The sequence below is a fragment of the Ranitomeya imitator genome, chromosome 5 (assembly GCF_032444005.1).
Source record: "Ranitomeya imitator isolate aRanImi1 chromosome 5, aRanImi1.pri, whole genome shotgun sequence".
NCBI classification, from domain to species: domain Eukaryota; kingdom Metazoa; phylum Chordata; class Amphibia; order Anura; family Dendrobatidae; genus Ranitomeya; species Ranitomeya imitator.
Window position 1 is genome coordinate 63,448,357 of NC_091286.1, and position 144,179 is coordinate 63,592,535.

The following is a 144,179-nucleotide window of genomic DNA, read 5'->3' on the forward strand; positions in this document are numbered from 1 at the left end:
CTGTGGAAGGAACCTCAGAAGCAGCAGCTCCACTCACAGCCACCAGAGGGAGTCCATGGACAGAACTCGCCGAAGTACCATTCATGACCACAGGAGGGAGTTCGATAACAGAATTCACAACAGGTAACAGGAGAAAATGGACCCCAAAAGTTGTTGTACAATTTGTCTTGAGTACCCGGATACACCATATGTGGGGGTAAACCACTGTTTGGGCGCATGGCAGAGTTCGGAAGGGAAGGAGCGCCATTTGACTTTTCAATGAAAAATTGGCTGGAATTGAGATGGGACGCCATGTTGCGTTTGGAGAGCCACTAATGTGCCTAAACATTGAAACCCCCCACAAGTGACACCATTTTGGAAAGTAGACCCCCTAATGAACTTATGTAGATGCAGCGCCCCAGAGATCTGGTCGTTGCAGTAACATCGCTCTGCCACTAAGTGGAGTGATGGTACATCTGACTGCACTAAAGGAGTTCTACTGACCAGGTATCACCAGCACACATTACACTTCACACTCCGGCCACTAGGGGGAGTAAAAGGCTTTATTTACTGGGCCACTCCTCACATTGGTAAAACTAGGGGTTGGATAGGAAGTTAGTCAGAATGAAGCCTGGGAGAGCTCCAGGGAGGACCTGTCAGAACTGGGAAATCTGGCAGGTACCTAGCGAAAGGACAGATTGTTACAGAACCGCGCCTGCACTACCTTGCGGCGGTATCTAAAGAAAGGACACAAAGCGAAGGATGTGGACAGTGAGAAAACGAAATCAAGTACATAGGAGAGCCAGTAGGAGTCGTGCCCCGAGAACGGCAACATTCTACTGAGGCGCATAGCCGGTGGCCGGAGCACCGAGGAAGTAACAGTCTCCATGCATTACTTCAAACAGCGGCAGGACAGTTAATTACAGGTTGGCTGTCTACCATACAACACCTAAGAAGGACATAGGAGGCAATCGTGGGAGAGGGGCGACACTAGTGTTCCAGAATAACTCCAGGCCTACCTGTCATAAAGGTGCGTCCTAGCCATAACATACCTGGGGGACGGAGAAGAGAAAGATCTAGAAAGAATGAGAACAGAAGTTGTGAGGACTATCCTGAATGCTCAGCAGGGAAGCACTACAACACACAGGTGCTAGTGGGTAGACACTGATTTCCACCTGCAAAGGGAACTCTGGATGTGCCTTCGGACCGGCCAGTCTCAGACAGCCCTGTTGACAGTGCCCTGGATTGAGGATCCTGAAACCTTCAGTAAAAGGTAAAGAAACTGAACCCTGTGTCCTCGTTATTCATCGCACTACGCACCATCACCCTCTTATTGGACGCCCCTTAGCAGGGTCACGGACCGGGTCAAGCCACCGTGACCTCCCCAGAACTGAGCCAGCAGAGGACCGGTACCGAGTAACCCACGGCCCTGCGTCTGGGGGCACTCCATAGATGTGTGGTGAGCACTTTGACCCACCAAGTGCTTCACAGAAGATTATAATGTAGAGCCGTAAAAATAAAAAATAATATTTTTTCACAAAAATGAATTTTCTCCCCGAATTTTTTATTTTCCCCAGGGTAAAAGAAGAAATTTTACCCCAAAGTTTTTGTGCAATTTGTCCTGAGTGCGCTGATACCCCATATGTTGGGGTAAACCACTGTTTGGGTGCATGGCAGAGCTCGGAAGGGAAGGAGCACCATTTGACTTTTCAATGCAAAATTGGCTGGAATTGAGATGGGACGCCCTGTTGCATTGCGGAGGGAGCCCCTGATGTGCCTAAACATTGAAACCCCCCACATGTGACACCATTTTCGAAACTAGACCCTCTACGGATCTTATCTAGATGTTTTGTTTATAACAGAGAGCCGTGAAAATAAAATTTTTTTTTTTTCATCCCCAAAAAAATTTTTAGCCCCCAGTTTTGTATTTTCCCAAGGATAACAGGAGAAATTTGTCCCCTAAAGTTGTTGTCCAATTTTTCCTGAGTACGCTGATACCCCATATGTGGGGGGAACTACCGTTTGGGCGCATGGCAGAGCTCGGAAGCGAAGGAGCGCCATTTGGAATGCAGACTTAGATGGATTGGTCTGCAGGCGTCACTGTTATGAACAGGTGATTCAGAACCACAATGGACCTAGTGGTTAAGAGCACACAAAGTGACCTGATAGTTACTAACATAGGACGAGCTCTGAGACGTGGGAACTCTGCTGACCGCAATCCCTAATCCTATCATACCACACTAGAGGTAGCCGTGGATTGCGCCTAATGCTCCCTATGCAACTCGGCACAGCCTGAGAAACTAGCTAGCCCTGAAGGTAGAAAAATAAGCCTACCTTGCCTCAGAGAAATTCCCCAAAGGAAAAGGCAGCCCCCACATATAATGACTGTGAGATAAGATGAAAATACAAACACAGAGATGAAAGAGATAATAGCAAAGTGAGGCCCGACTTACTGAATAGACTGAGGATAGTAAAGATAGCTTTGCGGTCAGCACAAAAACCTACAAACAACCACGCAGAGGGGCAAAAAGACCCTCCGCACCGACTAACGGTACGGAGGTGCTTCCTCTGCGTCTCAGAGCTTCCAGCAAGCAAGAAAAACCAATATAGCAAGCTGGACAGAAAATATAGCAAACAAAAGTAACACAAGCAAAACTTAGCTTATGCAGGGCAGACAGGCCACAAGAACGATCCAGGAGAAAGCAAGACCAATACTGGAACATTGACTGGAGGCCAGGAACAAAGAACTAGTTGGAGTTAAATAGAGCAGCACCTAACGACTTAACCTCATCACCTGAGGAAGGAAACTCAGAAGCCGCAGCCCCACTCACATCTACCAGAGGAAGCTCATAGACAGAACCAGCTGAAGTACCACTCATGACCACAGGAGGGAGCTTGACCACAGAATTCACAACACATCACGTTGCATTTGCAGAGCCCCTGATGTACCTAAACAGTAGTATCCCCCCACAAGTGACCCCATATTGGAAACTAGACCCCCCAAGGAACTTATCTAGATGTGTTGTGAGAACTTTGAACCCCCAAGTGTTTCACTACAGTTAATAACGCAAAGCCATGAAAATAAAAAATCCTTTTTTTTCCAGAAAAATTTCCTTTAACACCCAATTTTGTATTTTCCCAAGGGTAACAGGAGAAATTGGTCCGCAAAAGTTGTTGTCCAATTTCTCCTGAGTACGCAGTTGCATTTGCAGAGCCCCTGATGTACCTAAACAGTAGAAACCCCCCATATTGAAACCTAGACCCCCCAAGGAACTTTGTGAGAACTTTGAACCCCCAAGTATTTCACTACAGTTTATAACGCAGAGCCATGAAAGTAAAAAATTATTTTTAGCTCTGAGCAGGCGCTTGGCAAGCCACCTCCCTGCAGGACCCTGATGCAGCCCCACGGCCATTTTGGATCCGGGTCCTGCAGGGAGGAGGAGGTAGGAGACCCTCGGAGCAGTGCGATCATATCGCTTTGCTCCGTGGGTCTCAGGGAAGCACGCAGGGAGCCCCCTCCCTGCGCCATGCTTCCCTATGCTCCCGGAACGCTGCGATCATGTTTGATCAAAGTGTGCTGGGGGTTAATGTGCCGGGGCGGTCCGTGACTGCTCCTGGCACATAGTGCCGGATGTCAGCTGCGATAGTCAGCTGACACCCGGCCGCGCTCCCCCGTGAACGCGGCCGATCGCTATGATGTACTATCCTGTCGGTGGGCATATGGGCCCACCCCACCTCGACGGGATAGTACGTCTTATGTCAGAACGGGGTTAACCCCCAAGGGTGGTTTGCATGTTAATGACTGGGCCAATTTTTACAATTCTGTCCACTGTCACTTTACTAGGTTATAACTCTGGAACGCTTGATGGATCCTGGTGGTTCTGACATTGTTTTCTCATGACGTATTGTACTTCATGTTAGTGGTAAAATTGCCTCAATACTACTTGTGTTTATTTGTGAAAAAAATGGAAATTTGTCAGAAATTTTGAAAATTTTGCAATTTTCCAAATTTGAATTTTCATGCCCTTAAATCACAGAGATATCTCACACCAAATACTTAATAAATAACATTTTCCACATGTCTACTTTACATCAGCACAATTTTGGAACCAAAAGTTATAAGGGTTAAAAGTTGACCAACGATTTCTCATTTTTACAACACCATTTTCTTTTTAGGGACCACATCACATTTAAGGTCACTTTGATGGGTCTATGTCATAGAAAATACCCAAAAGTGACACTAATCTAAAAACTGCACCCCTCAAAGTGCTCAAAACCATATTCAAGAAATTTATCAACCCTTCAAGTGCTTCACAAGAATTTTTGGAAAGTTTAAATAAAAACATTTAACTTTCTTTCACAAAAAAATTATTTAAGATCCAATTTGTTTTAAGTTATCAAGGGTAAAAGGAGAAATTGGACCCCAAACGTTGTTGCACAATTTGTCCTGAGTATGCTGATACCCCATATGTGGGGGTAAACCACTGTTTGGGCGCGTGGCAGAGCTCGGAAGGGAAAGAGCGCCATTTGACTTTTTAATGCAAAATTGACTGGAATTGAGATCGGATGCCATGTCGTGTTTGGAAAGCCCCTGATGTGCCTAAACTGTGGAAACCCCCCAATTCTAACTCCAACCCTAACCCCAACAAAAACACACCCCTAACCCTAATCCCAACCCTAACCATAGCCACACCCCTAACCCAAACACGCCCCTAACCCTAATTCCAACCCTATCCACACCCCTAATCCCAACACACCCCTAACCCCAACACACCTCTATCCCTAATCCCAACCCTAACCATGACCCTAACCACATCCCTAACCCTGACACAACCCTAAACCTAATCCCAACTCTAATTCCTACTGTTAACGTAATCCAAACGCTAACCCAATCTCTTGCCCCAACCCTAACCCTAACTTTAGCCCCATCCCTAACCCTAAATTTAGCCCCAACCCTAACACTAAGTTTAGCCCCCACCCTAACTTTAGCCCTAACCCTAATGGGAAAACAGAATTAAATACATTTTTTTCATTTTATTATTTTTCACTAACTAAGTGGGTGATGAAGGGGGGTTTAATTTACTATTTATAGCGTGTTTTTGTTTGACAGCTGTCACACACTAAAAGACGCTTTTTATTGCAAAAAATAGTTTTTGCATCACCACATTTTGAGAGCTATTTCCATATTTTGGCCCACAGAGTCATGTGAGGTCTTTTTTTTTTTCGGGACAAGATGACGTTTTTATTGGTACCATTTTCGGGCACATGACATTTTTTGATAGCTTTTTATTACGATTTTTGTGAGGCAGAATGAATAAAAACTAGCAATTCATGAATTTCTTTTGGGTGGGGTGTTTATACCATTCCGCGTGTGGTAAAATTGATAAAACAGTTTTATTATTCGGGTCAGTACAATTACAGCGATACCTCATTGATATAATTTTTTATGTTTTGGAGCTTTTATACAATAAAAACTATTTTATCTAAAAAATATTAATTTTTGCATCGCTTTATTCTGAGGGCTATAACTTTTTTATTTTCTTGCCGATGATGCTGTATGGTGGCTTATTTTTTGCAGGGCAAGATGACGTTTTCAGTGGTACTGTGTTTATTTATATCCATCTTTTTGATCACGTGTTATTCCACTTTTTGTTCTTAGGTATTATGATAAAGTATTGTTTTTTGCCTTGATTTTTATTTTATTTACGGTGTCACTGTTCACTGAAGGGGTTAACTAGTGTGACTGTTTTATAGGTCGGCTCGTTACGGACATGGTGATACTAAATATGTGCACTTTTATTGTTTTTTTTGTTGTTTTTTACACAAATGTATTTATTGGAACAATATATATATTTTTTTTTATTTATTCAGGAATTTAAAAAAAATTCTGGGTGACCTCTATTATAAAGCATAGAACATCTACAGGGCAGAAAATGCCTAAAGAATAGTCAGCTCTCTTCTTTTAGCGGCTTGTCTGGTGTCTTTCTACACTTGAAGCAGGTAAAAGATGCTCAAGAGACTGAACATATGAGCAAGAAGTTGTTTTTACATAGAAATGCAGCTGCTCATTTTTGGGGCCTTTTCTCGGCCATTTTCAGGTGGGTTTTAGAGTAAACCCACCTGAAAAAGACGCTGTTTGCGCATATCCTTACAGATACTGTGAAATACCAGAGAAACCACAAGTGATATTGGTTAATTGGCCATTCCTGTAAAGTTGCTGTTCCTGTACCATTAAAGGGGCTATCTTGTCTGTGCTGCATTATACTATGCTCCCTTTTGACCTTTATGCACAGCTGTTCTTTACTGTCATTTGTCTGCATCTATATTCAACATATCCTGCATTGTTCCTTACTTTTTCTTTCTCTTTAAAATCCATAATTATAACCAAACAATTTGGTCTGATACATCAAGACAGGCGCTTTGTGCTCCAGTCATGATGAACAGTGCCTTCAAGTAAAATATAGTAGAGCTGACCAGTGGTGGTAAAAAGAAAAAACGCTAAAAGTCACAGCAATTTTGTGCAAGTAACAGTTATGCAAAAATGTTGCAATAGTTCAATATTTCACAAGAATTTTAGCAAAAACTGTTTAAAGAATCGAAGGCAAAAATTTCAAAGAAAACAGTATATTTACCGTTTTTGCTGTCCACCTCTAGAAGCCATCAATGAAGGCCACCTTGGCTTGTAGCATGGAAGTTATGATGAAGTGGTCAGAACACCTCGTAGGTGTAAATCCCAAAGGTATTATTCAGATGCATTTTGAAGATATACGCTCATAATTTACAGGTCTGAATTTCATTCTCATTGATTTGATATTTACTGATATTAAACAGTTTTTCTGGGTAATTTATGTCCAGTAGCAAAAGTGCAAATACTCTGGCTAAACATTTTAATTCAATTAGTTAAGTACAAATGCATTTCTTTTGTGTGATCTCTCCTATTGTTAATGTAAGCTTCTGTAGGGAGAAAAACACAGGACAATCACCGCGCCTGGAACAAATAAAATGCTGACAAATGATGGAAAGTATGAGAATAGTACCCTTGTGGCTTATTGCGTGAAACAAAATTTCATTTGGTTATTCCAGATGGCATTCAGCACGCAGGAGTGTGGGGACAGAACACGTTTTATTCTTCGCTCAGTTTAGCTTGGAGGAAGGTTTCATAGGAAAGTGATAACATGTACAAAACTAGTTACTTACGAGAAGTTCGGAAAGAGAAGTATGAAAGATCTGATGGCTTTGATGAGCAAAGTCTTGTAGATATCAGCAGCCTTGGCTTATCACAAGCACAGGGACTTGAGCATTTGCAGGATCTGAATGAAAGGTTTGCTAATTACATAAATCGAGCTAGAGTACTAGAACAGAGAAATGCCATCTTTAGAAAGCAACTTGAGACTTTCCAACGGATGGACGAGATCTCCGGCCTTGAAGAAGCTTTTGCAGAACAGATCGATTTGAATCGGCAGAGACTCCGCGAGTTGTCGACTGATCGATCCAAACTGGAAAGAGAATACAAAGATGCACAGAGGATGGTGGATGAGTTTAAAAACAAGTGAGTACTAATCTTTTATGTTAGAGTCTACAGAAGTTGGATCGTGGATACAAAATACAATACATTTTGTGAGAGGATTTCAGGAGCATTAATATTCAGCAACCACACTATAACTTCTATCCTGTTGCTTGTAAAATGCTAGTATATTCCTCAGCCGTGAACAAAGTTTGACATCATCAATTTGTCCCTGTTTCCTACAGAATCACAATCTAAATTTCCTTTCTATTTTGATTTCAATTTTTTTCCAATTTCTAATCTGTAATTAAAGGGGTATTCTCAAGTTGTCTCTTGAACAGCTCACAACTCTGCGGTCTTCATACAATATCCTTCTTTTCTGATTTCTGGCAGGATGGACTCTTCTACTTCAGTGACAATTTTGGTGAGTCGCAGAGCTGTAGTATTAGTAGAAATATAAAGCTCAGCACTGGTTCTGCTATAACACATTCAGCTGTCAGTGGATTGTTCTGGAGTCTACACTGTTATCACTGTATTTTCATGTAGAGATGACAGGGAATTATAACAAGTACATGGGTCAGGACAGTGAGAGCCATAATGCTAGGTACCAGGGAATTGTGATTACACAGGACTTATAAGAACTCTGTCAGGAGCTAATAGGGAAAGGGAGGTGAACAGGCAACTTCTGTATAAAAATTAAAATTAATGGGCTGGAGAGAAGTGGTTGGTATGTTAGGAGATAACTCCTCTCCTGTAATGTAGATACACTCTCATATAGGGTCTGGGTGGACACCATTTGCTGACCTGCATAGAAAGTAGCTGAACACTATGTAAAATATAAGCTTTCACACCAGAGGAATGACAGAAGAAAGAAAAAGCAAGTCAATTGCATGCTTGCTTATTTTCATGTTATGTAACTAATTAAAGCAATTTAAAAACTTGAGAACATCCCTTCAAAAATGATGAGCAAATGTATGGAAATTTGCCAGGAAATATGTTTTAAATCACATTTAAAGCACCTATCACCTTTGTGTTGCTAACTTTATTTAAAAAATAATGGACAGCCACTCAATTATAATTTTTCTAAATAACTGTGATCATATAGATGAACTGAACCATCCCTAAGCAGCTACTAAAAAACCTGATTTTTCCAAAAGGAGTGGGATTCCACCATGCTGAGAACACATCATAACCCTTCATGGCAGTCATTGGTGTTAGACTGTGAAATCTTGCCCTAAATCAAAGCTGTCTGCCTCATTAACACATCAATTATGAATCTGCAACTACTTTGCTGCTTTTTGATCAAAAGTTGAGTTTTTTAAAAGTTGATTAGGAAATGTTTCATTTGTTTGTTTGTTTTTAAATCACATATTTTGAAAAATGATTAGTCTGTGGATGACCACTCTTTTCTTAAAGGGAACCTGCCAATAAATTCATGCAGCCCAACCACAGGAAGCATGGTTTGGAGCATGGCTGTAATCATACCAGGCATGTTTTACTCTGCAATGTTCTGGAATTTTAAAGTAAATATAGCTTGAAAAGCTGGCCGGGGACCATAAGAATAGTGTGGCTAGTCCAGCACCATCCCTTGGTTGATTTCTCCTTGCCCAGCTTAAGTTGCTTGATATGTCTATCCATATAAACATACAATTAAGCACAGCAATTGGAGGGAGATGCTGGTGTCACATTTGTTTTTATGGTTTGCGGAAGGAATTTTGTGTTTTCTCACTAATTTCAAGATCACACTTGCTGCAGCAAAACAAACCTACTTCTCATCTCTGATATCCTCCCTGTCTCACAACCCTAAGCAGCTATTCAACACCTTCAATTCTCTCCTCTGTCCTCCAGCACCTCCTCCCTCTCCACTCATCTCAGCTGAAGACTTTGCTTCTTTCTTCAAACAGAAGATTGACAACAGAGAAAGCTTTGGCCTACACCCCCACAACCCCTATTCCTAACTACTCATCCCTCCTCCTCCAAAACCAGCTTCTCCACCATTATAGAAGACCAACTTTCCATCCTACTCTCAAGATCATATCTCTTCACCTGTGCACTTGACCCGATCCCATCCCACTTCATCCCAAACCTCACCACAGTCTTCATCCCAACACTACCCCATCTCTTCAACCTATCAATAATCACACCTATCCTCAAAAAGTCCTCTCTTCACTCATCCTCTGTATCTAGCTATCGCCCAATATCACTTCTCCCCTTTGCCTCAAAACTACTGGAACAACATGTCCATTTAGAACTCTCCTCCCACCTCTCTTTCTGCTCCCTCTTCGACTGCATACAATCTGGTTTTTGGCTGCATCACTCTACTAAAACTGCCCTAACTAAAGTCACCAATGACCTACTGACTGCTAAAGCCAAGCGACACGACTCTGTTCTCCTTCTCCTGGACCTATCCTCTGCCTTTGACACAGTGTACCACTCCCTATTACTACAGACCCTTTCATCTCTTGGCATCACAGACCTGGCCCTATCTTGGATCACATCATACCTAGAAGACCAGACATTCAGTGTCTCACACTCACACACCAACTCCTCACCTCGCCCCCTATCTGTCGGAGTCCTGCAAAGTTCAGTCCTAGGGTGCCTGCTCTTCTCCATTTACACCTTCGGACAGGGGCAGCTCATAGAATCTCATGGCTTGCAGTATCACCTCTATGCTGATTACACCAGATCTACCTCTCTGGACCAGATATCACTTCCCTACTAACCAAAATCCCACAATGTCTGTCCGCTATTTCATCCTTCTTCTCTGCTAGATTTCTAAAACTTAACAATGACAAAACAGAATTCATCATCTTTCCCCCATCTCACTCGAATCTCCCAACAAACTTATCCATTAAAGTAAATGGCTGCTCACTCTCCCCAGTCCCACAAGCTTGCTGCCTTGGTGTAGTCCTTGACTCTGATCTCTCCTTCAAACCACATATCCAAGACCTTTCCACCTCTTGCCTACTTCAACTCAAAAACATCTCCTGGATCCGTACCTTCCTCAACCTAGAATCTGCAAAAACTCCAATGCATGCCCTCACCATCTCCTGTCTTGACTACTGCAACCTCCTGCTGTGTGGCCTCCCCTCTAACACTCTCACACCTCTCCAATCTATCTTAAACTCTGCTGCCCGACTAATCCATCTGTCCCCCCGCTATTCCCGACCTCTCTTCTCTGTCAATCCCTTCACTGGCTCCCCATTACCCAGAGTCTCCAGTTCAAAACCCTAACCATAGCATACAAAGCCACCCACAACCTGCCTCCTCCATTCATATGTGATCTCGTCTCCCAGTACCTACCAGCACGCAACTTCCGATCCTCACAAGATCTCCTTCTCGACTCCCCTCTATTTTCGTCTTCCCACAATCACATACAAAATTTCTCCCGCTCATCCCCCTTCCTCTGGAACTCTCTACGCCAACATATCAGTCTCTCGCCTGCTGTGGAAACCTTCAAAAGGAACCTAAAGACCTACCTCTTCTGACAAATCTACAACCTCCAGTAACCACTGATCCACCAAACCGCTACATGACCAGCTCTGCCCTCACCTATTGTATCCTCACCCATCCCTTGTAGATTGTGAGCCCTCACGGCAGGATTATCCCTCCTCCTGGACCAGTCATGACTTGTATTGATTAAGATCATTGTACTTGTCTTTTATGTCTGTCTTATGTATACCCCTCCTCAGATGTAAAGCGCCATGGAATAAATGGCGCTATAATAAAAAATAATAATAATAAATTAATTAATAAAAGAAAACTGATTGAAAAAATGATACAGCCAATCTCAATCGATGTTTCTAGTCCCCTCCCCTAAAAATATATAAAAATTATATAAAAATAATTTAAAATGCTTTTAGTGATCGGTTGTCGTAAAAAAAAGTTTTTAAACATGTGAAAATAGATGTGTTTAACTTTCTCATTGTATTTTCCCCCAATATTAGCCTTAAGAAATGAATACAAAAGAACCTAAAAATTAGTCCCCATGAAGAAAAAAAAAAAAAATTTAATATCTGAAGGAGATATTTTTTTGGAGCCGTTAAGTGCAGGTATGATACAACTCATAATTATTCCTGGTTAGGAATGAAGAAAAATGATTAAAAACAGATCTCTGTAATCTGATGAGTCTGGTGTACTTACTATGATAATACATGGAGAAATAGATGCGCAATGCTATGTAAGGCTGTGTGCTATAGGTTTTCATAATAACACCCCCTTTGGCAGAACTCACACCATACAGATTTTTTTTAATGAAAATGTTTATTTTTCTATATTCTCTCTTAAATGAAATCTCTCAGTAGGATAAAACCTTCTTAGCCATCCATACGAGCATGCAGGTCACAGACTTTGTGTGGGACTTCCTCTCACACAATATATCCTCATGACCTCCCAGATTAGAAGCAATAGGATATGCTGTATACAATCATTTAACTCTCTGTATTACTCCCCTCCTTCCCTCTGGGCTGAACCTAAATCCCCTCCCCTGGAGGTTTGGAGATAAATCTCCCAAAACCTGTGAAGAATCATAACTCCTTTCTGGACAGTCCTAGGGCAGTGGTTCTGGTGCCATCAGATCTGACCAGGCCCCTACTACTCATAGAGACTAAACACAATTTTGCTGCCTAGCTGCTGTTGGCTGTTCTATTTATCTCCTTTCCTATGTGTGTTAGAATGGCTCGATACCCAGGCAGGCGCTTGGCCGGTTCTGGGGATCTCGGCAATATACACCATGTACAGCTAGGATCTGGCTCAGCCAGTTCCTCTTGAACATGCGTGCTGCTGAGGGGCTACGTGTGCTATAAACAATGCAGTGTAATCACGCGATGCGTCTCCATACAGAAAACATGTCGGAAGGCACGTGTTTATGGGCGTAAGTGCATGTTCCATATTTCCGGTTTCCGCAGCTGAGCTCAGAAGTGGAGGACCATGTACAGCTAGGATGTATAGTATTTCCATAACTCCTTTATGAAATCCTAGCTGGCTGAGCAAAGAACAAAGGTCTCAGGCCACATGGCTTGGATCCACATGGGCTCTTCCTGTAGAAGGTTATAGAACACCCGCCAGGGCCGTGGGGTACTTGGTACCGGGTCCGGTACTTAAAGGGATGTGTCACAGCAGCGGTGAAAGGTCTTTAGAGGGGTTTGTGAAATAAGAAATATTTATGCCGCCACCTGTGGTATTCGGTCAGGGATGACCAATGCTGCTTAAAGGGGTCCGCTGGGGTGATGTTATGGCAGCAGGGATGGTATGGCTTCCCACAGGTGAAGCTGGGTCCCCCAAGGCTCCCAGTGTAGTAGATAAAGATGGTAGATGGTGTAGACAGAAACAGAGGACACAAATTGCAGTCTCTTTAACTCTTTACTGTAGAATTCAGGCAGCCACAGTCCAGGGTACCTGATCACAGGTGCTGGTATGGTCCGCCCAGCTTGGAAGTGAGTCTGGAATCTCCCTAACTAAGTGGGATTGGAAGCCTTCCTTCTAGCGCGGTGTTGCAGTCCCTTGCTGCCTTAGGCCTCACGCAAGGTCTTCAAGTTTTTTCTGTCCCCATTTAGGTAGGACACTAACCCGTATGGCAGGTAATGCGAGCCTTTTACAGAGTCTCTTTCATGACCCGGCTCTATGTGTTACTGTGTCTTCGGGTGTAAATGGTGCACAGGTAAATGGTGCAATCTGCTGTGGGGCATGAAGTTATCCCCACAACCTAGGTTTTCCAGCTACTCAGTCGCAGTTTCTCTCTCCAGCTCTTCACTCTCCCTTTCTCCTTCCTCCTTCACGCTCTCTACAAACTTCCATCTTTTCTTTTCTTTCCAGGAGCTGCAGCACCTCACGTGGCTGCATGGCCCCTCAGTCTTCCTTACTCTCTCTGTCTCTTCTTCTCTCTTCTCACTCCTCTGTGACAGACTAACTAACTCTCCCTCCAGCCAGAATATATATAGGAGAGCCACCCACAAGCTGGATCAGAGCTCCCCCTTCTTGCCTGGAGTAAGAACATGTTGCATGTTTGTGATATCTAATAAAGGGACCCTTCCTCGCTTCCAAGCATGACATCACTCTCCCCATGAAGAAAGCAATGCCACTGTAACAGCCGGTTACTTGGGGTGTTACACTTACATACCAGCTAACTGGTAAGGGTGTGAATCCTTTTGTTTGAAGCTGGCCAGGTGTCATGGTACCACTGCATGTGCTGAAGGGGTTTTATTCCATTCCATTCTGAATAGGATACAGATGATTGACATGGAGTTATGTCTCCAATAATCTTCACACACTCTCTATACCCAGCAGGTACCACATGTGTTACAAAGCTGGCATCTACCTTTCACAACAGTGATGAGAGCCAGCTGTTTAACCAGTTGGATGCTGTTGTTCATCACTGAAAATTGCACCTACTGAAAGTGGTTTAACATGCAATTACTTGTCCATCGTGCCCCTTCCCTTATCCGAAGTGATCACAAGTTGCGGCTGGATTACCGTGCGGGTACTTTCTTTGAAGTCCAATATATGTTTGTATAAATGGGTATCAGAGAAAATTGTTTAATTGACAATAGACTTCAATACTAAACTATTGCTGTGCATTTTATAAGCAATTACACCAATGCAGGTTTATGTAATGGACTAGAAGAATGTGAAAAAAATGTTAAACAACTGTAAGTAAAAAAATAACTAAAAGTTCCAATCATCACTAATCCCCAAAAAATAAAAAATGAAGCATGTTTGATATTGCCGTAAATATATTATTGTAAACAGGGTAAAGTAAAAATGGTATTTAGGTAACCATGCTCATCTAGAAAATCAAGTTACCAAGTCATTTTACTGCATCATCAATGTCATAAAAACTAAACCTAAAAAATAATGGCAGAATTATTTTCACTATTTCATCCACTTATGACTTTTTTCCTGAATTTTCAGTCCATTGTTTGGTAAAATACATGGTGCCATTCAAAACTAAAACTCATTCCCTATAAAATTACCCTATATATGGTTATATCAATGGAAAAATAAAGTTATGGCTTTTGGAAGAAGGGGAGGAAAAAACAAAAGTGCAAAAACAAAAATTGGTCTGGTTTGAAAAGTGATGAAATATAACATTAGGTTACCTGCAACCACTACTAGAGAGAGGACGTGAGGGTAACTGTATACTGCATTATTGCTTAGCGCCAGCTATGCCCAGCATGTTTTCCTTATTAGGGTTCATGTGGCACTCTACCCTGGCACTGAAAAGTGACTATAAATTTTTCATGTGCACTTTGTTATTTACTTCCTGCTATATCATCCACTAAGTCCAGTGTTGCGGTCCCCTGCATGCAAGGCGGTGGAGCAGGAATAAGTCTGATTGACGCCTCCACACGACATGAAAAGAATGGGAGGTAAAAATTCAACACTACTCCCCATGCCATTGTGGTAGCTATATTGGATGCAGGAGTATCGGAGAGCTGATCTTTGCAAGGGAGGCAAACTCATGGCACCAGGGAAGGTGACGGTACATAATAAATGTAGAGTTGCTCTTCAGTGCCATAGTGGAAGGTCACTCTAATTCTTTTAGAACTGCTAACAAATTTGCAATGCTTTACTATATCCTGATTATTTTGGGCATTTGCAGGTACAAAAATGAATGTGAATATCAGCTACTCCTTAAAGACAATCTAGAGCGCCTTAATAAGGTAAGTGACCGCTATCCGGGGGAGGGGGGGTGTCATTAGTACGATGGTTGTGTATACTGTACCTTCCCATCACATGATCTTGGTCTATAACATGTGTGACCACTACTGCTAGAGTTAAACATGTACACCTCTCTGAACAACCTGGTTTATAAAGTGGCACTCCGCAGCTTACACATGGTAATAGGTATTTATGCTGTCTTACATTTCTATTAAGCTCAGAATTCATTCTTATTGATCTTTACATTTACAACTTTATAAAAGCTGAGTTTTTATGGATCGAACACAAGATCTAATGGACAACGGCAGCCAATGCAACGTGCCCTCTATCATTTATAGTCTCCAGGCTCACAGTTTGCTGCCGGATAGAGATTATACAGCTTGCAGCTTTTTATATTGGTTATTACTTCTATAGCGTGGTTTGTCCTTGACATCCAATCACAATAAAACATAGGTATTTTTGTAGATATTCTCCTATATTGATGGTTCGGATACACAGCTATAAAATACAATATGTGCTGTTGAGAAAAGTGGCCTCCATTCAGTTTAATACATTGGTCTAATGTATCCAATTTCTTAAAGGGAAACTGTCAGCTAGACACATTTCTTTACCTTATGGTGTAATTCTTTTTTAAGGATTTTTTAAATAGAGGATTTGGGTTTTAAAAGGGCTCACACTGATATCAAATATGCCCAGGCTTACCATTTCTTCCCAGATCCCTAGTTTATTACTTGGGCTGCACATAATGGTCCGCTGGAAATTGCCATTCGTTGGATAGGTGGGTCATTATTGCAGACAGCGATTTACTGAGCAGGCATTCCCTGACATTTATAGAGTCTCACGATGAAGCCAAAAAGTATTCATCAATGGTGACTGGAAAAGCACCAGAACGGTAGCTGCAGAAGATCGGTATGAATGAGTATCACTCATTAATTTTATTTAATTCCAGTCCGGGCCTCTTTTCTTAATCCCCTTGCCCCCCAAGTCTGTTTTCACCTTTATATCCAGACCAATTTTTTAATTTCTGACCAATGTCATTTTATGTGATATAATAACTCTAGAATACTTCAACGGATCCCACTGATTCTGAGATTATTTTTTTGTAACATATTGTACTTCATTATAGTTGTAAAATTTGTTATATATGACTTGCGTTTATTTGTGGGGAAAAAAAACGGAAATTTGGTGAAAATTTTGAAAATATTGCAATTTTCAAACTTAGTTTTTATGCCCTTAAAACAGTTAAGATTTACATCACACAAAATAGTTAATAAATAACATTTCCGGGTTTCTGGGGTTGACAAGAAACTCAAAAGTTCTCCCAGCCCCATACAGCAACCTATCTTTTTTTAAGGACCTGTCAAAAATAACGCTACAAAGACGCAAATCTTTTTTCCAAACCACCCGGAGACTCACGCACGCTGGAATCCGCTACCTGTGGACAAAGGCTTCCAACTTATATGTCAAACTTGCTTCAAAGGCGTACACTCTCTCAAGTCCGGAGGAGGGAATGACTCTCCTAAAAAAAGTGGGGCTATCGTTTTCTTCAACTCCACCTGATACCGTCCCTCTGGCCACACCAGAAGCCTACCCTACTTGAAATAAGTTTACTTCCCACTTGAATGTCTTACTAATATTGAACCGGACATTGCCCTCCAACAGGTCTCTGGGTCACTTAAGGTAATCCCGTACCGGGCAGGTTTTCATATTTTACTGAGTGCTACAGATTTTAGTTTTGTATTTCAGTCTGAATAACTATTTTTATGAGAGAAGCGTTGTTGAACTCAATAACTTCACAAACACATGTATTCATATAAAAAATCTATTTTATGCTAGTTTTTCTTGTTTTATGAAGCCACAACACATAATCTTATATTTCAGTTACACAGTTTAAACTTTTTCAATAATACTTTAAGCTACATCATAAGCTAATGTACGCATGTAGGAACTTTGTTTCAGGTTTTATGAAGCTACAACACATAATCTTATATCTCAGTTACACTGTTTAAGCTTTTTCAATAATACCTTAATCTACATCATAAGCTAATGTACACGTAGGAATTTTGTTTCAGGATGTATCGTAAAAATATGACTTCTATACGTTTGTAAGCCTGCCATTTTCCCCCTATTCTCATAGGGGTTTCATTTCCTAATTTCATATCCCCTCCCTTCCTCCCCCTCCTGGTTTATCCTACCCAGTTAAAAATTGTTAAAATCCTAATAAAAAATATTGGAGAAAATAAATAAATGAATAAATAACATTTCCCACTTATCTACTTGACATCAGCACATTTTTTTAAATTTTTTGTTGTTAAGAAGTTATAAGGATTAAAAGTTGACCAGCAATTTGACATTTTTTCCACAAACTTTACAAAACCATTTTTAAGGACTACATTAGATGTTACTTTGAGGGGTTTATAGGAAAGAAAATACCCTAAAGTGACACCATTCTAAAAACTAAACCCCTCAAGGTACTCAAAACCACATTCAAGAACTTTATTAACCCTTCAGGTGCTTCACAAGAATTTTTGGAATGTGAAAGAAAAAAATGAACATTTAACTTTTCACAAAAATTTCACTTTAGACCCAATTTTTTTTTACTTTGACAAGGGTAACAGGTTATAAATGGACCCAAAAATGTGTTGTACACGGCAGGGCTCGGAAGGGAGGAAGCACCTTTTGACCTTTTGAATGTAAAATTTTCTGGAATAATTAGCAAATGCCATGTTGCAGATTCCCTGATGTGCCTAAACATTAAAAGTTGCCCACAAGTGACACCATTTTGGAAAACTAGACTCCTAAGGGAACTTAATTAGATGTGTGGTGAGCACTTGAACCCCAGGTGCTTCACAGAAGTTTATAATGTTGAACTGTAAAAAAAAAAAATTACCTCAAAAAATATTTTTAGCTCAACATTTAGCATTTTACACAAAAAAGGATAAATTGCACCATGTAATTTGTTGTGCAATTTATTGTGAGTATGCTGATACCCCTTACGTGGGGAAAAATACTGTTTGGGCGCATGGCAGGGCTCAGAAGGGATGACGCGCCATTTGACAGATGAATATAAAATTCGATGGAATAATTAGCGAGTGCCATATCACATTTGCAGAGCTCCTGATGTGCCTATGGAGCGCACCCATGTGGCCGTGAGGTACTCGGTACCGGGTCCTGCGGTACACAGGAGGATGTCACGGTGGCTGACCCGGCCCGTGGCCCTGGGACGTCCGTGTAAAAGGGAAAGGTCTTTAAAGGGATAAAGTTTGTGTTTGTGATGTCACCTGTGGTATTCGGTCAGAGTAACTGACGCTGCTTTAAGGGGTCCGCTGGGGTGATGTTATGGCAGCTACATGGTATACCTTCCCACAGGTGAAGCATGTCCCCAGGGCTTCCCGGTGTGTAGATGGTGGATGGTGAGAGGCACAGAGAAGAACGAGGACACAAGGTTGCAGTCTCTTTACCTTTACTGAAGACTTCAGCATTCACAGTCCAGGGCACCAGATCACAGGGCAGGCAGAGTCCAGCCAGTTTGGAGGCAAGTTCAGAGTCCCCTTGTCCAGGTGGAAATCAGTAGCCTTCCCTTGCACTGCAGTGTTGTAGTTCCTTACTGCCTAAGGCTTCACATAAGGTCCTCACAGATGTAATGTCTTTCTCTCTGTCCCCCATATAGGATATGACAAACCCGTATGACTAGTGGCTTGAGGCGGGTTATAGGAAGTCTATCATGCCCCAGCCTCTAAGGGGTGCCGCCGTGCCTCCTGGGTGTAGGGCAGACAGGTAACGTGAAATTAGCTGTCCTGCTGGTCTCTGGAGCAAGGCATAAAGGTCGTTACTCCCTCTGTGTTTCGGCTACCGGGCTTCTGCGCCTCAGTAGGAGGCAGCCTGTGTAGGGCTGGTCCCCTTCTGATATCCACTCCTTTGCTATGACTTCCTTGAACGCTCGCTGTAATACAGTTCTGTCTTTGATGTCTCTTCCTAGGAGCTGCAGCTCTGAGGGCATGCACAGCTCCGTGTCCTTCTCCTTTGTTCTCTGACAGGATCCCACCCCTGCCAGGGACCAACTAACTGAGCGGAGCTCAGCCAGCAACTGACTAACTTTCCCTAGAGGCGACCAGTTTTACCAATGTGGGGTGTGACCTAATAAATAGGAGCAAGAGCTCCCCCTGGTGGCCTGGAGTGTGAAATGTGTTGCATGTTTGTGGTACCTGGATGCAGTTATCCTTCTTTGCCTCCAAACACAGCATCACTCTCCCCGAGAGGAAAGCAATACTACTGCGACGACCAGGACCCTGGGGTGCCGCACCTAAACAGTGGAAACCTCCTACAAGTGATACCATTTTTGAAAGTAGACCTCTCGTTGAACTATTCTAGATGTGTTGTGAGCAAATCGAACCCCCACGTGCTTCACAGAAGTTTATAACATTGAGAGTGAAAATAAAAAAATCCCATATTTCTCACAAAAATGTTTTTCAGCACCAAAATTTGCATTTTCTTAAGGATAGAAGGAGAAATTGCACCATACAATTTATGGTGCAATTTCTCCTGACTACGCCGATAGCCAGTATGTGGAGGAAAGCTACTGTTTAGGCGCACAGCAGGGCTTGGAAAGGAAGAAGCACCAATTGACTTTTTTAAACCAAAATTTGCTGGAATAGTTATAATTAGGGGACGCCATGTTGCATTTGGAGAGCCCCTGATGTGCCTAAACAGTGGAACCCCCAAAAAACTTACACCATTTTGGAAAGTAGACCCCTCAGGGAACTTACCTAGATGTGTGTTGAGCACCTTGACCCCCAGATGCTTCACAAACGTTTACAAGTACAACGTAGAAAACGTGAAATGTTAAACTAACAAAAATCACAATTTTCTCACAAAAAAATGTTATTTTAGTCCCAAATTTTTTATTTTCACAAAGAAACAGAAAAAAATTGGCCATAAAATTTGTTATGCAGTTTCTCTTGAGTAGGCAGATACCCTATATGTGGTGGAAAAATACTGCTTGGGCACATGGATAACGGAATCCAAAATTGATTGTGACGTTTTTCCTGAGTATGAAGATACCCCATATGTGGAGATAAACTATTGTTTGGGCTCATGACAGGGCTTAGAAATGGAGGAGTGATGTTTTGGAAAGCAGACTTTGATGGAATAGTCTGCGGGTGTCATGTCGCGTTTCAAGAGCCCCTGGAGTGCCTAAACAGTGGGAATCTCTGCAAGTGGACTCCTGTTGAAAACTAGACCTCTCAAAGAATGTACCTACACATGGGGTGAACACCTTGAACTGACAAATGAAAAAAATATTTTTCATCCAAAAATGTTGTTTTAGCCCTAATTGTTTTCCTTTTCACAAGGATTGCACGAGAAAATGGACCCCAACATTTTTTGTGCAATTTCTCTTGAGTACGCCAATACCCCATATGTGGTTGAAAACTACTTTTGAGGTAGTTCAGGAGGGAAGAGGCACCATATTGGAGTTCAGATTTTGCTAGACTGGTTTGGGGGTACCATGTCACATTGGCAGAGCCCCTGAGGTGCCAGAACAGCAGAACCTCCCATAGGAGACCCCATTTTACAAATTATACCTCTCAATAAATTCATCTAGCATTGCAGTGCTCATATTGACACCACAGGTGGGTCACAGAATTTTATACCATTGGGCTGTGAAGAAACAAATAATTACATTTTTACTACCAAAATGTTGTTTTAGCCAAAGATTTTACATTTTCACACTGGGAAATGGGTAAAAATGGCATCAAAATTTGTCCCACAATTTCTGCTGAATGTATAAATACCTCATATGTGGCTGTACAGTATTGCTTAGCTTTACAGCGAGACTCAGTAGTGGATGTTGCTGAGTGAAAATTGCAAACTGTCATTGCTGTCACCAGTATGTTTTAGTGCCCCGTACGTTCTAATGCCCAGTATGTTGTAGTGCCCAGCTCATGCTTCACCTGTAAATTAGTCTTGCTGTCATCGCTACAGAAATGCCAAATATGTGGATGCTAAATGTGATTTAGGCATACTAGGGCTCAGAAGGGAGGGGGCACTTGGATTTGGGAGCCATTTACCTTTTCCAGAACCTTTGTACTACCAGAAATGTGGATTGAGCTGAAACTTTTATTGGGAAAAGTTTAAACATCTTTTTGGATCACATTCATCCAGCCCTCTACACTAAGCACTTACATGAAGGTTTCCATTTAAGTCTCTGAGTGATGTGATTCGGATGAAACCCCTCAGGGATTCATTCACTGTAATGAGGCAGCAGAATTACTCTGGACTCCATATAGCCTCTGTTCAATGGTGTCCTTTTCAGAAGTGCATGAAACGGCTCTATTATGCATGCATAAAAAGACAGACACCGCTGGATCACAGGCCAGACTGCAGCCACAGTGCCTCCATTTGCCTCATTAAAGGGAATCTTCCGCCGAGGGTTGCATCTGAATCACTTATTTTAGAGATTTACATGAAAACCCTGGTGTAAACGCTCAGCGCAGAGCACAGAATAAATGTGCGCCGAGTCTTACTGCCATCTTTGGGAGGCAGAATAAACAAATCAACAACAGGTAAAGAATTGCTTTTATTTATTTTTAATGCCATTCCTTGTGTGGTATAAGTGATCAGACCACTTTATTATTTGGGTCAGTGTAATTTATATCAGTCTTTTATATTTGGCTGCTGTTACACACTAAAAAACGTTTTTTTGTATTGCAAAAACTAGTTTTTGCATCGTTATATTTTGAGAGCCGTAATTTTCACATATTTTGGCCGGCAAAGTCATATGGGAGCTTGTTTTTTTGCGGGACGGGGTGACATTTTTATTGGTGCCTTTCTGGGGACATGACATTTTTTTATCGCTTTCTATTCCGATTTTTGACAGTCAGTTTTAAGCAGGTCCGTGTGTGGTAAAATTAATAAGGCAATTACAGCGATACCACATTTATATATTTTCTATGTTTTGCCACTTTTATACAATAAAAACTATTTTATAGAAAAAACAATTATTTTTGTATCGTTTTATTCTAAGAGCTATAACATTTTTATTTTTCTATTGATAGAGCTGTAAGGTGGCTTATTTTTGGCAGGACAAGATGACATTTTCAGTTATACCATTTTTATTTAATTTTGTCTTTTTTCACATTTTATTCCACTTAATTTTATTTTTTCATTTCCGTGATATGATGAAAAAGAATTGTTTTTTTCGTGTTTTTTTTATGGTATGCACTGAAGGTGTTAACTGGTGGGACAGTTGTATAGATTGGGTTTTCCGGACATGGCGATACCCAATATGTGTACTTTTTTTTCATAAACATGTTTATTTATGGGTACAATATATTTTTACATTTTTTGTTACTTTGTGATATTTTTTTTTATGAACAAATTGTTTTAACTTTTTTTTACTTAGTCCCTCTATGGGACTTTCTCTTTCTGCAGTCTGATTTTTTTTAGTTTCACCCCTGGAGTGGTATCACTAATATCTGTTCCCTCTCTGCAGTAAAATACTTACCAGCTGCCGTGTCTGGTCTTCCTGTCGCCAGTCACGATCTGACACCTTGTGGTTACAGCTCCTAACTGACCAGTTAGTCAGTCAACAGTCACTAGTAGAGATGAGTGAACCTGAACTGTAAACACCTAGTGTCCGGTGCTGAACTCTGAATACAGACTTCTGCAGGAAGTCCATTTTAGTGGAGAGAGAGAGAATATTAACAGCTTTATCCAAGCTTCTTGTCATATTTCTTGTAAGCCCTTTGCTAGCCCTGGCTGACTTATATTACTGGCTATAGCTGTAATACCCAAGCATTTTATCATTTTAGTAATGCTGCAAAGCTGTATAACTATACGAGGGTAGCCGTCCATAACCAGAGGGAAAAGTAGGTAGCACTCACCGATCCTTTAAAACAGTGTTTCCTTCATAGCCCAGGAGTGTGAGGGCAGGAGTGTGCAGGTGCTGACGACGGCCGTTTCGCGCTGGCATAACACTTCTACGGGTGACACGTAGAAGTGCTATACCAGCGCGAAATGGCCGTCGTCAGCACCTGAACACTCCTGCCCTCACGCTCCCAGGCAATGAAGAGTTTTTACTGTGACTGAATAAAGGAAACACTGTTTTAAAGGATTGGTGAGTGCTACCTATTTTTCTTTCTGGTTATGGACGGTAGACACATGTTTTTTCTGAGGAGCACTCGAGATCCGAAGGCACAGCCTCAAACTACACATTGCATCAAAGGAGCTTAGATCCAGTGAACTTGGCGGTGTTGTCTACTTTTTACTCTTTTGATTATATGGAATATACGAGGGTAGGTTTACCAAATAAAGCAATTAAAATTCTGTAAAAGTGGAAAGTCAAAGAAAACCATTATTTTTCTTTTTCCCAATTAATAATGTGACAGTGTTGCCTTGCTTAGCAATGCTCCATATATAGTTTGTGATCTCATTTATCTAGATCTTAAATCATAGAAATGAGAAAAGGCTTTCAGTTTGAAGAAAAAGATATGATCTGTGACAGACACAAGGAGGTTGGATGGATTCTAGTTTATAACAAAAAACAAGTAATTGGAAAGCCTTGTTCTTTGTTATTAAGAGATGTCGATAACAACCCATCCAATCCACACAGGCAAAGATATCAAACCATAGATGTCCATAAATTAAGTTATGTCTACTAATGAGAAATGACATGGGGAAAAAGTATTGAACAGCTAAATGAAATCGAATTAATGCTTTGTACAAAAGCCTTTAGTGATGATAACAGATTCAAGACTAGAAAGAAACCGTGGCACAACTGTGCAGGTGCACAAGTAGGGTCCCAAGCCAATAAGTATAATACAGAAAACTTGGCACTTAGCTTTGGTATTTTAGATAACGAAGTTTAATAGTAGTACTTCCGTCAAACGTTTTGGCCATACATTGACCTTTATCAGTGTACCTCAGGGCGCAAAGGGACACAACCCCCACTGCTACCAATGATAAACGGTGGATACCGGATCTACTCATCATAGGAGCCCAATTTTGGATATATATAACCACAATATTGAGGTCCACTAAACCCCATAACAAGACTAATACAAGCCTGCTATATCTGTCCATCTATTCCTGCTCTTCTTAAAGTCGGTACGCTGATGTAGTGTCATGATTCCAATGGCAGGGAATCACAAAAGGACAAGCACCAACGAGCTCTAGGGTGATGGAACCTGAGCTGACCGCGACCCTAAACCTGAACACACAAATAACAATAGCCGGGGAACGTGCCTACGTTGATCCTAGACGTCTCGCACCAGCCGAAGATCTAACTTCCCCTATTAGAAGAAACACAGACCTCTCTTGCCTCCAGAGAAATACCCCACAGAAATAGCAGCCCCCCACATATAATGACGGTGAAATGAGAGGAAGGCACATACACAGTATGAAAACAGATTCAGCAAAATGAGGCCCGCTAAAACTAGATAGCAGAGGATACAAAAGTAAACTGCGCGGTCAGCAAAAAACCCTTCAAAAAACCATCCTGTAATTACTTGAACTCATGTTCCAACTCATGGAACATGAGGAGCAATTACAGCCCGCTAGAGCAACCAGCAGCAAAGAAACAATTATATGCAAGCTGGACAAGACAAAAATAAAGCAAAACGTGGAACAAGAAAATCAAAAACTTAGCTTGTCCTGAAGATTACTGAAGCCAGAAGCTGAGGTAACAAAACACTCTGATAACCTTGATAGCCGGCGGGGAAATGACAAGAAAGCCCGGTTAAATAAGAAACTCCCAAATCCTAATAGAACAGGTGGACACCAGAGACAGCAGAACACAAATCACCCAGTACCATCAGTAACCACCAGAGGGCGCCCAAAAACAGAACTCACAACAATGAAGGTCAATGTATGACTGAAACGTTTGACAGAAGTACTACTATTAAACTTCTTCATCTAAAATACCAAAGCTGAGTGCCAAGTTTTCTATAATAGACAGATTCAAGACAACTTCTGTACGGAGAAACTAATCACATGCAATGTTCAGATGTGATTTTGGCCCATTCTTCCACACAAACACTCTTCAAATCCTGAAGGTGCTTTGTATGAATTGAGCTTTATTTGTTACCATGATTTTTTTTATTGAATGCAGGCCAGGTTATTGGCTGGACCATTCTAACAGCTTTATTTCCCTTCTGTGAAACCAATTGAGAGTTTCCTTGGCTGTGTGTTTGGGATATTTGTCTTGCTGAAATGTCCACCCTCATTTCATCTTCTTCATTCTAGTAGATAGCAGCAGATTTTTTTCAAGAATGTCTTGGTTCATTTGTTCATTCATCCTTCCTTCCTTCAATTATATGAAGTTTGCCATATGTTAAAAAACAGCCCCATACCATGATGTTCCCACCTCCAAACTTCACTGTTGGTATGGTGTTTTTTGGGGTGATATGCAGTGTCCTTTGACCTCCAAAATAATGTCTAGTATGACATCCAAAGAGTTCAATTTTGGTCTTATCTGATTAGAGTATAATTTCCCAGTATCACAGGCTTGTTTAAATGTTGTTGAACAAACTTTAAATGCTCTTGAGCATGCCTTTTGTAGAGTAATGGAGTCTTGTGGGGTGAGCGTTCAAATAGGCCATGGAGGTTGATGGCATTACTTATGGTTTTCTTTAAAACAATTGTACTTCCGGATTCCAGGTCTTTTTGTAGCTTTCCATAGGTGATCCTTAGCTCATACACAACTCTTCTGTTAATTCTGTCTGAAATCTTGTGGGAAACACCTGGTCATGTCCAGTTTATGGTAAAATTATCTTCTTTCTACTTCCAGATTATGGCCCAAACAGTGCTCACTGGAACCTTTAGCAGTTTAGAAATTCTTCCGTAATCATTATGTTTTCAACAATAAGGTTGCGGAGGATATGAGACAGCTCACTAGTTTTACTCATAGTAAGATGTTTCTTGTGTGGCAGCTTGGTAATGAGACACCATGTATGCCACCAGTTGAACCAGCTGATATTATTTTTCACTAAGTGGCAGGATTGCTTTCTAATTACTGATAGATTTCAGCTGCTCTCATGACTTTTTATGGCTTTTTGCACCTCTCTCTTTTCATGTTCCATACTTTTGCCTGTGTAATTTCTCATTATTAAACATATCTTAATTTATAGACATTCATGGTTTGATTTCTTTGCCTGTGTGGATTGGAAGGATTGCTACTAGTGATAAGCAAACACTAAAATTCTGGGATGCTCATTACTCGAACTGAGCAATTCCAAATACTTGAATGCACATTTCTAGTAACGAGTGTGTTAGGCGTCGAGTTCTTGCCGCTGCACAGGGGAAATCTCGAGCCATGTCTGCTGCGGTCTCCCATTCTTCTCTAGCCGCAATGGAGCCTGCTCAGTGGAGACGTCGGTCCCAGGACAGATACTGCACGTTTGGTTAATGCTGCCCTTCCAGGTTCATCCATTATAACTAGTGCTGTTCGGTGGCGAGCAGGTGCTCCTGGGACTAAGTCCGGCTTTTCCTCTCCTGAGCATGCTCAGGGGAAGACCTCACATTGGAGGTCGGGGGTCACGCGCTCAGGTCCTGTAGCAGCTCCTATTGGTCCACTAGGAAGGTCCTGAACTGCTACAGCTATTAATGGTTTGCATGGCCGCACGACCATGTGCTAGTATCATTTGTGTTTGGTAGTTGCCAGTGGATACTCTGCCACACTGTATATAAGTGGTGTGAGTCTGTTTAGCCTTGGGGCTGTACACTCAGGCAGGCAGCTAGTGTCAGTGGGGGCAATTAGCCTTGGCTTAGCATCTGGTTCCTTCATGTGTGCAGTTAGCACAGAAGAGTTCCAGAGCAATCACAACTTTTATTAAGAAAAAAGGAGCGCACTCAGCTATCTTAGGTTGGTGCTGGCTGTACTTGGGAAAAACCCAACAACAAGTCCAATATAGAAAAATCAGCCGCACTCTTATGGTATATCTTTGCAAAAATGTGATGTATTTATTCACATGTATTGAGACAAAATTTTCATGTATATACACACACACTTTTAGCGCCAACAGAAGCAGGAAGACCTGACACCACAACAATAGGAGCCCTTAAAGGGACCACACTTCTTATTTTTCACACTATCTAGAAAACGCAGTTTGAAAAAGACCCGAGGGAGGGTCGAAACGTTACTACTTCGTTTATACTCCCTGCTGTGTGTGTGTATATACATGAAAATTTTGTCTCCAATCACAACTTTTAGTTAGGGTTTTAGTCCCTGTGTACAGCGCGACTCTGTGAGGTGACATAGCTTGCTTTAATTTCACACGGGGTGAAGTTTAACCCACATTTGAGCTCAGTGTCCATCCGCCGTTACTTGCAGCAATTATGTCTGCACGGTGGACCCCGGGCTACGAACTCACCTCATATCTATCACCCCATTACTTGGTGTGTTCCGCTAGCCCTAACAGAGTGTAATGGGAGTCAATGGAAATTGGAGCATTTTGCCAACAGACCCTACAAAGAGGTCTGGGAGACAGTGACAACCTTGAAATCGATGGAAAAAGTGCTGAATGGAAGGAGAACAGCATGGTGAAGACCCCTGGAAGCATCTATGACTCCAGATCGCTGCTGAGAAGAAAATGGTCATACTTTTACTCATCTTTCAGGACTGACAATAAAACATTCAAAATTGAAGAGAAATTGAGGTTTACAGGAAAAAATGCTAAAAAACATTATTTTTTGTAAAATGACTTGTATATAAAGCAAAATTTAAAAAGGATTCAAAAAATAATGTAAGAAAACCAAAATTGAAATTCGTATTAAGAATTGGAAATTTCAGTGTAATTTATGAAAGAAGCAAGAACTGCCAAAAATTAGATGAAAAGGGACTCAGATACACACTGTAGTAGACATAAAGAAGGGCCTCATACACATTCTGTTCAAAATGTCATGTAGTAGATAAAAAGGAGAAAGCGCACTTTCCCACTTGCACTGGTATGTTGACAAGTGGAGTAATAGTTTTGGGGTTGATGTCAGCTGTTTTATGTCCGCTGAAACCAATCCCAGGGGTTAGTAATGGAGAGGCATCTATCAGACACCTCATTACTAACCCCGTATTGAAAATGAATAAAGACACACACAGAAAACGTCTGTTAATTGAACAAAACAATCCCCTCTTTTACTCATTTATTAATGTAAAACTAGTAGTTCTTATCAGCTCATGCCTGTCTGGCTGTAACCTTTTCACCACCTGGATCACAATCTGTTATCTGTGTGACAGCGTGGGAACCACAGCTCCGTGACTGGCAGTAACATGTAAGGTTACCGCCGTTCAAAGCTGATGTTTCCTGCACTGTTATATAAGGGGGACGACTACACCGCGGGTACCTGACTGCTGGGGCCGGAACTGTCAAGGCTGCATCCCCTGTTTCTGGGAGAAAGCAATAGCAAGCTGGACTTTCCTCCTGACCGAGGTAGGCGGGGAGATAAAAAGGAGAAAGTTCACGCAGCAGAGCAGTTTGGTGCCAACTGTCATGATCCCAATGGCAGGGGATCACTAAAGGACAAGCACAGATACAAACAAGCTCTAGGGCGATGGAACCTGAGCTGACCGCGACCCTGAACCTAACACACAAATAAAAGTAGCCGGGGAACGTGCCTACGATGATCCTAGACGTCTCGCTCCAGCCGAAGATCTAACTTCCCCTATTAGAAGAAACACAGACCTCTCTTGCCTCCAGAGAAATCCCCCACAGAAATAGCAGCCCCCCACATATAATGACGGTGAAATGAGAGGAAAGCACATACGCAGTATGAAAACAGTTTCAGCAAAATGAGGCCCGCTAAAGCTAGATAGCAGAGGATACAAAAGTGAACTGCGCGGTCAGCGAAAAACCCTTCAAAAAACCATCCTGAAATTACTTGAACTCATGTGCCAACTCATGGTACATGAGGAGCAATTTCAGCCCACTAGAGCAACCAGCAGCAAGAATCACATATCTGCAGGCTGGACTAAAAACCAAATAAAGCAAAACACCAAAACAGGAAAATCCAAACTTAGCTTGACCAGAAGGTTCTAGGAGCAGGGAGCAGAGGTAACAAGACACACTGGATACATTGATAACCGGCGAGGAAATGCCAGCAAAGCCAGGTTAAATAGGAAACTCCCATATGCTGATGGAACAGGTGGAACCCAGAAACCCAGGAAAGACAAGTCACCCAGTACCATCAGCAACCACCAGAGGGAGCCCAAAAACAGAACTCACAACAGTACCCCCCCCTTGAGGAGGGGTCACCGAACCCTCACGAGAACCACCAGGGCGACCAGGATGAGCCCTATGAAAAGCGCGAACCAAATCATCAGCATGAACATCCGAGGCAACCACCCAAGAATTATCCTCCTGACCATAACCCTTCCACTTGACCAAATACTGGAGTTTCCGTCTGGAAACACGAGAATCCAAGATCTTCTCCACAACATACTCCAATTCTCCCTCCACCAGCACTGGAGCAGGAGGCTCAAGCGAAGGAACAACAGGTACCTCATACTTCCGCAACAACGACCGATGAAACACATTATGAATAGCAAACGATGCCGGGAGATCCAAACGAAACGACACAGGGTTAAGAATTTCCAAGATCCTATAGGGACCGATGAACCGAGGCTTGAACTTAGGAGAAGAGACCTTCATAGGAACAAAACGAGAAGACAACCACACCAAGTCACCAACAAGAAGTCGAAGACCCACGCGGCGACGGCGATTAGCAAACTGCTGAGCCTTCTCCTGGGACAACTTCAAATTGTCCACCACATGACTCCAAATCCGATGCAACCTATCCACCACCATGTCCACTCCAGGACAATCAGAAGGTTCCACCTGACCAGAGGAAAAACGAGGATGAAACCCCGAATTACAAAAGAAAGAAGAAACCAAGGTAGCAGAACTAGCCCGATTATTAAGGGCAAACTCGGCCAGCGGCAAAAAGGTAACCCAGTCATCCTGATCAGCAGAAACAAAACACCTTAAATAAGTTTCCAAGGTCTGATTAGTTCGTTCAGTCTGGCCATTCGTCTGAGGATGGAATGCAGACGAAAAGGACAAATCAATGCCCATCTTAGCACAGAACGTCCGCCAAAATCTAGACACAAACTGGGATCCCCTGTCAGAAACGATGTTCTCAGGAATCCCATGCAAACGAACCACATTCTGAAAAAATAGAGGGACCAACTCAGAGGAGGAAGGCAACTTAGGCAAGGGTACCAGATGAACCATTTTAGAAAAGCGATCACACACAACCCAGATGATGGACATTTTTTGAGAGACAGGGAGATCCGAAATAAAGTCCATGGAAATGTGCGTCCAAGGCCTCTTCGGGATAGGCAAAGGTGACAACAATCCACTGGCCCGAGAACAGCAAGGCTTAGCCCGAGCACAAACCTCACAAGACTGCACAAAAGAACGCACATCCCTCGACAAGGAAGGCCACCAAAAAGACCTGGCCACCAAGTCTCTAGTACCAAATATTCCAGGATGACCTGCCAACGCAGAAGAATGGACCTCGGAGATGACTCTACTGGTCCAATTATCCGGAACAAACAGTCTCTCAGGCGGACAACGATCAGGTTTACCCGCCTGAAACTCCTGCAAAGCACGTCGCAAGTCTGGGGAGACAGCAGACAAAATCACCCCAACCCTAAGGATACCAGAGGGCTCAGAATTTCCAAGGGAGTCAGGCACAAAACTCCTAGAAAGAGCATCCGCCTTCACATTCTTTGAACCTGGCAGGTATGAAACCACAAAATTGAAACGAGAGAAAAACAGTGACCAACGAGCCTGTCTAGGATTCAGACGCCTGGCAGACTCAAGGTAAATCAAATTTTTGTGATCAGTCAAGACCACCACACGATGTCTAGCACCCTCTAGCCAATGACGCCACTCCTCAAATGCCCACTTCATGGCCAAAAGTTCCCGATTACCAACATCATAATTCCGCTCAGCCGGCGAAAACTTTCTAGAAAAAAACGCGCATGGCTTCATCACTGAGCCATCGGAGCTTCTCTGTGACAAAACCGCCCCCGCTTTAATCTCGGAAGCATCAACCTCAACCTGAAAAGGGAGCGAAACATCAGGCTGACGCAACACAGGAGCAGAAGAAAACCGGCGCTTAAGTTCCTGAAAGGCCTCCACAGCCGCAGGAGACCAATTAGCAACATCAGCACCCTTCTTAGTCAAATCCGTCAAAGGCTTAACAACACTAGAAAAATTAGTTATAAAACGACGATAGAAATTAGCAAAGCCCAAGAACTTCTGTAGACTCTTAAGAGATGTAGGCTGCGTCCAGTCACAAATAGCCTGAACCTTGACGGGATCCATCTCAATAGTAGAAGGGGAAAAAATATACCCCAAGAAAGAAATCTTCTGGACTCCAAAGAGACACTTTGAGCCTTTTACAAACAAGGAATTGGCCCGCAGGACCTGAAACACCTTCCTGACCTGCTGAACATGAGACTCCCAGTCATCAGAAAAAACCAAAATATCATCCAAATACACAATCATAAATTTATCCAGAAATTCACGGAAAATATCGTGCATAAAGGACTGGAAGACTGAAGGAGCATTAGAAAGTCCAAAAGGCATTACCAAATACTCAAAATGGCCCTCAGGCGTATTAAATGCGGTTTTCCACTCATCACCTTGCTTTATTCGTATAAGATTATACGCACCCCGAAGATCAATCTTAGTGAACCATTTAGCCCCCTTAATGCGAGCAAACAAATCAGTCAACAATGGCAAAGGATACTGATATTTTACGGTAATCTTATTCAAAAGACGATAATCTATACAAGGCCTCAAGGAACCATCTTTTTTGGCCACGAAAAAAAAACCTGCTCCCAAAGGGGACAAAGATGGACGGATATGTCCCTTTTCCAAGGACTCCTTAACATAATCCCGCATAGCAGTATGCTCTGGCACTGACAGATTGAACAAACGACCTTTAGGAAATTTACTGCCTGGAATTAAATTTATAGCACAATCGCAATCCCTGTGAGGAGGAAGCGAACTGAGCTTAGGCTCCTCAAAAACATCCCGATAGTCAGACAAAAACACAGGAATCTCAGAAGGAGTAGATGAAGCGATAGAAATTGGAGGTGCATCATCATGAACCCCCTGACAACCCCAGCTTAACACAGACATTGATTTCCAGTCAAGGACTGGATTATGAGTTTGTAACCATGGCAGACCAAGTACTAGGACATCATGCAAATTATACAGTACCAGGAAGCGAATCACCTCCTGATGAACGGGAGTCATACGCATGGTCACTTGTGTCCAGTACTGAGGTTTATTCATAGCCAAAGGTGTAGAGTCAATTCCCTTCAAAGGAATAGGGACTTCCAGAGGCTCCAGACTAAACCCACAGCGATTGGCAAATGACCAATCCATAAGACTCAGGGCAGCGCCTGAATCCACATAGGCATCGACGGAAATGGATGATAATGAACAAATCAGAGTCACAGACAGAATGAACTTAGACTGTAGAGTACTAATGGCAACAGACTTATCAACCTTTTTTGTGCGTTTAGAGCATGCTGATATAACATGAGCTGAATCACCACAATAAAAGCACAACCCTTTTTTCCGCCTATACTTTTGCCGTTCACTTCTGGACTGAATTCTATCACATTGCATTATCTCAGGTGACGGTTCAGACGACACCGCCAAATGATGCACAGGTTTGCGCTCCCGTAAACGCCGATCAATCTGAACAGCCATAGTCATAGACTCATTCAGACCAGCAGGCGCAGGGAACCCCACCATAACATCTTTAATGGCCTCAGAAAGGCCATCTCTAAACTTTGCAGCCAGAGCGCACTCATTCCACTGAGTAAGTACCGACCACTTCCGAAATTTTTGACAATAAATTTCTGCTTCATCTTGCCCCTGAGAGAGGGCCAACAAAGCTTTTTCAGCCTGAATCTCTTGGTTAGGTTCCTCATAGAGCAAACCCAATGCCAGAAAAAACGCATCCGCATTAAGCAACGCAGGGTCCCCTGGTGCCAATGCAAATGCCCAATCCTTAGGGTCACCCCGCAGGAAAGATATAATTATCTTGACTTGCTGAGCAGGGTCTCCAGAGGAGCGAGATTTCAAAGAAAGAAACAACTTGCAATTGTTCCTAAAATTCAGAAAACGAGATCTATCTCCAGAAAAAAACTCTGGGACATGAATTCTAGGTTCAGATATAGGAGCATGTACAACAAAATCCTGTATATTTTGAACCTTAGTGGCAAGATTATTCAGGCTGGAAGCCAAACTCTGGACGTCCATGATAAACAGCTGGGATCAAAGCCATTCAAAGATTAAGAGGAGGAGGAAGTAGCCAGGCTGCAATAAGGCTAGGCAGCAAACTCTGAGGGAAAGAGAAAGAAAAAAAAAAAAAAAAAAAAAAACTTCCTCAGACTACTTATCCTCCTACTTCAGCCAATACAATTAACACTTTGTGGGCCGGTTATACTATCATGATCCCAATGGCAGGGGATCACTAAAGGACAAGCACAGATACAAACAAGCTCTAGGGCGATGGAACCTGAGCTGACCGCGACCCTGAACCTAACACACAAATAAAAGTAGCCGGGGAACGTGCCTACGATGATCCTAGACGTCTCGCTCCAGCCGAAGATCTAACTTCCCCTATTAGAAGAAACACAGACCTCTCTTGCCTCCAGAGAAATCCCCCACAGAAATAGCAGCCCCCCACATATAATGACGGTGAAATGAGAGGAAAGCACATACGCAGTATGAAAACAGTTTCAGCAAAATGAGGCCCGCTAAAGCTAGATAGCAGAGGATACAAAAGTGAACTGCGCGGTCAGCGAAAAACCCTTCAAAAAACCATCCTGAAATTACTTGAACTCATGTGCCAACTCATGGTACATGAGGAGCAATTTCAGCCCACTAGAGCAACCAGCAGCAAGAATCACATATCTGCAGGCTGGACTAAAAACCAAATAAAGCAAAACACCAAAACAGGAAAATCCAAACTTAGCTTGACCAGAAGGTTCTAGGAGCAGGGAGCAGAGGTAACAAGACACACTGGATACATTGATAAATGGCGAGGAAATGCCAGCAAAGCCAGGTTAAATAGGAAACTCCCATATGCTGATGGAACAGGTGGAACCCAGAAACCCAGGAAAGACAAGTCACCCAGTACCATCAGCAACCACCAGAGGGAGCCCAAAAACAGAACTCACAACAGCCAACCCAGGGCAGCGCGCAGAGAGATGAGCGCCGCGCTCTGCTTCCCCTTCCCCCACCGAGTACGGGCGCCTGCGGCAGCCCTCATCGATTGCAAAAGGACCATACCACGGAAAGAGAGAAGCCAGGAGTGCTGCAGCAATCCAGAGAGAGGGGAACTGCTGCACTCAGGGAATCTGTGTGTTCAGCAGCAGCCAGGGAGAGAAGTACTCCGTCCTGGGAGCACCAGCCACGCACAGGTCAGCGTCTATCGTCTCCCGCCGCCAGCCGTGGGGACCAGAGAGAAGGAGAAGTGCAGTGTGAGCCCAGTGACCACCAGAGAACAAGGCGTCGTACGGCCCGTTTCTGTGAGTACAGCGCACATGTCACATAAGAGTGACCAGGAACAGGACAGACACTTGCGCCCTGATGTTGCCAGCGAATATTTGCCCAGACACTTGTGCCCTGGCTTTGTCAGTGTATATTTGCAGAGCCATGTTGGGCTTGTACAGGACTGTGGCCCGTACTCTTGTCAGCCACTGCAGTATATGGACTAGGGGCTCAGTGGAAGGTACCAATGCACTAAGATAAAATACTCTGTATGTGGCGTGTTCACACAAAGAATGCAGAGCATCTGGCTCCAGCCTATTAATAACGCCCTATGGCGGGCTGCCCAGTGCTACAATGCATCCTGTGTGAACAGAGGCCACAGTGTACAGAACCATTTGGGCCCAACTGCACCCTGCAAAAAATACAACGTGCAAAACAAAACATATAAATATATGTGAGGTAATACAGAGTATTTTATCTTGCATTGGTGTACCACACGGCCAAACCCTTATTGAAGGCTGGCTGTTTCATTAGGTATTGCACCTGTGTATTTGCTATTTTATTTGGGTCCGCTGCACCCTGCTTGTGCATTTGTATTGAGGCCCATTTAGACAGGTAAGCATCTCTGCCTGTTTTTGGTGTGTTTTCTTAACCCATTACTTCCCTGCGTAGAGCATTCCCTGTTCATTAAATATTGTTAACCCTTGCTCTGCCTCCTGTCCATCACTGCATCCCGCAACCTGCTCACACTCACACAGATGATAACATGGGAGACACTGGATATTCAGGCCCCCCCATTAATTTGAATGGGGTCTGGGTTTGGGTTCGTGTACTGTTCTGGTCCCCGAAACCAAACTGTTTGATAAAGTTTGGCTGAATCCAACGGACTCAAACGTCCACGGATCCGCCCATCTCTAGTTGTGACTATATCTAGTACTTTGTTAGCACAATGAGATGGATTTCAAAATAGATTGTTAGATCTAAGATCACTGATTAGTTATTAAATCCATTAAAAACATTTCATATTACTTAATATACTGTATATGATGACTGATGATCCATAGGAAAATCTACTGGAAGTTTACCAAACATTGGGCACATTTGTAAATGGAGACTAATAATTTTCATTATATTTTAGGAGGCTGATGAAGCTTTGCTAAGTAATCTAGAGCTACAGATTGAATCTCAGTTTCTACAAGATGACATTAATGCCGCAAAGGACCGATATAAAAAGGTAATTTTACAATTTGAATTTTACAATTTTACTACGAGGACATATTGAGAATGGCTGTGGAATATATTTATACAGTATATAAATACTCAAGGTATCTCTGTTTTGAGCCATTGAAAAGAAGTAATAGAGTTAAATATTGGAGCGAGTTTGCCATATATAAATTTATTAACAGGAGTGGTATAAATGAGTAGACACAGAGAACTCCCCTACTAGTGACTGCAGTATGGTAACATTTTAGCATTCTAAAACAGATCTGTTATCAGATCATGCTGCTCTACAAAAATCAGTAAGTAGGGAGACAGATCAGGTTTCCAATTAACCAAAATTGCACAAACAATAATAAGAATACATTTTACACAAGCATTTACATGAGCTAACTGGCTACCATATTTTGCAGGTTACAAGACGAACAAGACCATAAGATGCACCCTAAATTTTCTGGAGGAAAATGGGGAAAACATTTTTTTTAAATAAAATGGTGGTGCGTCTTATAGTCCTATTTTAAAGTAGCTTACCATAGGGGGTGACTGCGGTAGAGCAGGGTCCCAGGAGGCAGGGTCGCTGCTACAGGAAGCTGGTGGCAGTTGCAGGACTGGGGTGATGCTGCGGGCCCGGTGCTGGGAGGAGGGAGTGACCTGGCGTCGCAAGGAAAATGTCAGCAGTGAGCGGAGTCCCCTCACTTCTCATTGATTTCCCTGCGTTGGGCTTCGGAAAATGGCCGCCAATGCAGCTCATGCGCAGATGGAGATCTCGGGAGCCGCATCCCACAGCAGTGAAATGAATGGAAAGTGCAGGGACTCTACACATCACCAGCATTTTCTGACAGCCCAGGGCCCACAACATTACAGCACCAGGACACCTCCTGCTCCCAGCCTGGGGCCCACAGTATCACCCAACTCATGCAGCCACCGCCGGTCTCCTACAGCAGCGACCCTGCTTCCTGTGACTTCGGTCCTTAGCAGCAACACCTTCCACCCCGGTTAAGCTACATTCGGATTATTATTATTATTTGAAAAATACTGTACATGTTTACCTATTTATGGCAAATGACAGTTCGGCTTCCATTCCTCAAATACTATGGATATTGGGTATTACCCACTAAACCAGGACCACCAGGAATATTAACAGATTTCTTCACCATTGATCCCTGAACCACCTGATATAATATGTATAATGCATCAGAAAACTGACAAAATCAGTATGATAACAAGACATTGACCAGCTACAGGTTTCAAACTGATCAGAAACCTCCTGCTCCTTAAAACAGCTCTGCTACCCTGAAGTGTTAAGGCTACGTACTAATACCACTCACAGTTGTGCTGTTTCAAGATCAATGCAGCCATGTTTGTATCATCATGGACAACATTGTTAAAAATCATAAGCAACCTGTCATGTAGAGGAGAGTTTATTAGCTGCTAAATTGCTTTCCCCTAACATTGAAAAATACATACAGTATGACAAGATGTATAAAAGTAGATTTTTTTGTATTTTTTTCCAGGCCACCATAATTCCATTTTCTTATATAAGCTGGGTTCTGCATAAAAGTTGCAACTTACCATGTGTACCCTTCTCTTCACAGGATTTGTGGTTATATTTTTCCATAAAAACATGTATTAGATTGCTCCTGCTGTGTGAACTGTTACAATCCTATGTGTGATGTATGTTTCCACAATCAGATGAATACATCAAGTTCTCATACATTTTAGATACGTTTATGTCTAAACTAATGAATAGGGTTGAGCGAAACGGGTCGTTCATTTTCAAAAGTCGCCGACTTTTGGCAAAGTCGGGTTTCATGAAACCCGATCCGACCCCTGTGCGGGGTCGGCCATGCGGTACACGACTTTCGCGCCAAAGTCGCGTTTCAATGACGCGAAAAGCGCCATTTCTCAGCCAATGAAGGTAAACGCAGAGTGTGGGCAGCGTGATGACATAGGTCCTGGTCCCCACCATCTTAGAGAAGGGCATTGCAGTGATTGGCTTGCTGTCTGCGGCGTCACAGGGGCTATAAAAGGGAGTTCCCGCCGACCGCCATCTTACTGCTGCTGATCTGAGCTTAGGGAGAGGTTGCTGCCGCTTCGTCAGAAGCAGGGATAGCGTTAGGCAGGGTCCATTAACCACCAAACCGCTTGTGCTGTAGCGATTTCCACTGCCCAACACCACCTTCGGTGTGCAGGCACAGTGGAAGCTACATTTTTTTTTTTCCCCCTCAGCGCTGTAGCTCATTGGGCTGCCCTAGAAGGCTCCCTGATAGCTGCATTGCTGTGTGTACGCCGCTGTGCAAACCAACTGCTTTTTTCAAAGCACAAATCCTCTTGTTCCTTCCTTTCTGCACAGCTATCTTTTTGGTTTGTACACACTTTTTATTTAATTTGTGCATCAGTCCACTCCTTATTGCTGCCTGCCATACCTGGCTGAGATTACTGCAGGGAGATAGTAATTGAAGGACACTCCCTGTTTTTTTTTTTTTTTTTTTTTTTTTTGTGGGAGATTAAGATTGACATTTCTGCTAGAGTGCCATCCCTGTCTGTGTCATCTCTCACTCAGTGGGCCATAGAAAGCCTATTTATTTTTTTGCTTGATTTGGGTTATAAAATCTACCTGAAAAAATCACTACATCAATCAGTGGGAGAAAAATATTGGCCTCAGGGCTTGTGTGCCACTCTTGACTCCTGTGTGCATCATCACTCACTCAGTGGGCCATAGAAAGCCTATTTATTTTTTTGCTTGATTTTGGTTCTAAAATCTACCTGAAAAAATCACTACATCAATCAGTGGGAGAAAAATATTGGCCTCAGGGCTTGTGTGCCACTCTTGACTCCTGTGTGCATCATCACTCACTCAGTGGGCCATAGAAAGCCCATTTTTTTTTTTTGCTTTATTTGGGTTCTAAATTCTACCTGAAAAAATCAATAAATCAATCAGTGGGAGATTATTATTGGCCTTTGGGCTTGTGTGCCAGTCCTAAGCGTGCCATCTCTCTCTGTCTCTCAGATAGTGGGCCATAGAAAGCCTATTTATTTTTTTTTTTATTGGGTTTATAAATTTTCCCTGGAACAAAAAAAAAAAAGTGGGAGATAAATATTGGCCTCTGGGCTTGTGTGCCACTCTTGACTCCTGTGTGCGTCATCTCTCACTCAGTGGGCCATAGAAAGCCTTTTTTTGTTTTATTTGTTTTCTAAATTCTCCCTGAAAAAATCATTTTATTTTCTTTGGTTTCTAAATTCTTCCTGAAAAAATCATTTTATTCTTTTTTTTTTTTTTTCCTAAAGTCTCCCTGAAAAAAAAAAAAAAAAAAACAAATCAGTGGGAGATTAATATTGCCCTTTCTGCTTGTGTGCCAGTCTTGACTCCTGGGTGTGCCATCTCTCTCTCTCTCTCCAATTGTGGGCCATAGAAAGCCTATTATTTTTTTAGCTTGATTTGGGTTCCAAAATCTACCTGAAAAAATCACTACATCAATCAGTGGGAGATAAATATTGGCCTCTGGGCTTGTGTGCCACTCCTGACTCCTGTGTGCGTCATCTCTCACTCAGTGGGCCATAGAAAGCCTTTTTTTGTTTTATTTGTTTTCTAAATTCTCCCTGAAAAAATCATTTTATTTTATTTGGTTTCTAAATTCTTCCTGAAAAAATCATTTTATTCTATTTTTTTTTTTCCTAAAGTCTCCCTGAAAAAAAAAACAAAAAAAAACAAATCAGTGGGAGATTAATATTGCCCTTTCTGCTTGTGTGCCAGTCTTGACTCCTGGGTGTGCCATCTCTCTCTCTCTCCAATTGTGGGCCATAGAAAGCCTATTATTTTTTTTAGCTTGATTTGGGTTCCAAAATCTACCTGAAAAAATCACTACATCAATCAGTGGGAGATAAATATTGGCCTCTGAGCTTGTGTGCCACTCCTGACTCCTGTGTGCGTCATCTCTCACTCAGTGGGCCATAGAAAGCCTTTTTTTGTTTTATTTGTTTTCTAAATTCTCCCTGAAAAAATCATTTTATTTTATTTGGTTTCTAAATTCTTCCTGAAAAAATCATTTTATTCTATTATTTTTTTTTCCTAAAGTCTCCCTTAAAAAAAAAAAAAATCAAATTAGTGGGAGATTAATATTTACATTTGTGCTTCAGTGACAGTCCTGCGTGTGTGGCATCTCTCTCATTTGTTGCCACCAACAACAGAGTGTGTAACATTGTGCCTGATTTTCGTTGTGGTCTCACTCACCTGTAAAGGGGTAGCTAAATCATACTGAAGTTATAGCTCACCGTGTAATTTGTGTGACAGCAACAAATACCGTTAGTTTGTTTACGTTTTTAAAACAATGAGGAAGTATGGTGGAAGAGGTCGTGGCCGGGGGCGTTCATTGTCAGCTGGTAATGAGGGTAGTGGTAGTGGTGGAGCATCAGCTGGTCATGGGAAAAAAAATATTGCACCTAAGTCTGGAGCTGTGGAGCCAGGTTCGTCGTCTGGCTACACAAGGCCTCGAACGCTCCCTTTTCTGGGAGTAGGAAAACCGCTTTTAAAGCCGGAGCAGCAAGAGCAAGTTTTGGCTTATCTTGCTGACTCAGCCTCTAGCTCTTTTGCCTCCTCTCGTGAAACTGGTAAATGTCAAAGCAGCGCGTCGTTAGTGGATGTTCACGGTCAGGGACAAGTCGCTTCCTTGTCCTCTTCAGCAAAAACAACAACAGAGAAGAATGCAGCAGGCGACACAACGGGTTACTCCATGGAGCTCTTTACACATACCGTCCCTGGCTTAGAAAGTGAAGCAGTTAACAGTCCATGCCCATTACAAGTTGAATCTGACATGGAGTGCACTGATGCACAGCCACAGCCAGACTACTATGCTGGTCCTTTGACTCAGACCACAACATTGCCCTCGCAGGGTGCTGATCAAGAATCAGACCCTGATGAGACTATGTTGCCCCATCACGAACGCTATACCACCGACCGACACGGTGACACAGACGAAGTTGCACACGAGCTACAAGAAGAGGTAATAGATGACCCAGTTCTTGACCCCGATTGGCAGCCATTGGGGGAACAGGGTGCAGGCGGCAGCAGTTCTGAAGCGGAGGAGGAGGGGCCGCAGCAGGCATCAACATCGCAACAGGTTCCATCTGCCGGGCCCGTATCTTGCCCAAAACGCGTGGCAAAGCCAAAACCTGTTGGAGGACAGCGTGGCCATCCGGTTAAAGCTCAGTCTGCAATGCCTGAAAAGGTATCCGATGCTAGAAAGAGTGCAGTCTGGCATTTTTTTAAACAACATCCAATTGATCAGCGCAAAGTCATCTGTCAAAAATGTTCAACTACCTTAAGCAGAGGACAGAATCTGAAAAGTCTCAATACAAGTTGCATGCATAGACATTTAACCACCATGCATTTGCAAGCCTGGACTAACTACCAAACGTCCCTTAAGGTTGTAGCACCCTCGGCCAATGAAGCTAGTCAGCAACGCAACATCCCTTCCGGCAGTGTAGGGCCACCATTTTCCGCACCACCTGCAGTATCTGTGCAGGTTTCTTTGCCAGGCCAAAGCAGTCAGGGTCAGGGAATCACCAGTTTCGTAGTAGGAAACACTGCATCTAGGGCACCGGTGGCAACAATACCATCTCCCACCGTCTCTCAGTCTGCCATGTCCACCGGCACCCCCACTAGTTCCACGATCTCCAGCTCTCCAGTCCAGCTCACCCTACATGAGACTATGGTTAGAAAAAGGAAGTACTTAGCCTCGCATCCGCGTACACAGGGTTTGAACGCACACATAGCTAGACTAATCTCGTTAGAGATGATGCCCTACCGGTTAGTTGAAAGCGAAGCTTTCAAAGCCCTGATGGACTACGCTGTACCACGCTACGAGCTACCCAGTCGACACTTTTTTTCCAGAAAAGCCATCCCAGCCCTCCACCAGCATGTTAAAGAGCGCATCGTCCATGCACTCAGGCAATCTGTGAGCACAAAGGTGCACCTGACAACAGATGCATGGACCAGTAGGCATGGCCAGGGACGTTACGTGTCCATCACGGCACACTGGGTAAATGTGGTGGATGCAGGGTCCACAGGGGACAGCAAGTTTGGGACAGTTCTGCCTAGCCCATGGTCTAGGAAACAATTGGCTGTAGCCGTTCGCACCCCCTCCTCCTCCTCTTCGTCCTCCTGCAGAAGCGAGAGCTCGTCCACAGACCGCAGTCGCACAACCACTCCATCTGCAGCTGCCACTGTTGCACACCAGGTCTCCCATTATGGGGCAGCTACTGGCAAACGTCAGCAGGCTGTATTGGCTATGAAGTGTTTGGGCGACAACAGACACACCGCGGAAGTTCTGTCCGAGTTCTTGCAGAAAGAAACGCAGTCGTGGCTGGGCACTGTAGATCTTGAGGCAGGCAAGGTAGTGAGTGATAACGGAAGGAATTTCATGGCTGCCATCTCCCTTTCCCAACTGAAACACATTCCTTGCCTGGCTCACACCTTAAACCTGGTGGTGCAGTGCTTCCTGAAAAGTTATCCGGGGTTATCCGACCTGCTCCTCAAAGTGCGTGGACTTTGCTCACATATCCGCCGTTCGCCCGTACACTCCAGCCGTATGCAGACCTATCAGCGTTCTTTGAACCTTCCCCAGCATCGCCTAATCATAGACGTTGCAACAAGGTGGAACTCAACACTGCACATGCTTCAGAGACTGTGTGAACAGAGGCGGGCTGTTATGTTTTTGTGGGAGGATACACATACACGGGCAGGCAGTAGGATGGCAGACATGGAGTTGTCAGGTGTGCAGTGGTCGAAGATTCAAGACATGTGTCAAGTCCTTCAGTGTTTTGAGGAATGCACACGGCTGGTTAGTGCAGACAACGCCATAATAAGCATGAGCATCCCCCTAATGCGTCTGCTGATGCAAAGTTTGACGCACATAAAGGATCAGGCGTCTGCAGCTGAGGAAGAGGAAAGCCTTGATGACAGTCAGCCATTGTCTGGCCAGGGCAGTGTACAGGACGAGGTAGCGGGCGAAGAGGAGGAGGAGGACGAGGAGGATGATGGGGATGATTATATTTTTAATGAGGAAGCTTTTCCGGGGCCACTGGAAATTGGTGGCGCGGCAAGGCCGGGTTCTGGTTTTTTGAGGGACACAAGTGACGTGGATTTGCCTGAAACTGCCCCTCAACCAAGCACAACCGCAGATTTGAGAACTGGAACTTTGGCCCACATGGCGGATTATGCCTTACGTATCCTCAAAAGGGACACACGCATAACTAAAATGATGAATGATGACGATTACTGGTTGGCCTGCCTCCTTGATCCTCGCTATAAAGGCAAATTGCAAAATATAATGCCACATGAGAACTTGGAACTAATATTAGCAACCAAACAATCAACTCTTGTTGACCGTTTGCTTCTGGCATTCCCTGCACACAGCGCCCGTGATCGTTCTCACACGAGCTGCAGGGGCCAGCAGACCAGAGGAGTTAGAGGGGCAGAAATCAGAAGTGGCGTTGGCCAGAGGGGTTTTCTGACCAGGTTGTGGAGTGATTTTGCTATGACCGCAGACAGGACAGGTACTGAAGCATCAATTCAAAGTGACAGGAGACAACATTTGTCCAGTATGGTTACAAACTATTTTTCATCCCTTATCGATGTTCTCCCTCAACCGTCATTCCCATTTGATTACTGGGCATCAAAATTAGACACCTGGCCAGAATTGGCAGAATATGCATTGCAGGAGCTTGCTTGCCCGGCAGCTAGTGTCCTATCAGAAAGAGTATTCAGTGCTGCAGGTTCAATACTAACAGAAAAAAGGACTCGTCTGGCTACCCAAAATGTAGATGATCTAACCTTCATTAAAATGAACCACAACTGGATTTCGAAATCTTTTGCCCCACCTTGCCCGGCTGACACCTAGCTTTCCTATGAAAAGATACATAAGAAGAGACTGAAAGCGCACTCACCGGTATATGAACAATCAAAGCGGTTTATTCACATGAGATCATGCGGTGCAAGGAGGGTATGTGAATACAAAAAAGGATGACAGCTGTTTCGTGCTATGTGAGCACTTCAACAGATCCAGATTTCCTATGAAAAGGTCTTGCCTGTGGACTATTCTGAATGCCTTTTCCAATCTCGTAATTTTCTGCACCTGATTGTCCAGCATACGACATGTTTACACCTCACTAAATGGCCAAACTCCCCATACGGGGCCGTGGTATCGACACTTGGCGACAGCACCCGTGAGAGTGCAGTTTGTCTGAAGAGGTGGGTGAGCCCGCTTTTGGTCGACGGCACTGCCACTGGGTCCCTCCTAGTACAATAAAGTGTCTCTGGCGGTGGTGGTGCGCACCCAACGTCAGACACACCGTTGTAATATGAGGGGCCCTGGGCCTGTACCGCCGGCCACAAGACAATTTCCCCCCACCCCAGCTCAAACAGTGCTCTACCACTTGCAAAATTATCTCACAGCTCCACCAATGTTTAGTCTATGCGCTGACATCCTTCAATGCCTGCCACTGACAATACCATTGTATTGACATTTTTGTTATTTTAGGCCTTCGATGCCCGTCTGCGGTCACTCCTTCCACTAGGCCTCCACTGAAAACACCACTGCTGCCCGTGTACCCCTGTAACCAATTTAAAATTGCCTACAGCCATGTGTTATTATTTTAGGCCTTCGATGCCTGTCTGCGGTGACTCCTTCCACTAGGCCTCCACTGACCACACCACTGCTGCCCGTGTACCCCTGTAACCAATTTAAAATTGCCTACAGCCATGTGTTATTATTTTAGGCCTTCGATGCCTGTCTGCGGTGACTCCTTCCACTAGGCCTCCACTGACCACACCACTGCTGCCCGTGTACTCCTGGAACCAATTTAAAATTGCCTACAGCCACGTGTACCCCTGGAACCAATTTAAAATTGCCTACAGCCATGTGTTATTATTTTAGGCCTTCGATGCCTGTCTGCGGTCACTCCTTCCACTAGGCCTCCACTGACCACACCACTGCTGCCCGTGTACCCCTGGAACCAATTTAAAATTGCCTACAGCCATGTGTTATTATTTTAGGCCTTCGATGCCTGTCTGCGGTCACTCCTTCCACTAGGCCTCCACTGACCACACCACTGCTGCCCGTGTACCCCTGGAACCAATTTAAAATTGCCTACAGCCATGTGTTATTATTTTAGGCCTTCGATGCCTGTCTGCGGTCACTCCTTCCACTAGGCCTCCACTGAAAACACCACTGCTGCCCGTGTACCCCTGGAACCAATTTAAAATTGCCTACAGCCATGTGTTATTATTTTAGGCCTTCGATGCCTGTCTGCGGTCACTCCTTCCACTAGGCCTCCACTGACCACACCACTGCTGCCCGTGTACCCCTGGAACCAATTTAAAATTGCCTACAGCCATGTGTTATTATTTTAGGCCTTCGATGCCTGTCTGCAGTCACTCCTTCCACTAGGCCTCCACTGACCACACCACTGCTGCCCGTGTACCCCTGGAACCAATTTAAAATTGCCTACAGCCATGTGTTATTATTTTAGGCCTTCGATGCCTGTCTGCGGTCACTCCTTCCACTAGGCCTCCACTGACCACACCACTGCTGCCCGTGTACCCCTGGAACCAACATCAGAAAATATAAAAATAAGTATTTTGCTTATAAAAAAGAAAATACTGGAGAGATATCAAAGGCAGACATTTTAACATTAAAAACAAACACATACATCAAAAATCTGGTACAGTACTAAAAATGGCCACCAGCTACAATAACTTTCTCCTGCAAGTAGTTAACTGAAAGGTTTTTTCAATTTTAAACACAGATATGGCATCCACCGAGAGTTGTCCTGTCGCGTCTTCTTTATATTATTGCCAAGAAGATGCAAAACAATGAAAATAATAAAATCATTATTTACCAAAAAAATAGAGTAAGTCAAAACCACATTGCAAATAAACATTCATTACAAATAAAGAAGCAGGGCGCGTCCGAGGGTGAGTATATACCTAATAAGAATATAATCACCCTCGGACGCGCCCTGCTTCTTTCCGACAGCCTTCCTTCCTAAGAATCAGCCCTTCCGTGGTGTAGAGAGAGGGTTTGTTACACTCCAAGGTGTTCCCCAGGTTGCCTTTCCTGAGCTTCGATCTTCCGGCTCTCGTTTAGTAGTTGTTGGAAACTACGCTGCATTGGGCCTACAAATTGGGTATGGGGTGTAGAGAGATGGTGTGTTCCACTCCAAGGTATTCCCCAGGTTGCCTTTCCTGAGCTTCCATCTTCCGGCTCTTGTTTAGTAGTTGTTGGAAACTACGCTGCATTAGGCCTACAAATTGGGTATGGGGTGTAGAGAGATGGTGTGTTCCACTGTAGAGAGATGGTGTGTTCCACTCCAAGGTGTTCCCCAGGTTTCCTCGCCAATGCTTCGATCATCATGCTCTCGTTTAGTAGTTGTTGGAAACTACGCTGCATTAGGCCTACAAATTGGGTATGGGGTGTAGAGAGATGGTGTGTTCCACTCCAAGGTGTTCCCCAGGTTTCCTCTCCATTGCTTCGATCTTCATGCTCTCGTTTAGTAGTTGTTGGAAACTACGCTGCATTAGGCCTACAAATTGGGTATGGGGTGTAGAGAGATGGTGTGTTCCACTCCAAGGTGTTCCCCAGGTTTCCTCTCCATTGCTTCGATCTTCCGGCTCTCGTTTAGTAGTTGTTGGAAACTACGCTGCATTAGGCCTACAAATTGGGTATGGGGTGTAGAGAGATGGTGTGTTACACTCCAAGGTGTTCCCCAGGTTTCCTCTCCATTGCTTCGATCTTCCGGCTCTCGTTTAGTAGTTGTTGGAAACTACGCTGCATTAGGCCTACAAATTGGGTATGGGGTGTAGAGAGATGGTGTGTTACACTCCAAGGTGTTCCCCAGGTTTCCTCTCCATTGCTTCGATCTTCCGGCTCTCGTTTAGTAGTTGTTGGAAACTACGCTGCATTAGGCCTACAAATTGGGTATGGGGTGTAGAGAGATGGTGTGTTACACTCCAAGGTGTTCCCCAGGTTTCCTCTCCATTGCTTCGATCTTCCGGCTCTCGTTTAGTAGTTGTTGGAAACTACGCTGCATTAGGCCTACAAATTGGGTATGGGGTGTAGAGAGATGGTGTATTCCACTCCAAGGTGTTCCCCAGGTTGCCTTTCCTGAGCTTCGATCTTCCGGCTCTCGTTTAGTAGTTGTTGGAAACTACGCTGCATTAGGCCTACAAATTGGGTATGGGGTGTAGAGAGATGGTGTGTTCCACTGTAGAGAGATGGTGTGTTCCACTCCAAGGTGTTCCCCAGGTTTCCTCGCCAATGCTTCGATCATCATGCTCTCGTTTAGTAGTTGTTGGAAACTACGCTGCATTAGGCCTACAAATTGGGTATGGGGTGTAGAGAGATGGTGTGTTCCACTCCAAGGTGTTCCCCAGGTTTCCTCTCCATTGCTTCGATCTTCATGCTCTCGTTTAGTAGTTGTTGGAAACTACGCTGCATTAGGCCTACAAATTGGGTATGGGGTGTAGAGAGATGGTGTGTTACACTCCAAGGTGTTCCCCAGGTTTCCTCTCCATTGCTTCGATCTTCCGGCTCTCGTTTAGTAGTTGTTGGAAACTACGCTGCATTAGGCCTACAAATTGGGTATGGGGTGTAGAGAGATGGTGTGTTACACTCCAAGGTGTTCCCCAGGTTTCCTCTCCATTGCTTCGATCTTCCGGCTCTCGTTTAGTAGTTGTTGGAAACTACGCTGCATTAGGCCTACAAATTGGGTATGGGGTGTAGAGAGATGGTGTGTTACACTCCAAGGTGTTCCCCAGGTTTCCTCTCCATTGCTTCGATCTTCCGGCTCTCGTTTAGTAGTTGTTGGAAACTACGCTGCATTGGGCCTACAAATTGGGTATGGGGTGTAGAGAGATGGTGTGTTCCACTCCAAGGTGTTCTCCAGGTTGCCTTTCCTGAGCTTCGATCTTCCGGCTCTCGTTTAGTAGTTGTTGGAAACTACGCTGCATTAGGCCTACAAATTGGGTATGGGGTGTAGAGAGATGGTGTGTTCCACTGTAGAGAGATGGTGTGTTCCACTCCAAGGTGTTCCCCAGGTTTCCTCGCCAATGCTTCGATCATCATGCTCTCGTTTAGTAGTTGTTGGAAACTACGCTGCATTAGGCCTACAAATTGGGTATGGGGTGTAGAGAGATGGTGTGTTCCACTCCAAGGTGTTCCCCAGGTTTCCTCGCCAATGCTTCGATCATCATGCTCTCGTTTAGTAGTTGTTGGAAACTACGCTGCATTAGACCTACAAATTGGGTATGGGGTGTAGAGAGATGGTGTGTTCCACTCCAAGGTGTTCTCCAGGTTGCCTTTCCTGAACTTCTATCTTCAGGCTCTCATTAAATTGTGGTTAAACGGAACAACTGCATTTGGCGTACTAGTTGGTTTGGGGCCTACTATCGGTGTCTGCCACTCCTTGCTGTTCTCCTCCACTGAACAAAGCTGTGCCGCCTGTTTACTACTGTTGCCAATTTTGAACTGCATTTCGACTACTTACTGATTTGGGCCTACTCTCTGTGTCAGCCTCTCATTCCAGTTGTCCTCCACTGCAATGCCCCCTGATTAGTCCTGTGTTACCAATTTTGAACTGCATTTAGCCCACTTTATTCTTTGGGCCTATATCTGTGTTTCCTCCTCATCCTGCCCATTGCCCAGCCAGTGATAGATGAGTCTGCTGGTACATTGACCCATAACGCAACATTTCCCGTGCACGCTACACTGCAAGATTGTGACCCTGCTGAAAGTCAGGTCCCCCTTCCCGCATACCATACCACCTTACACGGGGACAAACAGGAAGGTGCAGATGAAAGTGCAGGTTCCTTCATCAGGTGGGGGGAGGAATACTAGTTGGCGACGTCACTGGCACAGGGCCTCTCATGGTACGCAAAAGTGTTGCTGTCGGTGGGAGGCGCCCCCGCCGTGCAAACACACCGCTGTACTTTGAGGGGCCCTGTGCCAGTGCCAATGCCAACGAGTGGGCCCCCCCTGCTTGCTCAGGTTCACAGCACTTGCAAAGTTGAAATACTTACCTCTCCCTGCTCCACTGCCGTGACGTGGTCCAGATTTCCTGGGCCCACTAATTACTTGAACCAGCCCTACGCACCACAACTTTAGCCAAATGACCCCCAATTTCAAATGCCTTCCAATTATTATAAGGTAAATTACACTTGACAAGCTTCATTAAGAAGAATGGATGGTTTTGACATTAAAATGGGCACTCTAGGTGTTTTCCTGGCCCCCACTCACTGCCGACTATGCTGCCCCATTGACGTGCATTGGGTTTCGTGTTTCGGTCGATCCCGACTTTACGTCATAATCGGCCGATTTCACTCGACCCGACTTTTGAGATAGTCGGGTTTCGCAAAACCCGGCTCGACTCTAAAAAGGTCAAGGTCGCTCAACTCTACTAATGAATAACAATTACTTTTTATTTTTACTCAACAGAATCTCATGGAAATTCAGACTTATGTGAACATACTGCAGCAAATTATCCAAACAACCCCACCTGTGACTGCTATCACTGTCGGCATGTATGAGGTACGGTGATTTTTTATTCATGTAGCCTGAGTAAAAATAATGAATCATCTTGTGCATGTACTGTACCTGTAATAATGCCAATGTACCAATGTACGCCATGACCACCAGGCCTTAAAGAGGACCTGTCAGTCACTAAGTCAAAGTGGACAGCTTTTGCTCTTAATTTACTGCAGCTGCTCCCCTCATTATTCTGTTTTTTTTGTTTGTTTTTTTAATCCACCATACAGCTCCAAAGATTTGGGCTTTTTTATTCAATGCTAATTTTAATGGTCTTTACCAAGGGGACGGTGCTCACAGACACGCCCGCAGAGAATCCTATGAGCCAAGTCCCCTTGTAAAGAACATTCAAAACTAGCACTAAATAAAAAGTTTGCTGGTATCAAATAACAAATTAAAAAAAAGAGCAGAATACTCAGGGGAACAGTGGGAGTAAAATAAGGGCAGAAACTAGTGATTTTTGACCTAGTGACAGGCCCTCTGTAACAGATTATGAGGTAAAATCTCTGTAAGCCTTGTGTTAGCAGCAGATTACTCATGATACTCAGCAGCAGAGCTTGTTTATTCAGGAACGCTATATAAGCTTAATAGATCAGGAATAAATCATTTGTGTGTCTATCTGCGCAGCATCTACAGCAGGCCGCTTTTCCCTCATACACAGACACAGGAGAAGCAGGAAATACACATGCTCTTCCTGTGTGAGGCCCTGGGAGGTTTTTTTGTTCTAACTTTATAAACACCATACAAATCTAGCAGCTAAATACTCATAGACAGGAATGGAGTTGTTGCACCAAACATATTCCAACACGTTGACTCCATGATAGTCTACTATACCTCCTGACAACCAATCTGTACGATTTTAAGCAATGGAATGTGACCTGCACACGAAAGATTTACTTTATTGGAAGCTCTGGTCAAAATTTGAAACCTAGCCCTTTGACTAAGGCTACGTTCACATTTGCATTGTAGGGCGCAGCGTCGTCGATGCATACCGACGCATGCGTCATGCGCCCCTATCTTTAACATGGGGGGCGCATGGACATGCGCCGGTATGCGTTGTACTGCGTTTTACGACGCATGCGTCATATAGACGCACAAGACAGGGCGCAGAAGACGCTACTTGTAGTGTTTTTCCCTGCGCCGAAATTCCTGATCTGTAGGATCTTATGACAACGCATGCGCAGCAAAACGCCACGTTGTGTACATGCGTTGTTGGTTGCGCCGCGTCGTATCGCCGACGCTGCGCCCAACAACGCAAATGTGAACGTAGCCTAACAACTTCACATAATGCTTTACTTAGAGCTGGGACTCTTTGTTCTCAGGGTTACTGGTATTCCTGAGATCGAACCTCCTTTGAAACCAAGTTTATGGCTTATTCTAACAATTTTCCATAACATAAGAAGATGATGAGAATATCTGGTTGTGTTTCTTGACATTGCTGTGTTAGCAAAGTACTACTTAAAGGAAACCTGTCACCTGGTTTGCCACATATGAGAAACGGCCATCACCTTTCAGCCTTCATTTACAGCATACTAATATATGTGTATATATATGTGTATATATGCCCAAAATTTGGCCTGCAACAAAAAAAACAACTTTTATAGAACTTTTCTTCTTAGAAGAAAAATCCAGCGTGGAAGCAGGTAGGTAAAATGTCCAATTTTATTGAAGAAATAAAACACATCCATAAAAACATGGTAAGTTCGGTTCTTGTCACAGTGGATACAACCAATGCGTTTCAGCTCCGATGAGCCTTATTCATGGTTGTTTAGACAGTGTCATACATTTTATTTACCTGATTCCACACTGGATTTTTCCTCTTCATTTGCTTCAGCCGGATCCCAGGCTTTTCCCTGCGCTTCTCAGCAGGATTGTGGCTGCATCAACGGTGAACTGACTCTACTTTTCCCCTTCTCCACTTGGTTCCACTTTTATTATACTTACTTGTGGGGTGGTTGGGTCCATGGAGCATTGCTGGTCTTGATCCGGTGCCTCCTCTCTTCTTTTGATGCTGACCTCTTTCTGTGCTTTGGGTGGATGACGGCACCCACACAGGTTCCCCTGGGATTGCACTCCTGTGCATGCGTGTTGAGGGCAGAGCAAAGTACTGCAGTGTACATGCCCTCACGCATGTGCACTGTATTACCTCACTCTGCTCTAGCCAGGGCAAAGAAGAACACCGCACAGGAGTGTAATGCAGGGAAACAATGTGTGGATGACACAGGGTCACGTCATCCACCCAAAGCACAGAATGAGGACGGCATTGAAAGAAGAAGGGAAGTGCTGGATCAGGACCAGCGCTGCCCCTCAGACATGACTGCTCCGCAGGTGGGTATAATAGAGTGTGTTTTTCTTTTGTCACAGGCCGGCGTATATAGAGCATATAAGTATGCTGTACATGAGGGCTGAAAGGTGGTGGTGGGCAAACCTGGCGACAGGTTCCCTTTAATGATGCTATAACCATAGTCTTCCTTCATCAAGAGCAAGGATTCATTGTGGCATCCTACCCCCCTCCTTCTTTTCCTACTTGTCTTTACTGTTTGTATCAGGTTACAACATCTTGAAATATTTCTGGATGTTGTAAGGTACTGCCGTAAATCCTGTAGATAGAGGAGGGAAGAAGGATCTCTTCCACTATCTTCTTAACTGCTCCAGTGACAAGTACTGTACTATTTCTTCTTAGCTTTGCCCTTTGCTTAAACAAGTTATAATATCAATCTAAATGTACGGGCTTGACATTGTTAACACAGATTTGTACTGGCACATTTACAATTTGGGAAAGATTGTTTCTTCTCTTTTAACTAAGTCTGATTGAGATATAAAAGTTTAAAGTGATTCTATCACCCACAAAACTGAAAACAAACTATTTAAATATTCACATAAGGGACTTGGCCCCTATAAAATAATCACACTGTTACTGTACTGTATATTATAGTAAATGTGCTTTATAGAGAAACAGTTTTATTACATATGTAAATAAGGGGGCTTCAGTGGACACTTGTGGTGACCAATGACTTGGTGCACCCCCCTCTGTTACAATACTCCACTCTTCCCATCATGGTGATTGACAGTGCCCACTTTGGAGCACTGCCTGATCTAAATCTTCGGCCTTAAACAAACTGATCCTGGAGTAGCCAAGCACTTGTATACACTGTGTTAGGTGCAGGAGCTGAGTTCTCACCCCGTTCTCCAGCTCCTCACTGCATACAGGATCATAAGACAATAAGCAGCCACTACACATAGCAGCAGGAATTCAGAGCGCAGATATACGGATATTCTGCCTGTTCTCAAATTCCTCTCTTATCAGCATTGTTTGCTGCTGCATTGTAGTTCTATGTGCAGCAAGCGGCCACTATACTTAAGGTACCGTCACACTATACGATTTACCAACGATCACGACCAGCGATACGACCTGGCCGTGATCGTTGGTAAGTCGTTGTGTGGTCGCTGGAGAGCTGTCACACAGACAGTTCTCTCCAGCGACCAACGATGCCGAGGTCCCCGGGTAACCAGGGTAAACATCGGGTTACTAAGCGCAGGGCCGCGCTTAGTAACCCGATGTTTACCCTGGTTACAAGCGAACGCATCGCTGGATCGGTGTCACACACACCGATCTAGCGATGACAGCGGGAGATCCAGCGACGAAGGAATGTTCCAAACGATCTGCTACGACGTACGATTCTCAGCAGGGTCCCTGATCGCTGCTGCGTGTCAGACACAGCGATATCGTATGGATATCGCTGGAACGTCACGGATCGTACCGTCATAGCGATCAAAATGGCACTGTGTGATGGTACCCTTAGGAGAAGAGGTTTCAAACAATACCTCTGCACGCTCACACTGCGTATGCAGGGCTCGGGATTTAGATATATCCGGTCACTAAAGTTAGCATTGTAAATCAATTTCAGGGAATGAACAGACAGTTTTTCTACAAAACACATTTAATAAAAACTACAATACCGGTGTTATTTTTATAGGGGTCAAATTCCCTATATTGTTTAATTTCAGTTCAGGGGTGACAAAACCCTTTTATAGGCGCGGAAATAGATTTGAAATACCAAATAGATTATATACAACACTAGATGGTGGCCCGATTCTAACGCATCGGGTGTTCTAGAATATGTATGTAGTTTATTTATGAAGATTTCAGAATAATGCAATGAATACACAGGATTCGGCAGGCTGGGCGCGACCAATTAGCGAAGCGTGGTTCAAATCCTGCGCCAATTTGCAGCCGGACTGCATCTGTCGCTGATTGTTCGCGGCCGGCCAGGCGCGACCAATCAGTGAAGCCAGGGCTAGCTGCAGGTTTTTGAGGGCCCCGGGCAAAAGAGTGTCACAGCCCATGTAGCATATAACACAGCCCATGTAGTATATAGCACAGACACGTAGTATATATCACAGCTATGTAGTATATAACAAAGCCACGTAGTATATAGCACAGCCACTTAGTATATTGCACAGCCACGTAGTATATTGCACAACCCACGCAGTATATAACATAGCCCATGCAGTATATAGCACAGCCCACATAGTATATAGCACAGCCACGTAGTATATAGCACAGCCCACGTAGTATATAGCACAGCCCACACAGTATATAACACAGCTACATAGTATATAGCACAGCCCATGCAGTATGTAGCACAGTCCACTCAGTATATAGCACAGCCCACATAGTATATAGCACAGTCCACGTAGTATATTGCACAGCCCACGTAGCATATAGCACAACCCACGCAGTTTTTAACACAGCCCACGTAGTATATAGCACAGCCCATGTAGTATATAGCACAGCCTAAGTATTATATAGCACAGCCCACACAATTTATAACACAGCCCACGTAGTATATAACACAGCCCACGTAGTATATAACACAGCCCACATACTGTAGTATATAGCACAGCCAACATAGTATATAACATAGCCCATGTAGTATATAACACAGCCACGTAGCATATAGCACAGCACACTTAGTATATAGCACAGCGGCGTAGTATATAACACAGCCCATGCAGTATATAGCACAGCCACATAGTATATTGCACAGCCACATAGTATATAACAAAGCCCACGTAGTATATAGCAATATGGGCACCATATCCCTGTTAAAAAAAATTATTAAAATAAAAAATAGTTATATACTCACCTTCCGGCGGCCCCCAAATCCAGCACAGGCGATGCTCCGTTCCCAGTAATGCGTTGCAGCAATAACCTGTGATAATATAGCGGTCTAGCGAGCGCGCTACGTCATCATCTCGCGAGACCGCTATGTCATCATGGGTCGTTGCCGCAATGCATTCTTGGGACTGGAGCGTCACGAGGAGCGGAAAAGGCTGCCGTGGATGCCAAAAGGTGAGATTATAATGATTTTTTAAATTATTTTTAACATTATATGTTTTTACTATTGATGCTGCATAGGCAGCATCAATAGTAAAAAGTTGGTGACATTTAGAGGGTTCATCGCAGCGTTAACGGACTGCGTTACACCCCGTTATGCCGCGGTGTAATGCAGTCCATTGAACGGACTGCTAAAACGCTATGTGGGTGCTGACTGGAGGGGAGTATGGAGGGGGCACTGACTGGAGGGGAGAAGGGAGAGGCCAATTCACGGCAGGACTGTGCCTGTCGGTGATTGGTCGCGCCCAGCTGGCTGCGACCAATCAGTGACGCGGGATTTCCGGGACAGGCAGGCAAACAGACGGAAGTGCACCTTAGACAATTATATATATAAATTAGAAAACATAACATCTCTGCCAAGTATTCCAAATTTACCAACTGAACAACTCCCAATGACTGAATCGGACAGCAATGATGAGATTAATGCTTTATAGTAAGAGATCTCTTCTTAAAAGCTGCCAGAGACATTATGAGGACGTAGTCAGCATAGCTCATGTGCAATTGTAAAACATTATTCAAACGTATACTGTCTATTCACAAGATTGCAAGTTACAAGAAAAGATTGGTGTAACACTCTTTATGTTTAGATTTTTACTCTTTATGATTTCTTTATGATTTTTACTCTTTATGTTTAGACTTCCTTGATTTCGAGTGGACTGTGTTTCCTTCCACCTCCATTTCACTACTACACGTGCGTTTAAGCCTCTGAAGATGTTCAACCATTCACTTTAAATCTTTTAGCTGTATATTGTTTTGTATATACTGAATGCCAAACTCCATATTGTTTCACATGCGCTTAGTTCTCCCTGCATTATGGAATATTACCAATCGCTGCCTATATAAGTTTATTTTCCTTCATTTCCAGTCTTCTAGTCAAGTTTTTATGCATAAATACAACATCAATATGGCTTCTATAGACTGAACCCTTGAGGAAGCCCCTTCAGTTTTGCGATACGCATGAGGTGATAGGATTTTTCCCTTCTCTGCTTTTTATAAATCTACCAGGTCTTCATTATGCCTTCTGGGCACCGACCTACTAGCTTATTTTATTTCTTCATGCTACGTATTGCATTACATTATTGTATTTGACTATTTGCTCATTTATATCATATGGTTTTCACCTTATATTATCTGTCTGATCTTTACTGGATTTCTGGGGGTTAATTTGTATTTAGCATTATTGTGTTTAATATTTAGTTAAATTAAGTACACCATCATTATTTCCATTTGTGATTTTTTTTATAATTTACCTTATTTACAGTGGGGCAAAAAAGTATTTAGTCAGTCAGCAATAGTGCAAGTTCCACCACTTAAAAAGATGAGAGGCGTCTGTAATTTACATCATAGGTAGACCTCAACTATGGGAGACAAACTGAGAAAAAAAAATCCAGAAAATCACATTGTCTGTTTTTTTTTATCATTTTTTTGCATATTATGGTGGAAAATAAGTATTTGGTCAGAAACAAACAATCAAGATTTCTGGCTCTCACAGACCTGTAACTTCTTCTTTAAGAGTCTCCTCTTTCCTCCACTCATTACCTGTAGTAATGGCACCTGTTTAAACTTGTTATCAGTATAAAAAGACACCTGTGCACACCCTCAAACAGTCTGACTCCAAACTCCACTATGGTGAAGACCAAAGAGCTGTCAAAGGACGCCAGAAACAAAATTGTAGCCCTGCACCAGGCTGGGAAGACTGAATCTGCAATAGCCAACCAGCTTGGAGTGAAGAAATCAACAGTGGGAGCAATAATTAGAAAATGGAAGACATACAAGACCACTGATAATCTCCCTCGATCTGGGGCTCCACGCAAAATCCCACCCCGTGGGGTCAGAATGATCACAAGAACGGTGAGCAAAAATCCCATAACCACGCGGGGGGACCTAGTGAATGAACTGCATAGAGCTGGGACCAATGTAACAAGGCCTACCATAAGTAACACACTACGCCACCATGGACTCAGATCCTGCAGTGCCAGACGTGTCCCACTGCTTAAGCCAGTACATGTCCGGGCCCGTCTGAAGTTTGCTAGAGAGCATTTGGATGATCCAGAGGAGTTTTGGGAGAATGTCCTATGGTCTGATGAAACCAAACTGGAACTGTTTGGTAGAAACACAACTTGTCGTGTTTGGAGGAAAAAGAATACTGAGTTGCATCCATCAAACACGATACCTACTGTAAACCATGGTGGTGGAAACATCATGCTTTGGGGCTGTTTCTCTGCAAAGGGGCCAGGACGACTGATCCGGGTACATGAAAGAATGAATGGGGCCATGTATCGTGAGATTTTGAGTGCATACCTCCTTCCATCAGCAAGGGCATTGAAGATGAAACGTGATTGGGTCTTTCAACATGACAATGATCCAAAGCACACCGCCAGGGCAACGAAGGAGTGGCTTCGTAAGAAGCATTTCAAGGTCCTGGAGTGGCCTAGCCAGTCTCCAGATCTCAACCCTATAGAAAACCTTTGGAGGGAGTTGAAAGTCTGTGTTGCCAAGCGAAAAGCCAAAAACATCACTGCTCTAGAGGAGATCTGCATGGAGGAATGGGCCAACATACCAACAACAGTGTGTGGCAACCTTGTGAAGACTTACAGAAAACGTTTGACCTCTGTCATTGCCAACAAAGGATATATTACAAAGTATTGAGATGAAATTTTGTTTCTGACCAAATACGTATTTTCCACCATAATATGCAAATAAAATGATAAAAAAACAGACAATGTGATTTTCTGGATTTTTTTTTCTCAGTTTGTCTCCCATAGTTGAGGTCTACCTATGATGTAAATTACAGACGCCTCTCATCTTTTTAAGTGGTGGAACTTGCACTATTGCTGACTGACTAAATACTTTTTTGCCCCACTGTATGTATTGCTTTTTTATCATCACTTTGTTGATGCTCCATATTGCTTGTATAACAACAGATAATAATAAGTAGGATTTGGTTTAGGTGGCCATTTTTGTCTTCATATACATATCATACATATTACAAATAACATTATTTTATGTAGATTAATCTGAACTTCATGTTTTTCGTCATAGGAAAAATTGATTTCGGAAAGAAGAATTCCTATACTTCAGAGCCAACTGGAAGAATATAAAAGCATCTTGTGTCAGCTCCAGGCACAGAAGGTTAAGCTGCAGTCAGAGGTAAAATAATCCGTATAGTCTTAGTACTCACTGTGAATGAAAATTATCGAGTAATTCACTTACATGTCAAAATCAGATTACAATTTGCAGATCCGTATAGCACAATGTGGGTTTATATGATTTTAATCAATTTTTACTACTGTGCAACATCTGAAAGATTACATTATCCCACAATTTCAATAGAAACTCGAAGAACTAAAGAACTTTTAGGTGTTGTGACTTTCATCCCTTATATCTAAGTATTTAATTTAATAAACTAACCAGTGTTCTAATGTACTTGAAATACAAATTCCTTACTGTTCCCTCTCTAACTTCTTCTGTTTTATTACTTACTTCTGATAATGATTTGTTTGAATCTCCCAGCACGCGTTGGGTTTTCCCAAATGAATAGCCATCAGGGGTTGGCTCTGCGGTCACTTACCATAGATTCTTTAACTGCCGTTGACTGATCATATTGTGTTTCAGTAACAGTGACGTAGAAGTGACTGCAGCTTCTATCACGCCATCATATTTCTTCTGACCCCACTACCCCATATCTTCAGCCCACACTATTTCTGTCACCGCTTCTTCCTTCAGTGAATGGAGTCATCATTAGGGTTCGGCGATAGAAGAAGGGTGAGTGACAGCAGTGCCACCCCCAATGAAAACAATTCCTTTCAGAGCAGTGACAGAAGTTGTGGGATGGTGCTGCTGTTACTTGGCCTGCTTCTATCACCGCCCTTAGACAATAGCTGCTTTTAGTGAATGAGGCAGTGGGGACAGAAGCAATGTGTAATAAAGATGTAGGGCTGGGAGATAATAGATGCGGTGACTTCTTTATCATCGCTTCCAAAATATGACATCATAAGGGCACAGCGTTGAAAAAAGATGTGGTGAGTGTCTGCAATGCCACTCTCTGTTGGCAGTTCAATTCAAGGCAGAAGAGAAAGCAATGAGAATGACAGAAGCCCCGGTCTGATAATGAACCAGTCACCATATTATACCCACTGTTTGTTTTAAATCCGTCATACAGGTCCATAAATATGGTCTTTAATTTAGTGCTATTTTTTTGTCTTTTACAAACGGTGGTGCTCACAGCATTCTCTGGTGTGCGCTGCAAAATTACTCTGTGAGCCTCACCTTGGTAGAAACCATAAGAAGTAGCATTGAATGCAAAAGGCCCATATCTGTGAAACTGTTTGGTGGATTTTGAACAAACCAAGAAATGGAATTACTCAGGGGAACTTCAGGAATAAAATCAGAGCAACAACTGGCAACTTTTTACCAGGTCACAGGTCCTATTTAATAATGATATTATTCAGAAAATGCTATTATCTCTTCAAACATGCTATAGAAAACTAATCCTCAATATTTAGTGCGTCACCCTCTAAGGCAGAGGTCTGAAACTGCATTCCTCAAGGTCCACAAACAGGTCATGTTTTTAAGTCTTCCTTGTACTGCACATGTGATAATTTAATCACCTACACACATAATGATTCCAGCACCTTGTGCAATGCTAAGGAATTCTTGAAAACACGCATGGTTTGCGGCCCTGGAGGAATGCAGTTTGACACCCCTGCTCTAAGGCTATGTCCACAGAAATTGGGATTTTTTTTATAATCCAACCCTGACTTGTACTTCTCAACAACTTTGTCCCTGACTTATTTGGCGATCTCCTTGGTCTTCATGGTGTTGTTTGATTAGTGGTGCCTCTTGCTTAATGGTGTTGCAGCCTCTGTGGCCTTTTAGAAAAGTTGTGTATCTACTGAGAGACCTTGCGACACATGCAAACAGGTGGACTTCCTTTCATTAAGGATGTGACTTATGAAGGCAATTGCTTTCACGAGAAATATTAACAAAATAGGTAAAAAGCCAAGGTGTGAAAACTTTTGCAAGCAACTATGCATAAAGTGATAAAAGATGATTTATCAACAGCAAAGCATCTGATATGAGACACAGGTAGGACTTTTTTCAGCAGTCTATAACCTGTATGCCCATATTAATAGTTTAGACAGGTCAAATGTGGTGACAGAGTCCCTTTAACTTTTCTTCTGGAATGTAAGTACTGCACACACTCGGTCAGTCACTAGGGGCTGAGCTCCTTGGAAACAAACTGTACACTATATAAGACAAAAGCTTTCATAGTAGGAAAATCACATCAGATCAAAAGGCAAGTCAATTGAAATGTTGCTTAATTTCATGCTGTCTAAATGTAATAATTTCTTAACATGAGAATAATCCTTTAATAGGTCTAAAAACAAGATGACTGTACATACAAATGTTGGAGGTTTTCAATACTGCTATATAGTAGTTGAGAAGACAGCCAAAGTATACTGTAGAAAGACATATTTTCTCACTGCAAAAAAAAAATTCCCATGGAAATGGGGAGAGTGACTATCTACTAGAGTCTGAGAGCTGTACAACTGAGTGTATACTATAGTTTAATAATATAAACTGGTATATATGAATAATCAGGATCACTTTGCACTCAATACAAGTAGGTGCTTAGGAGGAAAAAAATAAACTCAATAGAATAGAACAACCTCCAGCACACATAAAAAAGGTGAGAAAAGTCTTATCTTCAATTCTGCAGTCTGCTCGGGGAGGCCGTTTCTTATCTTGTTCACCACTAAAGATTGTACCCTTGATAAAGACCTTTTTACGGTCGAAACGTTGGGAAAATCTCTCATTATACTTTGTTTCATGGCTGTGAACCCCCAGAATTAATGAATAAAATTGCATCATTGTGAATTGAAGATAAGACTTTTCTCACCTTTTTTATGTGTGCTGGAGGTTGTTCTATTCTATAAACTGGTATATGAGATATGGACTGTCTATGAAGACAACCCTTAATAGGTCACTTAAACATTAAAGACCCCTCTCCATCAGCCAAAGTAGGAAAACCACAACAAATAGAGGATCATGCTCCGGTGGCCAGGATGTGAACAGTATATTCAATGGTTGCCTATTTATTTTATTGAGTGGTGACAGATAGCAGAGATCTTGAAAATGACCAAAAATGTATATGATACATTTTGGATACTCGAGAAAAAAATTCAAATATATATATACCTAATGGTAACAATTATATCTCTACTCTCTCAAGATGATATTTTTTTTGCTAACGTTTGTAGATTACACATTAAAACTAGCGGTACCACTAGGGGTTAAAACATTAGCATTGAAACCTATGGAGCATAGGGAATCACAACATCTATGCTTTGCCTCCATCTTGTGTTACATTTTCAGTAGTACAACCTGATCAAGATCCCATGTAGAAAACTGTTGCTATTATGGTGTTAGCCAAAAGATACAAAGGTTCTTAGACTGAAAAGAAAAAAAAAAGATTATGTATGTTTCAAAAAGTTTAAATAAGAAACAATTTATCAATAAATAAGTACATTTCCCTGGTACGCCTGTGTTTTGTTATTTTGCATGATTTATTTTCTGCAGCAGATGAATCCAATATTCCCACAGCTCCCTTTTTCTAATTTTGCAGGCTAGATGGCAATTAAAGGGATAATGAAATGCTACTTTTTGACTTTCATTAACATTTATTCCCTTTAATTACTAATAACTAAGATAACTTGACATTGAGGGGTCATCCGGGACTGTGACTACATGGTGAGGGCATCTTCGTTCATATGGACCCTGAGTTCTCATTCTATGTCACACGTGTAACAGAACGTCTAACCCATGTTGTGTCTTTAAGCTATGGTGTTACTAGATAGAGCACAGTGTATGGTCATAGTCTTGGCTGTAGTGTAGACTTGATCTTGGCATTTTTTTCATCTGAGATGAACATTCAAGAATTTTTCAGCATCTTCATTAGAGGAATTTTCTTGAATTCAGAGAAATTTCTGCAGTTATGAGATTGCTGAAAAGGAGTGGTGTGCAGGATTTCCTTATATGTCCAATGTAAGTAAGTGTCTGCGGGACGGCAAGTAGATTCTCAACTGCTTGTCCCCAATGCACATTGCACACTGTTACAGCGTTGAACAAAATGACAGCAGGAGTTTCTCTGGACCATGGAAACCCCTTTTAAGAGGTGAACGACTCCTCAGTTTCCCAACTTTCTAATTGCTGGGGGACAGACGTTCCTTATTGATTGATAGTTTGTACCCGTGACTTTGCCGTGCTTCTGGGCTGAGCAGTGTGCACTTCCTATGTTCTTAAAGGGAACCTGTCATCTGATTTTGGCGGGCCCTGTTTTCGGTCCGATGGGCGGTCTTTTCTGTTGTTTCATTCACCCCTTCCTTTCCCGCTGGCCGCACTATTTTCTTGAATCTGAGTTGGTTTCCTCCGTAGTACACGCGTGCGCAAGGCAATTTTGCCTTGCGCATGCGCAGTATGCTTTGCCCAACTGCGGGCAAAGCCAAAAAGCATTAGTGCGCATGCACCGCCGCACTATGTCCCGGAAATATTTCGCTGTGTTCTGGGACATAGTGCGGCGGCGCACACGCACTAATGCTTTTTGGCTTTGCCCGCAGTTGGGCAAAGCATACTGTGCGTGCGCAAGGCAAGATTGCCTTGCGCACACGTGTACTAAGGAGGAAACCAACTCACATTCAAGAAAATAGTGCGGCCAGCGGGAAAGGAAGGGGTGAATGAAACAACAGAAAACACCGCCCATCGGACTGAACACAGGGCCCGCCAAAATCAGGTGACAGAGTCCCTTTAAAAAAAAACAGGTTTCCCTACGCAGCATCGGAAGAGCAGTAAGGTTGAATCTGTCAAGAGTTAGGAGCCAACAGTGCTCTCCTGTGATCCCGACCAACTGCACATGTTAAGCCACCACTGCTGTGGTGCAATGGTGTCTGATCCCCTTGACAGCAAGCGATAAATGAAAAAAAGAGAAAAGCAGTGATAGGAGGGAAAAGAAGGAGGCTAAAAACAGGGAAAAAAAATCAGTTTGCTGTCCCAGAGACATATTCTGGCACCCCGCACCCTTGGCCCACAGCCTATCAACCCTCGTTATTCCTGCGCTTTTGGGCAGGGGCATAACATAGAAAATTTAGAAAAGCACAAAAGTCCAATCATGTCCTATCAATATTTCAACTGCAGTTGCAGTATGGACGTGCTAGGTGGATTATCTCTGACTAGAAATTGTGTCCTTTTTCCATAGACTTCCATGCTAGAACAGGCCATTAAGAACACCCAGGAAAGCTATGATGATGAGATACAGCTGTACAATGAGCAGATAGAAGTGCTTAGGAAGGGAATTGAAGAAGCCGAAAGGACTTTGGAGAAGTACACAAACGATTGTCGTCAGCTGGTGATATACCAGCAATCCTTGGAAAATGAATTGGAGAGATACAAACGTATTATTGAGAATGAAGACAACAGGTAAATGGACACAGCTGACTTTATAAAATCACAATGACAAAACAGGCTACACTGTCGGCTGACAGGACTATCCTACTGCCTGGCCAAGATAAGCAGCAATCACACTGACAATAATAATTAGTGTACAGGTTACAGAGCAAGGTACATGGCATCCACACTAACCCCACACAGAACTGCTCATTTTTTAGTACATTTTGCTCTCTTGGGCCACGGACATCATCAACTTGTCAGGATTGTCTCTAAAAACCTATCGGACAGCTGGCATGTATGACAGGTTTAAGTAGCTGAATATTGTTGCCCCACTGCCTCTCCAGTATGAGTGTGAAATTATTCATGAAAAAAATTTGATGATTTTGACCAATTGATTTCATGTGAAAAGGTTTTTCTGGGACTGATGGCCTGTGACCAATGTGTGATCGGTGGGGGTTTGAGAACCCCTGTCAAACAACTGTTCCCGGTGTCATCAGGAACTGCTCAAGTTATGGAGCTTCACAGCTCATTTGACTGTATACACCATGTTCCAAATTATTATGCAAATGATATTTTTCTCGGATTTTCTGAAATGTTTGGTGCAAATGACAGTCAGTCTAATAAAAGTCATCACCTGTTAGAGTATACATCGAATTTTATTGAAGAAACCTCCCAATGATAATAGTATCATCTCCAAAATGAATAAATACTCAAAATGCACTGTTCCAAATTCTTAGGCACAGTAGAATTTCTAAACATTTGATATGTTTTAAAGAACTGAAAATGCTCATTTGTGGAATGTGCAGCATTAGGAGGTCACATTCACTGAACAAAAAGCTATTTATCTCCAACACATCCTAACAGGCCAAGTTACATGTTAACATAGGAACCCTTCTTTATTATCACCTTCACAATTCTTGCATCCATCGAACTTGTGAGTTTTTGGAGAGTTTCTGCTTGTATTTCTTTGCATGAAGTCAGAATAGCCTCCCAGAGCTGCTGTTTTGATGTGAACTGCCTCCGACCCTCATAGATCTTTTGCTTGATGATACTCCAAAGGTTCTCTATAGGGCTGAGGTCTGGGGAAGATGGTGGCCACACCATGAGTTTATCTCCATTTATGCCCATAGCAGCCAATGACTCAGAGGTATTCTTTGCAGCATAAGATGGGGCATTGTCAGCATGAAGATGTTTTGCTCCTGAAGGCACGTTTCTGCTTTTTAGACCATGGAAGAAAGTTGTCAGTCAGAAACTCTATATACTTTGCAAGAGTCATTTTCATACCTTCAGGAACCTTAAAGGGCCCTACCAGCTGTTTCCCCGTGATTCTGGCCCAAAATGTGACTCCTCCACCTCCTTGCTGACGTCGCAGCCTTGTTGGGACATGGTGGCCATTCACCAGCCATCCACTACTTCATCCATTTGGACCATCCAGGGTTGCTGGACACTCATCAGTAAACAAGAAAATTAGTTTTCAAGTATGTCTGGGCCCACTGCAACCGTTTCTGCTTGTGAACACTGTTTAGGGGTGGCCGAAGAGTAGGTTTATGAACCAAAGGAAGCCTTTGATGGATCCTACACCTTGAGGTTTGAGGGACTCCAGAGGCACCGGCAGCTTCAAATATCTGTTTGCTGGTTTGTAATGGCTTTTTAGCAGCTGCTCTCTTAATCCGATGAACTTGCCTGGCAGAAACCTTCCTCATTATGCCTTTATCAGCACAAACACATCTGTGCTCAGAGTCAGCCACAAATCTCTTAACAGTACGATGATCATGCTTAAGTTTTTGGGAAATATCTAAAATTTTCATCTCTTGACCAAGGCATTGCACTATTTGATGCTTTTCGGCAGCAGAGAGATCCTTTTTCTTTCCCATGTTACTTGAAAACTGTGGCCTGCTTAATAATGTGGAGCATCATTTTTAAGTAGTTTTCCTTTAATTAGAATCACCTGGAAAACTAATTATCACATGTGTTTAAGATTGATTTCAGTGATCCATTGAGCCCTGAGACATAATACCATCCATGAGTTTATTTGAAAAACAAAACAATTAAATCTTTAGGACACTTAAATCCAATTTGCATAATAATTTAGAACATGGTGTATTAGCCTCGGCTGGGTACTGCACATCCATCCCCTATTCAAAGCAGTAGGGGGAGAACATGCACTTCCCGGCCGCGGCCACTATTCAATCGATGGAGCTGTTCTGTGCAGTTCTGGCCGCTGACAATAGGAACAGCTGATTGGAGGAGGTGCCAGGTGTCTCACACCCATCTATCAGACATTGGTGACCTATCCTAAGGATACACCATCAATGTTACGGTCCCAGACAACCTCTTTAAAAGAATTTCCTTTGTGAATTGCCAATCATTCTTCTTTCAATTGTATTTAACTGCTCTTTTTCTTCACATATAGACTCAACTCTGCAATAGTTGGAACTCCAATCACACTTTTTATGCAAAGTTATAAAACCTCTCAGATGTCACCCACAAGAGGCAAAGGTAATATTCGTTAGCAAAATACAATTTGCCTGCTCTTTTGCAGGGGGCATTAGGGAGTGTGCTGGTGTATAACCACATAGCTATGTATTTGGCCGTGTGTTGTGTAGTTGCTGCTGTTCCAGGATAATAAATTAGGATGCCTCGGATTTATTGATGCCTGACTTACTAAATATGTATAACTACAGTGACATATGGTGAAATAAAATGTTTTATTGAAAAAAAAGAGGTTTATTTTCCATTTTTTGGGAGGTGTAGACTTTTTTTTCTGAAACATTTAATCACTTACATCACAGCATTGTTGCCCGTTAGGTAACCTATAGCATGGCCTACACCATGATGAAGAGTAAGTGCCTTAGTGATATTTTTGTTCCCAGCCAATGCATCATGGAAGCACAGATAAGGTGCGAGAGAGAGCCATTTTTCTGCCAGACACTTTAGATACTATGGATGCTATTGACAGCGGTATCTAAACAGTTTAAAAACCAAGATTAGAGTTATATGTAGTTGGTGCAGAGGTAGAACTCTACATCATCTACTTTTCCTTCTCATCTCATGGTTGCACTGACGGAATCTGCAAGATCATCATAAAAAATGTAAGCCCCGGTGTGCGTATAGAAAATCGCCCATGATATATAGTTTCTTCATAGGCTGTTAACAGGTAAATGTACTTTTTCACGATATTTATGGTGGCTTAGTAGGAACTAGTCTTTTTATACCTCTAAGTGTCTCAAAAGCTACAAAACATTGAGGAGCTTGGATCAAGAGAAAGCTGCTAAATTCTGAATTGAACAGGGACCCTAAAGTGCCTTGAAAATGCCTACAGTGCCTATGATTCTATGAAAAAGTATTCCTACCCCATGAACTTTTCTCAAGTTTGTTCATGAACAACCAAAAGCACAAATATTTTTTTTTTTTATTGGGATTTTATGTGATGTACTGGCATAAAGTAGTCAGTGTTTGTGAAGTGTAAAGGAAATGATACATGGTTTTCTAATTATTTAAAAAAAATATAAATCTGAAAATTGTGATGTGCATTTGTATTTAGCCCCATGTAGTCTGATACCTCTAAAAAACCTCCTGAGTGACCAATTGCCTTCTAAAGTCAGATAATTAGTAAGCAGAGTTCAACTATGTGTAATATATTCTCATCAATCACAGGTACAATTCAGAGGGACTACAATAATTATATATAAAAAATAGATATAACATATATATCTTATAGATATCAAATGATTGATCTGAAAGAGCAAAAAAAACAACATTTTTGGTGATTAATATTTCACATGAATTGATTTTCTATGAAAATATGCATGTTTTTATGGACTCCAATAAGGCAAGATATAACGGATAACATTCTGTGTTCTACTGTAGGTAATAGTAAGATATTATAATGTACCATTCATTAATAAGTGAATATTGTACGCATTGCTTATTTCAGATATTACTTTAGCTATACAAGATATTGCTACTGCCAAACCAAGACAGAAGGGTGTGCCGAGGAAGGCCTCAAGGAGAAAAGAACTACCAACGGATAAAAGTGATGTTAGTAATGAGGATAAAGTTGTGGCGAGAAAACAGGAGAGCCAAGAAAAAAGACAAACAGACACTAAGTATAATAATTCCGAGTATGGCTTGCCTGAGAAAGAGTTTGAAATGTTAGACGAGGACTTTTCCCCGGAGGATGTCCCCGATGGAGCACAGATAAGTAAAGCCTTTGATAAGCTATGTAACATAGTGCGAGATCGAATAAGAGGGTACAAGAAGCCAGAACCTGCTGCAGATTTCTTCACCAAGGGTCGGTATGTTCTCGTAACAGGTGAATCCAGTTACATAGACCCGTGCTTCTGTTCAGCTACTCCTCAAGCCGGAGGTAGGATAACTGTTAGTATTATCCCTGACATACTACCAGGCGATGATATTGTGCTGCCAATTCCTGAATTACCTGAGCCTTCCGAACCATCGGAGAGTGAGGATGACGATGCTGGTTCAGAAGGGAAAAAAGAAGATGAACCACAAAGTGATGATACACCTAAAGATCGAGATGAGACGGGAAAGAAGGCAAACGGTAAAGAACCCGAGGGTAAAGATGAAGTCAAAAAGCCATCAGACATTACTAGACCAGATGATTCACCCCATGGGTCTAGACATTCTGGAAGTTCTGGGAGTTCTGGAAATTCAAGTTCAGACACAAGTAGATCGAGCGGAACCGATGATAAAAAGGACAAGCGTCTAACGCCCGTCAGTGGAAGAGACTTCCCAAGCTCTATGAGCTATGAGAAGGTGGAAGTGGTGGAATCCATTGAGAAGATCACAGACGATAAAACGAAGAGTTATGAAGAAACGGCAGTGATCGTGGAAACCATGATTGAAAAGACAAGAAAAAAATAATAATAGAATTCTTCATTACATTAAATCAATATAGTGCCTCTGGAAATATTTGATTGATTTGTAGCCGTAGGGATTTTTTACAAAATATGAAGAGGTGGTTTTGACATATATTTTCTTTAGGTTCTGGAAAGAAAAAAAAAGCAACTGGAAGTGATGACCCTGTACTGTACTTTAGAAATGATATAATTTACAGACCGTTGGTGGCAAGGCCAATCTCTCTACATACAGTAATTATGTCTGTGATATTTCATTGCTCTGCGATTTTAGCGTGCTACTTCAGACTTCGAAATAAAGGCATGGCTTCTGAAGCATCATTTACACTGTGCAGATATGTTTTATTGATTTTTATATGTATGTCATCTTATCATAATACAGATCCACATTTGCTTATGTGCTATCTAATCTGAGAACATCATGATGAAGAGGCAGAGACCCTGATTCCAGCAATATACAGGGGCATCTCTCAAAATTAGAATAACATCAAAAAGTTAATTTATTTCAGTTCTTCAATGCAAAAAGTGAAACTCATATTATATAGCATCATTACACACAGAATGATCTATTTCCAGTGTTTATTTCTGTTAATGTTGATGATTATGGCTTATAGCCAATGACAAATCAATAGTCATTATCTCAGTAAATTAGAATACTTTACAACACCAGCTTGAAAAAATGATTTTAAAATCCAAAGTGTTGACCTACTGAAATGTATGTTCAGTAAATGCTCTCAATTCTTGGTCGGGGCTCCTTTTGCATCAATTACTGCATCAATGTGGCGTGGCATGGAGGCGATCAGCCTGTGGCACTGCTGAGGTGTTATGGAAACCCAGGTTGCTTTAGTAGCAGCCTTCAGCTCATCTGCATTGTTGGGTCTGGTGTCTCATCTTCTTCTTGACAATACTCCATAGATTCTCTATGGGGTTAAGGTCAGGCGGGTTTGCTGGCCAATCAAGCACAGTGATACTGTTGTTTGTAAACCAGGTATTGGTACTAATGGCAGTGTGGACAGGCGCCAAGTCCTGCTGGAGAATGAAATGAAAAGCTTGTCAGCAGAGGGAAGCAAGAAGTGCTCTAAAATCTCCTGGCAGACGACAGTGCTGACTTTGGTCTTGATAAAATACAGTGTAGACCTACACTAGCAGATGACATGGCTCCCCAAACCATCACTGATTGTGTGAACTTCACATTAGACCTTGGAAAACAAGGTCCCACAGTCTGGAAGAAGAGTGGCGAGACAGACAATCCAAGCTGCTTGAGGTCTAGTGTGAAGTTTCCATGCAGGGATTGCCTGTTTGTTAGGGAATCTCCACATGCATTCAGGCTGTGTAGCAGCCGCAAATCATACAGATGTGGCGACACAAACATAATCTACGAGAACACCCAAGATAATCGGAGAACACTCGAGCATGCTCGGAAAACTCGAGTAACGAGCATACTTGCTCATCACTATTGAGGACTAAATTTGATTTTTGCAGGTCCCCGAAGCCTCAGAAACCTTCCAGAGTACAGCTTACCGCATGAATCCAGCTTCCTAATAATCTCTTTGGTAACTGAGACAATAAATACTGTTTTCGGAAAAGTAAACTTTAGTGTTATCTGTGGAAAACGCAAGTGAACTTAGATCCGTCTGGTTTTCCACGCTGTGATCTTGTCCCCCTAAGTGTGACTGACATCCTCCTGAGTCGCTGTGCATTCTCTTCTTTGCTTGAAGTCTTGTGAATACGCCTATTGTCTTTGCTTCCTAGGCACAGAAGAATGAATGCAACAAACCTGAAGGATGTCAATCATGCCCAGGGGAGCCATGATTACAGCATGTAAAGCCAGACTTCTCTCAGAGAAGAAATCAGACCCTCCCTGGACTAGTCAGGTACTTTTTCATACCGTATGACGAGGACAGTATTAAAACTTTATTTTTACGATAATATTCACCATTGTTCAAGGTATTAGAGACACTAGTGGGTCCAAGTGTGGACACAGACGGCCCTGTGTAAGAACAATATATGAGCCCTTTGCTGTCCAATAGCTCATAATAATGCACTTTTTGACCTGCTTTGGAGGCGTTAGTGGCCCTGTTATCTGCACATGTTGCACCAATGATATGTCCATCCCTGATTGAGACTTTTTATTCACGTTCTAAATTGTACTTTCGGTAGTTTCTGAAGATTCGGGGACTTGACAGGTTAACTTTAATTACTTAGTGAATGGTAAGTCAGGAGGGACAGCTGATGATTAGCAGTGGTGCCCCTAGATTTTTCCATCATACTAAAAAATGTCCCTGGACTTATTTTCAGAGGTCTATAAAATGAAAATATAGTATGAAGATTGAAGATATGGTGCACCACTGATGAGAGGTGTCGGGTAGGCTTACCATTTGCTGATCATCTGGTTGCTTCCTCAGGCTGAGATGTGCACAAAGATGACGCTCAACTAACCAAGGCTTGCATGAGAGAAGATTATCAATAAATACTTTCTATCATCTAATTATATTTTGGTTGAGGTCTATTTAAAAGCGCCACCCACTTTCAAAATTATTCCAAAGACATACTGATAGGGAATTTAGATTGTGAGCCTCAACGGGTACAGTGATGATAATGTGTGCAACCTGTGGAATATGTTAGCGCTATATAAAAATAAAGATTATTATTATTATATATTTTGTTGCTAATAAGTAGCACTGAGCAAAAATATTTCCCAGATCCTGATCAAGTGGCCAAGTTAATAGTTAATGCAATCCAGACTGGAGCCCTGTGAACGTCCTACCACCTGCAACACTCCTATCGTCACTTCTGATTAATTGGCCACTCCAGCATGATGCTGTGCCACACCGCAACTTCCTGATGTGGCGTAACCATGCTCCTTTCCTGACAAGCATGACAGAAAATCTATTTCTATTGGCTGCTTTGTGGTGAACTGACTGACTGTGGTGATTGTGTACACGGTCATACATTTCCAACATCAGGTGGCGCCAGACTATGTAAATAAATATTATAACTAGATTTGGACAAACCTTTCGAATTTGCTAATTTTGCAGAATTTAAAAAAAAAAAAATTGATTTGCAATGAATAAATTTGCCTCGAATTTCAGTACTGCAAATAGACTGAGGTCTCCTAATACTGCATTAACACTCCTTTAAGCTTTTTAATGCAAACACAGACTCATTAATGTCCAAGTAACCCTAACCTATCTGGATAAGGGAAAATGGATGTTAATCAGTGGTTCACAATAGACAATTTAACAACACTGCAAATAGAGAACTTTTAGGCTACTTAAATTATAAAAAACAATCCAAAAATTGTTCCTTTTTTTGGGTGGATGGCTGCTTTGCTAGTGCTTACACACAGAAGGTGCAACTATAGGAAACCAGCTTTTTTGACAAATGTAAGGTTTTCCACTCCTGCCGCGGATAACATGGCCTGCTTAGGTGTGACAAAGCCACCGGCTGCGCTCTCTCTGACACCAAACTGTAGGTCGGACTTAAAAGTATGCTCATGGCAAAATGCTACTATTCCATTCTGCTGAGTGAGAAGACCATGAGATTAGGGCTCATAGTACCTGCCAGAAAAAGGACACAGGGCAGGTTCTACTGACCCTGGATGTTCAGATGGTGAGGCTTAAAGGTTTAGTTTGTTCCTTGGCACCCAGGGTGATGTGGACTAGTGGACTATGAAGTAAAAAAAAAAACAGATGTTATTTCTGGAATAGAATTTCCACTATGTAAACCATTAAGTGTTATTATGGTAGAGGAGGTGGACTGAGTAGAACACTGACTCACGCTGATGGTGTCACTGTCAGAAGCTACTTCATCACGCTGTGACTGATATGAGTAATGTACATAGTATATTCCATGACGGCCTCCACTTCTTTCTCACTGATACATTTGCCAGAGGCAAAAGAGGTCAAGTTAGATCTGCATTTGGTACTACTACTGCCAGGACTGCTGCTGCCAGTAGTGCTGGTGGTTCTGCTTCTGCTAGTGACGCCAACATTTATTTCTGTGGCATGAGGTTTTCTTTCTCCCATGCTACCACATCCTTTGCCTGGGCCACATTTTGTTTTACCATACACTTTGAATACAAGTATAACACACGTGCTTTACAAAAAATTTCTTTCCATACTCAACCAGCCCTTGAACATTTTTAAAGGGGTTTTCCCATGAACAAAATTAATTTGAATAAACATTTCATTCAAAAGATCTTTGAATAACAATAGTTTCCACAATTGGATGTGTTTGAAAAAAATGTTCCTGTGCTAAGATAATCTTATAAATGTGCCCCTGCTGTGTACTGTGTAATAGCTGTGTCTGACCGTACAGGAACATGGTCTGATCCTACCACAGCTCCTGGGCAGGGGAGGAAGCAAAAGAGAGAATACAGACAGGACAGTATGGGGATCACAACTGATTATTTCTTTTGATATAAATCTGACTTTGAGTTAGAACAAACAGCAACAACAAACGTTTGTAATTTTTAAAAAAATATTATTATAGTCCCTGACAAAAAAACACACAACCCAGAATGCTTTGTTGGTTGGTAAGTACACGCATGGAAGAAACTTGTGGCAATGACTGACGCATCTTTGAGGTGCGTAAGCTTGTACTAGTTAAACAGTTATGCTAAAAACATTTTTGTTTTAAATTCTCTGACACTTAACAAGAACCCTAAAAGACTAGGTCACTAGGTAGGTATACGTATGGAAATAAGCGTCAAAATCTCAAACTTTTATTTCATTTATTTTAACAATGCTCCTCTAGAGCAAAACTGAAATGTAAGTTACGTAACTCTAAAATTCTACATTGCAAATTACCGTAGCTACACGTAGGCTCGCGACCAGAAAATAATGGGCGGCAATAGCATGCAGTATGGTCATGAGGTTTACTGGTGCAAACTTGAACAATTAAAATAGGTATTTCGAAATGAAAATGTTTCCCTTGTTTACATGCTCTAAGAAAGATAACCCCCTGGGCCTTTTACAAAAAAATAAAGGAGATGAAAAGTTAGGTAGGTTCAAATCCCAAAACCGCAAGTAGCTTCAACAAGCGGTTGAAATGGCATGTGTACGGGTATAATAATGGACTATTACAAATATGAAGTACCCAAAACAAAAAAAAAGTGTACAACTTACACTTTGTGAGATACACAGTCGTGTTTAAATATCTGGCTTGTGGAGATTTTTTTTTTATTGTGCTTTCAAATAACTATGCAGAATATGGTGCCCTGTGTGTCTACATGAGGAATAACACCATTTCTGGCCATTAGGGGTCTTACAGCATATCCTGTATGGTCACCAGTTTTCCCCTCTGCATGCTCTATCTGTAATTTGCAACCCACTGGAAACTGGAGGAGGAGACAAGTTGTAGTAATTTCTCACACAGAGGGGAATGCCTGCTCGTCATTCACTTTTTAGCTCACATAGACAAGGTAGATATTATACAGCAGAGCTGAGCTGTCTTAGCTGAGGTAAATCAATTGTTATAGACTTCTACACGATATTTGTTTGTCTGCCTTTCTTTTCATTTCTTGGCTCTTCACGCCATCTCGCCATCCCCTCTCCATAGGGGATAATAATGAACTGTGTCACAAGACAACTGCAGGCACTCTCCTCTGAGCAAGACGGACTTGAGTTGTTCTTTCACAGTAGATGGCAAGTCCAGGAGGTAGGTGGTAGAAGAAGTATCTGATAAGTGGGTAAAAAGCTGATTTATCTGATAAGATACATTGCAAAGTTTCTTAAAATCCCATTTATTGATTTTTGCTAATTTGTTGAAAGTGCTGTTCCTTTATAACGAAAAGTCTTGCCCATTTCACAATCCAGGAAGCACACTTTCTGTGACACACAGGCCATGGTTTCAGAATTTTGGTTTAGTAGCAAAGTTAGGACAGAGTGGCGTTAAAGGGAATCTGTCACCAGGTCCTTGCCGCTTAACCTAAGAACAGCATAATGTAGAATCAGAGACCCTGATTCCAGCGATATGTCACTTGCTGGGCTACTTAGCGTAGTTTTGATATTATGACCGTTTTATCAGCAAGAGATTATCACTAGAGGACTAGCAAACCAGCTGCTAGATAGTTAAGGATATTCATGAGCTCTATAAAACTCCACACCCACCACTGATTGGTTGCTTTCTGCCTGTGCACAGTATACACAGAAAGCCCTCCATATTTATAGTGTGTGAAGAATAAAAAATGCAGTTATTAAGGTTGTGTTACTGTAGTATATTTTGATCAATCAATTCACTGTTACACTGGCCACTCCCTACATTTGAATCTTTGAATGATTATTCACAGGCTGAGACAAACACTGCCATTTTCAGTGTGATTGAGCTCTGTAGTAGTAAATCACAATCAGGTTAGACCTTTTTCTATGCCTATGTGGAAAGGGCTGTGCACTTTGACTTCCTGTCCCTAAGCTGTAAAAGCCTAAAATGGTGCTGTGATTGTCCCCCTCCTGATTGACTGTACAAGACTAGTGATGGGCAAACCCCTGGCTGTTCGGGTCTGGCGGGTTTGGTCGAAACGTTCAAAAGAGTTTGGTTTAGGTACAAGAACATTACCAGAACCTGGACCCCATTCACATGAATGAAGTGGCCCGAACATCCATTGATTGCCAGCAGTGCAATGTGCATGGCAGTGCGAGAAGCACTGCTTCTAATCGGCGGTAAGATCATTACCGCCAGACAGAGAGCTGTGGTCCCCACGTTGTCAGTAGTACTCCCATTAGACCATGCCTTTGTGACCGGAGGTAAACTTTTTACCTGCGGGCTCACAGTATCATCTGACAGCGTGGGAACCGCAGCACTCTGAGCAGTGGTAATAATCTTACCGCCGATCAGAGATACCGGTGTTTCACACGCTGTCATGTAGATGACTGAGATAGAAACACCCGGTGGTTAGGGTGCCAAACCTGAACAGTAACACTGACTTCCTGGAGATGTCTGTTCGAGGTCCGTGCCGAATCAGTAGGTGTTCTGTACAGACCCCAAACTTTACTATTCGGGTTCGCTCATGCCTGCACAAGACCATATGATTGATAGCTGCAGGGCATTATGGGGAAACTTGTGCATGACCTCATTAGTCTTCAGCAAGGTGTGAAATGGCTCTGAACATATATTTTGCAATCCTTGTAAGATAGATCTCAAAGAGTTCAAATTCCCAAGAACCTGCAAATTTGAGGAAATTTGATTCAAAGTTGATCCTCATATCTACTCATAGCTCCTCACTGGATTGTTTAAAATGGCACGTAAATGTCGGACATTGTTATATATACAAACAACATGATTCTTTATGAAGGGACAACCCCATTAAGGAGGCTGTCTACTACTTTCCTTAGGATAGATCATCAGTGTCTGATTGGTGGGGGTTCAACAACTAGCACCCCTCCCGATCAGCCAATCTCAAGTGCTCAGTTTCGGAGCTGCTCCACCCACTGATAATGGTCATGGCCCGATACTGCATATCCACCCCCTATTAATTTGAATAGGGGGCAGATATGCAGTACCTTGCCGCAGCCACTATCACTAGACAGAGCAGCTTAGCAACTGAGCACTTTCGACCACGGCCGGTACCAAGAACAGCTGATTAGAGGGGATCCCGGCTGTCACACCCCCACCAATCAGACATTAATGACCTATCGTATGGATAAGTCATCAATGTTAAAGTAGTGGACAACCTCTTTATATTGTGATTTAATGAGGTTTATTTAGTATAACAGTCATTGTATGGGGACATTTGAAATTCTGGCACTCTATAAGGGGTCATTTGCAAGGTTCAAGATGTTTATTTCCATACTATATTCAGAAGACTTTCCCGCTGCCACCTCTTTTCTTAGTGTGTAGCTATTTCTTCAAAAATGATCTGTTTGTATCTGTATATAAATTGAAACCTTCATAAGATGACATGGAATAAACACAGACAAGTATCAATTCAATCAAAATGTAATTTTGGGTAGTAGAGTAAAACATGAAATAGAAGAATACAGAAGTTTTCAGTTCACAAATAACATCATACAGTATATGGGAAGCACAATTCTTTCTTCTCTAAATTCACTTATATTTACGTTCATTATAGATGCTTCAATTGTAGGTGATATATCGCCGCAAAAAAAATAAAAAATGTATTCTAATTAATTTGAAATTTGTCAAATTCTTAGCTCGTTATTTGGTATTTTTATTGACTATATGACAAGTCCATGAGTTGGAGCGCGATGTTACATGTTGTGATTATCCTACCATTAATCATACAAAAAAGTAATACAAAAATCATATTCTGTATCTCTATAATGATTGTACATTTATAAATATACACCACAATACAATAACATAATTTTGATCACACTTATTGCAAAGACCTGACGCTTAAAGGGAACCTGTCAAGACAATTTAACTACTGGACTAATGGTATGGCCATATAGGTCCTAGTAATACAAAAAATGATTCCTGATTCTATACTAATCAGAGCTGGAAAATCAAGTTTCAGAGCTATAGGTAAAAAAGCCTGGAAGCGCACTTTGGGATTTTCGATGCACTTAAATGCACTTTCGGGCTCATTTGCATGTTGCATGTATTATAGCTTGAAAGCTTGATTTTTCAGCGCTGGCACATCAGATTACTATAAAACAGGTATATTTTAATATTGCTATTATCAGGCATTATTCACCCATATCACTAGTTCCAGCATTAAAATCTCCCCTTTAAGCAATTCCTATTGCCACCCCATAACCTAATGACTCACCTTAAATACTCATGGTCTTCCTTTTCTATTGGGTTTATTTTTATCCTGTAAGTTATTTTGTTCCCTGGCTATGGCCCAGAAAATTGAGTTCTGTATTCGCTAAAAGGCAGCGCTTTATTCTAATTAATAAATGGACAACTGGGCGGTCACCTAGTCGCAACTGTGACATATTCTGGCGCTGTGCAATAAGAGAACAGTGTCAGAGTTTCTCACGTTGAGGGATCTCCTAATACCTGAGAACCACGAGATGTACAGATCATCGCTCATCAGATGAATGCTTATAAGCTGTGTAACTGCGTCCCCCTCTGGCCAGAAAATGAATTACATGCTGAATATAAACAGAGATAAAAACTGAAATAAGGCATTTGAGAAGAATACTGTCCATGTGTTCAAAGCCACTTTTTGTGAATGTAAGGCTAGGAACACATGAGGCTCCGTCAGAGAAAAACGGTGCGATCGTGCTAAACACACTCAGATCAAACTCTGATCACAGTATTATCAGAGTGGGATACATTTATCTTGGATATGGAGAATTAAAAAAAAGTCACCATTTTCTTTATTCTATCAATTCATGAAACTTGAACCGAGCGTGGTCTAATTTGTTTTGACAGACTCGTAAACTTGAAGGACCGGGTGTGATCCAGTTATCGTGCAAATTTTGCATGTTGCATTTTTTTTCCCTCAGACCACTCAGTGTGACATGATCATGGCCTCATTGAATTATATTGGTCTGAACGCGATTTGATGTTTTGACGGATCACACTTGGACCAAAACTATTGTCGTCTGCACAAGCCCCTAATAATACCTCATTACATAGAAAGTGGTTAATGGTTAAATGAGCAATTACCATAGTGCACAGCTCATTAGCATATAGGGTGTTACATTTAATAGGGCCACATTGGAAATAAGAGACATTTAGAGAAAAAAGAAAAATGACAGAAATAGAAGACAATAAGAGTTTCAGATAACACAATGATCTTAAAGGGAACCCGACAAGTCCCCCATGCCTTCCAATCAAGCAGCAATCAGCTATGAGTGATTAATCTCCCTCCCTAACCAGCCCTGTATAACATCAATCAGTTAAATAAATTCTTTAAAAAAGCCATTATAACCTCCGCTTTTCCTCCTATGCTAATGAGGGCTGTGACTAGTTGATGGGCGTTAGTTCCCCAGACTAGTCAGCCCTCTTTCCATGTTATCACGCCTCTGTGGGCATAATAGCATAATTTACATGAGCCGGCGTCATGGTCAGCCCATGCAAATCTGTGCACACGCACCGCTCATACCGGAACGTTACTGCATCTCAGTAGCTGGGTATACGCTTACTGGCTTCAGAGGTGCGCACTGCGCATGATTGGAAGCCATCTTCTGAACTTCTGGACATGTGCAGTGCGCGCCTCTGAAGCCGGGAAGCGTATAGTTAGACGCAGTGACGCTGCCAGAATGAGCGGTGCGTGTGTACAGATTTGCATGAGCTGACGATGAGGCCATGATAACATGGAAAGAGGGCTGACCAGTCACAGCCCTCATTAGCATAGGAAAAGCAAAGGTTATAAATGCTTTTTCAAAGAATTTTTATTTAACTGAATCATGTTATACAGGGCTGGTTAGGGAGATGAATCACACATAGCTCAATGCTGCTGGATTGGAGGGCATGGGGGACTTGACAATTCCCTTTGAAGAATATAGACAACTTAAAGGGAACCTGTCACCAGGTTTGACAGATATGACAAACGGCCACCACCTTTTAGGGGTGATATACAGCAATCTATAATGCTGTATATCTGCCCCTAACCCGATCTGAAAGACAAGAAGAACAGCTTTTATTATATTCACCTGGGGGTCAGTCGAGTCCAAGGGGTGTTGTTGGTCTTGGTCCCGCACCTCCCTTCTTGGGATGCCATCATCCTTTTTTGCTTTGTGTAGATGACGCATCCCTACATCAGGCAGTCTCCCCAGCAGGCGTACTTTTCTGCCCTGTTGAGGGTGGAGCAAAGCAGTGCGCGGGCGCCAGGAAAGATCAAAGAGGCCCTCGCGAATGCGCACTGAAGTACTTTACCCTGCCCTTTTTAGGGCAGAGAAGTACACCTTGATGATGCCTGATGCCAGGATCACCGTGTGGATGATATAGGGACGAATCATCCACACAAAGCAAGGAGGAGGATGGCATTGCAAGAAGAAGGTAGGTCCCAGACCAAGACCAGCGACACCCCTCGGACCCAACTAGGTGAGTATAATAAAAGCTGTTTTTCATGTCTTTCAGAGCAGATTGGGGGCAGATATACAGCATTATAGATTGCTGTATATCAGCCCTTAAAGGTGGTGGCTGTATCTTATAATGGTCAAACCTGGTGACAGGTTTGCTTTAAGAGGCATTTTCTTTTTTTACCTAAATGCATGTATTTTGGGCAAAAAAAAATATTTGCCATTGGGGTTTATTAAAGATTTTGCACAGTTTGCCTTGTACAGGCTGTTTGTTTCCCTGGATATTTCTGGCTACAGAATGGGTTAAAGCAGCACTCTCATCAACATTTTTATCCTCTTAATATATTGCAGTCATATTATATAACACTGTGTACTTACAATTGCTAATTGTGTCTTTCTACCCAGCTAATTCTTCTCCTTTCCATTTGGTCTATGACATCACGTAATTAAAAACAGACTAGCTGAATCCTTCTAAGCTATATATAAAAACAGGAGGTCTCTTATCCCTGCATGAGTCAGCATTTAAACTACAATCCTTCAACACTGAAAAGTCCCTGTTCAGCCCATCTCCACCTCCTCTTCAACTCTTGATTCAGCTACTCCCACCCCCCCCCCTTGCTTTTATATTTCTTTCTTGTTTCCTTATGTCAGTGATGTAAGATTGTAGTTCTAATGATGACTCTTGCATGGAAAACAGACTTCCTGTTTCTATATAGAGCTTAGAAGGATTCAGCTAGTCTTTTGTGAATCCCATGATGCCATAGACCTAATGTAAAGGAGAAGAATTAGCTGGGTAGAATGGCAAAATGAGCAATTGTAAGTATACAGTGCTATATAACATGATGACTGCAATATATTAAGATAAAAAAAATTGATGAGTGCTTCTTTAACTAAGAATTGGCTAGCAAAATCATTTTTGAAAGAGAATTTGTAACTTTTTTTCCTCCGTACTGATGTATGACATCACATTCACCACTAATTCTGGTCATAAACCGGCACATAGGAATTCAGTAATTGATAAAAATAAAGTTACTAATTCTAATTGGAGTGAGCTCACCGACGAATTCTTCATTAACTCATTCTGTATCCAACAATACAAAGGGCCACACAAAAAAATGCTCCTTTAGGTGTCCAAATCCTATAGGTTTATGTGGTGATGTAAGGTCCTCTATAAAGGCTTATTTAGCCTACGATAAACAAAAAATCATATTGAATTTTCTTAGAGAAGATTGTCTCGTCTCTACCTATCCTATCTTACTTTCGGGGTAAAAAACAAATTCAAGAAACATGCAGAGGTCTCATATACAGTCAAGTAAACATCCCTAAAGTGCAATAAAAATAAATATAAGCATTAAATTTTAATATAATTGCTGCTTTACAATAACATCATCTTAAAATATTTTATTTTACTTGTTTCTTTTTCCGATAAATATGTGCATCACAAATTAATTATTTTGTGATTCGAATGGACTTTTAACTAAGAAATATAAACAAACATATTTAAAAATTGCTGCTATATATAATTTAATGGGTTTTTTTTTCCAACATTGAACTGCATGATTACAAGGATGCAAATGAATGTACATTATAATTAAAAATTGTCACAAAGGTGGAATGAAGGCCAAATATTTTTTTTTATACAGAATGACTAATCATTTAATAATTAGTACATATACATGCACACATACATGTATTGCACGCTGAACAGACTATGTGAGTTTCTGTGTGTCACCTTCATATACAAACACTCATATACATATTTTACTTTGGTTTATTATCTCTCCAAGTTTTTATACATTATTATTACTTTTAAAAACTGGACCCTGAATATGGCATAATATATAGTGTTTTACATTAAATATATAATATATGAAAGCATTTCCTGTAGAAAATAGTACAATACCCTGCATTTAAAGGAGCACTCCAGGAAAAACGGATCCATTGTGTTATGCCTAGTGCAGGATCATGACACAAATTTCTCTTTAGGTTAAGCACAAAGCATCTATTTAACCCAGAGTATTCATTTAATATGCTCAGATAATAGCCAATTTTATGTTAATTTTATGCAAATGGAAAAAATGCTTACAATTGGTTAATAATAATTCAATACAAAAAAAATGGAAAAAATATATATATATTGTGCTTTAACAATTTAATATCTCAATTTTGTTTTGCCACACTCTTATAAAACCAACGTTGCTCACATTATCCAATGATTTATTGCACATTCACAGTTGTTGTGGACAGTAATTGAAATGAAATTCTCTTTAAGAATCTTAATTTATTAAAGAATTAATTTAAGTGACTAAACATTTCTAAAAGATCATGTGTTTAAGAAGCACTCACATCAACGTTTTTTTCCTATTAATATATTGCTATCGTCATATTTATAGCACTTTCTGCTTACAATTGCTCATTTTGCCTTTCTACCCTGTAAATTCTTCTGTCATCCTTTATGACGTCACATGATTAAAATCCGACCAGCTCAATCCTATGCTCTAAGTAGAAACAGGAAGTCTTATTTCCCTGCATAAGTCATCCCATCCTTCAACTCGTGACCCAGCTGCTCCGCTCCTCCCCCTGCTAGGGACTTTGCGGTGATGACTCATGAAGGGAAAAGAAACTTCCCGTTTCTATATAGAGCTTAGTATTCAACTGGTCAGATTTAATCATGAGATGTCATAGACCTAATGGAAAAGAGAAGAATTAGTTGGGTAGAAAGGCAAAATTAGCAATTGTTTTATATATATATATATATATAAAGAGAATTAAAATTTTGATGGGAAGAGGAGTGCTTCTTTAAGTTGCTCTGAAATGTATTGTGGATATATTGTGCAAAATGCTACAATGGCCATAATTATACATCGAGAGTGACATAGAGAAACAGATAAAAGGACAGTCTAGTGTGCAACTATTTCAAGTTCTTAGGGGTACGGTGCTGACCCCCAAATCTGGTCTTGGTCAACAACTGTACCTATATGTAATGCATACATGTGTTCATTTATTTTTGTTTTCATATTTTATTACTTTTTTTCAGTCTGTTAATTGGGCTTAAATGATAAAAACTTTTTCAGTTTGATTGCTACTTTAATTGCGGTTATCTGAGCGTTGTGGCGGGGGATCCTTTTATTTGACTGGCATGTAAAACTACAATTATATTGTAAAAGTTCCTACAAAACAAATATATGGCCAGTCATATAACTGATTGATTGGGTTATAGAGAGCCATATTGGCATTCATTAGAGGATTATTACATTTTGTTATCTAAATCCATCACCAGAAGCCCTAAAGTCCATTACAAGAGTTTCCCTGGAGTAGCTGTAAACAGGGATGTCTGACCCTTTGCGGATGGGTTGTCTAACGGACAAGGCATTGGTAAGCTTCCCTGTTAGGAAAACCGGAGAGGGATCTCGCTAAGAGTTTTATCCATTCGCTGGTTGAGAACCTGACCTCTAGATGCCCCAGATAGGTCCCAGTCCTTGTTGCTCCAAGGTTGCTTCTCTGACTACTCCATGGTAGGAGCAGGTTTCCCTAGTTGTCCCATAGTGGTTGGTTTTCCTAGTTGTCCCATAGCTTTGGGTCTCATATGGGCAAAGATCGGTCACCAGACCAAAAGCCTTAGAGGGGTGCCTGGGCAGGTGCTGGAATGGCAGCCATACCCATCTGGGCATCAGATTGGCAGTGGTGCTGCAGTATCAGTGGTGCCCGGATGAAGAAATTAATATGACAATGGTCTTTTGATAATAGAAAAGTGCCATGAATCTGTAAGTACCTTTAATAAATAACCCTGGACCTCCCAAACCCCACCAATATAATTTTGGGACAATGTCTTTATGACATATCAGACGATATTAGAACTGGAGAACTACTTTAAGCTACTAAATATTTTGGCCTGTTTTGACCAAGAATATCGAGAGAATGTGAAACTAGTTTTTTGGTGCCCCATTTAAGGAGCTGGTAAGCTGCATGCTGAAACCCTAATTTTACGGCTGGCTCACTTACTGAGCGTCTTGATAAAACACTGTATTATCTGCTGCAGTTCTGCCAGCCTCCTCAATGAGGAGCTGCCATTATATGTAGTTCTCAAAAATTCACGAAATTCAGCTGTCCAAATCACCATTACTAATTGTCAGCTTTCTGCCTATGCACAGCATAGAAAAAAGCTGTGAATAAGTTATGACAGAGGAGTTAGAAAGAGTTCATCACTGAAATGACTTAAGCAGAGCTCAAGCAGATAACTAAGCGATCTATGAAAACTACAGGCCTGGAATTGGGGTCTTTGCCCCTATTTTATGCAGTCATCAGGCTGGGAAACATAAACCTAGAGACAGAATTTCTCAAAGGAACATTTATAACACTTTAGATGCATGATTCTCTTATAGCAGGGATACAATTTATTTTGATATATTTTTTGATTCAAATTTTAATTTTGCGTTTGTTCAACAGACAACGATACACAAAGCGTCCTCAGATTGTGCGTGTTCTTTTTACCTTACAATATTAGGGGTAACACTGTAAAAATATATATTTATATATTTATTTGATTCCAAATAAAGAAATAGATGGCTATAAATATTTAAAACATATGATACTTAGAAGCCAGTGTATCCTATACAGAGATTTAAGTGTCAGTAAGAGAAAAATCAGGAAAGGAAAATATCACACAGACATGCAGGACGGCCTTAGTTTTTGCTTTTGTTTAATAGACTTTTCAGGCTTCTCTCTACAGCCTCATCCAGTTCCTCTTCCAGCTCTTCCTTCTTTGACATAGCTAATTTTGACTGATAATCTCCAACTATTTGGTCTATATAGGGGGCACTTTGAGTTCCATGCAGCATCAGGGTCCATTCTTTTAGCACACCTTTCTGTGGCATGCTCCCAACAAACCCAATCTCGAGAACCCAAGTACCTCTTGGGTCCTCTCCCCACGTGTGGGTGGTCATGAAAGGCCATTTATCAAATCCTACTTTAGAATCATCATCCCGAGGACGACGACTCAGCAAGATGGACTTGGTTCCCATTGGAGATGTCATATTGATGTTTAGGTCTCCGCGTCTTGTAGAATTCACGGTTATTACAGCTTGGACGTGTTCGAGGTATCGTACAAAATTTTCCTTTCCTTCACATGCGTCGGTTGTGAGAGTGAGAACCAATTTTCCTTCTGGAGGTATTTTCCTGTTCACAAAACAGAATAAAAAACACATTGTTACCGTATACATCCTCTGAATACATTTTTTATACAGAATAACTGGAACCCAACCTTGAGATATAAAATACATACATAGATTCAAATTGCTTGAAACGCGTAAGGTTCATCCCAAATGTTTCCAAGACTGGTTTTAACCTTTAATTTTAACATGGAATAAGAATTGACTTTGATTTTAACCATCTTCTGTGGGCGTGATGCTGGATACACCAAACATTTGCATACATTCCTATATTCTAATGACTCATAAAGAGTCCATGGGGTGGAACTGCTCTTCTGAAGAGTCACATTGGCTTGTTCTCTTGGCTTGACTTTATATTGCACAACTAGATGTGTCATTACAAACCACTTCCAGTGGCATGTGGTGCATACACAACATGTAGATGAACCTGGGGACTGCGCACCTCACTGTGGAAGGTGCCAATGGAGGTTTCGATCAAGACATGAGAAGGTCCAGCCAGTGTGACTCTCCAATAGAATATAGTGTGCATTGTTTTTAAAGATCACTTTCTTAGAAGGACATCAGTGTTGACCTGTTACCGTCACGGATAACTCGTTAGCTGTTGTTTTCATGAAACTTTTTCCATATTTTACTGCATCAGGCAAACAATAGAATGACCTCATTGTCAACCACTGACAACATTATTCTTGAAAATGTTCATGTAGGTCACTGGAGGATTCCCATGATCCTTAACCATGGCTGGAAGGTATTTTGAGTGTATATCTGTCAAAAAAGATACCGGCTGCTATTTATATCAATTCACTGTCAGATTTTCCAAGTAACAACAAGAAAAGTAAATTCCCGTCTATTAGCTAAGTGATCATACACTTTGAGGTAAGGTTATCACTTGCATGCTGAGGTTACTATCCACATCCACAAAGAAAAATGCATTTGTATGGTTTCCAGAACTGAAAATATGATAAGATATAGCAGAATAAACAGGAAATGAATCAGAAGATGTACCTTCTAGTCCATCAGGGAATTGTTACTGCTCCTTAAAGGGAACCTGTCATGTCTAATAATGACGTTAACCTGCACATATGGGGTTAATCTGCAAGTTAACATCATTATGAAGGTGCCCGGCCACAATACTGAAAGTGTGGCATCCGGGAGAAAAAAAAGCCGTTGGCTTTCAGTCATACAGACATTCCCAGAGCAACTACAGTCACAGCTCACAGCACTGAAAGTGGCAGCTGTAAGCAAGCCCTGACACTTAGACTTTGGGAGGATAGTTATTAATAACTCTATTAATATCTTTATTTACAAAAAAAGGGTTGTAGTCACACGGACCACATATGGACATTCCTAAACTCACCTCAAATTGGTGTTTTTTTTTGAAAATTTGTAACTATTGAAAGGGAACCTGTCACCTGGAATAACGCTGTTAACATGCAGATATGTGGTTAATCGGCAAGTTAACAGCATTATGATGCTGTCTGGCACCTGCACTAGCATTCGGTGTTCAATCACGGGGGGCGGCGTCTATGCTGGTTCAGTCACCGCTCTGAGAATACAGAGTGGTCGCTGTAATCAGGCCCCCAGCCCTCTCCGACACTGGCTCTACATTACGGCTGACTGTCAGCCAGGGCCGGGGGTGCGATTGCAGCTACCACTCTGTATACTAAAAGCGGTGACTAAACCAGCAGTGACTCCGCCCCTATGAATGAATACCAAATGCTGGAGGGGAGAATAAAAATCATTTTCTCCCCACCAGACAACATAATGACGCTGTTAACCTGCAGATTAACCCCATATCTGCAGGTTAACAAAGTTATTCCTGGTGACAGGTTCCCTTTAAGTCTCATTGTTTAATTCTGTACTGTCATTGTGGTACTCCTGAAGAAGAAGTTAGTCCAGCTTTGAAATGCATTGAGAATTAACCTCTAGCTCTATGAAAATGTTTCCCTTATCTGTGGATGCTGCAGCAGCTGAATTTACATTGATTCTTCAGTTATGGATTTCACAACCCCAGAAGGTGAGCAGTTCTCTGACACATTACTTCACCAGATAAGACTCTATTTGCACATGTTGTCTCCCAACTTTACTTGACACTTTGACTGACAGTCAATTCTGCTTAGATGTACTGTAGAGCCGACTATCAGTCAGTGACGGGTCATGCCTACATCTGCTACTCTCAGTTCTGTGATCGGTGACTATAATTGCTGCTGGAATGCCAAATGACTGAAAGCTGGAGGCTCCTGGGAGAAATAAAGTTAATTTTCTCCCAGGTGCAACATTTTCAGTATTCTTGCGGTATATCTTTATAATGCTTATAACCGGCAAATTTGCCCTGTATCTGCAGTTTAACAGCATTATTAGACATGACAGGTTCCCTTTAATGTTTCTAGTGAGTGTTAGGTGTCGAGGTCCCGCCTCTGCACAGGGGGAATCTTGAACCATCTCTGCTGCGGTCTCCCATTCTTCTCCAGCAGCAGTGGAGCCTGCTCAGTGGAGACGTCAGTCCCAGCGTCTTGCTCAGTCTGATACTATGCGGATGGTTACTGCTGCCTTTCCAGGCTCAGCCATTGTAGCCAGTACTGGTCAGCGGCGAGGAGACGTCTCTGGGACTAAGTCCTACTTTTCCCCTTCTGAGCATGCCCGGGGTAAGACCTGTCATTGGAGGTCGGGGGTCACATACTCAGGTACTGTGGCAGCTCCCATTGGTCCTCTAGGAAGGTCCTGAAGTTGCTGCAGCTATAAATTATTTGCATGGCCGCATGGCCATGCGCTAGTATCAGCTTATGTTATAAGCTTTAGCTATTCAGTGGTCTTGTCTGCTTGTGGTCAGGGTCTGGCTGAAATAAGCCACTAGAATTCACTAGAAGCCACTGGTGAATTCAGGGCTGGCATAAAGCCATTAGGATTCCGGCTCCACCGGAGAGGAGGTGTTTGTGTGCTTGCTACTCCCTGACCACTGATTGCTTTTGCTCTGTTAGGCAGCTGTGTTCCCCTGTGACTCTATCAGGGCACAGTGTTTTCCCTTCTGTGCGACTCTGTGAAGTAACAGAGTTCGCTTCTACCGCCATATTGTGCCACCATTTGCTAGCAGCAGGTTGGTCTCCTGCACGGTGGACCCCGGGCTGCAAATGCCCCAATAATAATATCTAAATATTATAGTGATGTGCCATCATTTGAGTGACGGACCTCCAACGCTGCTTGCAGTGTTCGCGGTCCGTTCCTCGCTAGCGCAGATCGGGCATCTGCGCTAGCGGGATCGGCAAACGCGATCCCTTTTGGGACATTGCGTTAGCGCTAGGGTTGAGCGACTTTTGTTTTTTTAGGGTCGGGTTGGGTTTCACGAAATCTGACCTTCAGCATGTTTACATCATGCTGAAATTATATTTCCTAAGGTGGCTCTGCTCTCTGTGATATCACTGCTCTATTAATTACAATCTCCCCCCATGTAAAAGAAGAACACCTAATCCTCGCCTCCAGTTCAGCTTCATTCCAGTGACGTCGGTATCAGGTTTATCGGGACTTGGATGACGTTGTTACGTTATGTGAGCCCTGCAGCCGATCAGTGGTTCGCTACACTCTCACTTCTTTCAGACATAACTGACATCCAGAGGAGGTTAGAGAGCAGCCTCTGCAGGGCTCACGTGACATAACAATGTCACACAAGCCCTAGGAGACCTGGCACTGCTGTGGCTGGAATGGCACAGTACCAGAGGTGTGGAGATGAGTATATGTCTTTATTCTACGTGGGGGAATACAGTAACTAAGATGGGGTTGCCCGAGTAGTGGACAACTGGAAATTGCTTTTGTTCCAAAATAATAATAACAATCTTTACAGACATTAACATCACTGTCCCCGATGGGGCTCACAATCTAAATTCCCTATCGGTATGTCTCTGGAATGTGGGAGAAAACCCACGCAAAGACGGGGAGAACATACAAACTCCTTGCAGAAGTTGTCCTTGGTTGAATTTGAACCAAGGACGCCAGTGCTGCAAGGCTGCTGTGCTAGCCACTGAGCCACCGTGCTGCACCATCAACATGATCATGCTTTGGAAGGAATCTGGAACACTTGAGATGTCGATGTGATGTCAATTGCGCAAATTCACAATACTGCAATTGCCACACGACCATGACTGTTATTTTAGAAATGGTAGAGAGCTTGGCAAACAAAAAATTGATTTACGATACCCCTATAAACACTTTATACAATTAGTTACTTCTCTCTGTTTTTTAAAATGTTTCAGTTCTTCGCCTTCCGCTTAACCTCTCTTTTATACCGCACATCACTTTATATTGCAGCTCCCATGTTGCATTAATACATTTCTCCCTCTTCTTTATATTATTTTCCGGAGAGGTTATTACAGACTAGGCATTTGACACATAATTACATGTTACACATTGTATGAGTCTGAGTATAATCTTTGGCTCCACGATGCATTTTCCTGTTTATAAGCCTGACAATGGCGTGATGAAATAAAGCATTAGAAATATTAATGGAACTGCTGACAACACTGGTTGCAGACAATGAAGGCTACCCAGCTTCTTTGCACTAATTGAAGGGGTTGCCAAGGTGCACGACTGAGGATGTTGAGAAGACTATATATAGTCTAAGTCTATGAGGAGGAGAAAACAATTATCCATAATATGACTGAATCAAATGTTAATGGAAGCTGCACTGCGATTCCCTGGAGGGAGGATTTTACTTTCTCGGAGTAAATAATACAGGTTTATAAGACATAATTTAACTTAAACCATTTAAGTAAATTATTTGGCATTACTGTGTATGATACAAACTGTAACAATATAATACATAACAGTACCAAATAATTTGGTTTGTGAGGTCTGCAGCTATAACAGCCCATAAAGGGTTATTGTAGCAGGTGCTAATATCCATGTATCTGCTGATCTGATGAAGTGGAAAACCAGAAGATGCCGAGTAGGGAAAGCCTTGTCTGTAAGGGAATCTTAGCCAATCACCATCGCTGTGAGAACATTCGAGAGGCTCCATAGCTATGTAAATTGTCACAGTATTAAAAATTAAAAAACAAAACTGAGGCTATAAAAGGGCGATTCTAGTGACAAGGCGGGATCGAAAGGAAAGAAGGAATTTGAACTGTTCAACTTGGACTTTGTAAGTGATGGATCCATCACTCATATAGAGCATAAAGCTCCACACTCTCTGATGATGGCCTGCAGCTTCCACTATCGGATATACTGTAAAACTGGATCCAATGCAAAGTACTATGAATTAAATAAAAAAAACAAGGAGCACCAGCCAACTTAACGGGGAGTGAGTAGCAGGATAGAGCACACAGTAAGTGGGACACTTCCTTAATAATGGGGGAGTGGTACTGATGTACCCCCAAATCCAATTTGACCTTCTCCCTACAACTTTCAAACCTATGTGATATGGGGTAAAAAAAACTTTATTAAAATGATTTAAACAAAACAGATAAATAAGGTCAAAAATGAAATCTACCCGTTTCGAATTTCCTGTTCATCAGGATAGTGGCACCCCTCTTGTTTACATGCAAGCAGCTTAATCTATAAAGTTGCAAACATGGAGTTTTTCTATAATTCAATATTATCTCACTACAGAAACATTTTAATAGGGAAATGCTCACTCCTAAGTTCAGCAAAATGTTACACTTCTACAGCAGAGAATGCAAATACGTAATTACCGGTATAAGTAATAATGTTGTGCAATACGAACAAGACAATGTCCTAAAAACATTACTTGAAGACAATGTGTAACAAAAGCTGAATTATTGGTCACTGGCTAAAGATGAGTGACTTGTGAAAGATATGGAACCCTTTATATTTTATCGCTAATAATTTGGAATATAATTTCATAAAATTTAAACGTTCGCTTTACCTTTATTGACTTACCCCTATTAAAATGTCAAATTATTGTCATGTAAAAAAAAATCATACCAAAAGAATCAGAACTTTTTTCCTCTTTAATGTTACCCATAATCTGTACAAAATATTTGAGAAACAAACTGAAATCATTTTGAGGGGGAAAATAAAAATAACAAAACAATATGGTCGCATAAGTGTGAACATCCTCCTATAACTGGGAATGTGGTTTTGTTCAGAATTAGCCAATCATATTTTATTTCATGTGAAATTGTAGTCAGTACACAGCTGCCATCATTTGCAGTGGTTATGATTAACATTGACAGCCTCTGCTGGATCAGAACATCAGATCAAAAGAGATGGCAGCATGGCTGCCATATTGCTTAGGCCACTCTGACTACATGGTGGTGAAACGGTTGGTTCGTAGGCTCGAGAGTGAAGGGCACATTCAATGTCTTCATTTTCTATTTTATCAGTAAACCATTCTATGGCTGACGTCGGGGCTATCTTATACCCCACTGAAATCAAGCCAATATGATTATAAAACCAACCAGACAGTGCGTAAGATAATCCTGATGATCAAGGAGTACTACATACAGGAAAGTACCAGACAAATTTATAAGGAAATATATGAGAAAATAATTTGGGATCCAACAGGAATATCGATGGGCAAGCTTCAATCTCTTTTCTGGAAGAATGTAGATATAGGCAAGAAACTGGGCGAGAAGCTTTTACCAGATGAGCCATCTAAACCATTTTGGTAATGTTTGCAAAAAAATTGACAAATTGGCGGGAAGGTCATCAGGTCATCTGCCTGCTTTGCAAATAAATTCAAGGACAGAGCCTTTGTATCGATACATAGATTGATTTCTGGGATCTATGCAGCAAATTTTACCCTGATAACTATTAGCTACTGAGGTGAGTAATACTTTTGAAAAAGCCCTCACACAGCCCCAGTGCCTAAAAAAGGAAAGCATCACGAGTCTCGGAAAATGGCTATACAAGCAAAATATTTTTTTTATTTGACCAATTTCAGAATTTTTATTTTCTAGTGTCAGAAATTTCAGTTTGCTTTCAATGCAACATATTACTTAAACCCGACCAATTATCCCACTGGTGTGCTAACCAAAATGGTTTTACTATTTAACCCGACTCCTGGCATAATTTTGAGATACCATGACCAAAGGTGCTTGATGATCTAGAACCACCTCAGTGTTTCTTAATGCTAAATAGCCTCTATGGATGTAGCATGAATTTTCATCACACATCAATAAAGAAGACTTTATTATCCATGGAGCTGGATTTCTTCTCTTTATTTCTAGTCCCAAATTAATTCAACATTAGCGAGAAAATGATGATGTTAACCCAAATATGATTACTTATGAGGCTGTAATAAGTGGAAAACTGAGAGTGGGTAGGCATATACTCCTATTACAAAGTGGGACCATGATGTATTATTCACAACAATGCACACAGTGTGTTAAGGATGAATAATAATAATAATCTTTATATAGCGCTAACATATTCCGCAGCGCTTTACCGTTTGCACACATTATCATTCACTGTCCCCATTGGGGCTCACAATCTAAATTCCCTATCAGTATGTCTTTGGAATGTGGGAGGAAACCGGGGTACCCGGAGGAAATCCACGCAAACTCGGGGAGAACATACAAACTCCTTGCAGATGTTGTCCTTGGTGGGATTTGAACCCAGGACTCCAGCGCTGCAAGGCTGCTGTGCTAACCACTGCGCCACCGTGCTGCCCTTATTATTATTATATAAATAAAAGTAACAGTTTTTTTTCGTATTGGTGAGTGTCGCCATTTCTCTCGATTTGGAAAATGATTTATTGTCTGGACTTTTTGCTTTATTGTTGATTAACACCGCAGAAGTATAAGTGAGTGATTATGCTGAGAGTGCCGGTACTAGTTCTTATGGAATGACTACTTCCTAAGGCTGATTTTTAAAAAAGTCCAAACTCCTCTTTAAACCACCCCACTGTTTTTCAATTGTTCACACTAGAGGGAATATCTATCAGATAGTTGAAGAAATGGGTTTCCCAACAGCATGTAAAAATATTTAAGTGACCTACCTTGGTTCTTGTACTGATCCTCCAATACAGTGAAATCTCTCAGGCACAGTTTTCCATTCTCGTGCCATTTTAACCATAGAACCAGCATCAAGGACGCCATAGCCGAATAAATGGTTAAACTCCAATCCAACTCCATTCCTTCTCCACTTATGAACCTCATCATGAAGTTGGTTTCTTTTGGATGTCAGAACTGTTAGGTGTTGTAAATCTCTCCAGGTGAGGCCTGGGCTATAATAATACAAGGTGTATTACAATACAGAATTAAAATGATCAGAATACCTGATTCATCAATGCATGACATAGTAAGTTTGAATACACTTTAACTTATAGAAAGCAGAGTTGTGAACCTCCATTTTTGTCAGGTCTTGTTCATGGAGGTAGAGGAAGTTTAGATATCAAGATTAGATATCTCACCTACTGTATTCTCACCCATCCCTTGTAGATTGAGCCTTCGCGGGCAGGGTCCTCATTCCTCCTGTACCAGTTATGACTTGTATTGTTTAAGATTATTGTACTTGTTTTCATTATGTATACCCCTCCTCACATGTAAAGCGCCATGGAACAAATGGCGCTATAACAATAAATAATAATAATAATAAGATATTCTATCTCAAGAGCTCTTAAATGTCTACAGTCATGGCCAAAAGTATTGACACCTCTGCAATTCTGTCATCTAATACTCAGTTTCTTCCTGAAAATGATTGCAAACACAAATTCTTTGGTATTATTATCTTCATTTAATTTGTCTTAAATGAAAAAAACAAAAGAAAATGAAGCAAAAAGCAAAACATTGATCATTTCACACAAAACTCCAAAAATGGGCCAGACAAAAGTATTGGCACCCTAAGCCTAATACTTGGTTGCACAACCTTTAGCCAAAATAACTGCGACCAACTGCTTCTGGTAACCATTAATGAGTTTCTTACAATGCTCTGCTGGAATTTTAGACCATTCTTCTTTGGCAAACTGCTCCAGGTCCCTGATATTTGAAGGGTGCCTTCTCAAAACTGAAATTTTTAGATCTCTCCACAGGTGTTCTATGGGATTCAGGTCTGGACTCATTGATGGCCACCTTAGAAGTCTCCAGTGCTTTCTCTCAAACCATTTTCTAGTGCTTTTTGAAGTGTGTTTTGGGTCATTGTCCTGCTGGAAGGCCCATGACCTCTGAGGGAGACCCAGCTTTCTCACACTGGGCCCTACATTGTGCTGCAAAATTTGTTGGTACTCTTCAGACTTCATAATGCCATGCACACAGTCAAGCAGTCCAGTGCCAGAGGCAGCAAAGCAACCCCAAAACATCAGGGAACCTCTGCCATGTTTGACTGTAGGGACCATGTTCTTTTCTTTGAATGCCTCTTTTTTCTCCTGTAAACTCTATGCTGATGCCTTTGCCCAAAGAGCTCTACTTTTGTCTCATCTGACCAGAAAACATTCTTCCAAAACGTTTTAGGCTTTTTCAGGTAAGTTTTGGCAAACTCCAGCCTGGCTTTTTTATGTTACGGGGTAAGAAGTGGAGTCTTCCTGGGTCTCCTACCATACAGTCCCTTTTCATTCAGATGCCGACGGATAGTACGGGTTGACACTTTTGTACCCTCGGACTGCAGGGCAGCTTGAACTTGTTTGGATGTTAGTCGAGGTTCTTTATCTAACATCCGCACAATCTTGCGTTGAAATCTCTTGTCAATTTTTCTTTTCCGTCCACATCTGGGGAGGTTAGCCACAGTGCCATGGACTTTAAACTTTTTGATGACACTGCGCACGGTAGACACAGGAACAATCAGGTCTTTGGAGATGGACTTGTAGCCTTAAGATTGATCATGCTTCCTCACAATTTGGTTTCTCAAGTCCTCAGACAGTTCTTTGGTCTTCTTTCTTTTCTCCATGCTCAATGTGGTACACACAAGGACACAGGACAGAGGTTGAGTCAACTTTAATCCATGTCAACTCGCTGCAAGTGTGATTTAGTTATTGCCAACACCTGTTAGGTGCCACAGGTAAGTTACAGGTGCTGTTAATTACACAAATTAGAGAAGCATCACATGATTTTTCGAACAGTGCCAATACTTTTGTCCACCCCCTTTTTTATGTTTGGTGTGGAATTATATCCAATTTGGCTTTAGGACAATTCTTTTTGTGTTTTTTCATTTAAGACAAATTATATGAAGATAATAATACCAAACAATTTGTGTTTGCAATCATTTTCAGGAAGAAAATGAGTATTATCTGACAGAATTGCAGGGGTGTCAATACTTTTGGCCATGACTGTATTTCTTTAACCCACTGATCACCATGTACTAAAATCACAGATTTAGGACTATTAGTTGATCATGACCACAGACAGTTTAGTCCATTTGCTGAATGACATGTAGAGTTGTCCTTTTATACTATAACTTGTGTCTTGGCATCTTGGTATAATGAAGACAGATTGATGTAAACAGTGGATAGATGTCATCTGTATCAGGTTCAAGGTTCGAGAAAGATTTAGAAACATACAGTATATACATATATATCAAGTTACTGTATATACTCGAGTATAAACCGACCCGAGTATAAGCTGAGACCCCTTATTTTGCCACAAAAAGCTGATTGATTCGAGTATAAGCCTAGGGTGGGAAATGCAGCAGCTACTGGTAAATTTCAAAAATAAAAATAGATAACAATAAAAGTAAAATTAATTGAGACATCAGTCGTTTAAGTGTTTTTGATTATCCATATTGAATCAGAAGCTCCATTTAATGCTCCATAAAGTTCATGATAGGCCCCATAAGATGCTCCATATTAAAATATGTCCCATATAATGCTGCATAAAAGGTTAACGATGGCCCCATAAGATGCTCCATAGAATATTATGCCCCATATAATGCTGCACAAAGGTTGATGGACCCATAAGATGCTCAATAGAATATTATGCCCCATTTAATGCTGCAAAAAGGTTGATGGCCCCATAAAATGCTCCATAGAATATTATGCCCCATATAATGCTGCACAAAGGTTGATGGCCCCATAAGATGCTCCATAGAATATTATGCCCCATATCATGCTGCACAAAGGTTGATGGCCCCATAAGGTGCTCCATAAAATATTATGCCCCATATAATGCTGTACAAAGGTTGATGGCCCCATAAGATGCTCCATAGAATATTATGCCCAATATAATGCTGCACAAATGTTGATGGCTACATAAGATGTTCCATAGAATATTATGCCCATATAATGCTGCACAAAGGTTGATGGCCCTAAAAGATGCTCCATAGAATATTATGCTCCATATGCTGCTCCATAAAGGTTGATGGCCCCATAAGATGCTCCATAGAATATTATGCCCCATATAATACTGCACAAAGGCTGATGCCCCCATAAGATGCTCCATAGAATATTATGCCCCATATAATGCTGCACAGAGGTTGATGGCCCCATAAGATGCTACATAGAATATTATGCCCCATATAATGCTGCACAAAGGCTGTAGGCTTCGTAATATGCTCCAAAGAATATTATGCCCCATATAACACTGCACAAAGGTTGATGCCCCAAAAGATGCTCCATAGAATATTATTCCCTATATGCTGCTCCATAAAGGTTGATGGCCCCTTAAGATGCTCCATAGAATATTATGCCCCATATAATGCTGCACAAAGGTTGATGGCCCCAAAAGATGCTCCATAGAATATTATTCCCTATATGCTGCTCCATAAAGGTTGATGGCCCCATAAGATGCTCCATAGAATATTATGCCCCATATAATGCTGTACAAAGGTTGATCGCCCCATAAGATGCTCCATAGAATATTATTCCCCATATAATGCTCCATAAAGGTTGATGGCCCCATAAGATGCTCCATAGAATATTATGCCCCATATAATGCTGCACAAAGGCTGAAGGCTCCATAATATGCTCCATAGAATATTATGCCCCATATAATACTGCACAAAGGTTGATGGCTCCATAAGATGCTCCATAGAATAATATAACTCCATATGCTGCTGCTGTGATAAAAAAAGAAAAAAATTACATACTCACCTCTCGTTGCTGGGAGCCAGGTGCCTGTGTTCCGCTGGCTCAGGCCCTCGTGACTTGCTATATTCACCTATCCCAGTTCCACCGCCATGCGCTGCTGTGTCTTCCAGGTCTCTGCAATGACTGTTCAGGCAGAAGGCACACACTAACCATGTCATCGTGCCCTCTGACCTGAATGGCACAGCCTGAGGGTGCGGAAGACAATGCCTGGCAGTGGAACTGGGACAGGTGAATATTGCATGGGTCACCCTCCCCCCTCATACTCGCCCCCTCCTGGCGCGGTCTCTCTGTATGTCCCTGCTTCTCCGATGGTCTTCGGTGTGCGCCGGTAGCTTGTTCCTGTGTTCAGTGGTCACATGGTACCGCTCATAAAAGTAATGAATATGCATGCCATGCCTATGGGAGTAGAGGCATGTCCATATTCATTACTTTAATTAGCGGTACCACATGACCGCTGAACACAGGAAGAGCTGCGGGAGCCGGACACCATCGGAGAAGCATGGAAGTGCAGAGACTGCGCCGGGAGCAGGTGAGTATGATGTGACAGCAGCCACTCCTGCCGCTCCCCCTCACCCGCTGACCTCCTGGGACAATGACTTGAGTATAAGCCGAGAGGGGCACTTTTAGCCTAAAAAATGGGCTGAAAATCTCAGCTTATACTCGACTATATACAGTAGTTTTGTGTAAATCTGCTACGAATTTCCCAACTGTCGTGGCACAGTTTGGGGATTCAATCCACTGACCTGCTGCTCTGTGGTTGGTTCTCCTGTCTGCTGAGCTACTACCTTTTCTTTCCTGTCCAAATGCTGATTGTTTCAATTCTCTTTAATTCCCCCTTCTTGATTTTCTCCTCTCCAGGTGTTTTCCATTTTCAGATTTTGGTCTGCCCTATCACATTCTGGATTGGGTTTTATATGTTCACCCTTCACTGCACTTCCTTGTTGGCTATACCTCTAGATTAACTTCGGTTTAAGAGTTTCAGCTCTTCAGCAAAGGAGTTTACCTTGCATGGTAAATATCAGCTGAATTTCTGCAGTGAGTCTGTTTGTTTTCTTTCCCAGTTCTTCCTTTTACCTCTTTATGTTTCTGTGAGGATACTTGATCCTTTCACTTTTGGCTCTCCTTAGCTTTTACTCTCTACCTTATATAAGCGTGTTTTTAATTTTCTCACCCTCGGTCTTTGTATCTTCCTGTACATTTTCCAATCCTTTGGTTGACATTGTGTTTTGGCCTCCCCTCTAGTGCCTCAAGAGGTACTAGGAACCCCTCGATAGCCTTTTAAAGAGTTAGGTCCAAGGTGGTGTTTTTGAGTTGTGTGGCTAGGGTCTTTCTAGTCAGTACAGAGATCAGTTGGGTATAGGTTTAATGTCTCCCTATAATAGGTCTTCTCTTTTTCCATCACCTGGGAGTGAGTGTGCGTTATGTTCATAACACCAACATTATGCATGACTGTTGTATAGAGTAGCTACTGAAGAATGCCAGGTTTACCCCACTTATAAAATAAAGTGAAGCCTCACTAATTATTTGTAGTTCATTTTCTAGAATGAACATTGGTGAACAGTTTTATATAAATCTGTTGCACTTAAAATGGCAACAGGACCACACATCACACCATCTTATCGGACATGTAAGGAATATCTTTTACTTTTTAGCCTACACGATCTACCATACCATCTGTTAGACATGTCAGAATATTCACTGTGTAGCATATACAATATGTCTTGCTACTATAGCTTTGATTTGATTGTAATATATTTTATACCTCCACCAATGCACAATTAGCTTTGGCTAGGGATGGTGTGAACACTTCTGCACATTTAGGGGGCTGATCCCAGGAGAGGGAGAAAAATAAACCACATGTTTAGTGAGGGAGTTGGTGTAATGACATTAAGGGGCGTGGATCAATTGCTGAGGTACTGGTGCCGACACATGGATGACCTATGGAGTTTAGGGATCGGTTACTGGCTGGGCTGGACACATGTGTTATGGTTGCGGGATCTGTCGTCTGAATTTGAGGAACTATCTTAAGGACTGTTGATGCTCGATACACGTGCTATCGTCGTGTTATCTGTTGTCTGTAGGAGTGTGGACCGTAACTACAGACTATACTGCCAGGAGATACGAAATCTGTGGGCCAACCAAAGCTTGAGAGACAGTGAGTATCGCCTGGTATGGGGGCAATGGAACTACCGGCTCCGGGGAGGGGATCTTGTGGACCGTGGGCAATATATTTTGGCCATCTAACCAAAGTTGTTGTAAAACCATGGACTTCAGGAATTAAAAATATTTCCATTGTTAACCTGCCTAGATGATTATTACAAACCACAACATCAGTCCTTCAGATCTTCACACATCTGTTTTAATTACTTCAACTGAAAAAAACTTTAAATTTTAAAAGATTATATGCACCTATTTTGTTCTCTTGGTGGTATTTATGGATAGAGATGTGTCTCTAGTCACTAACATATTTTGATGATTTATGACTATGGATTGATGGAGTCTATACTTTAGAGATGGTTTTGTAACTTTTTTAGCCTTATGAGCAATAACACTTTGTTCATGCCATGATACACATGTTGTGAAAAACAGAATTAGCTAAATTAAATTCCTTTTCTTTAAATGAATACACTTGGTAAATGAGGTCTAGTGTAGATAAATGTAGAGTAATGCACCTAGGATGGAGTAATCATATTGCTGCATATACATATAGTGCTTCATAGTCAGACATATTTTGATCAAATTGAAGAAATGTAAGGCAATTATTATGTTCCATATAAGTGGTCAACCATGAAAAATCGCTCCAAGAGCAAGATGTATAATTGTCTGTGAGGGTACAAAGGAATCCAAGGTAACCTCTAAGTAGCTAAAGGCCTCTCTTACATTAGCTAGTGTTAATTAGTTTTAGAATGGTCAAGTCAAAGTCCTGAGCTTAATCTTGTAAAAATGAAGTGAACAGTTCATGGTAGAATATTACTCGAAGCCAATGTACAGGACTAATCACTAATCAAAATTTAGCAGATGGGTTTTGTTGCAATTTTGCTGCATATGGAGGTCAAACCAGGTACCGAAAGCAAAGGTTCACATATTTGTGACATTTAGAGACAAGAGATAAGTTGAATATTTTTTACTTGTTTTATTGGTTTTGTTCCCTTTATCTACTTTTACAACTTGTGTGAAAATCTGATGTAATTTTAGGGCAAATTTATGCAGAAATATAAAAAACTCTAAAGTGTTCACAAACTTTCAAGCGCCACTGTACTGATAGATGCTCTTTAAGGATTGTCTGTAGCGCTTGCCTGCGTTTCAGCATATTTACTGTCATATTTCCATAAGTTAGAATAACCTACTTTGCCTCTAGGGCTAAGGCAAACACCCCAGCTGCTTCTGGTGCTGCTGCAGATGTTCCCGAATGACGTAGTGTGCAGTTGCCATATAAATCCGTTGTTGCCTGAAAACACAAATTAAAAATTTATAGGTCACAAAATATAATGAAAGTCATATGACGCATAACTCATTGGGATGCAATGAAATATTTATCAAGTAAAGCCCTTTGTAAGATTGATTTAATCAAAATCTTTTCTCATCCCTAAGAATGGTCTGAATTCAATCTACCCACAGATCTGTGCCACCGAGCAAGATTTATTATCATCTTTATTTATAGAATCTAATTATCAAAAAATCTCCAAGGTAAAGTTATCATACATATGTAATGTTGACTATAAGAGCATTCATAATAAACTCCATCATGCAAAAAAGATATGTTCTTTACCGATAGCAAATAAGAGACCTGTTTCATGTTGATCATCATACTGTGTACAAGATTTGGAATGTGACAGTCTTGACACTATATAATCCATATTTTTCTGACCATAACGCTACATTCACACATTAGTGTGACACGTCCTAGTGTTGTCCATTTTGTCACGGACAGCACACAGACCAATAGTTTCATTGATCCATACATCATCAGTTTTAAGAATGGATCCATGAGTCCCCCATTCTGACAGCCTATTTTCATCCGTTTTATGCATCAAACTCCGCCATTAAGGTCTCTGAGGATCCATGTAAAACGAAAGATATACTATGTACTGCAATGTTAATACAAATATAGCAAAAAAATGGGATTTAAGATAACTTTAAGTAATTATGAGAAATATTGTATTTTGTCTCTTGGGTGGATAATTGTGTGACCACCAGAAAAACCTTATTTATGCCACTCACAGCAAATGCAGGATTATGGTTCTGTGAAAAGACCATGTGCTCTCTAAAAGGAACATGATGTATGCACTTTCTTTGCATCTTCTCTAAGACACATGGTCCAGTGCTTCTAGTGTCTATTTAAGAATAGAGAGTAAATTACCGATAGGCAGATATCTAATCCTGACATACATAGGGTGTTGAATCTGCATTTCTTTCTTGGGATAAATTCATAGCAACCTATGCTGCTATTCGCAATGTTTTTATCACTCTCCCTGTACGTACAATTCTGGATTAGCTTTTTAAATTAATTAGTAAAAGTTGTCTTTTAAAATCACCCTTTTGCTATATATGTATTGAAATCTCACAAGGGCTTCATTAGTTATCCTCCTAGCTATCCATCTGTACTGCAATGTTCCATTCATATTTCATCTGTTTTTCACTGATCCGTTCTGAAGAGTCAATGGACATGTAAAAGTTCAGGCAGTTCACCTCATTCAGCTTTTTTTAACTTAATAACACATCAAACTATAGGACATACTCGAAATTAGAGGAAAATAAGAAAATATTTTATACTAAGGAAGTTGTTGGGGACTCATGATGGGTTTTTTTAAGAAGTTTTAAAGAGAACCTGTCAGCAGATTTTGCCGCTATAAGATACAGCCACCGCCTTTCAGGGCTTATCTAAAGCATTCTATAATGCTGTAGATAAGCCCTCGGTCCGACCTGCAAGTGAAGAAAAGTAAGTTATATTATACTCACCCGGGGGGTGGTCCTGTGCAGTCCGATCCGATGGGTGTCGTAGGTCCGGGTCCAGCGCCTCCCATCTTCTTCCCGGCATCGACGCTCCTTCGCAGGCGTACCTCTCTGTCCTGTTGAGGGTAGAGTAAAGTACTGCAGTACGCAGGCGCTGGGTCTCTCTGACCTTTTCCAGTGCCTGCGCACTGTAGTAATTTACTCTGCCTCAACAGGGTAGAGAAGGACACCTGTGCAGGGGCACCGATGCCGGGCAGCAATGAAGAAGCAGGAGGACGGCGTCGCAAGAAGATTGGAGGCGCCGGACCGGACCTGTGACACCCATCAGAATGGATCATTACCCTGGGTGAGTATAATAAAACGTATTTTTCCTCGCTTGCAGGTCGGACTGGGGGCTTATCTACAGCATTATACAATGCTGTAGATAAACCCTGAAAGGCAGTGGCCGCATATTATAGCGGCAAAATCTGCTTACAGGTTCCCTTTAAATGAAAGGCTGAATTACCAGTGTGAAACATGTAGATCATCAGAGCAGACTGTCAGTTGTTACATGTCTCACACTGGTAAAATGCCCTTTCATTTAATATAACTCTGGAGGCAGATTCTCAAAGAGATCTACGTCAGACCCATAGATCTTAGCAGCTCATTTAAATATTAATAAAAATGTGGATATCTCTGGAATAAGGCATCAGATTACAGTTATCAAAGAATCATTTTATTCAGCTTTCTATGACCTGCATGCCCATGAAGACAACTTAAGAGATTTGATCCTGCTGATACATTCTCTTTGATTGCAAAGTTAATTCACACATATATCAGATATCAGACCCCCAATTGATTCAGATCCCAGACAACAAAATAAATTCCGAACACAAATGGAAAAATAAATTCAGATTTTCACTTCTGACTCCATACAACAAAATTAGTTCAAATTTCAGACATCAGACCCCACGATTAATTCAAATTCCATACCTTGAAATTCACTATCAACATAAGGATGAATGACCTCGGGGAGATCAAAACATCCAACACCGCGGAGACACCATCACGTGTTTCTCAACGCAGTGATCCAGAACACTGCCCCCATCCCTTATGGGAAATATGCAAATGCATGTAGAAAAGTTGCGGAGACACCATCACGTGTTTCTCAACGCAAGCAATAAATAGCCAGGTCTTTCACCGGGAAGGAACAACCACGGGAAGGGCAGCATCCAAAAAGGAAAACCACCTATGCCAAAACATAGTATCCATCCACAGACTGTCACGTGATGGTGTCTCCGCGGCTTTTCTACATGCATACCTTGAAATTCAGACCCTATATTAGACCCCTAAAATAATTGAGACCTTAGACCAAATGGCTACATTATTCAGAACCATACATCACATCCCTTAATTAATTCATACGACTCAGTAAAGTACGACCAGTAAAGGTAAAAAATTGATCAATGTTTTTCACATCTATAAATGGTACATGGCATTGCATGATCCTTGCATCTGTCAGCTCCTTAACCTTTGTGGTGATGAGTTTTTCCTGTCAGCTCTGAGTCTGAAGCCCTCATCCCCTGTGGCAGCAAGTATTAACATTATATTCACTGGGGATGTTAGCATTTATTAGAAGAGTTGTCACATCTCAGTGCCTTCTACAATGCTGCATTATATATATCATATCTGGAGAATTTGCTTTTTTGTCTCTAACTTATGGCAACCAGTTGTAGGTGTTTTAAGCAGCAACAATAATGATGTGCTAGCCTATTGCTAGCCTTTAGTATTTATTGTAACAACTATACCTTAGAAAATCCAGGGCCTATGGCTCGAATAAGGACAGAGGAACCTTTCTCATCTCCCAGTGAAGGGAAGCCGGAGTGAGAACCAGTTCAGGAAAGTGGGTGCAGGAATATGGAAACCCCAGAACCAGGATGAGCATCTCATAGACTAGAGGATCCAGCATTGAGAAGGAAAGCTCAGACTAAATATGGAACCACAGAGCCAGGAAGAGCATCTCAGAGGCTAGATGAGCCAGCATTGAGAAGGAAAGCTCAGACTGAGTATGGGACCGCAGAGCCAGGAAGGCTCAGAGGCTAGAGGAACCAGCATTGAGTAGGAAAGCCTAGGCTGAGTATGGGACTGCACAGGCAGGAAGAGCATCTCAGAGGCTAGAGGAGCCAGCATTAATAGGGAAAGCTCAGGCTGAGTATGGGACTGCAGAGCCAGGAAGAGCATCTCAGAGACTAGAGGAGCCAACATTGAGAGAGAAAGCTCAGGCTGAATATGGGACTGCAGAGCCAGGAAGAACATCTCAGAGGCTAGAGGAGCCAGCATTGGGAAGAAAAGCCCAGACTGAGGGTGGGACCACATAGCCAGGAAGAACATTTCAGAGGCTAGAGGAGCCAGCATTGAGAAGAAAAGCTCAGACTAAGTGTGGAACCGCATAGCCAGGAAGAGCATCTCAGGTTGATTATGGGACCACAGAGCCAGGAAGAGCATCTGAGGCTGGGTATGGGACTGCACAGCCAGGAAGAGTATCTCAGAGGCGAGAGGAGCCAGCATTGAGAAGGAAAGCTTAGGCTGAGTATGGGACTGCACAGCCAAGAAGAGCATCTCAGAGGCTAGAGGAGCCAGCATTGAGAGGGAAAGCTCAGGCTGAGTATGGGACTGCATAGCCAGGAAAAGCATCTCAGAGACTAGAGGAGTCAGCATTGAGAAGAAAAGCTCAGACTGAGTGTGGGACCGCAGAGCTAGGAAGAACATTTCAAAGGCTAGAGGAGCCAGCATTGAGAAGGATAGCTCAGGCTGAGTATGGGACCGCATAGCCAGGAAAGCATCTCAAAGGCTAGAGGAGCCAGCATTGAGAAGAAAAGCTCAGACTGAGTGTGGGACCACATAGCCAGGAAGAGCATCTCAAAGGCTAGAGGAGCCAGCATTGAGAGGGAAAGCTCTATATTAACTATGAAGCTAAGTTCTGGCTCCTGGTGGAAAATTTTCACCTGATTTGTGTTCAGGGAGAATTTGGTGAAGCATGCCATATCCTGCTAGATCTGAGCACAAGGCTCAACTTTAGCATTCAGGTGCTATACAGAATCACCCCTCCCCCCCACACACACACACAGTTGCTATCTCCCAGAGAAGAGATTTTCACCATATTTTGCAGTCAACTCTAGTACAGTAAAAATGAACCTTGTATCCCTGGAGAATTTAGATAAAATCATTCGATTTGCTAATGGCATGTATTTGATAGAAACCTTAGAATTTCATCTTCTGTCATTTTTTATGCTTTTCTCATGATCAATGGAACCACTTTATGGCAGACCTGCCATACAACTCCCATACACATATACAAATGCACACAGCATCATCCGACTTCTGAAGGTGTGTACATTTTTAATTTAATAGTAGTCTTTGTTGCGATCGATACACACACAGAACACATCGTATGTAAGGTCTAATAAGTTACAGGTAAAGCAACTCATTAGGAAAAGAGTAAGACCATATATGTTAATGTCAGCTACAAATAGGGATGTCTTCTACTGGGACTTTAACATGTATGTAACTGCATAAAGGCATAGTAAGTAAAGTGGTGTGGACTGCCACCTTAAAATGGGTTTTTCTTGCTTGTAAGCTGCTAAACCGATGAATTTAGTAACTGATAATTACTAGTGGATTGTTAAAAAGACAAAAAAAGGGTCTATGATGATCCTTTGCAGACCACAGGGTCCATATTGTTCCTGCACAGGACAGTCTGCTGCTGTTTCCAGTTATATTAGGGGCCATTATTGTGTCTACATCTACGATTGGACCCACCAGAGGATCTTCTGGTACTCCGGTGGGCCAGTCCTACCTTCTACACATGTAAAAATACATATACACATAAATACTTATAGCGCTAGGTATAACATAGAGGCAACACTATGGGAAATATATACATCTTCCAGTCATAATGTATATGTATACCTTTGAAAATTTCTACATGGACTATAAATATAGCTCTCTTATGCCACAACTCTTTCCAACTGATTTGCTACATAATAAAATAAATATATAAAATATTGAGTAATATACTTGTAATTATTGAGTGATCACCCACATTACAGTTTTCTATAGAATGCTAAAATGATGAATAAAAGCCACACAATTTTGTGTTTCCAAGCTAAGTAACAGCTCCAATGAAAAGCAAATGATGTTTGGAGCGATTAAATATTAATATTTTTCTCATCAGCGGCAGGGGAAGCATCATTGGGCTTTCTATCATTTCTAATGAGTCCTAACAAAAGAACATCTGCTGTTTCTATTGTGAGCCTGGCACTGGATGACGCCTCTGGGCACGCTCGAGAATTACAGTATTTGTACTTACCACTCCAGCTTCAGGATTCCTTTTCCTTCCATTACTGAATGTAGAGGCTAATGTTGAAGAGCAGCTTTCATCATACAGTGCCGTCCGGCCGTCATTTATAGCAGAATTGATAGAAATGGTCCACATGCTTGATGCGTAACCATCACAGTTACAGTCATCGTAGCTTCCACCATCCCCAGATGCCCACACGTAAATGCTGCCCTTCGCTCCACGACCCTGACAAAACAGCAGTTTTAAATAAAATATTAGGACAGTTGATCAAATTGTTATTGTGGTCAAATTATATCAGAACCCAAACCCTTTTCATGCTGTATGGTAGAGGAGTCAAATTATTGACAGATCTTATGTAGCTTCAGAATGTGGTTCTGCAATGTGTAACCCTATGTTTGTTGTGTTGGAGCAGTTCCACATTGGGTATTTTCAGCTTCATTTTTCCCAATTGTGTTTGGGATTAGCAAATGAATATGACGCCTCGAGGGGCGGACACAGACAGAAGAGGACCCCAGGAAAAGAACAACATATGGGCACTTTGCAGTCCAATAACATTTCTCCACTTGCTTTGGAGATGGAAGTGGGCTTCCTTACCTCTTGGGTGACTGCACAAATTCCACCAGTGTTGTGTCCGCCCCTGGGTGCCTCTTGATCTAAATGTCATGATGCAGATAGATATTAATGGCTACCTACAGTTACAGCGAAACGTTTAATTATAGTCCTGGAGAGTGCACAATAATTGTTTTTCTAAATGTCTTTCAGTGTAGATTTCGAAGCATTGACCTGCAGGATGCTTATATCTATGTATCCTGCAGTGTCCTAGGCTCCCATAACCAGTAGAAGAACCAATGCTATAAAATCAGGTAACATCCTACAGTGATGACCCCTATACTAGAGACAGCAGCCTAGGAGACAGAGTAGGACTTTCCACCTATTTGTGCATAAATTCTGTATGAGCAGACAACAGAACAAAACACAGCCAGTCTAAAATAGAATTTAGCGCACATTCACACATTAGTTTTGAAAATAGATGCATGTGTCTATTCCATATGCATGACCAATTCTCATCCGGTTTTTTTTGTAGATCGTATCATTAGGGATTGATTAAAAATGGATAAAAAACAGACCTCAAAAATAGCAGCAGTCCAATCTCTGTTGTATCACGTACTACAGTACATCAAATTGATCAAGGCATAGTTGATGAATAATTTGTCCTCATTTTTAACAAATTCACAGCCTATTTGTTCCTATTCACATTCTGCACAATAAGGCAATCTGAACTTTTTTTTACGATAATGTGAATATGTCAAAAGCCAATTTAAAGCGTTGAGGAAAAACTATTCACAATTCTTCAGTCACTTTGATGAGTGCTGGTATCAACATAGAACATAGACACATGTAAATTTTGGGTGACCAAACTCCAACTTTGATCCTTGGTCCTAGGACTAGTTCTTGTTTGAAGCAGGCCAAACAGTTGCATTTACCTTGTTCACCCCATCTGCCATGGCCTGTAAAGTTAGTTCTCTTGGTCCATCCACTGTCTTGCCATCATCGGTGGGCCCCCAGCTGGCACTGTAAATGTCTATTACCTGTGGCATGTGACTGATAGACGAAGCTTCAATTATATCAGTCATAAAAGGTTGATCCAACATACGGATTCCTGTTGTTAGAAAAGATAGTAGTTATATTATATGAATATATGGTAAATGATTTACAGCCATTGTTTAAATAGCTACAGTTTGTCATGTTTCCTTATCTTACTTCTTCATACTGTAAAATTGAAGGCGAACCCTACATTATCCTTTATATTGAACTTTTTCTGTCTAATCATCTCTGTCTTATATAAGAGCCCAATTGCTCTATTCTTCCATGTCTAGCATTTCTTGATTTACACAAAGACTTCATTCATCCCCATCATAAAGGATGCTCCTTTAATTGTTGCAATCTCAAAAAATGGATGGGTCTACTTTTTTTCCTATGGAATATACACATGGTCCCCTTCAGGAGATACGGAAGAGAAAGACTAGTCAACAAGGGTCAAGCTACATGAAGAAGAATGGTAGAGAGAAGATCTGAACCAAATTCATAGTTGCCAACTTTTAAGGGAAATTAGTTTTACGCCTAATCAGATCATGCCCAATTCACTCTGTACCCTAAAAAAGTGCATCTTGAATTCAGGGCTCCAACTAATGATGGTAAATCTCGACATCAAGTACAGAAACCTTTCAAGAAGCTTTCGACAAAGCTCAAGAGATTTCCCAGCTCTTCTTGGAGACATCGCTTTAGGTTACAGTCACGTGTAGTATTTGGTCAGTATTTGTAAGCTAAAACCAGGAGTGGGTGAAAAATGAAGAAGTGGTTATGTGTTTTTATTATACTTTCCCCCTGATTGTTCCTATATCTAATCTAAAAAAAATCTTCCAGTTCTGTGACATTCATGAGTTTTCTTGAATGCACTGCTATTTTGAGGTCTAGCCACAGACTTTCAATGATTTTCAGTTTAGGGGACTGTGAGGGCCATTGTAAAACCTTCAGCTTGCGTCTTTTGAGGTAGTCTATTGTGGACTTTGGCGTGTGTTTAGGATCGTTAGCCATTTGTAGAAGCCATCCTCTTTTCATCTTCAACTTTTTTTACATATGGTGTTATGTTTGCATCAAGAATTTGTTGAAATTTCATTGAATCCATTCTTCCCTCTACTCGTTAAATGTTCTCTGTACTATTGGCTGCAACACAACCCCAAAGTATGATTCATCTACTACTGCTTAATGGTTGGCGACATGTTCTTTTCCTCAAATTCTGTGCCTTTTTTTCTCAACATACCTTTGATCATTGTGGCCAAAGAGATCTGTTTTAACCGCAGTGGTCCATAGGATTTGTTTCCAAAATGCATCAGGCTTGTATAGATGTTCTTATGCATACGTCTGAAGCTGAATTTTATGATGAGGAGACAGGAGATATTTTCTTCTGATTACTCTTCCATGAAGACCATATGTGTGCAGGTATCTCTGAACAGTAGAATAATATACCACAACTCCAGAGTCTGATAAATCTTTCTGAAGGTCTTCTGCAGTCAAGTTGACTATGTAAATATATATATATATATATATATATATATATATATATATATATATATATATATATTCTGTATATATACAGTACAGACCAAAAGTTTGGACACACCTCATTTAAAGATTTTTCTGTATTTTCATGACTATGAAAATTGTAAATTCACACTGAAGGCATCAAAACTATGAATTAACGCATGTGGAATTATATCCTTAACAAAAACGTGTGAAACAACTGAAAATATGTCTTATATTCTAGGTTCTTCAAAGTAGCCACCTTTTGCTTTGATGACTGCTTTGCACACTCTTGGCATTCTCTTGATGAGCTTCAAGAGGTAGTCACCGGAAATGGTTTTCACTTCACAGGTGTGAATTCCACATGTGTTAATTCATAGTTTTGATGCCTTCAGCGTGAATTTATAATTTTCATAGTCATGAAAATACAGAAAATCTTTAAATGAGAAGTTGTGTCCAATCTTTTGGTCTGTACTGTATATATATTCAATATCTCATCTTTAGGCCTTTTAGAGATAATTTAATCTTCATCTTGTGCTGAACTGTTCACAATAACAGTAACTTGGTTTAGGGATGCCCAAACTTTTACATGCCACTGTGTGTGTGTGTGTGTGTGTATATATGGTATCATTACCATTAGTACTGTTTTTATATATACCAGTACTAGAGGTAATGATACGCTTAACTTTTTATACATTCCGTTTATGTACAGTAGGTGGCAATATAAACTAGAAGAAATAGAGCAAATCAAACAAAACAAGTACTATTGCGTTTTACCAATGTATCCTTTTGAAAGTAGAAAAAAGTAATTGACATAAAAAATATAAGTATATTATACTATACCGGCAACTTTTGAGCTATATGCAACTCCCACCCCACAAATATTGTTGTTTGCAGCAGCAGATACTTCTCCCGCACAGCGAGTCCCATGGCTGTGATAAATGAGACAAAAACATAAGAAATGTAGTTACATCCTAGATGACTCCAGAGTTATTTGCTGCACTACTAAAGTGAGTTTGTAGCATAACTGCAAAAATAAAAAGATTATGTAGAGGAATAAAATAAATAAAAGTGTAAAAAAATGTTTTATTCTTCATTTTATTGATTATCCGTAGTCCTCAATCAGATGACCATTTTTCACATTCCTGTTCTGTGCTGTTCATGCACCTATTACCACTCTATGGGATCGTTCACAGGCAAACTGGGGATTCGAAAAAAAAATGGAGATGTCTGTTTTTTTTATCCAAGTCAAAGATCAAACTTGGCAACAAAAGTCAATGGCTCTGTGAAAAATTCAGACACTACATTGATGGCATCGTAGACTATTTACTAGGAGAAGCCTGAGAAATCTCCATCAGTTTTTTGTTTTTGCAACCAAGAAAAACTGGTGAAACACTGATAATGAAAATCTGATCCAGGACATGGTGGAAATCACTTGTTTTTATTTTACATACGAGACGATAATGGTCTTAGTATTGACCATAAGTTTATGACTGTCTGCGGGTCTCCTGAGTCAAACTTAATTTCCTCACGTATGCTAATGAAGCTGCTAAGTTGAGGTCAAGAGCATTTTCTGGAAAGTGCAGTAACTACTTGCAACTTGATACTTGAACATCAAAATTTAGCCTTAGGTTGTGTCCACACATATTACAATTGTTGTAGATCTATTTAGATTTTTAGGTGGGAAATCTGCAGCATCTTATAAAATTCTCATTCGCACATTGCAGGGATTTTCCATGCAGAATTTAATGTGGTGTAGATTTTTTTCCACAGCATGTCAATTTCTGTTGTACATAAATTGTAGGTTTATTGTAAAACGTCCCCATTGAATTCGATGAAGATGTCAAAATCAGCATTAAAGAATTGTTTTTTTTTAATTTAATGAACTGATTACTTCCAGACCTGCCACTAAATCCACTAATTCTGAATAAAAACAAGCAAACATGTTAAATGGGAACCTGACAGCAGATACATTTCAGGGAAAAATATAGTTTAATAGTCACCAGAGACCTAGCCACATGAAAGACTAGTTGCACAGACGGTTCTCCAGTGGCTTCTCCCTGCCCGCTGTTCTGAAGTGACAGGTCTCACCCTATACATGCAGGCAAAAAGCCACCAGGGACCTACCTGTCCAACTAACCTCCTGTGTGGCTCACTTCCCCGTGGCTTTTAAATTATGTTTGGTTTTTTTTTCTGAAACCAAGCAGCATTTAAGACTTAAACAAACATGGCTGAAATAATTCAGCCATGGTCTGATGCAGGCTGCTTGTGGATTGGGCAGCAAGCATGAGATATCAGGTTCCCTTTAAGTTAAAACAATTAAAAAAAATCATATGTAATGGAAAAATCACCATACAGGCTGAGATGATGTAATGTTAGTATACTCTCTTTTGCTTCCTTTTATAAGATTATCTCAGCACAGGAACATTTTTTTCAACACATCCAATTATGGAACTTATTTTTAATCCAAGACATATTAATTAAAATGTACTTTGTTTGTGGAAAAATCCCTTAATGCAACCGCTGAAGTCCACAGCATACTTTCAGATTTGCTGTGGATAGTGTCTGTAGCAAATCTGCAATATGTGAACATACTCTTACACTTTTTTACACTTTTGGTATGGCTTTACTGTTACAATATTGCATCTTTTTTCCCTATCAAGCTAATTTTGCCAACCTAATAATTCAGAAAATATCCAAGAGTAGATCTGCTATACAGACTGCCTTACAATGCATGTTTTTAAATCATAAGCAAAAGTTATACCAGCTGTGTAAAATATGTAAAGCAATGCAAGCAAAAGTGTGGTAGTAACAATTACAGGCAGGAAACACAGTTTTACACTTTTATCTAAAGGGCTTATCAGGGTTAAGAAAACCACTGAGATCATCTCTTGGTGTGGAGGACCTTCCCGTTCTGTACATTAGGTGGACAGTCTTTTGTTTTTTAAAAGAACTGTGTAATGCCTGATTTCCCCTGTGATGGCGCTACAGGGGCACTGAACACTTGATATTGGAAAATGCCTGTCCCTTGCCTGCAGCAATGAGTCTTTACTGTGGCTTCTAGTATCTGTAAGGCCGGTTTCACACGTCCTGATATCCATGTCCATGTGTCCGTGTGATCCATCCGTGTGGCACACGTGTGGCAACCGTGTGCAGTATCAGGACCACAAGGAAGGCTGCCGTGAAGCAGCGCTACTGTAAGCATTGTTCCCCTGCATGTGGTGCTAAAGCCGGCTTACAATAGGAAGGTGACATTAACCCCCCATTACCCTACTTGCCACCGCTACAGGGCAAGTGGGAAGAACCCGGCAAAGCTCCAGAATTGGCACACCTTTTCTGGGCTGCTGTGGGCTGCTGTTTTCAGGCTGGAGGATGGCGCCTTACCATCCTGAGAATAGCAGCCCACACCTCTGAGTTTTGCCGGGTTGGTTTAAAAACATAGGGTGACACCACATCGGTTTTTTCTTTAATTCATTCTCCCCTGCTCACACTGCTTGCTGGCAGAGCAGGGAAGAATGGATGAAAGCCGAGTTCAGCACCAGCCACCGGGGAACAGCAGCTTGCAGTAGCGCTACTTCCCCGGTGGCCATCCGTGCACAAGGAGGACAGTGTGCACTGTTCTCCTTGTACACGTGTGTGGCACGTTTTGCGGCCACTGTGTCCGGTTGAAAACAGACATGTCTGTGTGTCCGTGAAACTACGCTGACATGTGCATAGACCCATTCATTTGAATAGGTCTAAGTGTGTCAGTGTCTCCGGTACGTGAGAAAACTGTCACCACACGTACCGGAGACACTGATGTGTGAAACCGGCCTTATTGTCTGCAGGACTAACATCATATTGACAGCACTGCAACCAATCAGTGAGCTCTGCAGCTCTGAGCAGCTTGTGCCATCAACTTGGGCAGAGTCACTGAGCTCAGTTATGGACTGCGACACTGGCGACGTGATAGAGCAGAGGCGTAAACTCAGCATTTGATCTGGGGAAGGTGAGTAAAGTAGAGTTGTTTTTTTTAAACAAACTGCATCTCAGACAAGTACACACAAGGTCAAAATTGTAGACACCTGTGATGCTAGTTAGTGGACACACCTTGATTTAGCATGTCCCTTTTGTCACATTATTTTCAGGGGTACCATCATTTCCATCCAGGCCTATTTCATGGGTTTTATTTTTTTTAAAGTTCTGTGGAAGCATGGCTGAAAAGCAATGTCTGACTTTCATTTGTTCATTTTCATAGATTTTTTATTTATTATTACTTTTGTCAGATTCTGACAAGTTATTTCTGTGACCATTGTGGGATTTTCTGCCATTAAATGAGGGGCACCAACAATTTTGACAATGTGTGTATTTTCCAAAGCTGGAAAACTCCTTTAATCCATGAGACTCCCAGCACAAAGTGAAAAGTGCATTAAAGTTTCTATTTTTGGTTACTTATAAGTTGAAAATATGGTTATAATGATAATTTAAATATTTCAATTAAAATACTGCAATATATTAATTAATATTTATATTTTTGCCTAACTGCTTAGAGTAACAATTACTGCAATAACCAGGATAATTTATGAGCTGCAGTAGAGACTGAAAATTTCAGAAAATATTAACCTTTATTTTATTACCTATATGTCCATGCAAGTGAAGTAATTGACTAATAAATAAGCCACCTTTACATAGAAACTGTGATATAACACGCCTCATTGATTTTGGAAAATTATGACAATGAGAATAATCCTTTACATACCCAGCAATAAACAGGCCTTGTAAACAGGACATTTTACACACAATTTAACATCCTAAATCTCAATACCATCAATTCACTGGGCTAGAAAAGTTCAGATCCAATATTTACATACTCAAGATCTGTCAGGCTTGACGATAGGATCACTAGCCTTGTAGCACTTTTGTGCTTTTAGGATATTTCAAGTTTTGAAGGACATAAAAAAACAGGTTTCCCATATTTTGTGGTTATTTGTCACTTAATAAAGTTTTCCAATCTCTAATAATAATCCCCAACATTCTCAGAACTAGTAAAATAGCTAATTGTTGTCCACTTGCTGAGTAAATTCTGCTCCACCATGGTCCCGTATCCTCCACAGGTGGAGATGTTCCATTTAGCTGCTCTCTAAACAGATGATCAACCAAATCTTCTTTGTTAACTTGAATATTACCGTATTTTCCAGCGTATAAGATCACTGGGTGTATAAGACGACCCCCAACTTTTCCAGTTAAAATATAAAATCTTCTTAAAAGTCGGGGGTCTTCTTATATGCCGTATGTCGTCTTATAGGGCCGGTGACTAATGTGCCTTTTGGGGGGGGAGTGGTCCCGATGATGAAGAGGGGGCGTCTCACAGGAAAGTGTGAGTGGAGTATCCCCCATTACCTCATTGTAGCTGCAGAGTGGGGTCTCTGTGCTGGGGAGCGGCGGCGGCTGTTCCTCTTTGTGCCGCGTGGGTGCTGTGCTGTGGGGTGGCGGCTCCTCTTCGTGCAGCATCGGGGCTCTGTGCTGGGTGCTGTGCTGTGCGGCGTATCTTAGTGCAGAGTCAGTCGGGGCTCCTCTGGCATTTCCTCAAAGCCCGGAGGCCCCGGCAGCTCCATTGCTGCGATGCGGTGGCCTTCGGGAAAATGGCCGCTGGGGGCAGCGCATGCTCAGATTCAGATCTCATCTCCCGAGATCTCGGGACGAGATCTGAATCTGAGCATGCGCCGCCCCCAGCGGCCATTTTCCCAGAGGCCACCGCATTGCAGCAATAAAGCTACCGGGGCCTCTGGGCTTTAAGGAAATGCCGGAGGAGCTCCGACTGACTCTGCACTAAGATACGCCGCCGCCGCCCCAAAGCACAGCACCCGCACGGCACAAAGAGGAACAGCCGCTGCCGCTCCCAGCACAGAGACCCCACGCTGCAGCTACAATGAGGTAATGGGGGATACTCCACTCACACTTTCCTGTGAGACGCCCCCTCTTCGTTATCGGGACCACTCCCCCCCACCCACCATACACACATTGGTGTCTGCACCCGGCGTACAAGACGACACCCGGCGTATAAAACGACCCCCGACTTTTAAGAAGATTTTCAGGGGTTAAAAAGTCGTCTTATACGCCGCAAAATATGGTACATTTAAAATGTGGTTTTCAAACCAATAACTCCTCCAATGTTTACCAAATTGGAATGGGTACAGCTTAGTAAAAAAATCGACAAAAACTTGCAGAGCCTTAAATTATAGCATCGAATTTGTCAGCAAATGTAAGAATTAATTCAATTGGAGAATAAATACCAAGTTATCAGTAAAGTCAGAAGGTGGACATAACTTCACCTCGATATGGACACCTTTTGTCAATGCATTTTCAGAACATATCTTTTTGTCTCGCCTCTGCCTTTGTGCTTTGCTAGTTCAACTGAATACATGGTTGATAAAGACAAATTCTGTTAATTATTTTGCCATGGAAACAGTAATACTAGCACAAAAGATCATGTTCTAAAGTCGTAAAGTAGATATTCCGCTGTAATAAAGAACAAAACTGGTTTTCAAGAAACTGCTTTAAAACAAAGTGGATCCAAACCAAGCAAACATTAATGGTACAAAGCTCTGTGTTGTTTTCCAAGTTCATGACTGTAAAAAAATTTTAAGGGGTAAGTTTTCTCCTTATGGACAGTGACATGCCAGAGACTTAAATGCCTTGCATGCCCCTCTTGGAAATAAAATATTCAAATTCAGTCAATAGTGACTTGTGGGATTACTATTTCCAATAGGTAGCACTAGATTACAAGTCCTCTTCCTCTATGAGGAAACAATTTGCAAAAAAACATTTTAGGAACTCTACATGGAATCTACACCTTACTGGAGCTGCTATTTGACATATCTAGGTCCATATCTACCATGCTCCAATTGGCAGGCTATTATCTACTTTAGTGGGGAGCTAAGAAGTCTTTTAGGGTGCTTGCAGATGAGTACATGAAATCTCACATGATTACAAAAAAGGTTTCAAGAGCATAAATATTTTGTAATTTGTGAGCCCTTTAGTAAACATAATATTTGTACATATCAAACCTCAAAAGAAGGGAAAAAAAATTCTTTAAAATCTAACTTTTATTAAAAATTTTTTTCCTTATTTGTACATACAAATAAAGCTTCATGTATACATGTCCAATTGGATCTTTATGGTGAACTGTATGACAGTCAAGTTGAGGGTATGACAACTAAGTTAAAAAGGTTGTTTTCCCCTGATTTTCTTTCAAAATCCACCCAAAATGGGAAGAAGAGAAGCAGCAGGGTGCCATAAGGTGTTTTTTGAATAAATAACTCAGTAAGTACTGTTCTTGGAAATTATATTTACAGCCATTCTAGTAGAAAAACCCTGTCACTTTACCTGTTAAACCAGTCATCAGTGTATCGGGGATAGGGATAAGGATCATTGCTGCTGAAGTCGTAGCTCGCTTCTGCATTCTGAAAGAAAAATGGCTGAAAGTCATTATGTGCACACATTATTCACAATCCTGCTAAAGTTAATAAAAAAAGGATTTTAATGACATAATAACATCCAGGATTGCTAATATTGAGGGTGAACCTCCAAAATTCATCTTCAAGATGTTAAGAAATGATGCAATTTCCCTGAGCGAGCGCTGTCTGAATGCTGCCACACATGTTCTCCTCTCTGTCTCCTTTCTTTTGATGCCACTCACTGCCCTTCAGACAGTGCTCAACCTGAGAAGTGACTACCGTCAATCAGAAGCAAGGGAAAGACCCCAATATGCAAATGAGAAGGTGTAACGGTGGACCAAACACTGTGCAGCCCATTTAAAATTATTTTAGGGGTTGACAGACTTCCATTAAGCCAATTAGCTCAATTTTTCTTCCTCTAACCAAAACTAATTTAATATGCACGACTGTATGACTGATCCAGATTATACAGATATATAATACAGTGACCCTGGATTTCTATGACACATTTGTACCTTCACGTGCCTGCAGTTTTAAACAGATCCACATAGAGTTTCTTTCTATCATAGATTTCTGATAAGTAATACAGAAGTGTTCTCCTCTGGAGGCATTGCTCCTAATGGAGAAGCAGTTTATCATATAAGCAACATATAAAAGTAAGTAGAAAGTCTACATTTCATTAAACTGATCTACATGGGCTCCGAACATGAACTTTTTAATACACGACTGATTTCCTCTTCAGGTTTGCCAGTCTAATAAAGCTTGTTGAAAGGCTGCAGCGTGTAAAAATGTCAGACCACGAGTGCTGCCACCATTCTGCACTCATTGGTGTAGGGATAGGATGTAGCTGGAGTGAGGGACAGATTCTGACTGCGCACTCTGCCAAAAAGCCGCTGGGTGTACTCTGAAACCCATAACTGGGGGAGTACTGTGCCAAGCAGATGCTGCTAGAGAATTTACTGATGGAAGAACAAGGCAAAGACAAATGAGAAAGTCGCCAATGTAACTGGGGTACTGCCAGCGCCTCGGAAGGCAGGATTACCATGGCTGAAATGTTGCAAAAATTTATGAGCAAGCGAAAAAATAAGGCACCACCATGTAATGGGATCCATATAAGCAGGAGCCAGCATTACAACAACTTCCTCCTACACCTCTTCCACCTACACCTCAACCTTCACCTCCATCTCAACCTCCTCCTCTACTTGGACCTCTGCCTCCGGTTCTAGACTATTTATTTTTAATTTTATGTTCTTTTAAGTCAGCTCACCAGCAAAAACAAAAAACAACACAAAAACAGTGTTGGATACCTCCTCCCCCACCTCTTCCACCTACTGCTACGTCCACTTCCTCCACCTAGTCATCCACTTTGACCTCCGCCTCCTGGTTCATTATTTTTTATTTGAATTATTTTAAGTAATTTCTCTATCCACATTTGTTTGAGGATCAATTGTCCTGCTCTTCCCCCATTTAGCTTCCTTTTTCATCCCCTTGGTCATGACTATGACCATTTTACAGCCATTCGGCCATTTTATAGCCTCGAAGTTTGGGTCCTCATTGACCTCTATAGGGTTTAGGTCAAGTTTAAGGTCAAGGTCGGACCTGAACCAAACTTTTTACTGTTTATGTTCGACTATCCCAAACATCCACGGGTTCACTCATCACTAGTAGGGACATGACAAAGCTGTAGTGAGAGGCAGTATTTGGTTTTGCAAATGCGCAGTTTTCTGCATCCAAGTTTGTGTTAGTACGGTGTGTAACCAAAAGTTTTTAGAATCTTCAACTGTGTCAGTGAGAGTGATGTGCTTCTAAACATATTTTTCTACTCTTATGTTACCATATCTGTGGGATAACTGTGCCAAAAAGCCGCTGTGTATTCTTTAACTCATATCTGTGCAAGTAATTTGTCAAAAGCTGCTGTGTGTATTCTTTAACACATGTCTGTGGGAGTACAATGACCACTGTGTGTACTCTGCAATCCTGCCTGTGGGGGAACTGTGCCCCATTGTCTGGATGTGAAGTTTTTAATCAGTTTCTCTGGGAGAAAAGTGAAAATATGCTCTGTGGGTGAAATTTGTTATAGGTTACTGTGGGGGAATTGTGACAACATGCTCTGTGGGTGAAATTTGTTATAGGTTACTGTGGGGGAATTGTGACAACTTGCTCTGTGGGTGAAATTTGTTATCACCTTCTGTGGAGGAAATGTGGCAACATGCTCTGTGGGTGAAATTTGTTATAGGTTACTGTGGGGGAATTGTGACAACATGCTCTGTGGGTGAAATTTGTTATAGGTTACTGTGGGGGAATTGTGACAACATGCTCTGTGGGTGAAATTTGTTATAGGTTACTGTGGGGGAATTGTGACAACATGCTCTGTGGGTGAAATTTGTTATCACCTTCTGTGGAGGAAATGTGACAACATGCTCTGTGGGTGAAACTTGTTATAGGCTTCTGTGGGAGAACTGTGAAAACATGCTCTTTGGATGAAATTTGTTAGCTTTTGTGGGGGATATGTGAAAACATGCTCTGTGTCATCATTTGTCATCAGCTTCTTTGGGTGAACTATGATAACATGCTCTGTGAGTGAAATTTGTTATCAGCTTCTGTAGGGGAGATGTAAAAACATGCTTTGTGGATGAAATTTGTTTTCAGCTTCTTTGGGTGAAATATGAAAACATGCTCTGTGGGTGAATTTTGTTATCAGCTTCTGTGGGGGTACTGTGCCTAGAAACCTATGAACCCTATGGACAGGTCTCCTGACCTGAGCTACACCTACAGTATAAGGCTGCACTCTCAGGTCACTGACCAAGTGGTGTCCATTTTTCACAGATGCATGTATTCAGCTTCACTCGCAATATGTTCGGTCTAAATCTGAGTATATGAATTCGAATGTGTATGTAATCAGCAAAAAAGGAAACACTTTCTATTACTTTTTGATAAACAAATAAAGTAGTGATAGTGAATATTATATTTAAAATTCAGTAAATGTTGGAGTGAACTTACAATAAATTGTAATTAATTAACTGTATGCTTATTTGTGTCAGTCATATCATATGCATGAGGTCGTAAATTACTACCCAAGCTGCGTAGCACGTGCCAGAAAAATAGCTCAGGTTCTTTAGATAAAACCTGCCATCTCTCGGGTTTTTGTCAAAGACTTTTCAAAGGTTTTATTGTATTATGCATTGTCATTTAGACTATGGATTATTCAGATTTAACAGTCCTCGTTCTAAAAAATGAAAGACAGTTTGTATTTGATTCATGATCGTCTTATGAGTTACAATTGCTGTAAATGAATGCATCCCCAAGGATCTCTGTGATGTATCCATGGTTACCCTGCCTGGATATGAATCTCTATAGATAAAGTAATATCAGACATAAATAATTCATGGTATCTCTCTACAACTATGTGACCCAGATTTTAAATATCATGAGTGGATATTAGTTTGAGGCAAGCATTAATTCAGGGAAAGCAGAAGCATCCGCATTGCTGTGGCTAAATACAAATGGAAACTTACATAAGGTTTTTTCTCACACAAGGAATTTCAGCATGTACTTACATTTACCATACGATTTCTATAATTATTGCAAGTACAGAGTGATTTTCTTATGGAAGTCATTTGAAAAAAAATCATATGCTGGTACTATAAGGTTTATGCTTATGTCAATGACCAGCATTGTCACATCTCCTCCTGGACCACTACTGCGATGCCTGCTTCTGTTACCAAGCATCGCTGTATTTTTTGTGTGCGTGGCACTGGTGATCGAGGACATGTTGGGACAATAAGCTCTGGGTGGTGCAGGCTCGCTACAGCTACAGAGACAAGGGTGGCTGAGACCTGTGGTTCATCCAGTCAGGCAGTATTGGTGCGTGTGCTGCCAGCTCAAGTAACCAGCTCCCTACTCTGGCCAAAGGAACAGCGCCACCCCTGAATAAAACTCCCAGGTTACTGATGGCAGTTGCCAGTTATAGTTCATTCTAGTTCTAGTCTTCTCCAGTTGTTGTGCTACTTCTTTGCCTGTTTGATTTTCTTTCTGACCTCGGACCATTTACTGACAATTCTTCTGATTCAATATTTTGTCCCTAGTCTACCTTCATGGTTCTGATCTGGTGTCCTTACCAAGCCTGACAGTCTGAGCCATCTGCCAGTGGCTACTCCAAGGTCACAAAGTGGGGCACCTGTTTAAGTCCACATCCCTGTAAAGGGTGAAAGCTAGAGTTCCTCTCGGACCTGATAGTCAAGTAGCCATTATAAAGCCTGTCAGTGGAAGTCCTAATTAGAGCTGTCATCGGTTCGCAGACACCACAGGCCACCCCATACGAATATAACCCAATAATAACCCAATAAACACTACAGACTCTCTTTTGATGAAAATAGACCACATTGTTTATTAATGTGTTACCTACTAAATAACTATTCAAATAAATTTTCATAAAGCTAATAAAACTCACATTTATCTAAAAATGAGACACTAAAATTACACAAACTTCTAATTCTGACGATGTCCACCCAGCACACAACTGAGCGACCACATAACTAAAAAATATTGAGACATTATTAATGGGTTACCTATAGGGATGAGCAAATGTGTTGAGGAGTTAAACTTGGGTATCACTCATGTATTTGGGTGCTCGGATGTGCTTGGCACTAGGCCAGCATTACCCAATGCTCAATTTCAAGCTCGAATCCCCGCCCCGCAAGTTTGGCTCCTTGTACACAGCTAATAAGCATGCAGAGATTACATGTGAGTCACCTTAATGCCATAGCCACCTTATAGTGATATTACTGTAATTGGCTCATCATGTGACTTCATCAGGTATTATAAAAGGACACGTGGGGCCACGCTTGGAACACTGACGTCATTTCACAGCTCTGTGACAGTTGTTATTGAACGGAGAGAATGCTTGTCCAGGCATGTGTGTGCACACAGGTTAACGAGTCAGAGTTCTGTAGTGTTGATACTCGTGCTGAAACCATCATACTAACAGTTCTTGTAAGGGCTAATTTTGTGCTTTGCTGTTTGTATCAGATACATTCTGCATTTACCCTATGGAGGGAGAGCGAGAGTTGCATGAGTAGGGAGAGTGGTTGAATACAGTCTGTAGGCAGGGATTAGGGCTTTACAGTCCATTGCTAAATATATAGCTGTGGCAGCTGACCACAATTTTCTGAGGGGCACAAAAATTGACTATATCATCATACATAGAGTAATAAATGCTTTGCGGTACATTTTTGTGTTATTTAACTCTAAGAGAAGAAAATGTCCAGCTTCCCCGAATCTGTGAAAAAAAGTTTTCTTTATTCACAAACTTAAACATGGAGGATACAAACTTCAGCACAAACCATATGGGTAAGAATCTCAACGCGTTTCTGGAGACTAAGCTCCCTTAATCAGCTGATCACTTAATCATGGATTCGGTGAAGCTGGACATTTTCTTTTCTTGGATTCTACACGCCTGGACACAGCGGGTCCATGCTCCCCAAACTCAGCTTATGCATCACGGGTGAGCTGGTTTATATTCCTTCTCTTCAAAGTTATTTAACTCTCCAAAAAACTTTGAAACATTTTTATGGACTCAATCACTCATCCATATACTATTATGTGTTCTGTGGGGTGCATTTCGGTGATATAACAGTCCAAAAAGCATTGAAAAATTTTTCTGTATTCAATCTAATATATAAAGCTGAATGTGTGTATGTGTGTATGTGTGTATGTATGTCCGGGATTGGCATCTGCACCGTCGCAGCTACAGCCACAAAATTTTGCACAGTCACACGTCTGGACCCCGAGAGCGTCATAGGCTATATTGTGAGGTGAAATTTTAACCCCGCGCGTTCCAATTCACCAAACAATTTTGCCCCTATCTACATAATGGGGAAAAAAGAGAAAGGAAAAGTGTTGGAGGCGTTGAAGCTACAGCCACAAAATTTTGCACAGTCACACGTCTGGACCCCGAGAGCGTCATAGGCTATGTTGTGAGGTGAAATTTTAACCCCGCGCGTTCCAATTCACCAAACAATTTTGCCCCTATCTACATAATGGGGAAAAAAGTGAAAGGAAAAGTGTTGGAGGCGTCGAAACTACAGCCACCAAATCTTGCACAGTCACACGTCTGGACCCTGAGAGCGTCATAGGCTATGTTGTGAGGTGAAATTTTAACCCCGTGCTTTCCAATTCACCAAACAATTTTGCCCCTATCTACATAATGGGAAAAAATGAAAGGAAAAGTGTTGGAGGCAAATTGACAGCTGCCAGATGTGAACAAGGGGGACGTAAAGAGTGAGAGCGATGGCGCCAAAGAGTATATACCGTACAGTTGCTAAGGTGGGGCCCTGACATGGGATACTCACCATACACGGGGATATGAACACACACACAAAATGCGCCACACACTACCACGTGCTTGAACACATATCACCCTCAGCACACATTTCACCACACATTCTCCAACCTCGCCACATAAAAGTCGAAACACAAAAGTCGCCGCTCAAAACTCGCCACGCGCAGAACTCGCCACATGCAAAAACTAGGTTCTTGCAAAACTCGCCACAAGTGCAAAACTCACCTCATGGAAAACTCGCCACACGCAAAACTTGCACACGCGGAAAAATTGCCACATGCACAAAAGTTGCAACACATGCAAAATTTGCCTCACACAAAACTTGCACATACTCAAAAGGCACCACACAAAACTCGCCACGCGCAAAACTCGCCATGCGCAAAACTTGCTGAACACAAGTTGCTACACTAACCTGTCACATGCAACTCGACACACAAAAAGTTGCTACACGCATGTTGCCACACAAAACTCATCTCACAAAAGTCGCTACATGCATGTCGCCACACGCAACTCAACACACACAACTTGACAAACGAAACTCGCCCTAAAACGCACACAAGTCTGGTCTTATCCTTCAAAAATAAAAATCTGATTAATAAGCAGACAAACTACAACAAATGTACCATATAGGAAATACGGCAGCTGTCAGTCACATGACCTGTCTATTATGTGTATGTGTGAGCTAATATATACTGCCAGGGGGAGGGCTTCCTGTTGGCTGGGGATTTATCAGGCTGCCAATTTAGCTTACAAATACTGAGGTAAAAATACTGAGCAAATAACGTGTGAACGATGTCTAATACAGGAGGAGATGACACACAGGTATATACTATATACAGGGGAGATGACACACAGATATATACTATATACAGGAGAGATGACACACAGGTATATACTATATAGAGGAGGAGATGACATACAGGTACATATATATACAGGAGGAGATGACATACAGGTATATACTATATACAGGAGGAGATGACACACAGGTATATACTATATACAGGAGCAGATGACCTACAGGTATATACTATATACAGGAGGAGATGACATACAGGTATATGCTATATATAGAAGATGACATGCAGGTATATACTATATACAGGAGGAGATGACACACAGATATATACTATATACAGAGGAGATGACACACAGGTATATACTATATACAGGAGGAGATGACATACAGGTATATACTATATATAGAAGGAGATGACATTCAGGTATATACTATATATAGGGGAGATGACACACAGCAGGTATATAATTTATACAGGGGAGATGACATACAGGTATATACTATATACAGGAGATGACATACAGATGTATACTATATATAAGGTAGATGACAAACATGTATATACTGAGGTGATGAGGTGAAAATGAGAGGTGTGAGGTGAAAATGAAAAGGTGTGAGTGCAAAATGAGAGGAGTGAGGAAAAATAATGAAATGATCAGAAAATGACAGATGTGAGGTTGAAATGACAAGTGTTAGGGGGGAATGAGAGGAGTGAGGGAGAAAATGAGAGATGTGAGGGAGAAAATGAGAGATGTGAGGGGGAAAATGAAAGATGTGATTGGGAAAATGAGAGGCATGATGGGAAAATAAGAGAAGTGAGGTGCTATAACTAACCACAGATATTTACTATGCCCAGGCAACGCCGGGCTCTTCAGCTAGTTAATAATAATAATAATAATACTCTTTATTTATAACAACATATACAGCAGCAGTAGGGACATTTGCAGACAATAAAAAAAGTACAACGTAACATATTTCAACAGTTATCGGAGGAATGAGGGCCTGTTTTCAAGCTTACAATCAAAAAGGAAATAGGGGGACACAGTAGGTAGAACGTGCTTGATATGTACAGTCCAGACAGCATTAACCCTCCGTCACATACAATATTCGGACTAACGAGTTCACATACAATGTGCCTGTCAGGCGCCTGCTGGAAAAATACCTATAATATCTAATGTTTGCAATTTCAGTGCTCTAAAAGTGATCAGTGACCTTCATAGGGATGTAATAAAAGAGACTACACATAATCAGTTGCAAAAAAAAACATTTACTTAACATAAAACTAATAACTATGAAATACAAACTTTTCAAAACTCCCGCCAAATAGTCCCCAGTTCGACTCTCTCAAAAAAATGTACAAAGAAAATTTTTGAACACAAACTTAATTTTAAGGTACCTTAAGTACTATTAAAAACATATTCAATCAGAAGTAGATGCTGAGGTTTCCCCAGAAAAGTCACACTTGCAGAGCAAATAGCAAGAATTACACACCATTTTTGCATGTGTCAGGCAAATTGCTTTATGACATTTGAGACATTCATAATTTGAAAGCCTTCTGGTTCCGCTTTCCGTTTGGCAGGTGGTGCATCTCCTTCTTTTGTGAGGTGGTGCAGATGGTGACTTTTCACCATCATCTTCTGGGAGGAACCTTTTGAGCTGAACTTGAAGGCGAGAGGGGATACCGATTGTTTTCACGCTTCTCCTGTGTAGCTCTCCAAGTACTAGTTCATGGGCCAATTTTTTCAGATACAATCGTATACGGAGTGGTTCAAGCTTGTTTTCAAGATAAATTACTTGTGAATTTATACCACCCAAATTCAACATAGCAAAAAATATGACCATTGGCCAGCGTTTGATGTTTCTGCTGACGTTGAAAGTGGAGCACATCTGATCTGCTGTATCCACAGCCCCTTTGGTGGCATTGTAAAATGTAATTATCTCCGGGTTTTTTTCTGCCCCAGTCCCAGGATCGATGGCAGCATCATCATGAAGTGTTGATAGAAGAAGTACGATTTTTTTGGCATGTGGCACATAGGAAACTAAAGCCTTTCCATTATGGAATGCAAACATACTGCTGTACTGTTGTCTCTCTTTCACACTTACAAACTGTGGCGGCAATTCCCTTTTGTTTTTTCTTACAGTTCCCACATATTACAGCTTCTGAATTTTCAGATAATCAATCAGATCACAACTTGTAAACCAATTGTCAGCTGTAATATTGCGACCCGATCCAAATAAGGGTTCAGCCAGTCTTTTTACAACATCAATGGGTTTGTTGCTCACACAGTAAGGACCTTCTGGTTGTTTTCCTGCATAAACTTCCAGGTTGTAAGTGTAGGTCTTACTGGCATCAACAAGGGCATACATTTTTATTCCATATTTGTTTGGCTTTGATGGAATATATTGACGAAAGGCACATCTACCACGAAAACCAGGGAGCATTTCGTCAATAGTGAGATTCTCTCCAGGGTAATAACTTTGTTTACAGTTTACAACAAATCTTTGAAATATATCACGAATTGGAGCAAGTCGGTCATGTGTTTTGCGTTCGGTTCGGGTAGTTCTGTCGTCAATCCGAAGGCAACGAATTAGAATCTTGAATCTGTTTATGGACATAACAAGGCTAAATTTTTCAACTCCATCCCCATCTTTACCCCAAAGTTCCTCCAAACTTTGTCTATTTGCCCTATTAGCTCCTGCAAGGTACAGTAATCCAAAAAAAGCACGCAGTTCTATTTCATCTGTGGGCTTGATGGTTCTGTTGCAGATGTACTTGTCCTTTATAATGTCTATATATTGGTTGGTATATGTGACAATAGAGTCCAGAATGTCATCTGTAAATATACTGTTCCAGCATTCAACTGCAGTTTTTGCATTACGTGCAGTTCTTATTACTGCAGGAAGGTGAGTAATAATGTTTAAAGGTTCCCTACGTTTTTTCTGGAATGGCTTCTTGTTCCATTTAGTATTTTTATCTTTTCCAATATAATATGATCCACCTTCTTCATCCTCACCACTGTCACCATCTTGCTCTGTTTCAGAATCCAGGACACATTCTTCCACCTCATCATGAGAATCAATCTCACTTTCCTCTCCTAAATCCTCATTCAGTGTGAGGTCTCTATCATCTAACAGCATGTTTGTTACTTCCTCAACATCAAGTTGTTTGCATAAATTGTACATTTTCCTCTCCATTTCAGCAGATAATCTGAAGCAAGAGAAGGAATATGTTAGGGAACTACTGTATATGCCTGAGCAGCACACTTTCTATTATAAAATCTCCCTTATTTCTATGAAATATCCTCACATTTTGTGCTATACATTCATAAAACAAGCTAAATAAACTATTGTGATGAATAAAAACATAAAATACCAACCTTACTGAATGTGACGTATTCACATACAATGAGCCTGAGAGATCTGTGCAGCTATATCCTCTCCCCTGAAGCTCTGAAATCCAACTGTGATATCAGGTTTCACAGACCTTCAAGAGACAGGAGACTACCTGGAGGGAGGGGGTTTCCTCACAATCTGGTGAGGAAGGAGAAATGAAAGTAAAAGAGAAGCGCCTGTCCGATCAGTTGTAAGTGACGGAGGGTTAAAACAAATAAGGGTTTTCATATTAAGCTGCATGATCTGGTCATCAGCCAGGATCTGTCTAAGTGTAGTTACCATGTGCTATTGGGTGCATGGAGGATGTGGAGACAGATGAATAAGCAGGAGCAAATTATGATTATCATTTATGAGGGAACATGGGAGAGTTAGGTAAGTATGTTGAGGTGATAGGCTTTTCTAAACAGATGTGTTTTTAAAGCACGTTTAAAATCATGGGGGCTAGTTTTTAGCTATCCATATACTATTACGTGCTTTGTGTACATTTTGGTTGCATATAAAGCTATAAAAAGCATTGAAACATTTTTCTGTATTCAATTACTCATCCATATACTATTACGTGTTCTGTTGTATACTTCAGTTGCTTATAACACTACAAAAAAACATTGACAAATTTGTCTGTATTCAATTACTCATCCATTTAGTATCAGCTGCTTTCTGTTAAATTTTGGTGTTATACTGTATAACACTCCAAAAAAGAACATGCGCTGTGGTACATTTTGGTGGCATATCATACCCCAAACAATAGTTGAAATATTTTTCTGGATTCAATTATTCATCCATATACTATTACGTGCTTTGTGGTACATTTCGGTGTTATATAACACTCCAAAAAAGCATTGGAAATTTCTTTGTATTCAATTAGTTATTCATACAGTATTAGCTGCTTTCTGCTAAATTTCGGTGTTATATACTGTAACACTCCAAAGAAGCGTTGAAAATTTTGAATTGATTCAGATAGTCACCAATAAAATATTGCTTTCTGTGACATTTTGGCGGTATATAACAATCCAAAAAAGAGTTGAAAAATTTGTCTGATTTCAATTACTCATCCATGCACACAGGGTCTTGTAGGTTTTTCTTTCTTTTTCCCTTAATAATAAAGACCTTCATTTAAAAACTGCATTTTGTGTTTACTTGTGTTATCTTTGTCTAATATTTAAATTTGTCTGGTGATCTGAAACATTTAAGTGTGACAAACATGTAAAAGTTTAGGAAATCAAACTTTTTCACACCACTGTATGTAGAACATGGTTTGTTTGCAATTTCATTGGTTTAAAATAAAAACCAAAGTTGGTCTGCTACAGGTGTACAGATTTGGTCCATTGGTAATTGGCCCCCAGCCGCGACTATATTTCCAGGTGTGGCATCCCCGCCTTGAAACGCGTCCAGCGAATTGATGTTTGTCTTCATCCTTATTTTGTGATTTATATTTTTGGTAAGCAGCTTTCCAATTTTTAAAGATATTTAATAAAAAATTTTTGTTTAATTTTACTCCTGGAGCTGGATTTTTTTTTTTCTTTTTTGCTCATCCCCGCCTTGTACCAGCACGTGTGCAGAAACATCAACCGTGTCCTTACCAACATGGATACTGGGATTGTCCACTTAACGACCGACACGTGGACAAGCAGTTGTGGCCAGGGATGCTATATTTCAATGATGGCATATCAGTGAAAATGTGAAGGTCAGTACTGAGTCCCACCATTGCATGGCACATGTGCTACCGATGCTGATGATTGATGGCACTACTTCTATCAGGGTTTTCTCCACCTCCTACGCCAGCTCCTGCACCACTTCATCCTCCTCATCCTCCATCTCCAACGTGCTATCTCAGAGCACATATTGGCTGAAAGCTCTGCAGCATTGCTTCAGGGAAGTGCCAACAAGATTTGCTGAAGCTAATTTGTTTGGGGACAAACCACACACTGCGGCACAGGTATTGAAAGGAATGACAGACCAGACAGATCTGTGGCTGTTGTCACTGAGCCTACAACCAGGCATGTTCATGTGTGATAATTTGGTGGTGACTGTGAAGCTTGGCAAGCTCACAAATGTACCATACTTGCCCCACGTGCTCAACTTTGTAGTTCAGCGGTTTATGAAAACGTACTCATACTTGCCAAAGCTTCTGGTCAAGGTACGCCACGTCAGTGGTCATTTCCGCAAGTCAGCTACAGCTGCTACCTCTCTGGAAGTGCTGCAGCAGCGCATGCAAGTAACAGGTTATCAACTGGTGTGCGACGAGAACATGTGCAGGAACTCCACACTACATATGCTGTTAAGGCTTTGTGAGCAGTTGTGGAATACCAGATCCAACATGCTCATCAGTTTTCTGGTCAGCCTACGTAAATAGCAACTGAAGAGTGGGCATGGATGTCTGACATTTGTTTAGTTCTCCAGGACTTGAGGACTCCACAAAGATGTTGAGCGACGATTACACCATCTTCAGCACAAAGATCCCTCTTCTGTGCCTACTTAAACAGTCGCTGATGACAATTAAACATTAAGTTTTGCATGCGGATCAGGTGGAGGTGGAGGAAGTCATGAGACAGGGAGATACTACCAATTGCAACCTCTTCTCATCTGCTCAGTGTGGATTAGGAATCAAGGGGAGGAACAGGAGCTGGCTAGTACCCACACAAGCTTCGTCCTGCCTCTCCTACATGGATGGGTTGAGGAGGGGAATGAGGAGGAAGAAATGGAGGAGGAGGAGATGGACAGAAGTCATCGTGGAAACAGGGAAGTGTAGGCTTTAGGGACCTTGGCACATATGACATACTGTTAGTACCGCTGCCTCTCCCATGACCTTGCATTACATTCATCTTGGCCAAAATATGTTACTGGATGTTCACCCTGCTAGACCTACACTACAAGTAAAATTTTGTATCTATTTTTCATGAAGCGGAAAGGTCTTCCAAAATGGTGCTTGTGAGTGACAAGGGAGAATCCATTTTGTATTTTAAGATTAGGACATTTCCTTCCACTTCTGAAATGTGCCCACCACCCTTGGGATTCCACAGGCTCATTCTTTTCTTTTAATTAAAAGAGCTAGGACAAGCTCTTTTGAAGCTGTTAACACAAAGGTGCAAACTCTTCTGCAACTATAGCAACCTGAACCTCTTTGTGTGACCAAGCACATGGCACAACAAGGCTATGAGGTATGGAATATGGAAAATGACCTATAATAACAGAATGCAATATCTCTTTGATAAGCCAAGCACATATTCTGAATCGGCGTTCCTTTCCCCACATGCCCATATTATTTAGCAACCTGCAGCACTCTGGATTATAGATTTATAAAGCATAGCTAGCTGTAATTACATACGGTAGTCATATTTAGTCTCTATAAAATCCAGCGGAATCCAGTGGCGGTACAACCAATCCATTCAGAGCTTCAGGGGCAAAGTTATGGGCCAGCCACAGTTCTAGGCAGAAAATCATTTTCTCAGACATGGGAAGAGAGAGGCTGCACCATCCAGGGGTGGGAGCAGATGTGTGAGGTAGCAGTCTTGGAGATAAAAGGCAGCCCCTCTTTTTTTATTGGGTTTTCTGATGGCCGGAGGATACGTTTGCTGACACAGCCTGGAAAGCTTGTAACTAAGATTTGGACCTGTGATCCATCAGCGCCTCCCTGTGGTCACATGCTACATAACATGGTAATGGCAACCTATCTATACCTTATCTGTTATGACCTGGTGGTCAAGACAATAATGGACCTGGTGGTTAAGAGCACACGGAATGACCTGATAGTTACTGATAATAAAGGACGAGCTCTGGGACGTGGGAACTCTGCTGACCGCAATCCCTAAACCTATCAACCACACTAGAAATAGCCGTGGATTGCGCCTAACGCTCCCTATGCAACTCGGCACAGCCTAAGAAACTAGCTAGCCCTGAAGATAGAAAAATAAAGCCTACCTTGCCTCAGAGAAATTCCCCAAAGGAAAAGGCAGCCCCCCACATATAATGACTGTGAGTAAAGATGAAAATACAAACACAGAGATTAAATAGATTAAGCAAAGTGAGGCCCGACTTACTGAACAGACCGAGGATAGGAAAGGTTACTTTGCGGTCAGCACAAAAACCTACAAAAAGACCACGCAGAGGGCGCAAAAAGACCCTCCGCACCGACTCACGGTGCGGAGGCGCTCCCTCTGCGTCCCAGAGCCTCCAAGCAAGCAAGACAACAAATTAAATAGCAAGCTGGACAGAAAAATAGCAAACCAAAGAAATACAAGCTGGAACTTAGCTTCTGATGGGAAGACAGGTCACAAGAACGATCCAGGAGTGAACTAGACCAATACTGAAACATTGACAGGTGGCGTGGAGAAAAGATCTAAGTGGAGTTAAATAGAGCAGCAGCTAACGAATTAACCTCGTCACCTGTGAAAGGAAACTCAGAAACACCCACCAGAGGAAATCCATGGACAGAACCAGCCGAAGTACCATTCATGACCACAGGAGGGAGCCCGACAACAGAATTCACAACACCTATCCTTGTACTACGCTCCTGACTATATATATTTGCTCTTGTATGTATAGCTTTATTGTCTAGTACACCTCCTTGGCGATTAAATATGAAATTAATCTTGGGCTGCTCTTTTATGTCGATCCATGAATCCCCACGTCCGCATGCTCCGTTGGTTATATTATACGCTACTGCAGGGTTGGTTCCTGGCCCGATATAAGCCTGCTGTCAGATGGGGCTTATTTTAAATGAGGAACTGGTGGCAGATTACCATATTGTTTTAGTGAGGAACTCTGGCAGTTATGGCCGGGAGGTTTAGATATATATCCCCAGGCTGGACTGGTTATATATATCCCTCCTCACTGGGAGCGCCTCACTAACTTGTACCTGTAAGGGAAGCCTTTCTGGTGACTATTTGCCATCGGTGAAGTTCCCTGACTGACTCATCTGAGTCAAGTGGTGGCTGTTATGAAAGGTAATTCAGTACCACAATGGACATAGAGGTCAGCGCACATACAGTGACCTGGAAATAACCCATAAAACAAGAACGAGCTCTGAGACGTGGGAACTCTGTTGACCGCAATCCCTAATCCTCTCCAACCACACTAAAGGCAGCCGTGGATTGCGCCTAACGCTTCCTATGCAACTCGGCACGGCCTGAGAAACTAGCTAGCCTGAAGATAGAAAATAAGCCTACCTTGCCTCAGAGAAATACCCCAAAGGAAAAGGCAGCCCCCACATATAATGACTGTGAGTTAAGATGAAAAGACAAACGTAGAGATGAAATAGATTTAGCAAAGTGAGGCCCAACTTTCTGAACAGAGCGAGGATAGGAAAGGTAACTTTGCGGTCAACACAAAACCCTACAGAAACCACGCAAAGGGGGCAAAAAGACCCTCCGTACCAAACTAACGGCACGGAGGTACACCCTCTGCGTCCCAGAGCTTCCAGCAAGCAGAAAAAAACAAATTGACAAGCTGGACAGAAAAAAACAGCAAACAAATAGCAAAGAGGAACTTAGCTATGCAGAGCAGCAGGCTACAGGAACGATCCAGGAGGCAACAGGTCCAATACTAGAACATTGACTGGAAGCCAGGATCAAAGCACTAGGTGGAGTTAAATAGAGCAGCACCTAACGACTTCACCACATCACCTGAGGAAGGAAACTCAGAAGCCGCAGTACCACTTTCCTCCACCAACGGAAGCTCACAGAGAGAACCAGCCGAAGTACCACTTTGTGACCACAGGAGGGAGCTCTGCCACAGAATTCACAACAGGTGGCACCAGAGAGACAATCCCTGCCGGGTCCTTCTCTCTCCTCCCCCGAGATGAGCGAAGTTGACGCCCCCCTTTCCCTGTGAGATCCCTTACAGAGCTTTACTAGAAGGCCATTGTGGAAAATATGTTGAAAAAATTCCCGTCACCCAACGCTAGCTCCAGGTTTCCAGCTTCCTTGCCCAACCAAGGAGGAGAGGCCAGTGAGACACAAACCAGGTACAGCAGATACAGGGGTACACTGTCAAAGATCTGGGTCAATTTCATGACACTTTATCGGTATACAAGCCCTGATGGCCAGGTATTTTTGACAATGAGGGGAAAGTTTTTAAAGATGGTCAAGCAATACCTGGCCGACAAAACCAGAATACTCCTTAATTCCTCTGAGACCTACCACGCTTAAGCTGACCCTCTATGCCTTCAATGTGTTGTGCTGCCTGCCGCTAGTGTCTTGTCTGAGCACATTTTTCGTGCAATCGGGGTTCATAACAGACAGGCACTTTCATCTGTCAGCAGAAAGTGCTGACAGGCTCACTCTAAGGCTGCCGTCAGACTAGCAGTATTTAGTCAGTATTTTACATCAGTATTTGTAAGCCAAAACCAGGAGTGGAACAAATAAAGGAAAAGTATAACAGAAACATATGCACCACTTCTGCATTTATCACCCATTCCTGGTTTTGGCTTACAAATACTGATGTAAAATACTGACCAAATACTGCTAGTGTGACGGCAGCCTAATAACGATGAACAAGTCCTGGATTAGACCTGACTTTTCCAACCCACCAGATGACAGCAGCACATAAAGTTTTTTTAATGTTTAATATTTGAATGAGGCCCAACAATTGTTGCCTTCTAGGGTCTATGGATGACTGGATTACCCTACTTATAATTTTTTCCTGGCTTTGCACTTTCACTTAACCGAATCCTGTTGATAGAGGCCACTCTCAAAACCCTCTAACTCAGTGTGTCTATAACAGACATCACTTAAACAAAACAAAAACTTGCATAAACACCTATTAATGCATTTCCGAATCTGGTCCATAAATGTGTAATGTGTGCTTGACCCCAAAAAATTTCTGGAAAACATAAAACACACTGAGGGAACAGGCTTTTTGAAATCAGGAAACTCTTTTTCAATTCTGCAATTAAGGATACTGTATGCATGTGACCAATATCGTTACCTCCCAAATGAATAATCAAAATATCTGGTTAGTCCCAAATTTGCACACGCTCCCAAAATATTTCACCTAACTGTCTCCATCTTAGCCCTCTAATACCCTACCACAGTACCCCAAATAATTCACCATCTATTGATAAGTTCTCACTCTAAGATCTCGCACCAACTTTTCTATAGGTCCAAAAACAAAGGAGTGGCCAATAATCCAGGCCACCTTCGTCTTCAGACCTGAAAAACAAACAAATAGACAAATTAGGTCTTACATGCAGCCAAAAATATTTTGAACCCCATCTTCCAATACCTTTTATAATCTTTTCCTCTAAGCTTAGGCCAGAAGTCTCTGGCAGCGCTGATCCTAAACAAATGGGCTTAAAATCTCAAATGATCCAAACATAAATGTGCTAGGCAATTTTTAAGGACCTTATTGGATTGATATGTAGTAAGAGAAGATCTGCCCAAATACATGAACAAAGAACCTGGAAAACCATGTCTAAACTCTAAAAAATGTCTCGTCTGACATACAGGACATTGCTTACAGTCATTTAAAACAGCTAATCAGCTTTGGATTGCTTGATCCTAAAAACCACACAAGAATCCCACTACTGTACATCATTAATAAATAATTTGGACAACTTAACTTTGTAAAGGAGAAACTAGCTCCTCAATTCTAAAAGCGCCAAAGACAGCTACAAGGAAAACTGTGCCAAACAATTGGCATTCATAAGCCGAGGTACACACCATTGAACAAGCCTCCATCAAACGCTGAAACAATGCAAAAGAGATATGGCGGCAGCTATCTTCAAGACAATTATCCTTCCTATAACCTTTCAAGATCTGTTTGACCTAAAACAAACTATTTATTGGAGTCATATCAAACCATATTTGAAAAAATACAATTCTAGCCAATACTTTGTTAACATGACTACAAGGAAACCTCTCCTGAAACAAGTAAACCACAAATTCAGCGCAAAATGAACATCATACTTAGCTAAAGTAACATTCCTATTATTACAATATGAACACCAATGCTCCTATGAAGACTGGTTAATCCCACACCAGGTTCCACAGAACTGAACCGCCGCGCAACCTGCCCTACCCTCTCCTAGTGTTTCATCACCCATCCCCTGCAGACTGTGAGCCCTCGCGGGCAGGGTCCTCCCTCCTTATGTACTCGTGTGCCTGTTATCTCCTCATGTTTAATGTATTTGTCTATATTTGCCTCGTATTCACATGTAAAGCGCCATGGAATAAATGGCGCTATAAAAATGTATAATAATAAAAATAATAATAATCTGCTGAGCAGTTCAAACCTTTCCTGTCAGCTGCAGAAACCAAGGATCGGAATCTGTTCATCTGATAACGTGAAATACAGTCAGCAATATCATTATCACTCCCTCTCACATGCCTAGCCTTAATCCAGATATTCAAATGCAAGCACATTAACACTAAATGACAAAGTAATTTAACTACCATATCCGACTTTAACGTAAGGTTAGTTGAAAAACAACACCCAAATTATCTGAATTGATAATGATCCTTCAGTTCTTGAAAAAATGACCCCGTAAAACTAATGCTACTACAACAGGAAACAATTTCAGTAATGTTTTTAGCTAACCCGTTAACACCCGTTATACACCCATGCCTCACTCCATCGCTCTGCACACCAGTGCATGTTCCAAAAAAAAACTGAATGATCATTCAAATCCGACAAAAATTCTAACCAAAGATTCAAATCTTCCTTCAGAGACTTAGTATGATGGATATGAGACCCAGAGGACGTAAGCCCCTTAGTGGCCTTCTGCTTTAGCCATTAAGCACCTTGACCAAACTGCAGAATTAAATCAACTCCTTGTTCAAACAATGCATAGGAAATGGAAGCCATATATTTATCAACTTAATCATTAAGAGTTGAATCTGCTGGATAAGACAAATGATGAATCAGTCTGAAACTATTAGCTTCCTTCTTCGGGACTAGGCCCAGAGGAGATAGCATGAAGTTATCAAATGGAGAAGACAATATATAACAATATTTATACTGATACTTTAAGTTGTCAATCCAATCCCACCGTGAACCATTAAACTCAGGTACAATAAAAATTGACTAAACCATCAACTATGATATCCATTTTCAGTTGATCAGGGTAAATTTTTAGCCAGTTTTGCATGTTTGCTAACTTCACTGGCATCCACGCTATTAGAAAGCAACTCCTTAGTAAAAAAATAAAATAAATAATAATAATAATAATCCTTAGATAGTATAAACAGAAAGGAAACAGAATAACCTACCTGAGAATGGACTCCTCCTGATAATAATTTCTCCATTCACAGCAAAATAAAAAACGTTTTCTAGTTATTTTGTTATAAATCATTTTCTTGTAACCAGGCTGCCTTGTAGACATGGCCTGTGCGCAGGAGCTACAACAGCTGGGAGTTAATATAGCAATGAGATGGATACCCATGATAGTCTATCTACTGCAAAATTCTATTACTGAGAACACGATAGCTCCATTTCTTTATCACCCTGTAGCTATACACAAGTCTTATCTGTCTATGAACCTATAAATGTTTAGTAGAGGGATCATTATGGTTCTTTTTTCCTCTTCACAATAAATATTTGATTGTAGGTATAGTATAGGTTATCATGTAAGGTTTGTGCTTTATGCTCCATTAAACATGAGAGGATAAATCCCCTAGGCCATAAGATTGTAGATTTAGATCTTATTTTTTTATGCATGCTTGCATTAAATCTACCCGATTAACCCTGTTACTTGAAAGAAAACTCAACGTTTCACAACACACTGAATTTATTATATGACACATACAGCAGCAATCAAAATTATTCAATCCCCATTGCAAATTAAATTTGTTATAGACATTTACTAACTTTCTGAAGTTTGCAAAAAAACAACGAAACAAGAACAGTTTAAATAGCTGAACACGACCAATATAAAATGTGGTTTCTCTAAAATTAAACATAAAATGCTTCTTTTAATAAGTACTGCTTCCTCTGAAATATTCAATCCATTGAGTTAAACCATCTTTTAGTAATTAGTACAGCCCCCTTGGCAGTTACGACCAGACACCAGCTTCTGTTAGAGTTCTGAGGAATCTTAGATCATTCCTCATGGACAATGGCCGCCAGTTTACTAGAATTCTTGGGTTGTCAAGAAAGTGGTCCAAAACATCAAGAAAAGAGATCATTGTCTTGCACAAACAAGGAAAAGTATAAGAAAGGATAGGATAGGCATTGAACGTTTTTAGACATAAAGTTGGTAGAATAGTCTGTAAGTTTAAAGTGGCTATACTATGTTTACATGTCAGAAGGAGAAAGCTGTCACTGGCTGCCACCAGATGCATTAGGGTCAATTTCCCTCAAGCAATTTCAAAAGAACTGCAGCAAGATTTGCTGGCGACAGCCACTGAGGTTTCAGTTTGCACTGTAAGGCACATGCTAAATGCTGAAGGTCTCCATGCCTGAACTCTAAGATGTACATCTCTACAGACCCAAAAGTAAAAATAAAATTGGCTTCAATATGCTCAAAACAATATAAATAAGGCATATATGTTTTAGAATTCTCTTCTGTGAATTGCTGAAACAAATATGGAACTTTTCAGGCTTATAGATCAACAATATGTTTAAAGAATAAAAATAAAGCATACTCTGACAAGAACACACTGCCTAAAGTGAAGCCTGATGGTGGCTCAGTGATGCACATAGTGAAACATGGGAGTGGCTTGGTGATGCTGTCAGTCTGTTTTACTTCCCCTGCCACTGGGAAAAAAGCTAAACATTGTGGACTGTAAGATGGATTCTATCAAGTATCAGGTGTCGGCTAGGTTAAAAGGTACTGGGGAAAATGTAAAAGTGTTAAATGGTGTTCCTCAGGAGCCGGAAGCCAATAATTATTTTCCATTAATAGGCCAAGCATGAGCCTCCCGCTCAGGTAAATTGAAAGCCCTATAGGTATTGTGGGTTAGAAGATGTTGCCTAGCCCTTTGCTTTAGGAGTAGGGGGAAGGTATGTAGCAAAGCCAAGACCAGCACTGCAGGTCTTGATTAGATGCACCTAACTAGCTTTTACTAAGAACCAGAACTTACCTTCACTTGGAAGTTCTCAGTCTGCTGAGGATGTTGAGCATGGTTTTGTGAGTTAAAGCATATATTTACATATATATATATATATATATATGTATATATATATATATAGATACACTGCTCAAAAAAATAAAGGGAACGCTAAAATCCCACATACTAGATATCACTGAATGAAATATTCCAGTTATAAATCTTTATTCATTACATAGAGGAATTTGTTGAGAACAATAAATCCTAAAAATGATCAACATAAATCACAACTAATATCCCACGGAGATCTGGAGTTGGAATGCTGCTCATAATCAAAGTGGAAAATGAAGTTACAGGCTGATCCAACTTCAGTGGAAATGCCTCAAAGCAAAGAAATGATGCTCAGTAGTGTGTGGCCTCCACGTGCCTGTATGATCTCCCTACAATGCCTGGGCATGTTCCTGATGAGGCGGCAGATGGTCTCCTGAGGGATCTCCTCCCAGACCTGGACTAAAGCACTGCCAACTCCTGGACAGTCTGTGGTGCAACGTGATGTTGGTGGATGGTAAGAGACATGATGTTCCAGATGTGTTCAATTGGATTCAGGTCTGGGGAATGGGCAAGCCAGTCCATAGCTTCAATGCCTTCATGTTGTAGGAACTGCTGACACACTCCAGCCACATGAGGTCTGGCATTGTCCTGGATTAGGAGGAACTCAGGGCCAACCGCACCAGCATATGGTCTCACAAGGGGTCTGAGGATCTCATCTCGGTACTTAATGGCAGTCAGGCTACCTTTGGCGAGCACATGGAGGGCTGTGCGGCCTTCCAAAGAAATGCCTCCCCACACCATTACTGACCCACTGCCAAACCGGTCATGCTGAAGCATGTTGCAGGCAGCAGATCACTCTCCACAGCTTCTTCAGACTCTGTCACGTCTGTCACATGTGCTCAGTGTGAACTTGCTTCCATCTGTGAAGAGCATGGGGTGCCAGTGGCGAATTTGTCAATCCTGGTGTTCTATGGCAAATGCCAAGCGTCCTGCACGGTGTTGCGCTGTGAGCACAACCCCCATCTGTGCATGTTGGGCACTCAGACAATCCTATTAGAGTTGGTTTCTAACTGCTTGTGCAGACACATGCACATTTCTGGCCTGCTGGAGGTCATTATGCGCCGCTCTGGCAGTGCTCCTCCTGTTCCTCCTTGCACAAAGGTTGAGGTAGCGTTCCTGCTGCTGGGTTGTTGCCCTCCTACGGCCCCCTCCACACCTCCTGGTGTACTGGCCTGTCTTCTAGTAGCGCTTCCAGCCTCTGGACACTACGCTGACAGACATACCAAACCTTCTTGCCACAGCTCACATTGATGTACCATCCTGGATGAGCTGCACTACCTGAGCTACTTGTGTGGGTTGTAGAGTCCGTCTCATGCTACCACGAGTGTGACAGCACAAAAAACATTCAAAAGTGACCAAAATGTCCTCCAGAAACCATTGGTACTGAGATGTGGTTTGGGGTCCCCACCTGCAGAACCACTCCTATATTGAGTGTGTCTTGATAATTGCCAATAATTTCAATCTGTTGTCTATTCCATTTGCACAACAGCATGTGAAATTGATTGTCAAACATTGTTGCTTCCTAATTGGAAAGCTTAATGTCACAGAAGTTTGATTTACTTGGAGTTATAATCTGCTGTTTAAGTGTTCCCTTTATTTTTTTGAGCAGTATATATATATACAGTATATATGTATATATATAGAGAGAGAGAGAGAGGGAGAGAGATTTACTTATATTTTGATAATTTCTCCTTTTTTATTTTTAGTTATTTTACTGTGTTTTCAATACATTATATATGAAAATATACTTAATTTATTATTTAGTTATTGTCATTGTGAATACCTGGCAAACAAGGCACATCTTGAAGAAATATTTTACAATTCCAGATAGGTGTAACAATTTCTACATTTTATTTTCCATGAAGAGGAAACCTGCTCTGGTCTGTCAAGCTCATCCATGTGTTATATGGTTGGTCATTCATTGGAATGGACGGCATGTAGTACTAGATTTCTTCTATTGATTTCGGGAAAATGTATAACTGGCTACAGAGAAATCTCCAACAACACCAGTACCCGAGGTGATCAGTTGATTAAGTTATTGCCAAATCGGTCTCAATTTTAAAATTAAGTCTCTTTAAACAGGATGGCCATTCCCTCATCTCTGGCATTAAATTATAAGGTTTGCGTCTCATAGCGCATGTTTAAATTGTACATTTCCAGCATTTAATTTACCTTTTAATCTCTCACAGTGGTTTTCAGTGGGTGGAATCTGCAGTTTACAGGAGTGGCACACTGCATTCTTGACTCCTTGACTGCAAATCTCAGTATGGAGGATAAATCATATTCTGGTATATCGGGGACTCTTCTTTAAGTATGTGAAGAAGTGATGGTAGTCACATACGAGGGTTATTATGTGTCCCCCAGGATGCGTTTGGAGACATCCTGAATCCGCTGGAGCGTTTTGTAATCACAGCCACAGCTGTGGATATAGTGCAAAATAATAGTAAGCTTGGACTTGTGAAGCTATTTGACAAAGTCATATCATCATATCTGACAGACTGAACATTCAGTGTTTCCCCTCTCCCACACCACCTCCTCACTTCGCACCTTGTCAGTCGGTGTTCCTCAAGGCTCTATTCTAGGACCCCTACTCTTCTCCATCTCCACCTTCCGCCTTGGACAGCTCATAGAATCCCAAGGTATGCAGTACCATCTCTACGCCGATGACACGCAGATCTGCCTATCCGGACCTGACCTCACCTCCTTACCAAAATCCCGCACTGTCTGTCTGCTATTTCAGCCTTTTTTTCTGCTTGCTTTCTACAACTAAACATGGACAAAACAGAATTCATCATCTTTCCCCATCTCACTCTACCCTTCCATCAGACCTATCCATCAATGTCAATGGCTGCTCATTTTCCCCAGTCCCACACGCCCGTTGATCCTCGACTCTGCCCTCTCTTTCAAGCCACATATCCAAGCCCTTGCCTTCTCCTGCCGTCTCAAACTCAAAAATATTTCCCAGATCTGCGCATTCCTTGACGCGATACCACAAAAACACTAGTGCATGCCCTTATCATCTCCCGCCTTGACTACTGCAACCTCCTACTCTCTTGACTCCCCTCTAGCACTCTGGCACCACTCCAATCCATCCTACACTCTGCTGCCTGACTAATCTACCTGTATCCCCGCTATTCCCTAGCCTCTCCCCTCTGCCAAACCCTTCACTGGCTTCCTATCGCCCAGAGACTCCAGTTTAAAACCCTCACAATGACATACAAAGCCATCCACAACCTATCTCTTCTATACATCTGTGACATGGTCTCCCGATACCTACCTACATGCAACCTTCGATTCTCTCAAGACCACCTTCTCTTCTCCCCTCTCATCTCTTCTTCCCACAACCGCAACCAAGACTTCTCCCGTGCTTCCCCCATACTCTGGAACTCTCTACCCCAACACATCAGACTCTCGCCTACCATAGAAACCTTAAAAAAGAACCTGAAGACTCACCTCTTCCGACAAGCCTACAGCCTGCAGTGTTCCTCAACCTACTGAACTGCCACACAACCAGCTCTACCCTCTCCTAGTGTATCCTCACCCATCCCCTGCAGACTGTGAGCCCTCACGGGCAGGGTCCTCCCTCCTTATGTACCTGTGTGCCTTGTTTTTTGCTCATGTTTAATGTATTTGTCTATATTTGCCCCATATTCACATGTAAAGCGCCATAGAATAAATGGTGCTATAAAAACGTATAATAATAATAATAATAATAATAATAATAATAAAAAGTCAGATTAAGAAAACTTTATATTGGCTTTTTTTTTTTAAAGATCTGGAGGAAGGTAGTGGGATGGACCATTTCCCTCCTGACTGGGTCTTACAAGTGGCACATGGCCAAAGATTACATTTAAACCCGCAGGAAAGTGGCGGATTTGGTCAGTTTAGGTTCATGTGTTGCAGAGCTGAAGGTTCTGAGGGTGCCTGGCTGTGTGAGGTGAACACAGTCCAATGCCAGAGATCTAAGTAAAGCCAACACCGCACTTGAGATTCCTACAGAAGTGCAGGTGCCAGATACCTGGGTAAAGCTGACACCGCACTCGAGATTCCTACAGGAGTGCAGGTGCCAGATACCTGGGTAAAGCTGACACCGCACTCGAGATTCCTACAGGAGTGCAGGTGCCAGAGACCTGGGTAAAGCTGACACCGCACTTTAGATTCCTACAGGAGTGCAGATGACAAAGACCTGGGTAAAACAAACACCGCACTCAACCGGCTGCGATTCGGATATAAAAGGTCAGTGTTTAATTTGTGTTTTTGGAAAATAAAACCTTTTTATTTTCATTGTACTGAACATGCCTGGGTTGCTGCCTTGCTACTTTGCTGGCGCAAAACCTCACTTTTTTAGATTATGCAAATGCTGTACAGGGTTTGGGGATATACAAACTAAAAATGTTGATTGGAAAGAAAATGCTCATGAGCGAAATGGTGGATTTGATGAATATGCACTATATAGTAATTAAGAGGATTCATTGTGCATTGAGTCATGGACGTGTTAGTTATATGGCATGATGTCAACTGATCTATCAAGGGTGGGCTATACGTTACATGTACATAGAAGGGTCTTTACAGCCAGAACTGTATGATAACTCTGTCATTTTCTTCTCTTCAGAAAAATGTGAATAATTTAGGGTTATAGGACCCCTTAAAATGCCAGTTAGCTGCACAAACTGGAAATGTGCATTTTGGGGTAAATTCAGTAGTTTCATATTGGTGCAGGACTCCCTTCTGTATTTTGGGCTCGATTCATGAAGGTATTATCTCCTGAATACTAGCATAAAACACCTGTAAATATCAATACAAATGTTATTGTTTGATCAAACTCACCCAAGAAATTCATCAAAAATTGTCACTTCACTTACTCCAGAAGTGTTACTCCAGGCCCCAGACCCCAGTGATAAGATGGACCTAATGCATTAGGAGTTGTGCACCTCTTTATGAATGAGATGCATCTTATTCTTGCATCCCCATCATTAACACTGACCTATGAAATGCCTATCTTGATGAATCAGGGGCATAGTTTTCTAGAAAATTAGACAACCACATATTAGAGTAATTAAGTGTGGATACCTATGTTGGACTTTTAAAAACCTAAAAGATTGTAGAATTCGCTATGTAACTTCTATTTTGAACAAAAGCATGAATCATCCATACACAGACAAGATATATAGTGTTATTGTATTACTCTTTGAAGACCATCACTATACACTTTATTGTATAGCCACATCCTACAAAAGTTTTGAACAAGGTAACAGCTATTGAAAAATATTCTCTCATAGAATAAAAGAAGAAAAGGACATTTCTACAGTTCAACATCAATCAGAAATATCTTCCACACTATGTTATATAATGAAAAGGTATAGAATTTTCCAATAAAGGATCTTACAAAATATCACTACTTTAAGATCACTTCTTGCAGTCATTCAATGGAAACACTTATTGTTTTCAGAGCATATGATTCTGAACCTGTATACACAGCTCGACGGTGACCCAATATGGTTTTCAAGCTGCAACCTTGCTTACACTTCGAATTGTAAAATTCTATACCTTAGCGCTAGGGATGAGTGGGCACTAAAATGCTCAGGTGCTTGTTGCTCGAACAGAGCAATTCCTAATAGACACATCCTCATTTCGAGTAATAAGTCAATGGGAAAGCCGAGCTTTTTTTTTATGGCAGACTCTACAAAGAGGTCTAGGGGCAGTTAAAATGGATGAGAAAAAATGGAAGACGACCCCTGAAAGCATCTCTGACTCCCAGATCACTGCTGAGAACAATAGTGTCACACTTTTACTCCACTCTAAGATTTGACAATGAAACATTCAAAATCGAGGAGAAATTAGAGTTTACAGGCACAAAAATGTTAAGAAACACTTTTCCTGTATAATGGCGTGTATATAAGGCAAAATTTAAAAAGGATGTAAAAAATATAATTTAAGTAAACCAAAATTGTTTGTTTTCTACAAAAAAATAGGAAACTTCAGTTTAATTTATGAAGGAAGCAAGAACTGACAAAAATAAGGGACTCAGATACACCCTGTATTAGACAAGGAGGGCCTTATACACATTATGTTCAAATTGTCATGTAATAGTGCTCCTAGACTCAAAGGCTAGGCACTTGGGAGGGGTATATACCAAGGAAACGTACAGACCACAGAATAGTCTATGGGTGAGCAATATAATACGGATATGGGTATGTGCACACGTTGAGTAAAAGTTCTGCATCTCTTGGCAGGAAAATGCAGCTGCAGAAACAGGCGATTTAAGTGAATTTTTGCTACGTTTTGGGGGCATTTTCACCTGCATTTTTTATTGATTTGAGTGAAATGCAGAGACTTGACATGATGCAGATTATTTTCTGCACCAAATCTGCAAGTCAAAAATGCTCAACGTGTGCATGACACATCAGGTTTTCCGCTTCAGGTTTTGTCAGAAATCAGCGCAGAAAAGAGGCAAGAAAAAATGTACAAAATCTGCAACATGTGTACACA

At 41.5% G+C, this 144,179-nt stretch overlaps 2 protein-coding genes across 2 annotated transcripts in view; one reads left to right on the top strand and one right to left on the bottom strand.

The window, feature by feature from the left end:
* Positions 1 to 7,067: 7,067 nt before the first annotated feature.
* On the top strand, positions 7,068 to 68,501 carry BFSP1 (beaded filament structural protein 1). Its single transcript, XM_069768744.1, has 8 exons — positions 7,068 to 7,528; positions 15,084 to 15,144; positions 35,795 to 35,890; positions 49,365 to 49,457; positions 57,898 to 58,005; positions 63,110 to 63,330; positions 65,714 to 65,799; positions 67,238 to 68,501. Exons 1-8 carry the CDS (start codon positions 7,155 to 7,157, stop codon positions 68,185 to 68,187), a joined length of 1,989 nt encoding a protein of 662 aa, XP_069624845.1. The 5' UTR covers positions 7,068 to 7,154; the 3' UTR covers positions 68,188 to 68,501.
* A 12,118-nt stretch (positions 68,502 to 80,619) lies between these two features.
* The window catches only part of PCSK2 (proprotein convertase subtilisin/kexin type 2), a 253,984-nt gene continuing 190,424 nt past the window's right edge, over positions 80,620 to 144,179 (bottom strand). The window contains exons 6-12 of the mRNA XM_069768745.1: positions 115,992 to 116,068; positions 109,470 to 109,558; positions 107,030 to 107,205; positions 105,555 to 105,770; positions 99,601 to 99,701; positions 92,237 to 92,464; positions 80,620 to 84,295 (exon numbers count right to left, since the gene is read on the bottom strand). Of these exons, the coding sequence (XP_069624846.1) occupies positions 83,803 to 84,295; positions 92,237 to 92,464; positions 99,601 to 99,701; positions 105,555 to 105,770; positions 107,030 to 107,205; positions 109,470 to 109,558; positions 115,992 to 116,068 (1,380 nt within the window). The 3' untranslated portion in view covers positions 80,620 to 83,802. The remainder of the gene's footprint in view (positions 84,296 to 92,236; positions 92,465 to 99,600; positions 99,702 to 105,554; positions 105,771 to 107,029; positions 107,206 to 109,469; positions 109,559 to 115,991; positions 116,069 to 144,179) is intronic.

What these genes read in the sequence shown, in the direction of transcription:
- BFSP1 (XM_069768744.1), top strand. Translation starts at nt 7,155, where the DNA reads ATGTACAAAACTAGTTACTTACGAGAAGTTCGGAAAGAGAAGTATGAA. An exon ending in CAAAGGACCGATATAAAAAG is followed by an intron (nt 35,891 to 49,364) that starts GTAATTTTACAA and finishes TTTACTCAACAG; the next exon opens with AATCTCATGGAAATTCAGAC. An exon ending in ATTGAGAATGAAGACAACAG is followed by an intron (nt 63,331 to 65,713) that starts GTAAATGGACAC and finishes CTTCACATATAG; the next exon opens with ACTCAACTCTGCAATAGTTG.